Source organism: Urocitellus parryii, chromosome 5 (assembly GCF_045843805.1).
Source record: "Urocitellus parryii isolate mUroPar1 chromosome 5, mUroPar1.hap1, whole genome shotgun sequence".
Classification (NCBI taxonomy): domain Eukaryota; kingdom Metazoa; phylum Chordata; class Mammalia; order Rodentia; family Sciuridae; genus Urocitellus; species Urocitellus parryii.
This window is the reverse complement of record NC_135535.1, coordinates 127,582,092-127,726,270: the sequence shown is the minus strand read 5'-3', so window position 1 is coordinate 127,726,270 and position 144,179 is coordinate 127,582,092. Positions and strand designations below refer to the sequence as shown.

At 43.4% G+C, this 144,179-nt stretch overlaps 2 protein-coding genes across 2 annotated transcripts; both read left to right on the top strand.

Moving 5' to 3' along the window:
* Positions 1 to 28,081: 28,081 nt before the first annotated feature.
* Positions 28,082 to 62,132, top strand: Antxrl (ANTXR like). Its single transcript, XM_077799090.1, has 16 exons — positions 28,082 to 28,332; positions 35,347 to 35,418; positions 36,787 to 36,858; positions 39,143 to 39,224; positions 39,331 to 39,364; positions 40,266 to 40,345; positions 40,420 to 40,488; positions 40,854 to 40,934; positions 41,028 to 41,088; positions 46,154 to 46,223; positions 46,807 to 46,888; positions 49,953 to 49,979; positions 50,880 to 50,984; positions 52,227 to 52,233; positions 61,704 to 61,782; positions 62,018 to 62,132. Exons 1-16 carry the CDS (start codon positions 28,082 to 28,084, stop codon positions 62,130 to 62,132), a joined length of 1,287 nt encoding a protein of 428 aa, XP_077655216.1.
* Positions 62,133 to 75,173: 13,041 nt separating this feature from the next.
* On the top strand, positions 75,174 to 90,871 carry LOC113190335 (annexin A8). The gene is made up of 12 exons (XM_077798864.1): positions 75,174 to 75,259; positions 78,132 to 78,222; positions 79,439 to 79,533; positions 80,821 to 80,934; positions 82,458 to 82,548; positions 83,275 to 83,354; positions 83,839 to 83,898; positions 84,417 to 84,510; positions 84,732 to 84,827; positions 86,663 to 86,721; positions 87,728 to 87,850; positions 90,518 to 90,871. Exons 1-12 carry the CDS (start codon positions 75,239 to 75,241, stop codon positions 90,581 to 90,583), a joined length of 990 nt encoding a protein of 329 aa, XP_077654990.1. The 5' UTR covers positions 75,174 to 75,238; the 3' UTR covers positions 90,584 to 90,871.
* The last annotated feature ends 53,308 nt before the right edge of the window (positions 90,872 to 144,179 follow it).

Below are 144,179 nucleotides of genomic sequence, written 5' to 3'. Positions count from 1 at the left end.
GGAAGTCTATTTTTCAGCCCCAAATGAGACAGAAGCCTAAAGTCTAAAGTGGGTCTGAGAGGACCAGCAGAAGCTGTAGGCAGCAAACAGCAGGGAGCAGGAGCTTCATCAAGGCCTGTCCTTTGGTCCTGATGGTCCTGACCTGAACCCTTGAGTCAGGCAACCACAACAATTTGGGTCCAATTCTAATAGCCTCTCTGTGACTTCCTCTCTCTTTCTTTCATACAGGGGAGGTATTCCAAATTTGCCTTGGGGAAGGCCCTCTGCACACAGGATCCCTGCAGTCCAAAGATCTGCCTTGGTCCAGGCCAGGAGTACCTCCCCATTGCCTACTGCTCCCAGTGCCATCCACTCTCAACCAGGTGCTCCACGTGTCCCTCCGGGATGCAGCCATCTCTCCTTCCCCCTGCCCAGATAAACCGCAGAACTGTACTTTCACTACCACCCCCATAGTCCAGTCCAACCTCCAACCACCAAAAAGCCTAGAGTAAGAGATCTTTTTTTTGATAAATTGCACATATGTATCAAATCTTCAATTATAATAAAAGGTTGGGATTTTTTTATTGATCAGCTTTTGTCACCCACAGAGATGCTCCACTGAACGGGGTGTCTATGCTACTCATTCCAGGATAAAGCACTCAGTGGTCCTATGCACTCTGGGCGTAGATGAGTCCCCTCCAACAGCTCTCTGAACAGCCTGGCACATATGAGGACTCATGCCAAATTTTCCTTGCAAAAGCACTTAATTCATCTTGACAGTAGATGAAGCATCTACATACTTTTTATTTGAATTTTTTCAAGGCACTTAGAAGTGAAAATATACTGGTTTATAATCAATATGAATTGGATAGAGAGTGACAGCCATGCTGTCTTTCATGTCTCCAAGTAAAGAAGTCTCTCTGCAATGACTGGTCTTATATGTGTATGTAGTGGGGAGGAGGGCGTTTTGAGGGTCTCCCTGGGTGTAATAACTTCAATCTTGTCTACATTCATTCCAGAAATGAATGTACAGGTGATGCTGGTATGCTTGAATAAAGACCTCACAGGGACCTGACTGAAAACCACATTTCTGTTCATGAAAGGGTTTGAGAGCCTTTGTACATTAACCACCATGAACTAGAACTAGGGCCTTAGCTGGAGGAGGAAGGTGTAGCTGTTAGAAATACTGAGGTGCCACAAGAAATCAAACATGTGCTCAAAAGTGGATGGACAAGGAGAACTACTTCTGCCATTGGAGCATGCAGCTGGAACCAGGCTAGCAAGTGCACCTGGGCTGGCAGTTCATCTATCTTTATCCCCAGCACAGCGCTGCCCTACGCTCTGACTGGAACCACTTGGGTTACAATCTGTGTTACCTGATTTTCAAATTGGAGCAGGCAAAGGGAAGGGCTACAGTTACAATGGCTACAATTGGATCCAATTAAGGCTGAATACTACGTTCTGAAAATTGACCACCAACAACCACCACCCCTTTTATACCATTTGGTTTCATCTTTATTGATTTCTTTAGTATTATCATCTATTTCAGATATGTTCACTTTTTGAGCTGGCAATCACTCATGAGAATGAGTTCTCCCTTTTTTGCAATTCACATGCCATCCTGCTGATTACAATATTTGGTAAAGTCCTTTCCAGTTTCATTGAAGCTTGACTTCTTCCCAGGTCTTGATTAAAAGCAAGTCATCAGGCTGGAAGTGATGGACTGCAAACTCTAGAAGGGGAATCTGAGCAGCAGTCCATAATAACCATAGCATACACACACACACACACACAAACAACAACCAAAAAAAAGGTCAGATAGGTCTCAAATGGACTCAGAACAAATTTGACGGGACCTCTGCACCCCTCAACCCTCAGGTTCCCTATTCACTGATAACTAGACAGCCTTCCTGGGCTTGCTACCTTCAGCACTGCAGCGACCAAACCTCCCTGGTTATTTGGATGCTATGATATCATCCCGCAGTCTCTTCAGGCTCGAGTTGGTGCTGGGTTCTGGAGCCTGCTAGACTCTTAGGGGCATTCTTGTCCACACCTGTGGCTTTCAGACGTGACTGTCCAATTCCCTGTGGCTCTCAGGCCAAGCTCCAAGATCTCTCCATTTTTGGATTTGTGCTGCCTGGGCAATGCTGTAATGCCCAAATGTCTGTATGCCCAGTGCCTGGGCATCCTGAGGACCCCATCAATGCTCAGATATCCTTCCTCACCCATGCCCTATGGCCACAGGAGTCACATCTCCCCAATGCCTGGGAAGTCTTCTTGTTCATCATGAAAGTGGTCTGGCTGCCCCTCTCTCTCTGCCTTACAGAGAGCCTCCCCAGTTGTGGAATGGCCCATTATGCCAGAATTGGGGCAAGTTCTGTGACCACTGGATATCTAAAGGTGTCCAGAGTTGTAATGGCTGTGGCTGGTGATATGGGTGAGGAAGGAGGCACTGTACATGGAACGACTTTGAGAGAGTGCTATATTTTGTGCCTGAACTTAAAAGATGGGGACTGCCCCCACCCCCTTGGCTCCAGTGCAGATGTGAGGAGGTGAGGGAGGAGTCTCAAGAAAACAGAATGCTTGGTGAGTTGCAGTCAGGTATGGATCCTGACTTGGAGCATCGGATGGGGTGGTCTTCTGGGTTCTCCTTCTGGGAATGGCAGAATCCTTGATCTACCCTGAGTCCCTGCTCCCTCATTCATTCACTCATTCATATACATAATTAATGCTCTTATACCAGTGGGTGGTTGGAGATGCAAAGATAAAAGGTAAGGAAGCTCTGAGCTTTTGCCCAAAGTTTTGGAGAGTCTATTACAGTGATAAAATAGCAAAGACGAAAATAAAATCTGAGATGGGGAAAACTATTCAACATCCATCAAAACACCTGAGAATATTTTCAGAAGCAAAATTTCTTTATGGAACAGAGCCATTGATGAATATAGAAAGGAGTCATCTGTTTCCAAATGTGAGCACTCCCGCATACCTTACAGAAATTGTAACTATGAAGGAGAGAGAAACAAATTTTAAAAAGTCACCAGCTTAAAACACAGGTTTACTCATATGAGGAACTGACAGTCTAACCAACAGTAGAGTTCTCATGGGCACCAGGATACCTTTTCTCCATGGTGCCTCTAAAATAATGTGTCCATTTACAATTGTCCATCTAAATGAAATATTATTCATGACTGAGTCCAAAATAAAGATGTTTTCAGATGTGCAATGCCCAAGTTTACCAGTTGCATAACATTGATGCACAAATACAAAATATGAAGGATTAAGGTGAATAACTAAATACAGAAAATAAGGCCAATCACCAATATCTTTGAAAAGAAAAAAGTAAATGAAGGCTGGGGGTAAAGAAGGAAAAAGGTAGAGCAGGTGCAAGAAAGTCTCAACCAAACACATGGGGAGTCCCTGAGACACCGGAGAAGTCCAAGAATTACTGTCAGGGGCCTTCAAATGCCTGCTGAGTTAAGTCATTGGTTAGAAGCAGCATGGGATGGGGGTTGTCTTACTGGGAACTTGTCAATTGGCATTAGATTCTTAGAACATCTCCCCCCACCAAAACAATGATACCCTGTCAGATCTGAATAGTGAGGTTCCGTGGTGCCCACACTGCCAATGAACTTACTTTGCCAGGTAAAACTTAGAATTTGTAATTTTTCAACCCCAGGCCTGCAAAAACCCAGGAATACTGTTTATTGATCTCAAATGAAGAACTTAGAGGAAGCAGTCTCAGGTAGGCCAAAAGAAATGTGGAGTTTTCAAAACAGAAAAACACTTTTAGGATTAAAGAGTTAAATGATAGAATTCCTTTCTCCAGAAATCTCCCCAAATTTTAAACCTGCACATACATAATAATTTTTTTTTAAATCATATACTATATGGAGATACTGTTAGGACCTCTATTATATGGAGAAATTATAATGTGCATATTTCAATAAAACAAAATATTCCTAAATTTAAGAATATTTAGACAACACAATTTATAAACTTGGTTTAATGGGCTTATAAAGAATCCTCTCCTAAATAAAGTAAATTGACTTCAAAGAATAGTACCATACAGATCATATTCTCTGATCACAATACAACTAAGAAGTTGATGAAAAGGGATTTTTAAAAAAACATAAAAATTTTAAACCATTCATATGAATAACTATATAACAAAGAAGAAATCAATGCAATTAAAATAGAAAAATGTAATGATAATAAAATATTACATCTGAAAATTTATGGGGCAGAGTGAAAAAGGGAAATTCGTAAAAAAAAAGGGGGGGGGCTAATGTTGCCAAAAAGAGGAGGTGAGAATTAATGAGCTAATAATCAAAATAAAATTATTAGTAAATAAGTAACAAAATAAACACATAAAGTAAAAGGGAGAAGCTTATAAAGAAAGAATGAATGAGTTAAATTAAGAAGATATAATAGAGAATAATGATCCCCATGGACAAGACCTGAGCTCCAGGAGTTTCTGCTGCTACTAGGGACGGGAAAAGGCACAACTGGATCCAGAGGGCTGCAGCTCAGGACCCATCCTAGGTCAGGACATCTCCAGTATGTACTTTGTCCTGGACAAACTAGTGGCCCTTGTGGTGCTGCCACCAGATGCCTCCAGTTTTCAATCACCCAACCCTCTTGGTGATGTTCAAGTCTCCCCACGAGCTACCTGATGGGGACTCCCCGACTCTGGTCTTCTTGCCTGTCTGATGCACAGAACCTGTGAGCACAGTAAAAAGGTTCTTGTTTTACATCTCCAAGTTTGGATGATTTTTATGATGCAGAGGATAATGGGACTGTCCCTTATTTATGGAGAATTTAGGCAACACAGTCTTCATCTCTTAGATCCTTCCATGACTCACTCCAGCATTCACAAAAATGACCCTTCTGTTTGCAACCCACTCCCAACCCCTGACTCCTCACCTACAATGACATCCTGATCTCAGCCATCTCCACCCTCCTCTATGGTTAATTAAACTTAGGGACCAGGTAAGAGGGACTGGGATGAAGGACAAGGAGATTTCATCTTACATACCCTCCAAGAGTCTGGTGAGTGCCACTTGGTATTGTCTTCATGCAGGGCACTGAGCAGAGCTGCAGGTCACAAAATCACTAGGTCAAGCTTCCTGTCAATCATAAGTACAGAGGATTTTGTCCCACAGTTGGGGAAGAGCTATGCAGGTAGTTGGTAGGAGGACATCTAGATCCGCTGCTATCACAGCCTCTGTGTTTGGGCAGAAAACATGCTGGACAATCAAAGTGAACAGTACTGATAGGGCAGAAAGGCCTGTGGATCCTGGGCACAGGCAGAGGCAGCAAAGAGGCCAGAAGTGGCCTGTGCTCAGCTTACCTGTGACCCAGGAAAAAGATAGATCACAGGAAATTGTAAGAAACAGTGAAACTGCTCTTCTCTGGTGCCTGACTTTATTTTCCTGACTCTGCTGTCTCCATCATTGTTCATGTCATGGATCCCCAGGAACCAAGGTCCTGACTGAAGAAACTCAAATGGATCTGGCCTGGTGTTATGGTTCAGCTGTGGCGTCCCCCTAAAACTCACATGTGAGACAATGCAAGAAGGTTCAGAGGAGAAATGATTGGATTGTGAGAGTAGTAAACCACTCAGTGAATTAATCCCTTGATTGGGATTGACTGAGTGGTAACTGAAGTGGTAGGATGTGGCTGGAGGAGGTGGGGAATTGGGACGTGGATTTGGCATGTATATTTGTATCTGGAAAGTGGAGACCGTCTATGTGCTTCCTGATCATCGGGTGAGCTGATTCCCTCTGCCACACTCTTCCTCCATGATGTTCTGCCTCACCTTTTGCCCTGAGGAATGGAGCCATTTGAGCCCTTGGATAAATGTTTCCTCCTAAAATTGTCCTGTTCAGATCTTTAGTCACAGCAGCAAAAAAGCTGGCTAAAACCTGGCTTCTAGAAGTTCTCAGGACCATGAAGGACAAAGCACAAGGGGTAACTATTGCCTAGGGAAGCAGTACAGGAACCATGCCAAGAAGTCTCGGACTTCTACTTTATTCTGGACAAGTGAGTGGCCCTTCTGTTGCTCCTCCAGGTGGCCTTAGAGAGCAGCAGGGCCTCAGTCACTGCAGGCAGAAGATGGCCTTAGGGGACTGCAGCTTCTGCAAGAGGACAGGCAGGGCTTGTCTGTGGCCAGACACCAGGCATGATGCTCAGGAGATTACTTATAACCCACAAGGAAGAAAGCCAACAGAGGAGTCCTGGGTGGATCTGTCCCGCCAGCGATCTGGCCCATATCTGTCCCTCAGTCAGCTGATGAATAGGAGCTGCCTTCTCAGCTATGTGGGACGCTGACTGCTGACTTCTCTGGAAAGAGTGTTCTGTGGCCCCTGCAGTTCAGTTTCCACTGCTCAGAACCTCATGGGTTTTGCTGCCTGTCATGTTTTACTTCTTCCTTCCCCACATGGACTGCCAAGGCACAATCCCTGCACTGACAGGAGCAGGTGGCTTTGCCTCAGTGTGGCTCTGGAAAAGCTAGTTTGTGCCTTAGGCACCTGCTGGCTGTCACGGAATGGAAGAGAGGTGGGTGTTTGGTCCTGAAGAGATGGCCTCGATTCCATTCTCAGCCCTGCCTGCTGGTCTAGGAATGAACATGTGCTTCACCAGAGCAGTGGGGTAACCCTCCAAAGCTTGTGGAGGAACTTGCTGGTCTCCAAGCCCTTCTTTCCCCTGCCTGTTGGGAATTTTCCTAAAATCCTGATGTGTAGATGTTTTCTGTCTGATGTCCCCATCTGGGGTGTGCTCCTAGGTTGATCATGTTTCCAGAGGCTGTTAGGGGTGATAAGACCTGGGATGTCTGGGCTCTGCTCTTTTCACCGTCCCAGTCTCAGCTCCTCTGATATTTATCTTTCTCCATGGATTCTAACCATTCCTTGAACATGGCCCCTTCCAGCACTTCTAAGCCAAGTCAGTCACCTAGGGAGCCACCCTGCCCACGGAGAAGAGAATCCCTCCTTGCTGTCCAGCCTGGAATCTTTAGAGGTTGGTGGTTTCTATTTCAGCACTGGGATTAGGAGAGGGATGGTCATTATGGAATGACAGCGTTTTTGGACCAGTCCTTTCAGTGAATGATTATTATTCCTAAGGATCCTCTCAGATGCTATCCCATTGCACCTGACCTGCCCACTCCCCTACCAGTCTACTGTGAGGTCAGTGAGATCCAGGGCAGCTCTGGGGTAGATAGAAAGGGCTTTGATATGAACTGATATGAACAGGTGGCAGATATGAACTGATATTAATTGAACTGAATATGTATAATTGCTCTGGGCATGTCTGTACATACCATAGGTGACATGCAAGTTCAAGAGCAGACTGAAGGTAATGGGAATGATCCTGCCAAATGTTCCTTTAGCCCCATACTTGATCAGATATCTTTGACCCGTCTCTCTCAACCCTGCTGCATCATAAGGCCATATACTAGGCCCTTGTTAACCTGATGACCAGGCTCCATTTTCTCTTGGCCAAACTATTCTTATTTGTCCACTGGCATCTGGGACTGATGGATGAAATCACCCTCCACATTTAGGTCTCTATCTCTCATATGAATGTGAAAGGAGAAAGGGAAAAAGTCAGGCTTGTCACCCTGAGGGGCAGTCAGAGTCCAGTCCAGCCTTTGGCTCACATTTAAGAACCTTGACGTGAGACACTCAGATCCCCTACAAACTATTTCTGATCCCTTGCAACATGCTGTCAAGTGCTAAAGGAACTTTCCTCCCTTCAGAACCAATATTCCTGATGAACATCTGGCTCTAAGACAAGGCAGAAAAGTCTATCACTTGAGCCCTAAGACCTGTCAGTATGCTAGTCACTTTTAACTGGGTGGCAAGTTGTTTAAAGAAAACAAGAATAAAAGAGTCCAAGAAAAAAGAGCACAGAGAGGACAGGGACAGCTCTCTTGCTCTTATTACTCGCCACTCCAGGATCCTGGACAAGCGCCTAAGATGCAACACCAAGTGTGGCTGTCAAGTGAGCTCTTTGCCTTGTGAATTCAAAGAATGAGATCCACAGACAAATGGATGACTGGTGAGATTTATTCAAAGCAGAGAAAGGGAGGGCAGCCCTGGGACTCTTTGTCTGGGGGGTTTTACATGATTGCTGGGGGCTGTAGTAATGGGTGATGCTAACATGGACCATGGAGCTCTTGAAGCTCTGACTTTAATAAGTCATTAGAAGTGCATAATTTCAGTCCCTTATTCACATATTGAAGAAGACAGGTCCAACTTTGTGATTTGACATGTCTGTGGGGGAAAGGAATTGCTTTAGGAAAGGGTATATTTGGTGGTCAGCTATTGCTAGGGGTAGGAGTAGGGATAGGAGTAACAGTCCCACAGTAGACAGAGCTACTGTGGTTGAAACTATTAGGAACAGCAGCAGGTGATAAGGAGCCCTTGCAGTTGCAGCTGTCGGGGGCAGCAAGTAAGAGGATATGTCTAGAGCCCAAGTCCCCATCCAGGATGGCATAATGTTCTCTACCCTATTTTCCTTCCATGAGCCATTTATCCTGTCTTCCTGTGGAAGGTCTAACTTCTTACCTCATTTTCTCATTCCCTGGGGCAGAACCATTGTGCAGGGCCAGGGGTAGAGTACACCACTTTCTGGGGACCAGCCCAAACTCTATTCCCACTGTGGTCCCTTGGGGACAGACAATATAGACAGAAGAGGGAGTGGATCAATGGGAACTTTGAAAGGTCACTCCCAGGTCCTTTGCAGACATCTGCCACTAGAGCTGTGTGCTGGGCACTGTCACATAGTGACCTCCTTCTCCTATAGACAGCAGCCATAGTGAACACATGTTTTCTACATGGGCTCCAGCTCACCATCAAGAAAACCGCAACTTAAGAAACTTCTCTGAACTTGAAAACTACTCCACCCTGGACACAATTCTACCCCAGAAAATGTTCCACACTGGAAATTGCTCTACTCAAAGCCACCAATCTACCCTGGGTACCACTGTCCCATGGGTTGGGCCAAGTCAAATATTACTGCTTCTCACAATTGTGCTGACATTGCTATTAAACCCTATGCTTAGGTGGATCTGGGGATTATGTTGAAAGATGCTGATTACCCTTTGCCCAAGCAGGGACAGGACAATGATTCAGCCTCTGGGCAGTTTCCATCTGCATTAAGGCAGCACAGACACAACTTCCATCATCACAAACAGATCCTAGACAGCTTGGGTTCCCTTGGGGCATCTGGCCCAGGCTTGCACAGGGCATTGGCCAGGCACACCTGGACTCTAGCTGAGGTCTTCCCTAGAGAGAGGCCACTCCAAAACCCCTGAAACCAGAGCTAGCTCTCAGGTTCTAAAGTTCTCAGGTCAATAAGGACTCACAGGTGGGAAGTGAGGAAGAGAGGGTCTCTCATGAAGCACTGATGGTCTCAGGTGTTGGGTAACACTGACCAGGAAGGACCAGTAACCTCTGGGGCACAGGTGCTGTCAAAATCAACATGAATCAGTACACATTTTGAGCACCTTCCAACATTCCTTCATCTCCTTACTGAGCTCAGCCTGGACTCAGGAAGTAGATGAATGAAACATCTGCCATCCTAGGGGGCTCATCATCCTGCAATTATACAGAGAATGAGAGTGAAATGCCAGCATCCTAGGATGCACCCACTATCCTAGGTAAAGGTGAGCAATACCAGAGGATGGAGACTGGCACCTTGGAGGCAATGAAGGAGGCAGAGGCCCAGGTAAGTTGGGATGGAGGGGAATATTCCAGAGAGCTGAAGGACAGAAGCATAGAATAGGACACAACACCCAGCGCAGAGCATCTCAGCCTAGGGGAGCAGTGAAAAATTATCTGACTATTCTGAAGGGCAGGGAGGCCACTGAGGGCTCCAAAGACTGTGAAAGTCTCCCAGGGAGGGGAGGTGGAAGTGTGTTCCATCTCCAGGTGGCCTTTGGCAGATGGACAGGACTCCAGCAGCTGAAGTTCTCCAGGAGCCTGCAACTTGCCATGGCTCATCCTGCATGACCCTATAGGTTAATTGATCTGGGCACAGCATCACAGGTGCAGGGAGGCCACATGGACACCCCTGAGTGTGTTCTGTCACTGCTTCTTCCTGTCTCCAGGGCAGAGCCTTTTGTTACTGGAATAAATGTCTGAGATAATCACCTTAAGAAGAGTCAATATTTATTTTGACTCAAGCTTTGTATCTTTCATTCCAAGTCCATTTGGTCTGTTGCTTTTCATCCTGGTCGAGGCAGCACATCACAACCACAAGATGTGTCAGAGAAAGTCCTTACCTTATGGCTGACACTGAGGAGAAGAAGAGAAGCACAGAGTCCAACAATCCCCACCCCCACCCCCAGGGCTGGTCTCCAGTGATGCACTTTCTTCCCATTAGGTCCCACTTCTCTAGGGCTCAATCACCTCCCAAGGGCACCACGCTATTGGAACAAGTCTTTTGCAATGGGCATACTTATTCAAACTGTAGCAGCACCCCAAAGCCTCAGCCTTGTTTTGTTTCTAAGTTAAGCAGCCTCCTGTGCCTAAGCAAAAAAAAAAAAAAAAAAGTGAGTAATTCTTTAGAGCCTGACGATGTCACATGCCCGAGGAAGGATCAGCAAAGAAGAAGCATCATGAAGCATCATGAAGCCTGTACCCAGAATTTCCCACCTCCTGTGGCAAAGGAAAGGGACAGTGTCTTTAGGGATTGGCTAGCTTCACTTAGCATAATCTGCTCTAGTGACATCCATTTCCCTGCAAATTCCATGATTGATATAAGGAGAGCAACTAAGAACAGAATGGGGAGGAAGAGCATGAGAAGAAGATCACCATTAAACAGGGTCGAGAGGGGGGAGGGAAAGAGAGAGAGAAGGGAAATTGCATGGTAAAGGAAGGAGACCCTCATTGTTATACAAAATTACATATAAGAGGAAGTGAGGGGAAAGGGGAAAAAAACAAGAGAGAGAAATGAATTACAGTAGATGGGGTAGAGAGAGAAGAGGGGAGGGGAGGGGGGAAGGGGAGGGGGATAGTAGAGGATAGGAAGGGCAGTAGAATACAACAGACACTAGTATGGCAGTATGTAAAAAAGTGGATGTGTAACCCATGTGAATCTGCAATACATGTATACGGGGTAAAAATGGGAGTTCATAATCTGCTTGAATCAAATGTATGAAATATGATATGTCAAGAGCTTTGTAATGTTTTGAACAACTAATAATAAAATAAAATAAATAAATGTTTGGTTTGTGGGCTTGCTTTGGTTATTTTGCCCAAGCTCCACAGATATTTGGAAAAAAAAAAAGGACAGTGTCAGGCTCCTCCCACATTCTTTCTTGGGCTAGGTAAAGAGTAAGCTTGGGGCATTTGCAGCCAAGATGTTGAACAGGGGTGGCATCTGTGACCCTGTGCTAGGCTCTAATAGACAGGTACATTAGGGCACATTTCAGAAGCCCAGGACTGAAAAGAGATTTCACTTGTAGCACTGGGCTTGGATTTTTTGGTGCTTGAGGATAGAGGCCCACCTCAACTTCAGGATCCGTGTAGGTCATCACATGCGAGAGCTCACCTCCAACATCTGCAGGCCTGTCCAGCCCAGGGGCCCCTCTTTTAGAACAGTGACTACTGGCTGGCCTCTGGCCAGTCCCTGGTTCTCATAGAGTTCTCCAACATGGCAGTATCTTGGGTGTCAACCTCTGGCTGGTAGAAAATGAATCAAAACACTGGGCACAAAGAAGTTCTAAGTGTTCAAGGACAATAAAGACAAAAAGGATCAATTCCAATTCATAATTTGTCCATCATGAAAAACCAGTAATATCTTTGACCCCAGCCAATTCTAGCTTGCAGCTTTTTTGTGCAGAGTGAGGGAACACTACCACCTCATGATCCTGATGCCCAGTTATGTGAGGTGACAAGAGCCACAGGGAGGGGGAACCACCCCACCGTGACAACACTAAAAGTTGTCACAAGTGCCCGAGCAGGAGTTAGGGCCTTGGAAACAAACAAATTCATCCAGAGAAACCTCCCTTCACCCAGAAGTGTCAGGGCCCATCTTGGTGAGGAAGAAGCTGGCCAGGCAGCAGCCAGGAGCCCCAGCCAGGGATGCACAGACTCCACAAGAATGGTGTTCAGGAAGGAAAAAAAAAAAAAAACAGTTTTCACTGGCTTTGACCCCTTCATTGCTGGTCCTGCTTCTGTCTGAGTTGTATCTATAGCTTCCTGCTGGGACCTTCTAGCCCCTCTATGAGAGCCAGTTCTGCACCTCCCCTGACTGTGGGCCACACAGAAACCAAAGCACATCTCCAGAGCAGGAGGATGTCACTGCTAGAGGGCAGTTTTAGGAAACAGGTCCTGGCCCCCAAACACTCAGAGTGCAAAGGGGCCTGAGATTCAGGGTGAGGATATATGCTGACTACCACTGGGCACAGAGCCCATTTCTGACCTCCTCTCTGTCTTCGTCTTCATTGCCCTGGTCTCAGGCACCTGTCATGAAGCAGGACATGAGGTCCCATTCTGGTCTCTCCTTTTGATGACCCTCTAAATGCAGGCCCCATCCTTTTCCTGGAGCTCCTGCTCAGGACCCCAGGCTCACTTCATGTTCCACACTAAGGACCTCTGCTTGCCTGCCATACATCTCTCACACTGTGGAACTTCTCTTCTAATGGCAGTTACTGACTCCTCCTACCAAAGACTATTTTGTTCCAAATCCAAACACTCTGTGTCTGTCAGTGATCACCCCAGACATACAAATATGCCAGGTCTCCTCCCACAATAGGTAGTTTGAGCTTTGCCTCAGTATGTCCCTGGGAACAGTGTGCCCTGGAGGTATGAGGTCCTGGCATCTTCTGGAGATAGAATCCATGCTGCTTTACTGCCTCATCTTTTAATCTACTTTTCAGGGTAACATGACCTTTGAAATTTTGATTGCCCAAGCTGCCACCAAAGTCATTGATGTGGTCTCAGCTCAGGCATAAGGTGAGCTTGAGGCAGGGATGATTTCTCTGGGTGGACATTTGCCCTTGACATTTGCCTTCTGTGATGGTGGTTCAGAGCCATGGTCATCGATGTGTTAAGAAGGAATGCCCAAGACATGGTGACCTGGCTCCCTGGCCACCAAGCTGTGCATATATTCAATTGGTCCCTGCCAATAAGCAGAAGGAGAACAGTGAAGTGGTAGTGGTGGCCTGGGGGTGGGGGTAGCTGAAGCACAGGCAGCAAGCATGGGATGCTGGGGGGAGCCTGTCGCACCAGCTTGGGCCTGAGGGGCATTAAGGTGAGCCAATCTGTCACCCAATGCAGCCCAGCCTGCACATGGTGTATATGCCTGCTGCAGAAGGGCATTCCATGCAACATCACTGCAGCTCCAGAGCCCCCAGAGAGAATGCAGAATTCAGTGACTTCAGGGTGAAAATGGAACTGGGACAGACCTGAATAGAAGCCTGTACTCAAGAGTGGAGCAATAGAGTCAGTACTTTTCCACACCCTAAGTAGCATATATTTGTACCCATAATGTTGGTATTTTTCAAACCCTAATAAGTTTGGACAACTAGCAGTGACCCAAAGGCCACATAGAACTCTAAACAAGCACAGGCAAGCAGAGAAAACCTGAGATCAAGTCACATCTTGTACTGTAAAAATTTCTGCTCCTGTTTCTATTTTTCAATAAATCCTACTCTTACATTCAGTCATTCTGGTCAGTGGATTTCATTCCTTGAAATCAGGAGAGAAGAACCTAGAAAGAAGAAGAAATTGATGAAGCAGAAGCAGGCAGTTTAGTTTCATCTCAAAACGTTACTTTCAATGGCATAGGGTACTGCTTACCCTACTGAGAATTCAGGAGGTTTGGTGTGTGTGGTAGACAGTGCTGTCTTGGCCAACACTGATTGGATTACCATTTGAAGCTCCCCCACCCCTGTGAAATGTTGACCAGGGGAAAAAAACACACCATTGGGGATGTCCTATTTGTAGTGTCCTAATACTGGTTGGCTAACTACTAATACCGGATCATACATTTTGTAACACTGACACCTGTTGGTCACCCTTGGGAACACATGATGGCTACACCAAATCCTTGGAAAGGCAGTCGGCTCAGACCCAGGAGCCCCAAAAACCTGTTCCTAGATAGCCCTGGACTCATCTACCTGGCCCCTTTATAAAAACAGAGCCTGGGGCATGGAAAATGGTAAATCCTTATGGTCGCTGTGAAGATAGCACTGGCCACATTCCTGAATCAGGAAAACCCAGGACACAGGACAGCACCACCCAGCTGGGAAGCCCTCCTTATTCCCAGTTTGAGATTGGGTTCCAATCAGTGTTGGAGTATGGGGTATTGGGACCCTGTAACAACCTCCTCAGTGATGCCTAATCTGTGGCCTAGGATATTCTGATGGTGTGGCCATGGCTGTGATTAGTACTAGAGTTAGTACTTTCCCACACCTTAAGTTGGCTCATGGTCAATGGGGCAGAGGTGGTTAGTTTGGCTAACTAACCAGAGGTGGTTAGTTTGCACTTGGAGGTTGCCCTGAGCCCTGAGAGCAGATAGAACCAGGCCATCCTGCCCTCTTTGAGTCAGACCCAGGTGAATCTTGTGGCTATTAACTGTGGGCTCAACCCTGAACTGGTAAAATTATCTGGGTCAGGAAGGGAGAGAAAGAGATGAATGATGGATAGATAGATGATAGCTAGCTAGCTAGATAGATAGATAGATAGATAGATAGATAGATAGATAGATAGATAGATAAAAAAGAAATAAAAAGTTGAAGAAATAGTCAAACTCAAATAGTCTGGGTTTGGAGAATAGAATGCTCCTTCTAGGCTGGGTTTGGAAATGGCTGCTTGGGACCACCAAATTGAGGCTTAGACTGAGAAGAAGGAAGAACTTGCACAAGTTTACTGGGAACTGAGGAGAAGGCCACAGAGGAACACATAGGGTACAGGGAAGACAGAAGCAACTTAATGCTATAGAGTAAACTTGGAATCCACTTCAGAAGTAAAAATTCCAAGGATTGCAGTCACCTTTTAGATAGACCTTCGGGCCATTTAAGTATCACTCATAGGATAGGTGAAATGGAAAATTCATCTTTATGAAAGCAAGACACTATAGTATTCCCATGATCCCAGGCCCCAGGACCCACCTCAGCTTGGGGTCCCCTGCACACTTGGGACAATAGCATGCTGGTAAACCCTGTTTTCCTTGACCTGACTATAGTTCCATTCAATCTAGATGTTACACAACACTGTATTCACCTGCAGTTCCTACCTCACAGAACAGACAGCCTCTCATTCTCTGCATGTGACAAGGGCCTCTACATGCAGAATTGTGAAATGGATTTGATGAACAGAAATCCTGAACTACATCCCTGCTGAGGTTCTGGGGCAATCCACTTCTTTGCATTTCCCATCTTCTAGAGCTGTAGTGCCAGCATTCCTTAGAATGTGTTCCCTGCCAGCAAGGTAGCAAACATCTCCCTATGTGAATGCATACATGGCCTTCTGCTCCTGTCTTAAGTCTCCCTCAGGCTTCCTTTACATGGACCCTTGACACTCATGCCATCCACCTTGGTCATCCAGCATAATATCCAGCCCCTAAATCCTTATGTTAATCACAGTCACAAATTTTTTTCTGCCAGATAATGAATTGGATCCAAAAATTGAAAGGATTAGGGCCCACAAGGGCCCTGATGTTCAGTTACATAAAGGGTCTATGTTAAGTTCCATAAAAGGCAAGTTTCAGTTTCCTGAAATGAGTCTAGAGGAGCAGCAGGTGTTGAGGACCAGCACCTAGTGGGGAGCAGAAGCTTTAACTATCCTCTGGTACTGGAGGTCTTGACCTGACTCCTGGAGCCTGTGGACCAATTCTAATGGCTTTCCTTTGACTTCATCTCTCTTTTATTGCCTGCAGGATTGTTACACTAACTTGGCCCTCAGGAGGCCCCTCTGCTCACAGGCCCCTGTGGCCCAAGAATCTGCATTCAACCCAGCCAGAAGTGCCTACCCCTGGCTCTGCTCCCAGTGCCACCTAGTCCCAGCCAGGTGCTCCATGCAGGTTGCTTCTGTTGTTCCCTCCCCTGTCCTTCTCTTTCTCTGCCCTGGAAAACCTTTAGAACTGCATTGTCACTCCCACCTCCAAGCCCAGCCCTGTCTTAAGCCAAGATTAAGAGGTAAATTTGCTGAATTTCATAAATGTGTGGAGATTGGTATTACAACAAAAATGGGTTGGGGTTTGTTGTTGATTACAGTGTGTCACCTGAGGAGATGCTTTACTGAATGTATTGATGCTCCACCTGTGAAGACTAAGCATCCTGTTGTCCTTGGGACTCTAAGAATGGATGTGTTATTCTCCCAACAGTCCTGTCACCAAGTATAGGCACGCAAAATGACTTATGCCAATTTCTTTATGATAAACACCTCTAATACATCTTTACAATAAAATGAAACTATGGTTTTCAATTAAATTTCTTCAAGCAATTTAAGCGTTAAAATGTGCAAGTTTTTTTATAATCTTTATTGATCAAATTGGGTGGAGAGTGATCATTTCTGCAAGGGAAAAGGGCTTGCTAGGAGGGCTTCTCCTCTGCATATTTAAGAATTTTTCTTATGCAAGGAAACTTTGGCTTTCACAACATTCATTCCAGGAAATGGTATATTTTATTTACTCCACCCCATCTCTCTGTTTTGCATCTTCCTAAGCTGCCATAATGTGACCCACCACTGGGTGCTGTAACCCAGTGGTGCAGTCAGTGTTTTGATTTTGCCCCATCATTTGGAGATTCATTTCCAGAACAATAGTAGGTACTTTGGAGAACCTGCAGCCCCTCCACTCTTCACTATCTAATATTTGTCCTGGAATATGAGACCTACTTTCAACACATTTTGTTGTTGTTGTTGTTCTTAAAACAGATTTTGCTTTATAAAGAATAAAACCCCTTGGAACTTCAACTGCAGAGATTTTTTAAGAAATACCTGAGTATTTCTAATTTACTACTTGACAGGTAGAAGTATTTAAGTTAATGGCACCAAGAGCCAGTCCAGCAGGTGGTGTGGACCCCATGTGTAGGCAATGGGATCGAGTTCAGGAAGTGGGTCACAGATGCTAGTGCAGGGCTGGGGTGAGATGGATATTTCCTAGCAGTACAACCACAGACTCAAGATGGCCTTTGCCCACTTGCAACAGCACGTCAACTATGGTGACCTATGGATGAGCCCAGAGTAACTGCATGCAGCTTACAAAGGGGGCTGGGACTAGGTCTCTTGAGACACAGGGAATAAATTTTCCTGGTACTCATGACACCAAAAAAAGTGTGGACTTATCTTGAATTAGGCAGACAAGGAGTGAAAATAACCAGCTAGTGTAAGAGATAAATCATTTCTTTTTTAAATGTGGAGGATGTGTGTCCTTCCTAACTGGTGGAGAGTACTGCGGTTAAGTTTAAACCCATGTTTTGAAGATTAACTCTAATTCCTGCACATCCTCATTTGGAAGAACCACAGTGCCTGCTGCTCTAGGAGCCCTATAGGAGGCCATGCATGGGTACTTCAGTAAAGAAATTGCTGGGACCTGGCTTAAATGAAGACATCAGTTCATTAATTAGGGTGAGAAACTTTGTCATATAGCCACCAGGAACTAGAAATAGGGCCCTACATGGAGGAAGATGGTGTAGCTCAGTGGATAGATCAGACAACATCCAGAAGGGTGGGCCCCTCCACCCTGGCACTTGCAGGGATCCATATCATGCTGTTTATGGTGAACTGTGACCAGTGAGAGGAGCAACAGGAAGAGGATACCCCATTAGTCAGCTGTCCCTGGGCTCACCATCACCTCCAGCAAGGCTCCTCCATTCTACCATGTCTGGTACCTCAGTGCTAGCATAAATCATGGTGTTCTGCCCTAAGGGAAAGGGAGAGGGATCTGGGATGAAGGCTCTCTTCACACCTGACTTTCAGGTGGCTGCATTTTGCTCTACCACCTTCCCTCTGAGTCCTTGGATAGGCAGAACAATTTTAGAGAAAAGTTTCATATTTGAGTTGCCACATCATTTTACTACCAGCAAAATGATGGCACTCAAGGGGCTCCTAACATGTGGCACATGCCTTTAGGCACCTCTCAGTCAGTATGTCTAATACAAACTTCACAGTAATCTATCAGAACTGGCAATACTTCTTCTTTTTCATTTTCCTGGTCACTAGAGATGCCCTGCAGACCCTGCAGATTCAAAAGAAGCCAGCATGGATTAGGTAACCATGGTGGAATGGACACATACAAAAGAAAGAAGGACCCTTCTCACTCAGGGAGAAGGAAGGGGTTCCAGGACACCAGGAGTGCTGTACATCCATTGGACTGTCAAGGAGCCAACACGAAGCTCCACCACAGGGAACCATCTGAAATGGCCTTCCAGGCAGCCAGAGGGAAAGGTCAGACTTGGCTGGGTGGTGTGCTTGTCGATGTTGCCCTGCGTTGAGCTCAGACAAGCCTGCTGAGCTGTTGGAAAGTCTGCCATTTAGTGAACCTGACTTCCAAGAAGGAGTGGAGGTACATTTGTGGGCAGTTCCATTCTGGGTCAGAACACCAGTTACTAAGAGCAAAGGACCTGGGGTTTTATGTCCCCTGGTATATTCCTGGTCTCCTAAAGAAAGGTGCCTTGGTGGCCTGAACTGCACACATGTATAAGTTTATCATCTTAGGGTGACTTAAACCTCAGTCCCTCCAAGAAACAGACTCAGAGGGAAGATTTGAAGATCCAAGCTCATGCAGACCAGAATGTCAGCAGTTCACCTCATGTTTGCAAAGTGCCCTGGTGGTTTAAACTCATGAATTTAATTTTAAAACTTGGGATATTCCAGAATCCTGAAAAATTCCTGTCCTATTCTCTGCTCTGTGTTGATGGTAGGTGAATCCCAAGAAGGAATCTCTGGGTCCACTTGCCGAAGGCTCTGAGAGGGCCAGAGATGAAAGATCATTTGTAGAGACCTGATCAAACTAGCAGCAAAATGATGGCACTCATGGGGCCCCTAACACGTGGCACATGCCTCTAGGCACCTCTCAGTCAATATGTCTAATACAAACTTCACAATAAATAAATATGGCACAAATCAGCGTCCTTTTCAATTAATAATGAAGGGGAGGCACAGGTAGGCTAGCCAAGTGCTCAGGGCAGGTACACTAATAAGTCTTAGGTTTGGGGATAAGGCAGTGAACAAAATTGCAGAATCCCACACGTGGAAAATTGTGTGTGTGTGTTTATGATTAAGAACAGGTTAAGTTTCAGTTTGAAGCAAGGAATCCAGGACAGCCCCTAATTTCACATTCATGAATGACCCAGGATACCCCATGACCATACTGAAAATAGGACCTGAGAGTTAATGGTCAAGGGGTTTCATCTAGAAAACACTCATCCTGAGAAATAGCTTTAGAAAAACCACGAACTTCTCTGAGCTAAGCTCCTTCTGCAGATAGATGATATTTAAGTATTTATATCCCATACTACTGTTGGAATAAAATGATTGACGAATGTGAAGTGCCTAGTGTGGACCACACAATGAGGCCCCTTTTTTGGTCTTTCCTGCTCCACCCAAGGACCACAGAGGAGGACAGATCTTATAGCATTAGGCACCTTCTGCACAAGATCTTTCTGTGGACAGCTTCTGCCATGGGCAGTATCTAATGGGGCTGGAGGTGCTGAGCCTTATGGATTCATCAATGAGCAAGGGGCTTTTGGAATGTCACTTGGGAATAGAGGGGATACATTGACCCTTCAGAAGCATCCAGGCTCCTGAAGGTGGCGAAAAACATGATCTGAGAGGGTTTAGTCTGCATTCATAGGATGAAGAGGCAAGAACTAAGCTGGATCCCTGCTGGCTCTCCCCACAGAGCATCCAGCTTCCCACATCCCTGGTTTCCCTCTGTAGGCTGGAACGAGTGACCTCCAAGTATCTAAGAGGTCCCACCATCTATGCTTCTTAGAGGAAAGTACATGTCCTGGCTTTCTGGATGATTCCATCTTCCTGATGCCTGGAGAATTGGGTTTTTCCTTCCCAAAGGGCAGAACCACAGCTCAATACTTGTTGATTCCTGGGCAGAGTTGTGCCACAGGCTGGGTCAGAGGCTGCCATCTCCAGCAGGGGAAGCATGCCCAGTGGAAGCTCCATGCTCCAGAGACACTCTCAGGAGACACTTCCCTAATGATGGAACTAGGTTTAATGCTTGCTCTTCAGTTTTTGTAAAAACAGGCTTGTTGTCTGTTTAAAAATGCTCTGTAGTTTTTAAAGGAGAGGCAACTAGATGTCATTCCTTGCCTACTTCAACTCTAGAGAGCTCTCAGATCCAAAATCAAGAAGTAGTCTTCAGTCACATCTCTAACCTCAGTGTCTCTATAGTCTCCTTGACATCTAAGGGCACCTTCTTGGAACTAATGTGTCTCATGAAGAACACTTCTGTGACAACCAACAGTTTCTTCATCCCACTTTAGCAGTTATTTTTGACCATCCTATTTAAGTAAAATTAAACTTATTATGGAGTATTTCCTTTTGGTTTTAGGCATGATGTTCATTTCTGTACCATCTTTGTTTTCTATGTATCATTGTCAGTAAAAACGTATAAATTCAAAATAAATGGAAAAGTAACCAAATAAAATTTTACAGGCCAAATTCTCATTTTTATGTAAAAGGAATTTCTATTATTGTGTTGTTTTCACACCTCAGAAATCTTTGCCAACCACAGGTATACATCCCTAATTCAGAACTGCCCACAGTGCCCAGAGGTAGGGATTTAACTCTTCTCTCCTCAGCACTAAATGAGGACATGTGGTCTTCTAGCAGGAGGAAACATTGGGTGTCAGGATGCTTCATGATATTAAAATAAAATAATAATCCACATAAGAAAATGGTTTATTTACAACATAAATTTATGCATTCCAGAGGCTTAACATATTTGATTTCATTTAGTGTTCAAAAAAATGACATGAAAGAAGTTGTGTATCTGGATTCGAGTACATTGATCTTCATCTCGCCACATGACTTCTTGCTAAAGTCAGCACAACATACCAGCTTTCTGAGACCACTATGGACACTATGAAATTCGGAGCTAAAGTAGCCTGTCCAAGTCCATGCTCCACAATGATTAGTACATGCTTAGTAAGATGAAAGAGGAGGAATCGAAAAAAGGAGAAGACACAGATAAAACAATTAGCAAGCATGGTGGAATGTGATAGACATCATCATCCAAAGTACATGTATGAAGGCACGATTTGGTGTCAACATACTTTATATACAACCAGAGATATGAGAAATTGTGCTGTATACATGTAATAAGAATTGTGATGCATTATGCTGTCATTTATTTTTTTAAAAATCAATAAAAAAGGAAAATCAGGAGACAAGATAAAATACTAACACTGAGAAGCGAGAAGAAGAAAAGAAATAAAGAACTAATAATAATGAAGAGGAAGAGGAAGAAAATGAGGAAAATATATAGGCTGGCTCAAGTGCTTGTCATTCAGGACCTCCCTGAGGGTCTCCTCTGTCACAAGCAACAGGTAAAGTCATTCAACAAGAACAAAGGATGTCCTCTAGACCCGTCTAGGGGCCAATTCTAAACTCTGTCTACTCTGACAAACTGCAGGAGAAACTGATGTGAGTCTGATGTGGCATGTTTGCACATCCTAAAGCTCATCTATTCCTTGTGTAGAGACTCTTGGTCCACTGTTTTTCCTAGAGTTCAAAATCAGACTTCTGTGTTTCTTCCATCTAGAGACTTCATCCAGATCTACCTTGATCTCTGTGGTCTCTCTGTTGACCACTGTGGATGTTGAATCTTATTTCCAGTCATGCCACCTACTGGTCAATAAGTTTTCTAGGTCAGGAGCCCTGACCACTCACCCCATGCTCAGTGCTGCTGTGCTCTCCTTTCCTGATCAGCCACCACCCTAGCCATCTGCAGGGTCTTTCTCTAACCAAACTTCCTCTCAGAAAGAACGTGCTTCTTCCTTCTCATCCCAGACAAACTACCTTCTCTAGACATGACCAGAAGCAAGAACCAGCAGCTCTTGCTTCTAGCACAGTTAGAGACTAAAAAAGTAGATCTCAAGTCAATGCTCACAATTCTATTTGCCAAGTATCTGGAAAAGACCCTGGGTTATACTTCAGACTGCTTGGTAAGACTCTTTCCCTTGGAAGCAATAGCACCATTGAAAGATAGAAGGACAATAGCATTCTTCCAGAGATGTAGACTACTTAATGAAAGAAAAGAAGTTTCAAAGCATTGACACTGAAGAGTTACTTTTTTTTTTAATTTGGTGTGGTTATGTGTTGTAAGTAAATGTTGTCACCTACTCTATTTTTTTTTTAAAATTTTATTTGTTTCAATTAGTTATATATGAGATTAGAATGCATTTATGCATTTGATAGAACATACATAGATGAGTATAATTTCTCATTTTTCTGATTGTACATGTTCTAGAATCACATTGGTTATGCAGTCATATATATATATAAAGTAATAATGTCTGTTTCATTCTATTATCCTTCCTATCCCCATACCCCCTACCCTCCACTCCCTTCACCCCCCTCTACCTATTCTAAGGTAACTCTATTCTTCCCTAGTGACCCTCCCCCAAGAATTGTGAATTAGCATCCACATATTAGAGAAAACATTCAGCCTTTTTTTTAGATTGGCTTATATTTCTTAGCATGATGTTCTCCCACTCTCCATTTACCAGCAAATGACATAATTTCATTCTTGTTTAAAGCTGAGTAATATTAAGTTGAATATATATGTACCGCATTTTTTTTATCTATTCATCTGCTGAAGGACACCTAGTTTAGCTACTGTGAATTGAGCTGCTATAAACATTGATGTGGCTACATCACTGTAGTATGCTGATTTTAAGTATTTTGGGTATAAACCAAGGAGTGAGGTAGCTGGGTAAAATAGTGGTTCCATTGAGAGTTTTTCTTTTATTAGTTGCTCAAAACATTACAATGATCTTGACATATCATCCATTTGATTCAAATAGGGTATGAATACTTATTTTTCCACGTGTACAGATTGCAGGATCACATTGATTGCACAGCCACGTTTATACATACTGCCATACTAGTGTTTATTGTATTCTGCTGCCCTTCCTATCCCCCCTCCCCTCCCCTCCGCTCCCCTCCTATCACCTCTCTCTACCCCATTTTCTGTAACACATTTCTCTCTCTCTCTTTTTCTTCCCCCCTCACACCATCTTATATGTAATTTTGTATAACAATTGAGAGTTTTCCAAGAATTCTCCATACTGCTTTTCATAGTGTTTGTGCCAATTAAACCTCTATCTCTTACCCTGCACAAAAATCAACTCAAAATGGATCTGTTCTAGTTAGGCATTAGAACAGAGACCCTGCACCTAATAGAAGAAAAAGTAGGCCCAAGTCTTCACCATATCGGCTGGTCTAGGATCTGACTTCCTTATCAAGACTCCTAAAGCTCAAGAAGTAAAATTAAGAATCAATAGTTATATATGAGATTAGAATGCATTTATGCATTTGATACATCATACATAGCTGAGTATAACTTCTCATTTTTCTGATTGTACATATTGTGGACCTCCATCCTATTTAATTTCTGCTCATTCTGTGTAGTTTACTGATTGCTTATCTGTATTAAATAAAAAGTTAAATTAGGAAAGGCAGCAGAATACAACAGACACTAGTATAGCAATATGTAAATCAGTGGATGTGTAACTGATGTGATTCTGCAATCTGTATACGGGGTAAAAATGGGAGTTCATAACCCACTTGAATCAAAGTGTGAAATATGATATGTCAAGAACTATGTAATGTTTTGAACAATCAACAATAAAAATTTTAAAAAAGTTAAATTGGTAAATTATCTTTGAAATTACAATAAACTACAAGATTGAGTTAAATTATTTCTGAAAAACAAATGTATTAAGCCTCAACTGGTAATAAACCCCTTTAAAAGCAAACAACTTAAATATATGTTTGTGTTGTTTTAAAATAGAAAGGTATATATTGTAAAATATATACAACAAAATTACCATCTAAAATAAAATTGTGTCTAACAAGATTAAAGTTTAAACAAGGAACAAAATGTGACCTCATATCCATTCCATCTTTATTTCTCAAAAATTCAACAAACTTACTTTTCTGGATTTCTTCACTTAGGATTTGATTGGACAATCTTTCATATTAACATGAAATATTTCCACATTGATCCTCCTACTGAATGTATACAAAATATTAATTTCAATTGCCACATTTATTGCTATGAAATATCTGAAGTCTAATTCAACAGTAATTATGTCACTTAATGTCTGTACATTGGTGGCACTGACAGGCATTTATTTTTAAATAGTGTTATTTTCTTCCTACTCATACCAAAGCTTCAAGTGCATAGCCCCAGACTCCCAGTGCCTTCCCACAAACCATCTGTGAACCTGCTCCCTCAGTGCCCCATAACATGGCACTGCACAGCTGTCCCAGAAGGCAGGAGTGGGTGCCACTGTCTCCTAACTGTTCCTGCAAAGATCAGTTTACTGGTGTGTTGAAAGTGCCAGAAGGCAAAAAGTAAAAACACACACACACACACACACAAAAATTCTATAAACATTTTGTCTCCAAAACCAGGTTTATTTTTCTTTTCATCCTTATAACTCAGATTTATCATTTTATCACTTATATATTTTTCCCATGAGAGGCACTGTACAGATCTTTAGAAATAATTTAGCTTCATCTGGATCTTGGAAATAATCTGTTGACAAAAGGATCTTGGTCAGGTGTGGTGTTCTCTTCCTAGCACCCACACAAGTCCTGGCTGATAACGGGGAGCATGCACCATGAGTAGGGGAATGCCTACCTGGATGGCTGGATGCAAGAAATGTAGCCCAGAAAGGCAACATAGGAGGGAAAAAACAAAGAAACAACAACAACAAAAACAAAGAAGAATTTCCATGTGCTGAAAATAAATGACAGGAGAAAAAGAAAGAGAGGAAGAGAGAGGGGGGAAAGAAATGAGATGTATTCCTCTGCCCACACCCCTCTATTGGCTCTGACAGGCAGCACCCAAAGGCACATCTTACTTGGCTGCTCAGTCAACATCTTCAAGGACAGAAAGGAGACTCTGAGCACACAATTTGCACTTGGCCCAGGAGCACTCTCTCAGGTTGGCCAGGACCCTCCTTCCTGGCTCTTCCCACCTCCAGGGTGGTGTTCCTGAGCAGCCCATTGGTCTGAGTCTTTGCATCAGGACTGATTGGTGAGCAGATCCCGGGAGAGAGGGATCACAGGATCTGGGAACCCAAAGTTCCCCCTCAATGTGGTGCAGTGCTCCCTTGACTGCTGATCTAGCTTGCCCCAAGACACAATTCTTGTGACCCGTGTCAGCCATCCCAAGCAGCCTGGAATCATTGTCAGAACCAGATGTCAGTGGCACACTTAGGTGCATGTGAATTCCATTCACAGCTATGGGACCTGAAGACCACCCTTACATCTTTTCTCCTGACCAGTGCACCTTGACCCTAGGCTCATAATACTATGGTGCCCCTGAGTATCGTTGGCAACCACTTTGTGGTGCAGGCTGACCCCTACATGCCTCCCAAGGGCAGCAGCAGTTCTCTATCCTCCTATACAGACTGAAAGGAAGAGCCCGGGAAGCTGGGTACAGGTCTTCACTGAAGTGATCCTGCTACTTCTCAGACTCTTTCCAGTCCCATTTCCACCCCACAGTTGTGATATGGCAGCACTTTGCCAGATTGGGGCAATTTCCAAGACCTAGGATAATCTGAAGATGTCCAGAGCATAAATGCCTTGGGCAGGTGGGATGATGTCAACATGGAAAATAATAATTTACTGCAAATTATTATTGGCTAGTACCTTCTCTATACTGTAACAAAATACCCTACAGGGAGAAAAGGTTCATTTGGGCTCACTGTTCTGGAAATTCCAATCTGTGATCAGGTGGTTCAAAGATATGGATAGTGTCCGGTAAGGATAGTATCTGATGCATTGGCTTACATCATAAGCCGGCAAAAGTAGGGAAGAGATGGAGGTCCCACAATCCCCTTCAAAGGCCTGTCCACAGTGACCTAGTGAATCCTACTAGACCCAACCTCCTGAAGATTTCACCACCTCCCAATAGTGCTGTCTTAGAGGCCAATCTTTTAACCACTTGAATCTTTGGGGGACATTCACCCCAACAATGGCCTTCTGCATTAAAATAATTTTTTATTTCAAAATAATAAAGTGAAAAAAATATGCCACACACTGGCAGAAAATATTTGCAACAATTGATAAAGAATAATTAGTAACAAGAATGCATATGTTAATGACCAATATGAAAAGGATAAACACCCCAATCAGAAAAGGGACATGAAGCCATGGATAGGCTTCAAAATGAAGGGGGGAACATGAATGACCAAGTGTCACGCAGTAGACCATCAGGAAGTAGGAAAGGCAACTTGAGTCCACAGTGAGATGTCTAATCAAAAGCACAATCTATGAAACAATGACAGTATCGAGGCTCATTACATGTGGAAAGTAAGGGGACCCTGAGATGCTGTTGGGGGAGTATACCAGATTTCTTCAACTGTAAATATTATTTATTCAAGACAGTTTGTTCTTTTAAAGTTAACACAAGAGGAATAAACAAAAAATCTCAGAACTCAATGCTTTTATCACTTGTTAATTTTATGTTATACACATTGAAGTCACTTTTTCAGGTATTAAGGAAGGAGTTTTTAAACATAAATCATTTTCATGAATATAAACTCAAAGAAAATAAAATTGATCAATGTATTTCTAAGGCTGTTTCCCTTCACAATCTGCAGTTTCAGAATTCCTTTTCAATGTGATCACTGCACCCGTTTCCCCCCACTGTGCCTCACTCCAGGGTCCAAGTGCTGCGATGCCTTAGGGTCAAAGCTCTGGGTGTATCCTTCCACCCACACACCTCCTTGGGAAAGCAGGGGTCTGTGTGGCTCCATCTGAACCTTGACAGGTCAGTGACTGCTCTGACCAGAATACAGTGGAAGTGACAGTATGTGACTTCTGAGGTGATGTCATAGAGGGCGCTACAGTTTCTGCCTTGCTCCCTGCAAATACTCTCTGAGCTCTGAGTTCAGACCTCTGAGCCACCATGAAAACAGTGGACTCACTCTGGGAGTTCATGCCAAGAGGAAAATTGAGTCCTGAGGAAAAGCCACATGCAGGTTCTCCATGATCAGTAGAAGGAGTCATCCTGCCCAGGTGTCATACCTGGGGAAAAGAGTGTGGAAGCCACCAGTTACCTTCAGTCACCAGTCACCCACGTCTTTCCCTGTTGCTCAAGTCTCCCCACAATGTACCTCATAGTGACCCTCCCACTTTGCCATCCTTGCCTCTCTGCACATAACCTGTGAGCACAATAAAATGGCTCTTGTTTTATGTCATAAAGTTTGGGTGCTTGGTACCAAGCATAATGGGAATGGCTCCGATTCTCAGAGAACTTAGGCAACTGCACAGTCTTAATCCCCATCTAGATCCTGATATCCCACGGCTGATTTCAGAGTTCACACGGAGGTCCCCTCCTCTTCCTTTGTCCACACTAGCCTCCCAATCCCTGACTCCTCACTTACAGTGACATTTTTAGCTATCCTTCCTGGTTAATTAAATTTCCAAGTTTCTTTAGGTGGCTTAAGGACCAGTTGTGAGAAACTGGGCTGAAGGACAAAGAGGTCTCATCTTACATGCTGTTCAAGGATCCAGTGACTGCCACTTAGTATCTACATGAAGGGCATTGAGCAGAGTTCAGGTCACAAAGTCACCATGTCAACCTTCCTGTCAATCATAACTACAGGGAATTCTGTCCCAGGGTGGGGGAAGGGCCATGCAGGCAGCTGGTGGCAGAATACTCAGAGCTGCTGCTTCCCCAGTCCCCATGCCCAAACAGGTTCCTGGTAGAGTGCTACAATGATTGTTGGTGATAGGGCGCCAAAAGGTTGTGGCCCCTGAGTACAGGTGGAGGTGGCAGAAGAAGAAGCCAGAGGTGGCAGAACAAGAAGCCAGAGGTGGTCTGTGCTCAGCCTACCTGTGACCCTGTACAGCTCTCTAAAAGCTAGAAGGATCACAGGGACATCAAGAAAATGGTGATCCACTGTCCTCAAGTGCCTTGTGCTACACTATTTCTGCTACTGCTGCTACCTCCATCCCTTTTGAGATCAGGGAGCCTTCAGAACCATGGCCCTGGCTGGAGAATATTCCACCACCTGGGCAAGGGCTCAAGAAGCTTCTACCACCGCCGTGATCCAGGTGCAAGGCAACGATGGTTCCCAAGGCAAGCGGGAAAGGAAAGCAGTTGCCAGGGGATCTTCGACCTCTACTTTATCTTGGACAAGTGAGTCACCCTTCTGCCCTGTCCCCAGATAGCCCATGGGGCTTAGCTTTTAGCCTTAGTCACTATGGTCAGAACATTACAGATCCTGGAAGAGGACAAGCAGGGTTGTCTGTGGTCAGACCCCAGGCATGGTCCTCAGCAGCTTACTTGCTGCCTACAAGGAGGGACACCATCACAGGGGTCCTGGATGGCTCTGCCCCTCCAGCAGATCTCACTAGCCCAGATCTTGCTCCTACATGCCTCTCAGTCAGCTTATGGTTAGGATTCACCCTCAGCCATGTGGAAGGCTCACTGCTTGCTATTCTGGAGAGAGTGCTCTGTGGCCTCTGCTCGGCTCTCTCCCAGTGCCACTGCACAGAATGTCCTGCACTTTGCTGCTTCTCATGTTTTGCTTCTTCTTTCCTCACATGGACAGCCAAGGCACAGTTCCTGCACTGACAGGAGCAGGGGGCTCTGCCTCAGTGTGACCCTGGGGAAGCTGGACCTTGCCTTAGGCTGGCTGTTAAGGAAGGAAAGGGAGTGTGGGTGTTTCTGTTCTGGGTTCCATTCTCAGCCCCTCCTGCTGGTCTGGAAATGAACACTGTACTTTGACAGAGGTAAGGAAACCCCAGAAGGTGGTGGAAGCACGTGCTGGCCTCCAAATCCTTTTCCTCCCTAGCATGTTAGACATCCGCCAAACATCTTGAGCTGCAGAAAAGCAAAGTATTTTTTTTTTTTACATATGTCCTATTCTGGGTTTGGCACCTGGATTGGGGAAGGTGCCCAGAGTCTGCTAGTACTGACAATATCACCAGAAAGAGGATCAAGGAGGTCCCCATAAGGGAAAAGAGGAACCTCAACTTAGCTCTGGAAAATTATTGACTTATGCCACAGGAAAAAAATCAGCATGTTTCAAAATAGCCACAAAGATTTATTTAAAAAAGCAAAAAAAATTATTTAGTAAAGCAAGCAAAGGAGCAGGCTGCCCATTCCAAGAGAGAAAGAATGTGGACATTTGAGAATTAAATGCCTTTTGGGGGTACTTGGGGTCTTCTTTTATAAGAAATTTTGTAAATATTGAACATAAGAAGTGTGTAGGGGATGAGTGATATCAGCCCAAGAGCTCAATTCTCTTTAAGGGGCAGGGTGCAGGTTATGGTTATCTGGTTCTTTCCAGATCTCTTAGTTGACATCATCCAGTTAATAATATAAGGAATACCATTTTTTTCTGGGGCAATATTATCCTTGTCTTTATTTATTCTAAAGAAAATGTGTTGTATAAATTGTATAAACTAGTAATGTAGGTAGGAATTAATCATCTGGACTCATAATGCTAAAATATTGAAGGACTTCATAAAAATTGAGGAAAACAGAATTGGGGGGGGGTAAATTTGAGGAGTTTTATGGAGCTTCTTAGATTTGAAGTTACTGTTTCTTTTCCCTTCTCTGTTAGTCTCCTTTCTACCTTACCCTGGTGTATTTTATGCCACCTCAACAAAACCTGGGCTTTCTGGGCTATTCTCTCTTCATTGTCCCAAATATAGTTCCTCATATTTTTTTTTGCTGCTGTGACCTGAAAAAAAAAAACCCAATAATTTTTTCTTCGACTAAGAAATAATTTTTGTTGAATCTTTTGTTCACAGCAGCAAAAACAGCTAACTAAATCAGCCTCCTAACATCTTGAGGAGTTAGGTTATCCCTGCATTTTAGGAGGGTTAAATGTAGATTGGAAGTGAGCTGATGATTTGCTCAAGGTCAATCATAGCTTGATGCAAATTATCAGAAAGTGAGTCTCCCCTTTCCTTTCTGCAAAGGCGTGAATGGGGTAGGGGGCCTAGAGAAGGCCAGAGAAATAGTTTCTGAGTCAACCCTCCTCCTCGCCTCACATGGATCCCCACATGGCATCTTCAATGCTGGGAGACAGGGCAGTTAATCTGGCCAGACTTGGCTGGGGCTGGAAAATGAGCTGAAGACTGGGAGGCCAGGAAAGAAAGGGAGCAGCTTGAGTCCCCTGAGCCCCAGGTCAGGGTGCAGAATGGAGGCTGGTCTGCTGGATCCCCCTCAGTTCCTAATGTCAGACTTGCCAATTGTCAATCCTACTGGCCTCAGCAAGATCCTGTTGGAATTTGCCGGTCGGAGGAGTCCTAGAGGAGCCCCTCCACCTCCACTTCCCCGTGTTTTATTGAAGTTTTGTATCTATATTTAGAGGGAACATTGGCCATCTAGGCATCTAATTTATTAGCCAAAAGATGTCTGTCCATGGCATGCCCTTAATTTCCACAGAATCGGCAGTAAAGCTGACACAGATTTTAATCATTGTGTTGTCTCTCTTTTATTTTAGGTCAATAAAGATGAAGGTTTGCCAATTTTATGTTCCTTTCAAAGAATAAGGTTTTGGTTTAATCAAAATTTCTCTACATTTCTATTTTCTATTTTATCTCTTCTATAAAGTTCTCTATTTCCTTTCTTCTGCCAGCTTTAAATTTAGCTTTTTTTTTCCCACAAGAGGAAAAGTTGATTTACTGATAGGTCTTTCTTCTTTTTAATATATTTTTATAGCTATAAATTGTCTCTTAACACTGCTTTAGCTTCATTCCATGTTTTTCTATGTCACCATTTCATTTTTATTTTGTCTCAGGTATTTTCAACCTTTCCTTGTGATTTCTTCTTTCATAATTTTCTCCTTGACAAAGTTTGTTGTTTAATTCCCACCTACTTTTGAATTTTTGAGTTTTCATTCTGGTTGACTTCAAGCTTTCTTTCATTGTGATAACAGAAGATACTTGGAATGATTTCAAACTTTTACATTTGTTTGAAGATTTGTTTTATTGCCTAACATAATCTACTAAAAAGAATCTTCCATATGAATTTGAAAAAAAATGTGTATTCAGTTGTCAGGTAGAGTGCTCTGTACATACTATTTCACACAGTGTTTTCCCTTCTTATTGGTGCATTATAATTACACATAATAGTGAGATTTATCATGCCATATTCGTGCATGCACATAACATAATTTGAACAATATCATGCCCCAGTATGGGTATAGTTTTTTAAAATAATTATATTAGAGTATTCTATTTTCTCATTTCTCTATTTCCTTATATCTTATATAGTTCTATTTATGATTGAAAATGACATTTTAAAGTCTCCAACTATAATTTAGAACTCTTTTTCCATTTAACTTTGTTGGTTTTGCTTCATAAATTTTGGAGTTCTGATTTTTGATGCAAGTCTACTTATCATTGTTTTATATTTTTTGAGAATTGACATTTTTATTAAGTATAAAATATTTTTTGTCTCTTCTGTCAGTTTGTACTTAAATTCTAATTAGTGGAATCACCCCCAGCTCTCTTTTGCCTTACGTTGCACGAAACATGTTTTCATCCTTTCACTTTAAACTATGTATGCCTTTAGGTCTATCGTGAGTCTCTTGTAAACACTACAGTTAGATCATGAGTTTTGTTTGCTTTCTTTATTTTCAATTCCATTCTAACCATCTATTTCTTTGGATTAAAGATTTTAATCTGATTATATTTGAAGTAATTGCTGATAGGGAAGGGATTTTGCATTATGTTTGTTTCCTGTATGTTTTCTGCCTTTTCTGTTTTTCCTTTTCTTCATGTCTCTCTTTTTTTTGTGCTTAGTTGATTTGTAGGAAATGACACATTTTGTTTATTTTCTCATATACTTTTGTGTATATTCTATTTGGGGCAATTTCTTTATGATTATGTGTGGATTGCATGTAGCCTTCTAATGTTATAGCAACCCAATTTGAATCACTGCCATTTAAATTTGATTACATACAAAAGCTCTACATTATGCACCCTTTTGTTACAATGTCATAAAATATATCTTTATATGTTGTCATCTCAAAAAGTATATGATTTTGTGCATTTGTCTTATAGATGCTGCAGAAAAGAAAAATAAGTTAGAAAACAAGATTACAACAATAATGGAACATATATTTGCTCTTGTATTTATATTTGCCAGAAATATTTCTATGTTCATATGGCTTTGAGTTATTGTCTGGTGTCTTCCATTTTTTGTTGAAAGACATTTTATCATTTCCTGGAGTTCAGGTCTAGAGCTTCTCTTCTGGTTCTTCAATAATCTATTGTACATCTCCACCCAAAACCTTTGGCCCAGGGCATCTATGATTTGTTGACTCCTGTGCCTTAGTTGTAGCCATTAAGTAAAGTGCCCATCTCCTTTCCTACCTATGTTCCAAGTTATTCAAGGAAAAGTTGAGAGGGAGTCAGCCCATGAAGTATCCCCAAGACAGGTGAAAACATGCATTCAATAATTTGCAACTGCTCCTTTTAAATGAAGGACAATATTTTTAAAAATGGGTCTACTGCTCAAAATCAAAACTGTCTATATACTGGAAATGGAGTAGTCGAAGGGTTAGCAAAGCAGCACATTCACACAAAAAATTGCTCATACTTTGAAGATGGCTTTTTCTCAGTCAGGCACTTACATTATTGCTGTGAAATTTTTTCCAGAGACTTTGCAAAATTGGCCCAGAAGCAGTTGAGTTTTTTGTTTGTTTGTTTGTTTTTGTTGTTGTTTGTGTGTGTGAGTTGGAAAGCTTCCATTAGAAAAAGGGCATTGAGATTTAAAGACACCATTTTTCTGAACAAACACTCATGCTACTGGTTTTTAATTATAATACCTTTTTTTAAATCACAGAAATACTTGACGGTGCATTGAAATGTCAAGCACTCAAATGAGGCTCACAACGATAAAAAAATTAATAAATAAGTACTCCTGCCCAGTTCTGCGAGACTGCAGATCCCACTCCCTAAGGCAACCACTTGCAGACTTGCTAGCTTTCATTTGTGATATTATCTTTCGTTCTAAGAATAAGCTTGTTCGGGCGAGTGTTTCTTGCTTTTTGTTTCTCTTTTCTTACTATAGGGATAAAGCATTGGCTTCCTCATAACCAGCTTCTATGCGGGTTTCTGTAACATCTTCTTCCATCCCTGCTACATGATGATTCAATCAGTGATACAACTGTGATGTTTTGGTCTCAAACTGATATTAAAAGTGTCCTCAAGAGTGTAGTGATCTTGTCTCTCGTGGGCACTAGTGTGACTGGAGCCCTGTGTGCTGGGACTTCATACAGTTTTCACTGTTCCTTGTTGTCTCCTTTCTAGGGAAGGAAATCTTGGTCCCTGTATTCCTTTACTCTTTCCCTGAACACTCCCTTCCTTCCATGTTCAGAATACACACCCTCTTTGACAATCATCTCAAACTGAAACTCTTACAGAACATGTGAGTGTGTTGAAGACTCTGACTCCCAATGAGTCTTCAGTGGAGGATACTCCTTTCTACAGGGGAAAAACAGGAGAAGAGTAAGAAGAGTAAGAAAGAAAGCAGACAATGTTACCTTTAGTTAGGAAAAAAATCTGTCTTGCACATTAGCCTGGGAGCTGCAGAGGGCAAAGTTGGTGTTATGGATGGGTTTGCTGTCTAGAGCTTAGTTAGCCAGCTAATGATGGATACCACAGCATCATTCAGGTATGTCATGAAACAAGTGGTGTGTGGGATTTGAAGAAAGATCTTGGTTCAGAAACATGCTAAGTATAAATATTGTCAAGAATTTCTTGACCATTGAGTGCCTCAGTTTTCTCAATTGTGAAATGGGAATAAGTTGGTATCATAAGGAATGCATGCATATCAGGTTCCTAGCCTACACATTCTCAGTGAAAGTTGAACCTGATATTGTTCGGGTTATCTAGATCTTATTTTGTCATCAGCTACATGTAGTTTTATATGCAGCCTAGAGGAGGTAATAGGATGGTATAGAGAGAAGGCAGTTGCTATTAGTATGTGACTCAGCACATATAAGCATGACCTTCCAGAAACTCACATTTAAGGACACAGTGATAACTGGAGAGAAGAAATGGTGGCTCCTAGTAAGGGTTCTGAGTCTCATAACACATGAATCACATGAACCACCATGGATCCAGGAAAAATGTCTGAGCAAGTGCACTAACTTCAGTTTTACCATGGACCATCTCTCAAAACTTGGACAGAAAGCATAGCAGTTAAGCTTGACATTTCTCTTTCATGCTTAGAATCTAGTTGCTGTCCCTTGGTGCAATGGAGGCTGATGGAGATGTGGAATTGCAAACACCTTTGACCCTAGGAAGCACAGATGGGAGTGATCCCCACAATGTGGACTATCAGGAGGTTCCAATTCCCCAGAGATCCAGGGACCAAATGTGAGAAAAAGGAAGCAGGGACCCGAGAGCCAAGATGGAAGGTCCTGTACCTTTCCCTCCTAGTTGGAAATGATGACAGCTGGACATGCTGCTCCTCTGGCAGTGCCTACTAGAAAAGGCCTTAGCACTAAGAGTGGCTGAGCTGTGCAGGCTGATGGGAAACCCTGGGTATAAAATAAGCTCAGGTTCCCATCGACACAAGATGAAGTTTAGATTCCTATTGAAAATGACTCCACCTGCTGCTCACAGTGAGCTCTGGGAAATTTGAGTCAGTGAGTGGAATCTGGCAGTGTCTTGGGGTTGCAGGTCACATAGGCCTGAGTAAAAAAATCTCCAGTCTGAGAGGAAGGAGAATTGCAGGCCAGGACTTGTCCCCTTCTGGGATTTGACTATCCAAGTGCCTCTGATGGCAGTGATGCCAAAAGCCCTTCTCTACCCACCCACAGAGAGAGCAGGAAACGGTTAAAATAAGGGCAAATGGCAGGGAGTTGGGTGGGCAAAGGGAACCTGCAAATCAGAAAAGATAATGGACTTTTGCACCCACAGATCCCACCTAGCATGACCAGCCACACTGGTAAATTACCAAAGTTCCCTCTCCTTGGGATGTCTTACAGTTCCAGGCCGAAGGGTCTGCTTGACCACCCTCTGCTACTCCTGGCCCTGATTAATGTCACCTCTCAGGATGATGCACTGTGGTTCTTGGTGCTGGGATGCACTTGTTAAGGAGCCTGCTGGACAGCGGGGCAAGGCAGAAACTGCACACCCATTGGATATGCCATATCCCCAACTCTTATTTCCTTTTTTTCAGGTCTGCCAGTGTGAACAACAATTGGATTTACGTTTATGAGTTGGTGAAGGATTTGGTGAACAAATTCAAAAAGTACGGCTTCTCCACACTGCTGGCTCCTCTGTGCTGCGGGGAATAGTCCCTGGCAGGCAAAGGGCATGACCGTTAGATTTGGTGAGCGTGGGAGCACCTCATGTAGGGAGCACAGAGCCCAGGGTGCAGGGCAAGAAAGGAACAAACCACACTGGACCGGTGGGGTCTCAGCAACTCTGGCTGGCCCCTTCCTGGGAGACAGGGTATAGTGCAGAGACACAGTCTTCCCTCCAGGACCTCATAGGCTGGAAATAAGTCAAGACAGAAAAGGGCTGGGGTTTTAGCTGGGGTAGAGTGTTTGCCTAGCAGGTGTGAGACACTGGGTTTAAAATTTACATATAAATTTTAAAAATAAGGATATTGTGCCCATCTACAATTAAAATATTATTTTAAAAGAAAGTACAGTAACTCAGTAACTGGCAGAGAACTTGACTTCCTTGGAAGGTTAAAGGACAAAGCAGGAATATCAGAAATCAAAGATGGTTTCCCTCAAAAAAGGTGGATATTTGAACTTGATCTTGAAGGATAGAGAAAGGGACAGGGTCACAGCAACCATCAAGGTGACCTCTAATGAAGAGGTTCTGGAGAGGCTAGGGAGTGAAGGAAACTCAGAGCCAGGCTCAGAGATGAGACAGCACTAACCAGTCTGGGGCCAAGCTATAGGGACTCCTCACGCCAGGTCAAGGGACTTAGAATGTACCCTGTGAGCCATAAAGAAGTCATTGAAGATTCATGGATCTGGGGAGACAAGATCAAGATTGGGAAAACAATTCAATAACTATGGGTGAACTGAGTCAAGAAAAAACAAGACCACTGGGGAGTTCAGCCAGAGAGGCATGTAGCAACCTTATTATAAGGTCTGAGGGTCTTGGGTTATAGGGCACTGAAAAGAGAGAGAGAGAGAAAGGGGAGGCAGGTGTGCAAATGGCTGCCAAAAAGAAGATGAACTCTTTGAGCCAGGGAGTGAAGTGGGGACGAAGATACAAGCAAGGTGACAGTAGAAGACAGTCCAGGTGGGTGGGAGGCCCTCATGGAGGAGTGTAGATATGTCTGTCTCTTTTCATGTTCAGTGAAATGTGTGCTTGTGTGTTTGTGCCTGTGTGCATGCACATGCATGTGTGTGCAAGTGAAAGAGAGTTGGGGTGTTGGGAATACAGAGCTGAAGCACCCTCTTTTTCCTTGGACACTTCATCTCCATAGTCTTCAGAATCCTTCACCAAATGCTTCTGATCCCTCCCTTATCTGAAATGACCCCAGTGCAGAAGAGATGGGTGGGGATCAGAGAAATATGCACCTCCTCCCTGGCTGCTCACTGATATCCGGTAGAACTAGTGCATTGGCTTCTCATGAACTGTGCTTCCTCCTCAGCCCAAATATGCGGATGTCCTTCGTTCTCTACTCAAAGGGTGCAGAAATTTTCATGCCGCTCACTGGAGACAGGTAGGTGCTGCTGTGAAGCCCAAGGCAGGCCTGATGAGCCCGGCCACATGGAGCTCCAAGGATCTGAGAGGCTCACTGAGAGCAAGGTGGGCTGGTCCTGACAACCTTAAATACCCACATTGGCCTCCAGCCCTGGCTTGCCAGTGCCCCTCTGTCGACTGCTTCATTGACACCTGCAGATTCTATGCTTTCAGAAGTTCATCTACCTTGCCCTTTATCAGCCCTGAATTCTTCCCTGGAGGCTGGCTGTGTCAACCTTCCCCATCCCTATTCTAAAAGCTCATGGGCAGATAGGTAGGTCCCACCAGAACTCTGGCCTGGGACCTTCCATGGCAGGAAAATGCCTGCCCAGGCCAGTGAGGCAGGGAGACAGCCTGGGAACCAGGGGAAGTGCTTTGTAGAGGGTCTAGGCCAGGAGGGGCCCTGAGTCCAAGGCAGGGATAGGTGCTGCAGGGAGGCATGAGGAACAAGCATCCAGGGTGTGGAGGTGGGGCACCTGTGCCAAGGGGCCCAGAGGTGGGAAGTTGTGGAGCTTCTGACTGACTGGGAGGGAGGGAGAGCTTGGGATGCAATGTCCAGTGCTCTGCACAGAGTAGGACAGGCACAGAAGAGGGGTGGAGACATGGAAGACGTCTGCATGTTTGGAGTTGTGGGGCATCTTTTGTCCAGTGTCCCTCACAAAAGAGCCAGAAGCAGGGAACGAGGAGGGACAAGCCAACCCCAGGCAAGGGGAAGGAGGTCAAGGGCATGTGGACAAGTTGGCCCCCACGTATTGTTGTGGCGCGTTTTAAATAAATCACAGGGTCAGTCTTGAAACTATTTTCACTGGCGGGTCAGAAGGGCAGCAGGCGAGTCGCCTCTACAACCTTCCACCCCTTGCAGAAGGTAGGGTGAGTGCACTCTTATAACAAAAAACACCCAAACCACCAGTAATTCCAAATGATAGCAACATAGGGAATGGGTCTGAGTAATCCAGTACAGTCAGGGTACATTTCCAAAGAAAAAAAATGGGAACAAAAAAGAGAAAAATTTTACATTGTATAGGAACAGAAACATTTTCCAAGGCCGTGCATTTCTAAGCAGGCTGTGTTAAGCAGGATCAAGTTGACAGAGGCAGAGTTTTCTCAAGGGAGAAGCATTTCTTATATGAAATGGAGTTTGTTTGGTCAAGACACATATATTCTGGCCCATAACAGAACAGTGTCAAGGAAGACAGGGAGGGGCTGGGTCCGTGGACACAGGGAAGACCTGGGTTGGTGTAGGTTTGGGAGAGACCTGAGTGGGTGTGAGGTGGTAGAGAGGAAGGATGTGGTAAGGATGCTGACAGGGGTCCCTGAGGGACAGGAGGTACTGGGCTGGGCTGGGTGGACCCTGGTTTGGCACTCCCTGGGCAGGGCTGGGTATGGCCTCCTCATCTCCCTTGGCAGGGCCAAGCTTAGGGCCCTCAGTTTTCACACATGGAACTTCTCTGCCTGAGGTGGAAAGCCACCCTCAGGGTCTATTCTCTAATTTTGCTGACTCAGTCTGTCATGTTTATTTAACCCAGGCCTCAGGATGCCCCTTCCTGTATCCTTACTGCTAACAGAGCCCTCCCTGCCTGCCCTAATCCTGTCTGCGCTGACAGCACCTGACAGGCCAAATCCCCCAGCCAGTTCATGGAGCTAGGCTGGGCACCCTCAAGGACAACCTTGAGGGCTGCTACCCCAGCTTTGGGTCTTTTGTTTTAGTAGGTCCTGGAGCCCAGCTCTCTAATTGAGTAGACTGGCCAGAGGTCTGTGGCAGTGGGGGGTAGTAGCTGGCAGAGCTTAGCCACATGACCTTTTCTCAACCCGGCCCTCCCTATGGAAAGACAGAGTGTTCAGGAGGACAGTGTTCCAAGATTTAGAGATAGAGGCAGGAATGATGAGCCCCCATGGTGTCTCTCACACACAAGCACATCCCTGTGGGCCTCCTCCTCTAACAAAAATCGGACCAGGCAAGTCCATGGTGAGCTCCCTGAGGCCTGAATACCCTCACATGAGCTCAGAAAATGGCCTAGGTTCTCAGCAACCATGATGCCTCACCTGACCTGCCACAGTGCTCATGACATTAGGGTCAGAGAAGGCTGTGAAACTTCCTGTCCAAGACCCAGTGCCAAACGGGGGTCACCATGATGCTTGCCTTGTGTCCTCTCTTGTCCAGGCAATTCCACGGTAGACAAAGCTGTGGGACAGTTCATAAGTTGGTTTAAAATTGTCAGTCTTCCTCACCTTAATCTTTATTTTCAACTTTTTTTTTTTTTCAGAAAAGAAATTGACGAGAGTCTTAAGAGACTTGAGAGAGTGGTGCCTACAGGACAAACAAACATGCACGAAGGATTTAAATTGGTACGAAGGGCTGGGACCTGGAGTTGAGGATGCTGGCTCCCAGTTCTTAAGAGTATCACTAAGGCATCTCACTATTATTGTCCAATGTTTCTTCATCCCTGTGCAGGTAAATCAACAGATGGAAAAAGTCATTGCTGAAGGTAAGCTGCCTGCTTCCTTCTTTGTGGTAGGTGGGGCATGTAGCTGGTGCCCCTAGGAGACATATGTGCAGATCTCCTGGGCCTCTTCCAAGCTCCTACTCTTGGAGCCAGTTACTGGAGCCAGAACTACAAGACCAGCCTGTGCAGTGAGCCTTGTTCTGGATGGTTCTGAGACGTACCTATATTTGAGGCCCCAGGTATCCATGCGTGGATCTTGGTCACTCTGAGGTCTTTGACCTACACTTGATCCTAGTGAACAGAAGAAAAACCACAGGGACTTTGAAGAAACAGACCTCTTTGTAAAGCTCCGCCCCACAGATTGTTTTTCCCTGCCAAGCCAGCCTTCCTTTTCCTTCTCCCATCTGTGTCTTCCTTCTCTGAAGGGTCTCTTGGACCTGTATCTCAGACAACGCAAACAGCTTTGCACCCCCAGAAAGGATGTCCCTCTGGACTGTAGGCTTGCAGCTCCTGTCAGGAATATGTGGGGCCTGGTGCAGAACAGCACTGAGGGCATGTGGGATCCCCTCCCCTAAGCCCAGTGAACAACAGTCCTAAACTACCAGACCTACAGATGGCCCAAGAGTTCCCACAGATTGTGCCTGAATCAGGTGCCTGGCCTTCATCAGCCTCACGGGCCTCTGCAGGAGGGAGTGTCTGACTGCCGCTCCCCTCACCCAGCTAATAGGCTAAAGCTTATGGAGGAATGGCTGGGCTTCCTCAGGGGAAAGTATGCACAGCCTGGGAGTTAATGAGAATTCAAGTCGCCTTACCTAAGATGCTGAGGTGGGGGGAGCACCTGACCTGACTGCTGTGGTCAGTGCAGGGCCCTGGAGGCCCATGGCAGCATAGGCATGGATGGACACTTGCCAACCAAGCTACACTCTTCTTGCTTCTTCTGTAGGCAGTAAAGCTACCCCCATGATTATTGCTATGACTGATGGAAGACTGTTACCAAACGTATTTGAGGAGACCAAGGAACTGGTGAGTTCAATCCATGGTTCCCTGCACCGTGCCCCGCCTAGTCTGATGATTGACTCTTGACACCTTTTTCTTAGGCTAACAAGTCTCGGAGTATGGGGGCAACCGTTTACACTGTGGGTGTGCTGGATTACCAGAAAAATCAGGTACTTCAGAGCAGGTGCCCAGGTGTCCCTCTGCAGCCTAGTTGGGGAAGGTCTCACGGGTGGCTTCCCAGGGCCTGGAAGAAGCTGCTCTTCTCACCTGCCTCAGGGAACTTGAAAACAGGTGGCTGCGGTGAAAGAACAACCAGAGGGTGTGAGTCACGGTCACCACCTGTGCTGGGTGGGTGGGGGGAGCTTCCTGCTCCTTAAGCCTGTGCTGTGGGCAGAAGCCAACGTCTGACTCCAGCTCCTGACACTCCACTAGCCCCACTGCAAGAGGGCATGACATTCTGCCCTGGGTCTGGGAACCTGCTTTCTCAAGACCCTGGGCTAGCTGAGGGGCTCAAGTCACCTCTTTTCCTTTGTAGATGATAGCAGTTGCAGACTCCCCAAAGCACATGTTTGGGGTGGACACCGGATTTGCGAATCTGAAAACCGTTGTTGAACCAGTGAGTCTGACTGAATGTGAGCAGAGGTGATCGGCATCTCTCTGGAGCCTGAGGATCACATTCCTAGCCCCCTTCCTCCCCTCTCTCTTCCAGCTTTCTTCCAAGACCTGCATTGAAGTCACATCTGTAGAGGCTTCTGATCGATGTGCAGGAGGTAAGACAGATTGTTTAATTGATGAGTGTGCATATTGCATGAGTATGCATGAATGGGGTGATTGTGTGAGTGATTTGCTTGATATGTGTGGTTCTTCCATGGTGTATGTTTTGTGTATATGGTGTGTGAGATGTGTATATGGGAATGTGTGTGTATCAGGGTGTATGTGTGTGATATGTGTGAGTTTTGAATTTGTGACATGTTCACAATCAGTGAATATATGTGTGACTGAGTAGGAGTAGGAAGGTGTGTGAGGTGTAGTATTTTTGACTGTGGGAGGATTTGTGAGATATGTATGTAGGGTGTGCAGTGTGTGCTATGTGTAGTATGTGTGAAGATATCTACACGTAGCTGGCCAGTAGTGTGTGTGGTATACATATTTGTAGTGCAAATGCTGTGGTATGTGGGGGAACTGTGTGCCATGTGCAGGTGTTGTACATGTGTGTGTGTGGTGAGTGTGTTTTGCAGGAGGTGAGAGGGCATGGTGTGCATTGTGTATATGGTGATAATGGTGTCTGATATGTGTGGTATATGTGTGGTGAATATTTGGTGTTTTGTAGTGTGTAGGAAGATATGAGTGTATATGTACTGTGTGGTGTTTATGTGATGTTTGGTGCATCTCAGAATTTGTAGAATATCTTTGTGGTGTTTACAGTCTCTAAGAGTAGTATATGCTGTGTTTTTCATTTGTACATTGTATTGGTGTGTAGGTATCTATGTGCATGATTCTGTGTAGTGTTTTGTAGTGTATGGTGTTTGTGTGGAGTTCTTTATTGTGGTGTATATGTTGTGTGCACATGTGTGGGTGTGAACTGTGTGTATAAATTATGTGTGTTTTGGTATAACTTTGTGGGGTGTGTATGCAATATATATGTGGTGTGTGTCATGTAAGTTTGTAGATTGTGGGTGGCATGAGTTATGTTACAACAGGGAGTTTGGTGTTTGTGTATGTTTATGGTTTCTGCCTATATAGGTCATGGAGAATATGCATGTGTACACAGTGTTGTATGGTATATGTTGTATGTGAGAAGAATGGTATTTTGTGGGGAATATACTTGTGTTGTGGGTATGTGGAATGTGTGTGCAGGATATATGTGTGATATATGTAGTGTTTAGGGAATGGTTTGTAATATGTAAGGAGTATTGTATGTTGCATATGTATGGATTTTTTTTGTGTGTGTGTGGTGTATGATTTAGTGCCTGAAGGTGGAGTGTTTTTATATGGTATATGGAGGGGTAAGTGTGCATGGGCTATACAGTATACGCATGTGTATATGTGTGCCAAGATGTGTGTTTTGTGTTTATGTGTGGTGGAGTGTTTGTGGGTGAGTGGATGTTGGGGGTGTGCATGGGTGCATGTGTATAGATATGGTGTATATGAAATTTTCCTTCCTGGGGGGGATGTGTGTTAGAAAGCACGGTGTGGGTATGTGTGCAAATATCATCTATCTAACACAAAATGTTTAATTGCAAAAGTAGAAAAACATATTTTTAAAAACTCTCAAGGAAACACTAGCAAATGGAGTGAGCAACATTTAACAGGCCAGTAGGTCAAGAGAAACCAGGGCTCATTCCAGGAGGACCAGGCTGATGGGGGATTTAAAAAATGTGGAGTTTGCACATCCACCCAAAGGGCGTGATTATATCAATGGATGAAGAAAAAGAACTGGACATAACTCAACTTCCAGTGTCCTGATGGGAACAAAGGAAACCTCCCTACCAAATAGAGGTGTCCACCTTGACAGCCAGGGCTCATGTCACCCACGTCAGTCCACTGTCCCCTAGGATTGGACCTGACCAGGATGCCTCTGACCACCCTGCATTCCTGACTCCGTGTGCTGAGGACACAACTGTATGGTCTTGGGGATGGTCACCTCTCCTTGTCACAAACCCTCTGTGTAGCCCTGGTACCACATGGTTGGTGTTCTCACACTGTGGTTGATGGAAACAGAGCCCTCGGCCTCCTTTTTCCCCTGGTGGAGCTTAGGTGCAACGTGGACTCCAGTCAGGCAGTCCTGGCCTCCCTACCCTCCACAGGGAGGCTCCATGGCCAAGGCTGTTGGTAGCAGAACTATGTGTACATCTGGGCTCTGCTACCTGTGGCACCAGGCCTGCAGCAAAGGGCCAGATATCTGGGACTTCAGTGTGGCCTAAAATGGATAGAAATAGCACGGTCAGGACTGTTGTGAGACACAGTGGTGGTGACTGGATCAGCACTTGGAAGCTGATGGGTCCTAAGGACAGTGGCAGGTCCTGATATTTCCACTTTGGTTCTTGGTTCAACATTCCCCCTGCCCTTGCTGGTGCTGGGCAAGTACTAAGGGATGGGGGTGGACTCAAGGACCCCCATTCCCCCGTATGGCCTCTTCTGCTTCTGGTTTAAAGCAGCGCAGGTGGCTGGTGCCTGTGTGTCATTATGTGCCCTGGACACACAGGCCTTAGCATCTGAACAGTTAGGACAAACCCCAGGTGGGGATGTGAGATGTCACTCCTTCTAGCAGCTGAACTCCTTCTAGCAGACGTGTCCGAACACAAGCTCGGCCAGTGACCTGTTCATTTACTGTCCGCCTTATGCAAAGGTGCCACATACAGAGTGACAGTCATTCAGATAGGAAACCCAAGGCAGGATCCTTGGAGCCAGATGACACAGAACAGATCAGTCCTCATTTTATCCTTGAGAGTCTGATGAAGGAGGCCAGGTGAGGAATAAAGTCCTTGGTCAACTGACCTGGACTGAAGTGCTATTCCATACTGGAATGAGTCAGACCTGAGCCAGGAGGTGACTGTACAGGTGAATGAGCCTGGACTTGAGCTTGAGGACTACAGGAATCCTGACTCCTTTGGAGCTGGACACCCTGCTCTCCTCTCTGTCCCTTGTATTGGCCTCAGGAGAAGGAGGCTACACACTGGTAGAAGGAAGCGCTTGCTTACACACAGGCGGGTGGCTGTGCTCCTTGGTGTGTCATGAAGAGACAGGGATGAGGGATGATGTGCTGGCCTCAGGACCCACAGTTGGGAATGGACACATCCTGGGAGGAAACCTCCTGGGCAGGGTAGGGGCCTCTCCTGTCCCACACCTGTGTTCCTGCCCTGCTTCTAGGGTCTCCACTACCACAGGCACAGAAACACAGGCAGGAGGAGGAGAGAGAGTCCCTGAACATCCAGGAGCCCCACAGGCATAAGGCAGGGCTTCTTCAGCCTGTGCATCAGAGCTCCTCTCTGCCTTCCCTATGGGAGGGCCGGCTCAGTGCACAGCCTGGGGCCCTGCAGCTTAGGAAGCACTGGAGATTTCAGGGTGTGAGACTTCCTCTGAGTTGGACCCTGTGCATGCACTGGCGTGGGTTGCAGTCATGAAATTTTTGGATTAAGGGTGTGGGAGGAGGACCACCAAGTGTGCAAGGCCCTTCAGCCACCTCAGCCACACCAGATGAGGATGTGTCCAAAGGGACTCACGGATGCTGATTCAAACATACCTGCTGCCTCATCAGGGCCTTGTGGGAATCACACCTTGGGGACTGGACCCCCATGAACAGTGAGTCAGAGAGAATGCAGCCCTGGGCTCTTCCTCACTCAGATATTTAAATGTTGTTCTTGCAGCTTCTTATGATGTGTTCATTACTGGACAAGGTTTTCATAATGCAAGAAGGAAGGACCAGATTATTTGTAGATTCAAGTTCAAGGATAAAACTGTTGTTGGTAAGTACCCCCTTTGTGCCTCAGGCCACATTTACTAAACAACAGAGCCCCACCCCTCAACCAGCCAGTTCCCAGTCCCTGCTGACCATCCTCAGTGGGTACTGTGTGGTTACAGGCAGTGTGGACAAGTGGAAGGAGAGACCCGCTGGGATCCACGGCCACCACTCCTTTCATCTAAACATGGGAAGTAATAAATCCTCAGCAGCCCAAGAGTGTCTTGGAGTAGGGATTCACACCTCCACAAGGATGAGTTTGTGCTGGGCTGTCCCACAGCAGCATTCGCCCCACAGTGTCCTCAGCTCCCTTCCCTGATGGCAGATGACCTGAGCTCAGGAGGCCTATGGTAGGAAATGTAGCAGCACCTAGACTCCGAGCCTGTTCAGGTGCAGCGAGCAGCCTTTCTGGGAAATTATTCATTCCTGCAAGCAGAGGAGAAATCATAGACCTTCATGAAACCCCAAGGCTGCAGACCCAGAGTGGGCAGCCCTTCTTGGCTCTCATACTTGACCACAGCTAAGGAAGTATAAAGAGGAATTGGGCTCAAGGCAGAGAAGTTTCCATAGTTGCAAGTTATAAAGCTCTTTTCAGGCTCTCTAGAGAAAGAAAGGAAGGGAGAGGAGAGGAGAGGAGATGAAAGGACAGGACAGGACAGGACAGGACAGGAGAGGAGAGGAGAAGATAGTAGAGGAGAGGAGAATAGAGGTATGAAGCTCTTCTCAGTCTTCCTAGAGAAGGAAAGAAAAGGAGAGGGGAGGGGAGGGGAGGAAGCCCTATACCTTCCTCAGGTTTCCCCTTCTCAGATGGCACTACCATCCACCCACTCCCTCTGGTTGAAATTCCCAGAAAAACCTAGTGTCATCTTTGATTTCTCTTAGTTCTATCCCCATACCCAGTCCACCATAAAATCTTGCAACATTTATAGCTAAACAATGACTAGAATCTATGCAGCTCCTGCAAAATCCATCAGACTTGAAATAAAACAAACCTCTTCCCAGGTTCTTCCAACTCACCTTACCTACCTCTCTTGGCTCATTCCTTTCCAACTCAACAAGCTCAGTAGTTCATGCCTCGGGTCCTTGGCAGATGCCACTCTCATAGCACAGAAAACTCTTTCTTCTGCTGTTCTTTGGATGCTTATTGTCTGGTTGGTCTCAGCTCAGATATCAGCTCCTCAGAGAGAACTTTTTTTTTCCTTTTAATGAACATGGTCCATAGCCTACATAAGTAGCAAGAATTGTCCATGAGTTTCAAGCACCCACCATCTAATCTCCATCATATACAACCCACACCATCTGGTTTCCCTGACAGACTTAGGGTGACAAATTAGATGTACAGATCCATTGACATAGTTGTGTCATTTTCTCTTCAGATAAAAAGCCCAAGGATTCCAATGACACTTCCATAACTTGTCCTGGAGCAGAGATAAAACAACCTGATGAGTAAGTACCCTTGCTTGAAGGTCTTAGGATGGGAGATCGGGTGCTCAGTGTTTACCACCACTATGTGTAGAGAATTTGGAATGGCCCCTCTGCCAGGATGGATGTCTATCTGGGAGTGGGATAAGGGCACCTTCACCACCTGCCGTTTTTGCTGACCAGCAAGGGGTTCAGGGATCCACAGTAGCTCAAGCTCTGATGAGGGAAGGATGCAGGAGACAATATGTGCAAAGACTGTTACCCTTGTTTCAATTGCCTTGCAGAGCAAAAACTATACATTCTGTAATAAAATTAAGGATGGTGACGCCATGCACACCTCTCTGGTTCCTCAGTCTATGGCCATGATGACATCAGATACCATGAGGACGAATCATGGTTGACCCATAGTCTTCTTCACATTGCTGAGGTCTTCCTCTTCATGCTTTGTGTGATGAACTCTCAATATCCCCCTATATACTCTCTGGGGGTCTTAAATGCTGAAATGTCAGATTTATTATCATGAGGATTTGGTGGGCTACGGTTCCCCAGGGGCCTGAACCGAGTCTTTCTCGGCTGGTTCTCAATATCTTCCCTTTCTGTGCATTAGGGAGGTATTTGTTGAAGTCAGCTTGAACAATGGTGAGAGCTTCCTTGGGAACAAACACAGCATTAACAGCACTAAGTGTGGCGTAAGTACCTGGGTGGGGATTCAGCGCCCCTTGTGCTGTCCAGAGCCCCTGTTCTAGATGTCAATGCACCCTGGACAGATCAGAGAGGCAGAAGGTCCCAGATAGGCCTACAAAGCAGCTTGGGCAGACAGGTTCCTCTAAATTCCAGCTGGGCCAGTGTGGGAGCCTGTTACATGCTAGAGTCTATAGCATCTAGGGTGCCCACCCATTCCATGTGGGAATGCCTAGGCACAGGGATCTGGGTGGTTCTGCCAGCTGAGGTAAGATGTGTATGTGCCCTGAATTAGTGCCTCAGTCATGGATGTAATACCAAAATCATTCTGGACCCAGCCTTGAGGCCTGCTCAGTAGCCATTCAGTCATGCCTGGGTCCTCAGTCTCCTCTCTGCCCCAGCTGTCTCCCTCTGTGAGCTCCCTCTCACCTGCAGTGCACACCTCCTCCTATCCCACCCCACTGTGGTTGGAAAAGAGCTACCAGTTGTGTGTGGCCTTCTCAGCTCAGCAAGAGCAATCTGAAAAAGAGGGTGTTACCCACCCAGTGTGTCTCTTCTGAGCTTCACATCATGCCAGCAATTTAACCAAATGTAAGATAATAGGAGGCCAGGAAAGAGGAGGCTTGTGCCTACTTGTCACTCACCCTGACATTCAGTGTCAGCTTGTGAAGACCCTACAAGGTTGACAGTCCCCCTCAAAGTCTGCCTTGGTTTACTCCTGCACATCCATGCATAGATCAGCAGACTGAACCCACATCTGCTCATCAAGAGACCACCTGTTCTTAGCCCTTCCTGCAATAGGCACAGTTAGGAAAGAGCACGATTAGGTGTCCAGTGACTCCAGCCCAGCCAGTGCCCATCACTGCTGCTCTCGGCATTGCTTCTCCTTTCAGTCACCTGTTTTCTTGGCATAGGCTCCTCCCCTATATCCTCTCTTAAGCTTCACTCTAAGCAATCACTTGACTCAGGAGATAGTGGGGAAGGCTGTGTCCCCAGAGGGTAGCCTGGGATCCCTGAAATAAGAATTAAAACCAGAAGAATAGCCCCCACTTCTTAAACCTCAAGTGAAACTTAGCCCAAGCAAGGATATTCTAAACTCTCTGAATTGACAAATGCCCATAAAGGAGTGGTGTAGCTTCCCCTTGTGTAGATGTGCTAGCTGAGACTCAGAGAAAGGAGTAGGTAAGGTTATGGCTATAGAGCTAGGAAGTTGGGAGAGTTTATAGGTTGGTAGACAGCTGTCTCCTGTTCCTATCTTGTGCCTGTACCTCTCTGGGGTTCCCTATCTGGGCACTTGTACTTTCTGTCGTCTTTACAAGGTCCTGAATTGTAAACTGAGATGAACAGTGAGGGCCAGGTTCATCAGATGTGAAGCTTCTGGGTTATTGCATGTCCAGAATAAAGACATCAGATACCATGAGGACAAATCATGGTCTGACCATACTCCCCTTCACATTGCTGAGGTCTGCCTCCTCATGCTTTGGACAATGAGATCTCAATATCCAGAAGTCTTTCAGCAGGACCAGAGGCAGAGTCTACAACCCTCTATGGAACTGCTCACCCCCTTCACCCCATGATATCCTTGAAGGTCAGGCAACCTGAGAACTAAAACTGGAACAGATGGAAAGCAAGGGGGTGGGCAGTTAGGAAAAAGCCCTTAAGTCTTTCCCAGGGCCCCTGCCATTAGTATTATCAGCTACATTATTTTCTTCAGGAAGGCCAGAGTCCCCCCGTCAACACTGAAAATACTGTCACCGTTATTGAGAAAAAAACCTATGACCTGCGGTTTCTTGCCTGGCTGCCACTCTTGCTGCTGATCCCACTGTTGCTGTACTGTTGCTGGAAACTATGCCTCACGGTGAGTATGCCCAACCCCCAGCACATACCCTCTATGCGAGGGAGTTGCCCATGAGTTCTGAGTATGCAAGGTCCAGTGGAGGCACAGATTAACCTCACGTTCCCAGACTCTAGACAGCCTGGACTCATGACATGATCCCTTCCCAGGCTGGCTCAGAGAGTTGACCTGGGACACGTGGATGCTTGTTTCAGGCCTGCCCTAGGCCCTGGAGAAGGATATCAGAACCTCTGGTACCAGGGGAAGCTCTCAGAAACTGGACTTCAGCAGGCCTTGGATGGACAAGGACCCAGGGCTGGCCTCTGTGTGGAAGAAAGAGTAGGAGAGGGAACCCAGGAAGTGTTGATGGCTCCAAATGCCAAGTGATGCTGGCCAGGGAGTTGTAGCAACCTCTGGACCAGAGGAGCTGTTAAACCAACATGGATCTCTGCACCTTTGTGGTGCCTTCTGCCACTCCTTCAACTCCCATGGCTGAGTGCCAGTGATTAGAGGCCCAAGATGGGCTCCAGAGGTAGAGAAAGGAAGCAGGTACCCTCCTGGCCATGGGGAGCTCCCAGACCTGAGTTCATTCAGGGCATGAGAGGGAGATGTCACTCTGAGTAGGATGCAGTCAGTGTCCTGAGTACAGCAAAGCCATAGCAAAGGACTGAGACTCGCACCCTGGGGGCATTAGGGAAGGCAGAGGCTCTGGAGAGCAGGGTTGGAAGGAACATCACAGAGAACTAGGGAATGGAAGCAGAAAGAGCTGATGTGGGAAGGACAACAGCCAGCACAGGGCAGGAGGGTCCTCATTGTGCATAGTGGGAGCAGTGAGAAGAGAAAGCCTATGACTATCCCAAGGTGGGGAGGCAGGTGAGGGCATCAGAGACAGAGAGGACCTCCAAAGGAAGAGAGGCCAGAGTGTGTTCTGGCTCCAGGTAGGTTCTGGTTAGATGTGCAGCACTCCAGCAGCTGAGCCTCTCTAGGGGTAGGCTTCTTGGCCTGGCTCATCTTCCATAACCCTTCTAGGAAGCATGAGACACCCGATGGATCAGGTGGAGCCTGCTAGACAGAGCACCATAGGCACAGGGAACCCCTGCCCCCCCCCACACACACACACACAACCAAAGCCAAGCCATGTTCCATTTCTTTGCTCCATCCCCTCTGACTGCAGAGCCCAGGCAGAATCCATGACACCCCCCCCCCACTTCCTGACTTTTGTCTGTTTCACATTCCAGGATATCATGAAGCCACCTCCAGAAAAGGTACGTGCAGGTTTGAATCATGACTTTGTTACCTACCTGAGAACAACACTGACCTTCAGAAGAGGCATCAGGAAGCCTGTGCCCTAGAGCTCAACCTACCTGGGGAAAGACAATGGGAACAGAGGGTCAAAGAGGGCTCTGGGGAGGACATTGACTAGGTTGATATCACCCACACAACTCCCCTCCAGGCACCCAGAAATTCTTAACCATGAATCTGTGCTACAAAAATAGTGCCTTGAAGGCATGTTCAGAAAATGTGATGATTTCTACTAAAATAAGTGGGCTTTCTGTGGGACTCAGAGGACTTACTGTAGAATGCTGAGTAAGCAGGGAGCCTTTTGCAATAGGAACCTCAAGTTTCAGGTGCTCTTCCCATCTCCAGACTCTGGAGGTTGGTTTGGCTCCTTTGAATGAGTCTTCATCCCTGTCTCCTGGCAGGGCTGAGGGTGGGTCTGGGTCAGGGGCACCTGGGACTGGAATGTGGAAGGAAGCTGGCCTCCCTGCCCAGGTGGAATCTGTACTGGCTTCAAATTGGCCTGGGAAGGCTGCATCTGCACCTGCCATAGCCAGCTGGAGTGGCAGGCATCTGCAGAGGCAGGGCCACTGAACCACATCCTCCAGGCCAGGCTTCTTCCAGCAAGGGAGTAAGTATCTGAGAGCTAAGAACACAGAAGTGAGGTCATTTTGAGGAGGAGCCAGATGTACGAACAGGGAGAGTGTAGCTGTTCTGCTTGTGGAGGGTACTCCCCTTGCTTATGGGATACCACTTACTTGTCTTTTCATGTATCCCACAATATTAGCTGAATAGCCCCAAAGTGCCAGGTGCCTGTGCCAGGGACACCATGTTCAGCTCCTCAGCACCTATAGACAAGGATGCAGAGATGTGCTTTTCTCTTCCAGAAGCCAAAAGAAAAACCACCCCCTCCTCCACCACCTCCACCACCTACAAATCCTTGCCCCACAGTGATCGTCACCTGTTGTGGGTGTGGATCCGGCATAATGGAGGTAAGAAGGGCCCTTGGGTGGGGCTCTTTTGACCCCCTGGTTGACAGGGTAGCTAGTTTATTTCATAAAATCCTGAGCCCTGGATAGGACTTGGTTTTGTGGAACTGGTCCTGGATCATTTCATGCTAGAGGATAACCAGAGGCCCACCGCAAGCTTCTGGCTAGGAGGCCAGTAGACACAAGGGTTCTCTCCATCCCAGATGACTTATTCCAGCAATGATGGCATTTTCATCAGCATTCAGAATTCTGGACTATGGCCAATCATTGACTTCTGGCCAGTCTCTGGTACTCAGATGCTAGGAGCCACAGCAAAGTATTATGATGCATGGCACCTTTGGTTTAGGTGACTGCCAGCTAGCCATTGAGATGATATGATTATGTTAAGATTTACATTCATATGGAAATTGGACTCCTGCTGTTCACCTTGGCCTGCTATGGAACTCCTGGAGAGTTGCAGCACTCAGAGACCATGTCCCACTCTGGAAGTGGTTTTGGTGTTAGAGTGCTGGTTCATGGTAGATGAGTCAAGACACAGTGAATCACAGAGAGACTTTCAAGGTCAAGGACAATAAAAACAAAAAGGACCAGTGCTGAGCCACCTTCTTCCCACCATGAAAACTCCAGAAATGTCATTGTCCTCAGACAGAGCAAAGAAAAAGCACAACCCATTGACTCTACAGCTCACTAAGATAGTATGACAAGAGTCACAACAGGAAGAGGCACAGATACAGGCCCTGAAGGGCATCACAAGTTCCCTGTGCAGGGGTGGAGCCCTAGGATGTAATGTCAAAGCCTGAGGAGCCCTCCTTAGCCCAGAAGAGCCAGGGCACATCTTGGTGAGGGAGAAACAGGCCAGGCAACAGCATTGGGCCTGGGACAGGGGTGCACAGGCTCCCACAAAAAATGGTGTTGAGGAAGGAAGAGCACCCAATCACCACCAGCTTTGTGCTCCTCCTCGCTGGTTCTGCCTGTCTTGGTTGGATACATTACTCCTCCCGGGAGCTTCTAGCCCCTCTAAAGCCTCACAGGCAGCTGGGAAGCCAGGCCTGCAACTCCCCTGATAATGGGCCACAAAGAAGCCAAAACATGCTCTCCAGAGGACAAGGCCACTACCAATGGTCTGTTCCAGTCTGCAAGGCCTGGGCCTATCCACCCAGGACAGAGAGGCCTGGACTCCAGAGCTTGAGGCCATGTGCTGCCCTCTTCTGGCCTCCTCACTGCCTTCCTCTTCTCTCTGTCCAGGTCTCAGGTACCTGATCATGAGAAGGACATTGATACCTCTTTTCTATCCTCTCCCTGTGTGCCCCCTCCCCTTCCTGGAGCTTCTGCCCAGGACCCCAGGCCCACCACATGTTCCCCTTTGAAGACGTCTGCTTGCCCACCACACATCCTTCCCAATATTTGTTTTTCATGGCAATACTGACTTATGATGCCAGTATTTCTACCCAAGCTGCCGCCCAATGCCATTGACTTGGTATCATCCCAGGGACCAGGTGAGCCAAATACGGAGATGCTCCCAATGGGAAGAATGGCCACCATTGTGGCCCTTGAACAATTGCCCTTTGGTACTGTGCCTCATGGCCTCAGAGCCATGACTGGGCCTATGCTAGAAGAAATGCCTAAGACATGGGACAGGTCAGGTCCCTCAGGAGTTTCCCTGACAGTGTCTGTGCATGGCCCTTGTGCAGTCCTGCTATTCACTGGAGACCAGCAGGGCTGGTGGATGTGGTTGATAGTGCTGCAGGGCCAACACTGATCCCTTTACCAGGTGTTAAAGCTCTGGTCTTCTTTCATCATCTGGTGACAATAGGGAAAAAAAACACATCACTTAGTTGTCTTCCTTGGAATGTCACAATACTGATTGATGGCTGTTATTTAGTGAGTCATCCTGTGGGCCAAAGGCGAGCCTCAGAACTTTCCCTGTTTTCATCATCCCGGTAACTGTACAGTAGGTGCTAATAGATTCCCAGTCTGACCTGGGAGCTAAAGTATAGAAAAATTGAGTGACTTGCCCATGTTCAAACTCAAGGACTCAAGAGAGTTGGACTTGATTTGATGTCTGTTTCACTTCCTTCCCCTGCCCAATCCCCTGTGAGGTCAGCTTTATGACCTGGTGATGGTTACATTGATGAGGTCACTGGAAGGCTGCATTGATGAGGCCTTACCTTTGAGAGTCCTCCCCTGACTGCCCTGGGACTCATCTGCCTGGACACCCCATTCTCAAGCTCTCCATAAAGATAGGGTTCAGGGCTTGGAGGATGATCGTCAGTGCCCAGAAATTGTGTGATTGCTACCCAGATGAAACTTCCTGAATCGAGTCAAATCAGGCCCTCATTGGCTGGTGCTTTGTGCATATTTATTAGTAGGTCCATGCTGGCTGAAAGCCTCTGGATACTACTGATAAGAAGTGGATGAGGAGACCTCTGTTGCCTTTTGACATGCAGCAGGGCATAACCTGGTGATAGAGGCTCTGACATTCCTCCAGGAGGTTGTGGAGCCTCTCCATATTGCAATGCTGCCTCCCTGCCCCCACCCCCCACACAGCAGTCTTGTGCTCTGGACAAAAGGAGACACCCACCCTGAGAATTCCCTTCAGACAGAAGGGACAGAACTAGATGAATGGCTGTAAAAATGGGGCACCTCAAGCTTAGAAAGGGCCAGAGGCCAAAATTGGACATAGAAAAGAAGCCAGAAATGCCTTCCTGTCCAACAAAGTATGGGTTGGGGATTGGTCTGGCCTTTGAACAAAAATTTGGAGGACAGTGGTCAAGTGATGGCATATAGAGAGCACTTAGAGCAGCCTGGCTCTGTGAGAGTCCTTCACTATCATCTCAGCATGTCCACCCTGAAATCTGATGGGTAAGAATGTCCATCTGGTGACCCTAAGGTCAAAACAGATGCTCACCTAGAGAGAGCCAGAAGTTTGCCCACAGCTACTCAGTCAATAGAAGCATCTAGAGTTATGTGAAATCAGCCCCATGTCTCACCTAAACCCAAGGAGACCCATAGCTATGCCTGACAGGACCTCTCTTCTGGCTCACTGCCACTGTCCATTTAGACATAGCCCCTCCAACGCACAGTCTTACAGACCCACTGAGTGCCATGTAAGGCTTCTTTTGGGTTCCACATAGTTAGGGATGTTGGGAGGATTTCTAGGTCTCTCCTTTCAGCTTTCAGTGTCCTGGTCCCAGGGCTTAAAGTGAGCTAGCCAATGAAGTAGATGAGTGGGTGTCAGGTGGGATCTGCAGTCCTCCACAGGGTACAGGCAGCCTTCAGCCGCAGTCCTGCATATATAGAGTAAGACATGACCCAGCCTGCTTGGCAAGTTCATCCTGGTCCGTCCTTCCTTGAATCCATCTGGTAATATATCAAAATGGCATGACCTTTCTGCATGAGCAGGAAGAGCCCTTCTAGTGGAAACCTGCTAAAGATCAGTTTGAGTGACTTAAATCTGGCTCAGTAGCTCAAGTCCAGGTGTTATATATGGGGGTACCAGTCAGGGGTCCTGCCTAGGACAAGTGTCAGCTATCTATCATTTCAAGCCAACCTATGTCCCCCTTACCTCTCTTCCTGAAGTTCCTCTCAGGGCTTCATAAAGGCCCTTTTGCAAGGTTTGGCAGGAAGTGGAAGCAGTAGTGTTAGAATCTGATAAAACTAGTGGTGCCCTACTTCCACCCACATTCCACCCAGAGGGAAGGCTGTTTCGAATCTCCTCTTCCTGACATGGAAAGGCAAACAGGCCTGGGGAGATGAATGAGCTCAGCTCCATCTGTTCAGATGGAGCTGGTCTTGAACTCACAGGAACTGCTGTCTCTTAAAGCCTCATTTATCTGCTTCTTTCAACAAATCCAGACATTTTTGCACTTCAACACATCATAACCCAGGAAATTCTAAGAAGGCTCAGTTTACCCCAAACCTTTGCATTTTCATAGTGAACGCAGTCCATCTTGTTTACTTTCAACTTTTTTTTTTTTAAAAAGGGTGTCTCTGCCCCATGGCCTTCAATTTCCCAAAGGAAGTTTTCTAATTGTAACCCCTTTGAGACCAATTTTTACATACATACAAAATGAAGCAACAAAATTCAGTTCCATTTCTTAATCTTGAGCCAAATCATGCCTCCCTTCAAGGGTGAGATTCTCTTCCTTCTTTGCCTTATATGGCAGAACATTAAGTTTGTCGAAAGTGTACCTCCAAAATCAGGAACATCAGGCCAATGTGAAATCTCACTCTCGCTCCCTGAGTAGAATACCTACAATAACGGCACAGGCTTTCCAATGAACACCCGTCCTGTGCTGTCACTGGGGGAGGCCTGTCAGGATCTGGATCTCATTTCATTCTCACAGCAGCCCTGGAGGGATAGGAGCTGTATTGATATAGGCACTGTTCTAAGTACTCTCCACAGACTGAGGCTTAACCAAACCAGCCACTCTATTGTTGGAAGGAAGCTACAGGCCCTACAAAGTCAAGTAACCGGGTCACAGCCACGCAACCTTGAGGCAACAGGGCCAACATCCAATGGCCTGACTCCAATCTATTGGCCATTTATGTGACTCCATCTTTGTCCTTGGAAATGGTTACTAGTCTGCATTTTTCAATGGTGGAAACCGAGACTCTAATGTTTAGTAATGGGCTTAGTATGGCAGGGTTGCTAAATTATATGACTAGGTTGTGAAGGGACCCCAGGGTAGGCTCACTTCCAAGTCCTGGCTCAGGCATGCTTCAGCCGCAGTCCTGCATATATAGAGTAAGACATGGCACAGCCTTGGCAAGTTCATCCAGGTCCCTCCTTCCTTGAATCCATCTGGTATTATATCAAAATTGCATGACCTTCCTGCATAAGCAGGAAGAGAGCCCTTCTGGGTGGAAATGAGGCTTTAGGAGAGAGCAGTTTCTGTGAGTTCAAGACCAGCTCCATCTGAACAGATTCATTAACTTGCTGAGCTCATTCATCTCCCAATGTCATCTCATTCCAATGTCGTGTTATCAGAGCGATCTATGGAAATACCTAGAAAGTGCATCTTTTTGCAGTGCTAAATGTGAATGATAAAAAAACATTTTTGAATAATCGTACTTCCATTTTCACATCACTTACCATGCTCCTTATAAATTTGAACTCATCCGTGTCTGTAGGTTAAAACTGTTGGTCTGGGTAGCAAGGTGAGCTTGATAACAATGGGCCACGGGATGCATTCATGCCTGAGCGACTGCTGCCTTCTCTGCTGTCTGACTCTGCCCATGGAGAAAGCTAAACCAAGGGGCAGGTGTGATAAAGCTGGAGTGGGGTCTCAGCTTTCCAGGACTCTTAACTTAAACACCTGTTCTGTAGGAAAGTCTTACTTTCTAACTTTGGGATTGTGGTGGCAAGGGTTGCTCTCTTACTCCTCACCACCCTATACACATACAGGTTCTTTCCTATGAAATATCAAGAAATCTAGAAATAGAGCTGAAACTTAATAACACTGGCAGTAATGACTATTGATCAAACGTTTGCCAAACACTTTGGGAAATGCCCCTTCATTGGGAAGTGGTTAAGCCAATGTGATAAATAATTGGTTTCTGGCTTGGATCTCTGAAATCAACAAAGATAGCAAGAAATGAAGGCACCCTCTTCACTTCCTGACACCTCCTTCATCCCATAATGCTTCCTTCATAGATTCAGGGTCTCTGTAACTGACCAGACTCCATACTCTGCTGTTTGGAGTCCCCTGTCTCCTCTCCATCTGTCCACCTGCTGATCCATACCTCAGTACTAGTGCCCCGTGACTCTGCTCTTGAAAAAGTCAAATGCCTCCCACAGAAGATGATGAACACCAGAATCGTAATGATTGCTCATGCTCTGGGGTAAATGCAGGGAGGGGGGAGCTAGAAACAAACATAAAAGATTCTATTCTATTCATAGGAAAAAGAAAAAAAATTAAAAATGCCTACACATAAGTATAATAAAAATATACCTACCTATGATGAGAAGAAACCACAAAACTTTATTTGTTGTTTGTGAGAGAAGATTGGAAAATTTAAAATCCTGAACCACAATGTTGACTTTTCCTGGAGAAACTCATGCACATAATACTAATGTAGCAAAATCTGCAATGAAGCATTCTTAAGAAATTTGTTCAATATGATTAAAAAATTCACCTGAAATTCTACACAATTAAGAAAAGGAATTTTTGAAAAAGAAGAGCAGAGAGAGAAGATTTGTCTTATCCTACAAATATTAAGCCTCAGTAATTAAAATAACTAAGACAATGGGTGCATAAAATGATGCTCCAAACCAACCAAACACTACCTGGACCAAATAGATTGTGTGACCGTTGTCATGGCCCTCAGTGGTGATTGTGGGCCAGAGTGTGCACTCAGAATTATGTAAACTACTGGGGAAAAGCACAAATTGAAGTCTTATTCCATGACATACTAATATAAATTCTAAATAATTAAAATGATTAAATATGTAAAACCATCACTAATATTATGTAAAATCAGTATACTATCGTAATACAGCCACATCAATGTTTATACAGTGCAATTCACAATAGCCAAGTTATGGAATCAGCCCAGGTGGCCATCAACAGATGAATGGATAAAGAAAATATTGTATATATACACAGTGGAGTTTTACTCAGCCATAAAAAAGAATGAAATTATGGCCTCTGCTGGTAAAAGGAAGGAACTAAAACATCATGCTGAATCACATAAGGCAGGCTCAGAAAGTCAAGGGTCAAATGTTTCCTCTCAGATATGGAAACAAGGGGGAAAAAAAGTTGGGGCAATCCCATGAAAACAGTAGGGAGATCAGTAGAGTAAGGGGAATATATTTGAGGGGAGGAAAGAGAAACGGGAGGAACTGTGGGGTGAAATTGACTAAAGTATGCTATGTGCATATATGAATATACCATAGTAATTTTTATCTTTTTGTATTTCCATAATATATCAATTAAAAAATAATAAATAGAATAAAGACCAGTAAAATAGAAGAAGGAGAACAGAGCCCGATGAGGGAAGAGAGAAGGGAGAAAGGGAGCACAGGGAATTGAAATGGAGCAAATTACATTCCATGCATGTATGATTATGTCAAATGAATCAGACTATTATGTGTAAATATAGTGTACTAATAAAAACATTTAAAATAGAAAAAATGTTTTAAATAAAAACATTTAAAATTTTAAGGTTACATGTAAATATTTGATTTTTGCACAGCAGTCAAGAGAGTTGTGGAAAGAACTCACAAAGAAATAGATTCACAGACTTAATTATATCCATTAACTCAGCAAAGATGATTCCACAGCAGGTGTTGGGGAGATGGAGTGAACCAGAAGAATGTCATACCATCATGACATTCTTACATTTTCTTTGGAGAATGTTGGAGAATGACAAATTCTATCCAAAAAATTCAAAGTCATTAATATGTCAGCAAATATCTGGTTGACTAGAGAAGACTGAAACAAACTGATAAGAAGTCAGTGAAGAGAAAAGCAGAGGAATTCCTTCCAAGCAAAGGAAACAAACACTGAAAATGTCCTGGAGCAACCTGGACCTGGTGAAGCAGAAAATCAAATACTGTCTTTATCAATTCAGTTGTAAAGCTGTTTGTGACAGCTCTCACTGTTGCACAGGTGTGGACTGTGGGAGACAGACAATGCACCAGCCTTGCAGGTTGGATTGTTAACAGAAGCAAGATGTCCAGAAGAAGTTGTTGTTTTGAATCTAGGTCCACAGATATAGAGCTCTCTGTTGATGAATGTATGAATGAATGAATGAATGAATGAATACTTCTAGTTAGACATGGTCCCCTAAATAATATATTTTTGCTCTTTTTTCTGTCGCAAAGAATCATTTAAGATCCAACATACATGAAGGCAAAGGAAAGTGTTTTGGAGACCATGGATTGGCTATTGAGATGGTCCCGTAAATAAATACAGTCATGCTGTGGTAATGATAAGTGATGGTCCATGTAGCCAGATGACCAGGAGTGCCTGGGTCCCCTCTCCAGATCCACTTCTGGCCCACCTTCCAGTTACTTGCTCCTAACAGAAGTTGCCCACTCCAGTATCAGGATAAATATGGACAGTCCTGCTCCTTGGCTGTGTGGTAGGTCAAGAGAGTAGTCACATGTCTAATAATCTCCTGTGATTATAGGATTTTTCCAGAGCTCTTCTTTCCTTTCCTGTGTTGGTCGTTTTCTTCTTTGTTTCTCAGTGTAAAGCCCTATAGCAGGACATACTGGGATACAAGCTGGAACATGTGATGGGTGACTGGCACCTTTCAGGGGTTGGGTACTGAGATGGTGATCTTTTCCAGTCTGTGGAGGGAGGGTGAAGCAAGAGGCTAAGTAAGGACATAGCAGACAATCTCTTCTTCAGAACTAGGGCAGGGAAAGGACAGATGACAAAGGATGGCTTTCCGGTCTCCAGTATTCTCCTAGATCAGAACTGAAGCCTTCCAGTGGCCTCATATTGTTTAGCCCTATAGTTGTAGTTTAAGAATTTATTCTTTTTTTTTCCTTTTTTGTTGATTTTTAAAAAAATGATAGCAGAATGCATTAAAATTCTTATTACAGAAATACAGCACATTTTTTATATCTGTTTGTATATAAAGTATGTTGACACCAATTCGTGTCTTCATACATAACTTTGGATAATGATATCCATCACATTCCACCATCATTGCTAACCCCCTGCCACCTCCCTTTCCCTCCCACTCCTCTGCCCTATCTAGAGTTTGTCTATTTCTCCCAGGCTCCCCCTCTGTACCCCACTATGAGTCAGCCTCCTTATATCAGAGAAAATATTTGGCATTTGTTTTTTGGGGATTGGCTAACTTCACTTAGCATTATCTTCTCTAACACCATCCATTTATCTGCAAACGCCATGATTTTATTCTCTTTTATTGCTGAGTAAAATTACATTGTGTATATATGCCGTATTTTTTAATTCATTCATCCACTGAAGGGCATTTAGGTTGGCTCCACAGTTTAGCTATTGTGAATTGTGCTGCTATAAACATTGATATGGCTGTGACCCTGTAGTATGCTTTTTTAAGTCCTTTGGGTATAGACCAAGGAGAGGGACAGCTGGGTCAAATGGTGGTACTATTCCCAGGTTTCCAAGAAGTTTCCATACTGCTTTCCATACTGGCTGCACCAATTTGAAGTCCCACCAGCAATGTTTGAGTGTACCTTTTCCCCCACATCCTCGCCAACACTTACAGTTGTTTGTCTTTGTAATAGCTACCATTCTGACTGGAGTGAGATGAATCTTAGAGTAGTTTTGATTTGTATTTCTCTAATTGCTAGAGATGATAAGCATTTTTTATATATTTGTTGATTGATTGTATATCCTCTTCCGAGAAGTGTCTGTTCATGTCCTTGGCCCATTTGTTGATTGGCCTATTTGTTTTTTGTTGGCTTAGCTTTTTGAGTTCTTTATATACTGGAGATTAGTGCTCTATCTGATGTGTGAAGGGTAAAAATTTGCTCCCAGTATATAGGCTCTCTATTCACCTCACAGATTGTTTCTTTTGCTGAGAAGAAACTTTTTAGTTTGAATCTATCCCATTTATTAATTCTTGGGCCTCAGGCCAACATCATTCTAAATGGAGAAAAATTAAAGGCATTCCTTCTAAAACCTGGAACAAGACAGGGATGCCCTCTTTCACCACTTCTATTTAACATAGTTCTCGAAACACTGGCCAGAGCAATTAGACAGATGAAAGAAATTAAAGGGATACACACAGAAAAAGAAGAACTTAAATTAGCACTGTTTTCTGATGACATGATTCTATACCTAGCAGACTCAAAAAACTCCACCAGAAAACTCTTAGAACTAGTGAATGAATTCAGCAAAGTAGCAGGATATAAAATCAACACCTATAAATCAAAGGCATTTCTGTATATCAGTGACAAATCCTCAGAAAGGGAAATGAGGAAAACTACCCCATTTACAATAGCCTCAAAAAAATAAAATAAAATACTTGGGATCAACTTAACGAAAGAGGTGAAAGATTTATACAATGAAAACTACAGGACCCTATAGAAAGAAATCAAAGAAGACCTTAGAAGATTGAAAGATCTACTTTGTCTTGGATAGGCAGAATTAATATTATCAATGACCATACTACCAAAAGCACTATACAGATTTAATGCAATTCTAATCAAAATCTCAATGGCATTCCTCATAGAAATATAAAAAGTAATCATGAAATTCATCTGGAAAAATAAGAGACCCAGAATAGCTAAAGCAGTCCTTAGCAGGAAGAGTGAAGCAGGTGGCATCACTATACCAGACCTTAAATTATACTACAGAGCAATAGTAATTAAAACAGTGTGGTCTTGGCACCTAAACAGACTGGTAGACCAATGGTACAGAGGTCACAGAGACTAACCCACAAAATTACAATTATACTAGACAAAAGTGACAAAAACATGCATTGGAGAAAAGATAGCCTCTTCAACAATAGTGCTGGGAAAACTGGAAATCTACATGCAACAAAATGAAATTAAACCCCTATATCTCACCATGCACAAAACTCAACTCAATGTGGATCAAGGACCCAAGAATTAAATCAGAGACTGCATCTAATAGAAGAGAAAGCAGGCCCTAATCTTCATCATGTGGGATTAGGCCCCAACTTCCTGACTCCACTGCCTTAATCCAGCCAACTGAAGTCTTCTGGCCCAATTCCAGAAGCATCTCAGTGACTTTCTCTTTCTTCTCTTCCCTACAGAGGAGTTGCGGCAACTTTGCCCTGTTGAGACCTCCATGTGGACAGATTCCCTGCAGCGCAAGGATTGTCCTGCAACCCAGTAGGGAATGTTTCCACTTCACACAGGCACCCTGTTCCCCAAATATCTGTCTTGCACCAAGCAGGGAGTATTTCCCTGCCCCACAGGAACTATGGACCCCAGAGTTCTATCTTCAACCAGCTCGAGAGTGCTGCTCCATGCCACATACACTGTGCACCCCAAGGATACGCCTGCAACCCAGCAGGGATTGCATTTCCCTCAACAGCTACCCTCAGTGCCAGCACCCCCCACCTAGGTACTCCCAGTCTTTCAGAATACTGCCCCTGCTCCCTCCCTCTGCCCGGAAATCTATAGACTCCCTAGGTCTCCCCTACCACCCTTGCCCTACTTCTAAAAGACCCAAAACTTAAGAATAAGAGGTCTTTGTTGCTGAAAATGTATTGAGTCTTGGTTTATAGTGAAGAGATGTTGGGGTTTGCTGCTGATCAGTATAGGTGTGTCACCTGGAGAGATACTACCCCATTTACAATAGCCTCAAAATAAATAAATAAATAAATAAATAAAATACATGGGAATCAACTTAACGAAAGAGGTGAAAGATTTGTACAATGAAAAGAAGTCCTTACAGAAGTATTTTTTGTGTGTGTGTAAAGGATTTAAAAATGAATTAGACAATAGGCATCTAGGTCATTGACTGGTATGGAGTTGTTATATCTGTGAAGTCATTAATTTTAAAGCTTTGTGGCAGGCTTTATGCAAAGCTGTGATTGTGGCAGAATTTTTAGTGATAGCTCTTGCTATGAGGCACATGGACATAAAATCTCCTCCTCCATAAACTCTCCACTTCTTGTATCATATCTTTCATTTTTGTTAGAGGTTGACCCAAGTGACTCCATCTTGAATATGATTGGATTTGATTAACAGAGAGCATCTGACTGGGTCCAGAGAGAAGGGTCACAGACACCCATGGCAAGGGTAGGGGGGGATGGACATTTTAGTGCAGTACATCCACTTCTCTTCAGCCTCTGAATTCCTACGTGGAGATCCCAGGGAGATGGTATTGTGTGTGGAACTCTAGAGAGGGGGATTAGGCCATGAGGGCAGTGCCTCACCAATGGGATTTATGTCTTATAAAAGAGGCCCTGGGGCACTGCTTTGCCCCTTCCACCATGGGATGACAAAGCCCCAAACACCCACAGTGAACCAGATTCTCACCAGACTCGGATTTATTTTTGGATATCCAAATCTCCAGAACTATGAGAAATAAATTCCTGCTGTTTATTGGCCACTTGTTTTGTGGTGGTTTTCTGCAGCCCTATGAAGTACCACTAAGTGGGAAGCAAGAGGCATGAAGTCACCTCCCTCCAGCTTGCATCAGGCTGAAAGTCCTGAGTGGTGACAGTCAGTCTCTCTGAATCAGGGGTAGAGTGGAGCCAGAGACAGGAATGGAGGAGTTAGAGAGATCACCTGCACATCAGTAGACTCCAGAGGAGAGGTAGGGCAGTGACCAGGCCCAAGCGCTCAACTTCACCATAGTCACAAGGATCAAGGACCCACATGGGCTGCATACTAGGTGACTTGAGAAACCATAAGGACTGTTAACCTTATGGGGCCTTCTGGCCCCAGGACTTTTCCACAACCATGCAGAAAGAGGATCTCCTTCAAGAGCATATGAAAAATATTTCTAAATATGAGTAAGTTTATTTCTAAATCATGAATATTTTAGATGAAACACAAAGCTTGCAGAAATTCACAGACTACTTCAGAATGTTACCCCAGATGATAGGCAGTATGCTCACTTCTTATGTCAGCTGGAGAATTTCCATGGAAACATTAAAAAGACACCCATTTAAGGTCTGTACAAGCTATATAGAGGGAGGACCCAAGAGGAGACAGAAGGACAAGTTTGTAGTGGCTGCAAAAATGAGGGCATCCTGGCCTTAGTGGGTTCACACCCTATAAATCCCACAGGAACCACATTTGGCCTTCCCTTTTAAATCTTCCTGTTCTCTGGGCCATGTAGCCTCTGGTATAGACCAGTTTCTCCTCACTACACCAGGTTCCTACTCCCACCATCTCTGTCTCTTGATGCACATGGCTGTTCATCTTCTGCTTAGACTACTTGCAGAGTTTAACTAGATACTCCCCAGGAACACATTGATCCAGTCTGAGTCAAGATGTCTATCCTAGTCAGCTTTGCATTAGTTCGATAAAATACTTGGGACATTTAACTGATAAAGAAAAAAGACCTCTTTAGCTCATGGTTCCAGGGGTTGTAGTCCAAGATCAGGCAACCCATTCTTTGGCCTTTGGTGAAGGCAGTGCATCATGGTAGGAGCATGTGGCACAGCAAACTGCTTGTAGCATGAGCAAAGAAAATAGAGAAGCAGGAAAGGCTGAGGTCTTAAAATCCCTTTCGAGGACATGCCCTCAATGACTGAAGTACCTCTGCCTAGGCCACACTTCCTAAAAGTCCAGAGGACCTCCCAAAGACACTACCCTGGAGACCACACACATGGACCCCTGAGGGACACTATCCAAACAATAGCAGTGTCCATGCCCTGTCCAGTTATCAGAATTGTACCACACAAGCATAGCTGCTGCTGGGTTAAGCACTAGGCTTGGGGGGCAGTATTGAAGATGTGACCATGGATTGAACAGGGGCCTCCAAAGTTGTCATCAACATGTTGAGGCATCTACCCATCTGTTTTCCTCTCCCCGAGTGGTTCCTGTCACCCCATGTCCTTCACTCTTGCTTCTTTCTTTACCTCACTTTATGATGTCCCCCAGAAAGCTAAGCCAGGTGAGCAGTTATGAGCTCCTTGGCATCTGCTCTCAGCTGCCTAGCACCTGCTTTTCTGTCAGGGTCACACCTGCCTGATGGCTCCTTCTTACAAATGGAGCTTGAAACCCCTGGGAGAATAGGGCTGGCCATGGGCAGTGTGGAGATGAGGGATCTCTATCCCTTACATGTAAAGAATGGGTTATTAATAGAAGAGCCTTTGTATTGGTGCACTAGGGTTGCCAAAATAGAGGATCTTAGGCTGCGTAAATTAAAAATCAGAAATTTATTTCCTCAAAATTTTGTAGGCTAGCAAAGATCAAGGTGGGTTGGTCAGTTTTCCTTTACTGTAACAAAACACCGAAGATACACAACTTAAAAAAGGAAAAGTTTTCTTCAGTTTACAATTTTCTAGGTTTTAGTCTATAGTTGATAAATCTTTGTCTTGGGGTCTTTTTATGTGAGACAAAGCATCATGGCCGACAGTGTGTAGTGAAGCAAAATGTTCATTATACGGTTCCTGAGAAGCAAAACATGGAGAAAAAGGAGCTCCTGGGATCTTCATAACCCCTTCAAGGGCATGGCTTCAGTCACCTAAGTTTTTCCCTAAACCCCAGCTCTTAAATGTTTGTAGTACTTTCCAATAGCATCAAGCTGAGAATAAACCCTGAGTATGTTTGAGACATTTACAGTAACATTTGAGATGAAACTCTAGCACAGATACCATTGTGTGAACACGGTCAGATGCTTTTGAGGCTCAGAGTGGCTTGATTTATAGGTGACTGCCTTCTCACTCTGTCTGACCATGATCTTTCCTCTGTGTGTATCTCTTTTAATAAGGACCCCTGTCATATGGTTCCATCCTAATGACCTCATTTAATTTAATTACAATTAATTAAAGATACTTAGAGATACCTCATCTTCAAATACAGTCACATTTTAAGGCACAAGGCTTAGGATTCAATGTGTGAATTTTAGGAGGATAAATTCAATATGTGAATTTAACAGTGGCACCTCCTTGGGAGCGCCTCTTCATAGTGGATTCCAAGAACCAAAGGAAACCTATGGAAAGACTTCAAATGTTTTAGAGGCAAAAAGACCACATCCTTAGTGGATTCCATTGTGACAGACGAGATGGGTGCCCAGAGGTAGGTTCCCTGAAAGCTGCAATGAATAGGGAATGAGTTTATGTGCACACCCCCACCCCAGCACAAGATGGGGTCCTGAGTGGCAGCTCCGGCATGATGGGCTCAGGCATCTGTTGCCCTCCTGACTCACGATCCAGTGGCTCAGGCCAGGCTGCAAGATCATCAAGGGGGGTCCTTGGAGACATATCATCTCCTTTAATAGATGAGGAATCAAGGCAAAATGTGTCAGTGTAGTTGACATTCTGAGTGTATTGACCCCAGTTTTAAGATTCCTGTGGACATTCTGGGACTCTAAGGACATCTCCAGGCCAGAAGGCCAGCAGTCTAGCTCAGGAGCCCAAAGGTGACCTGGGAGTCTAAAACTCAGGGATGTAATTCCTGGTAACCAGAAATCCTATTACCCTGCTCCCCATGGGTGGGAAGAGGAATCACAGGGAGAAAACTCAGGTTCAGAGAACAAATGGCCCTGGAGGTCCTTGTGGACAGTAGGGAAGCCATGGAGAGGTGGGAGGTCAGGGCTCAGGCTTCCAGAGATTGAAAGGGACTAAATCTGCAGGAGCTGTATCCTGGTCCCAGGGGGCAAGAGACACAGGCAGCTGAGGAGTATCTCCTACAACCCAACCCCCAAGTTATTCCTGCCACAGCCTCAGGAATTAGGTGCTCAGGAGCCTGCTTGAGGACTGGGTGAAGACGTGGGTGAGGCCAATGTGATGCTAGACTTTTCCAGAAGGTGGCGCACAGGGCTTTCATTGATTTACTAGGCTAACATTCGAAATGTTTGGAAAACTGTGAGCCAAATGGATGGAGACTTCTGACTTGTGGTTTAGCTGTCTTTATTTATACTTGTCATATTGCCCGTTCTATGATATTTCCAACTGTTAAAACTACTTTCCCCTTTCTGGAGCCTTTAAAACATGCACAATAAGGAGACATCTTAGGAATTAATATATTCCCTGCAGAACCCATGGCACATTCCTAGCCCCATGGCTTTCACTGAACATGCAGCTTCATGTTCTGAACAGCAGACCCATGGCTGGGTCTGCCAGGCAATTGCAGTCAGGCCACCTGCGGTAGGACCTGGAACCTGTGAGTGTCTTGGCCCCACACATTCAGACACCATGGAAGAGTCCTGCTTCTCAGTTGTGCCGCCCCTCATCATCCATCTCTTCCTCATTTACTGTAGACTGGATGACATGCCCCACAGCCCAAGGCCAGCTATTATCCAGGGAACCACAATATTCACGTAATATCCCATCCATTGGTTGCCCTGACCTCTTCCTTCAGTTATTTCCCTCCTCCCAGATTCATCTGGGAATTCTCAGATTAAACAGTCATCTACCAAACCCTCAATTCAGACATTTTTCTCTCGCACCACTCCTGAGGATGCTTCAAATTTATAGACGTTTCTCCCATCCAACTATTTGCTTACCCTCATTTTAACCTCCAGCCCGCCCACATCTCCATTTTCTATCCAGTGCCAGGCATGTGGACAACCACCGTCATTCAAACTGCTGCTTGTCCTTGCTCCTTTTCCTTGTCCCATGTTTAGAGTAAAACTTCCAACTAACATGAATGAAGCCTTCTGTGTCCATTCTGTGCTGCTGAAGGCTATTTGGGGAAAATACTCCATTCATCATATTAGCGACCACATAGGTAACTGTCTCCCATGCTCAGCTGACACCTCAATGCTGAGCACAACATTTTAATCCAAACTTAAACTTCAAACAAAAGAAAGAAAACAAATTTTCTAAGTGCCAGAAAAAAGTTGTAGAAACTTTTTCAGTGGAAAAAAAGTCTATATTTATTTATTTTTAAATTTTTTCAAATTTTAATTTGTTATATATGACAGCAGAATGCACTGGAATTCATATTACACACATAGAGCACAATTTTTCATATCTCTGGTTGCACACAACGTAGAGTCACACCATTCATGTTCCTACATGTGCTTAGAGCCTTGAAGATATAGGATCAGGGCTTATGCCTAAAGGATTAAGATGCTCTGTTCCAGGCAGGGTTAGGAGGCAAGGCCTCAGCCCTGAGACTCCTACACTTGGAATGTGCTTCCCATAACCCAGGAGTTTCATAGGGAGGACTCCTCCCAACCCCAATCTCATAAACCGAATGAGAAAACTTCTCCCCAGCCCAGAATTCAGTACAGTAGAGGGCCACCTGCCCAAAATATGTGTGAAAGGTCACTGCTTCAGATCTGCAGAGAGTTGGTGCAGATACTAAGACCCTAACATGATCATCCAACAACAACTGATAGAATTTGACAACTTCAAGCAAACCTGAACACAGAGCTCTCCATTTGGAGACATCTTCTATCCAAAGTACCCAGACAACCAATTCCTGCTCAAGGAGAGTTGGCAAGAGAAATCCTAGGTATCTAACCAGGGTCAAGAAACAAGATCTAGGATATCAGGAGATTCAGAGCCAAGAAAGTAGAGAGGATGGTGCAGGCCAAAAGGAACACTAAAAGGACTGGGTGTGAAAGGTTCAAAACTTAATAATATTAGAGGAAGGAAATAAAACTGAGAGGCAAGACCAGCAACTAGGAAAAAGGCAGAGTTTGCAAAGGACCAAAGCAAGGTTCTCTAAGGGCAGAAGAACTTAGTGTGAGGAGGCAGAGTTGAGGAAAGTCTACGGTACAGCACGAGAAGTGACAGGAACCGTGGGCAAGAGTGGCGCCCGAGGAGCAGGAGAGGGGCTGGGGCATGGCGGTCCTCTTTCCCATTCTCCATGGTCAAGGCTGACAGGCGGCCACGGGGCTCAGGCAAACACAGACACACAAGCTGGAGCGTGACTTGCCAGGAAAGAGGCAAACCCAGAGGAGAAACCCACAAGGTGTCTGTTGTGAAGGTGGCAGCTTGGGATCCAGGAGGGCTGGTGGGGATTCCTGGTAAGCAGGCTGATCAAGGTGCAGAACTGGCCGCTGATGGGGCAGACCCAGGTTCTTCTGGTCTGCGTCTGGGTCATTAAAATAGGTCCTCTGCTGAGGGGTCAGGGAAGGCTTCAATCAGGCCTCTTGTCCCAGGTGGCTCATTTTCTCACCAGCATTAGGATAAATGGCCTCTGGCAACTGCTACCATCACTACTTCACTCCTCTTCCTGCCTACAATCTTGCCTCACCTCTTACTGCATTGACAAAACCAAGTTCATGGTGAAGACCAGTCCCAGAATCACAAGGCAGTATCTAGGCACCCTGCTCTGAGTTCTCATGGTACTCTGTGTCACCCACCACTCCATAGGCAGTGGGAAGCCACATGGGAGGAGCCCCTCAGTTCCTCTTCAATATGCCCAGGCTAATCTCAGAATCTTTTGTCCACCACAAGCTTCTCACTGTATCTCCAGCCCCACCTGCTTGTTTCTTTCCTGAGTCCACAGCCATCATCCACTGGAACAGACCACATCCTCACAAGCCACAAGCCTGTGCTTGCATCTCCCTTCTTCTCTCTGAAACTTTTATGGCTTGGAGGGAGCTGAGCACCTACAAGTGAGGCACAAACTGGGTGCCATGCACAGGCTCCAGCCCCATGCACACACACTCTGTCACTTTGCACACTTCATCTGTGCAAAAACACTACACCAAGGCTCCCTGCCTCTCTTTCACCTTGCTGCCTCTCTGCCCCTTCTTAGCTAGCTCTTGTGAGGAGCAGGGGACACAGGGAGATTTCGTTCTCACAGCAGCCTTCCCCAGCACCCCAGGTTCAAGAATAGAGCAGCCCCCTGCCCTTTGCTCAAAAAGCATTCGGTCCTTCCCTCTGCACAGGCAGCACTGCACATGCAGTTCAGCATCTGGAATGCAGCACAGCCCTGCACTCTTTGGAATGTGAGTGACATGTGTAGTGGGAAATTGGAACCAATTGGAGCTCATTTAGGCTGGGTACTAAGCACCACCTGGCACTGAGCCAGCTTCTACTATCCTAAGTGTATGTGTGTGTGTGTGTGTGTGTGTGTGTGTGTGTGGCCTAAGTGTGGAAATTCAGAATACAATGAATTCTGCCTTGGAGACCCAAAAAAGTGCTTAGGAAGTCTCCCAATTTCTGTGTGACTCCAGGGTTAGATCTCACCCAGAAGGACACAGAGAAGGATTGGTAAGGTTTTAGCACCTTCTCCTGTTCTAATTCAGTCATGTCACCTGGGGAAGAGGATCACTCCAGATGGCAAAGAGACAGACATTCAAAGCTGCCAGGTGCCCCAGTGCCCATGCAGAAGAGAGGAAAGGCTAATCAGGAGAGGGGGGACAGGCACAAGGCAAAATGTGGCACAAACATGTGGCAAGGAGTTCCAAGGAAGTCTGTTGCCCTAGGTGGCTTATTTTCTTACCATAATTAGGATGAACCTCTGTCATTTATACCACAGGCGCTATTTCTAACCTCTGCCAACTGCTGCCAACTACTTCACTCCACTTCCACAATCTTGCCTTACCTCTTTTTTTAAAATATATTTATTAATTTTCATTAGGTATATATGACAGCAGAATGCATTTTGATTCATTGTACACATTTGCAGCCTAACTTTACATTTCTATGGTTGGAAATGATGTAGTGTCACACCATATGTGCAGTCATACATGTACCCAGGGTAATGATGTCCATCTCATTCCACCATCTTTCCTGCCCCCATGCACCTTCCTTACCCTCCCTCCTCTTTGCCCAATCAATGTTCCTTCATTTTTTCCCATGCCTTCCCCCTCCCTGTTATAGAACACCATCCACGTATCAGAGAGAACATTCAACCTTTGGTTTTTTGGGATTGGCTTGCTTTGCTTAGCATGATATTCTCCAACTCCATCCATTTACCTGCAAATGCCATGATTTTATTCTCTTTTAATGCTGAGTAATATTCCATTCTGTATATATAACACAGTTTCTTTATCCATTCATCTATAAGGCCAACATCATTCTAAGTGGAGAAAAATTTGGAAGCATTCCTGTTAAACAACAACACAAAGAAACAGACCACTGTCTCCAATTTTAAATCAAATTAAAGCACAACCAGCCAGCACTGTCTCTCCCAAAATCCTTGGGTTAGAGAACAGTACTCCAGCTCTCTGGGAGCGCAGATTTATAGCAAAAAAAGTTGCAAAAATTGGGGTTATCTTGAGAACTTACAGATAACAGGATTTTGACAAGCATAATACAAAGGCAGCTCTAAATGTTTCAGCACTTAGGGAGTAAATTTATATCCCAACATCAGAATTTACGAGGCACCATTAGAGTTTTAGAGAGGGTTGTTGTCTGGTCAGGGAAAGCGAGAATTTATGAGGCGCCACTAAGGTTTCAAAGAGGGTTATTATCTGGTCAGGGAAAACCAGGCATGGGTAAGTTCAAGGCACAGGAAGGCATTTCAAGCAAGTTTAGAAATTGCAATAATTTGTAGTAAAACAGAAATTAACTTTCCATGACTTTGTGACAAGATGGCTCCCAATCTTAAGATGGAATTAGACTGGGTTTGTCAATTCCCTCTAAAAACTGGAACAAGACAGGGATGCCCTCTTTTACCACTTCTATTCAACATTGCCCTTGAAACTAGCCAGAGCAATTAGACAAATTAAAGAAATTAAAGGGATATGGATAGGAAAAGAACTGAAACTATCATTATTTGATAACAACATGATTCTATACTTAGAGGATCATAAAACTCCACCAGAAAACTTCTAGAATTAATTATGAATCCAGCAAAGTAGCAGAATATACAATCAATACCCATAAATTAAATGCATTTCTATACATCAATGATGAATCCTCTGAAAGGTAAATTAGGAAAACTATCCCATTCACAACAGCCTCAAAAAAATTAAAATACTTGGGAATCAACAAAAGAGGTAAAAGACCTCTGGTATGAAAACTACAGAACACTAAAGAAAGAAAATGAAGAAGACCTTAGAAGATGGAAAGATCTCCCATTGCCTCACTTCTTACTATACTGACAAAACCAAGTTCAGGGTGAGCACCAGTCCCAGAATCATAAGGAGCTGGGGAAACTGTCTAAGCACCCTGCTCTGAGTTCTCATGGACGGATGGATGTGTTGTAAGCTGTACCTTCCACCACTTGGATAGGCCATGGGAAGACACCTGGGGGAACCCTTCAGTACCTCTTCAATGTGCTCAGTCTTATCTCAGACATCCTTTGTCCATCACAAGCCTACCTAGTATCTCCAGCCCCACCTGCTTGTTTCTTTCCTGAGTCTACAGCCATCATCCACTGGAATAGACCACACACTCTCATGCCACAAGCCTGTGCATGCATCTCCCTCCTTCTCTCTGACATTTATATAGTTTGGAGTGAGCTGGGCATATTCTATATGTGAGACACATATAGAATATGTGTGGATGCTGTGCACAGGCTCCAGCCCCATACACACACACTTTATCTGTATAAGAGAACTACACCAAGGCTCCCTGTCCCTCTTTCACCTTGCTGCCTCTCCACACCTCCTTAGCTTGCTCTTATGATGAACATGGTACCAGGGAAGATTTCTTTCTCACAGTATCCTTCTCCAGCACCTCAGGTTCAAGTCTAGAGCAAACTCCCTGCTCTTTGCTCAGAAAGCATTTTGTGTTTCCCTCTGCACAGCCAGCACCACACATGCAGTTCAGCGTCTGGAATACAGCACAGATCAGCACTCTTTGGAATGTGAGTGACATGTGCAGTGGGATCTGGGAACCCACAAGAACTTATGCAGGCTGCATTTAAGCACCATCTAGCACTGACCCAATTTCTGCCATCCTCATTGTCTTTTGTGGCCAAAGTATGGAAGCTCAGGGTAAATGAATTCTTCCTTGGAGACCCAAAACAGAGTGCTTATAAAGTTTCCCAAGTTCTATATGACTCTGAAAGTGGAGTTTTGAGATGAGACTAGATTCTCTGCTTCACCAATTTCCTTTGGGTTCTTGTCTCACAAAGTTTGAAGAATAAAATCCATGGACAATTACAGAGGGGAAGAGTAAGTAGAGCAGGATTTACTTAAGCAAGAAAAGATGGAACTCCTGCCTTGTAAGAAGGGTCCTGACAGCAGAACAACCCATTTTATTAAGGCTATTGTCTTCCTTTTCATCCAGGTTCATCCTCACATTTTTTTTTAATTTAACATCCACATGGGTTCACCCCTTTTCTACCTCTGGGACAAAGGAGTTAGCTGGAGGTGTTCCCACAGGTAAGCCTCAATGTATTTTACATTTGAAATGGTCCTTGATGGTGCTCATTAACTGTGTCTACCCCTTAGCCTCCAGGTGTGGTTAAATGGAGCCCATTATCCTGACTGCCTGGTCATTTTACTATCTATTCTATTTTATTCTCATTCAACTCCAGGGTTAGACCTCACTCATGAGGGCACAGAGAAAGATCAGCAGGGCTTTAGCACCCTCTCCTGATCTGACTCAGTGGTATCAGGTGGTCCTGGTCATCTTGGTGTCCTGGGGGAAAAGGATCACTACAGATGGGAAAGAGACCCATGATCAGAACTACCAGGTCCCCAGGGCCCATGCAGAAGAGAGGAAAGGCCAAAGCAGAGGGGGGTAAAGGCACAAGGCAGAATGTGGCACAAGCACCTGGGTGAGGGGTTCCAGGGTGGATGGAGACAACATGCCAGAGGCTGGTGGTGACAGGGAACTTGGTAGATAATACCAGAAGTTGAACCAAGGGGTCCCCAAAGGAGTGGAGGATTGAGAGGCCATTGGATTCTGAGCCAGAGTTTGGAAAATGTGCCCAGATGGTCCCAAAGAGCCATCAAGGTCAGATCCACAGACGTGGAAGAGAAGAAGGACTGGCCCAGAAAGGTGTCCTAGGGACACACCAATGAGGTTGGCAGAAGAGAGACTGGAAAGAAGGATGATGGATTCTGGGCCTCCCACAACCAGGTAAGGGAGAAGAAGGGGGAGTTCCTGACTGTAGGTGCTGATCAGGATGGGGCTGAGAAGAGGATGTGAGTACTGGTGGGGAGAAGGCCACACAGGCCTAGCACTCTCCTGTGTCAGTGATCCCAGTGGATCTCAGAGGGCAGGGCCATCTGTCATTTTTCCTTCATCCTGACCTGGCGACAGTCCAAGTCTCAAGGGATGGCCTTTCTCTCTGGGCTCCGAGCAGGACTCTACACTGTTGCTCCTCAAGGGAGCCCATCTTAGTCATCAGCATAACTGGACTTTGGTCAGACTCTCCCAGAGGAGATCCACCCCGAGTAACTGCCCTCAAACACCCACACACATGGCCCTGTGGGCATGCAGGCAGAGTGGCTGAGCTCCTGAGCATGCCAGCCAGGATCCTGGGTCCCCGCCAACCGAGCTCCAAGGAGGCAGGGGAGTCTGGGCACTCAAAGGCCTGGAATGAGCCCTCTATCAATCCACAGGGCTAGAGGCAGTGCAGTCTTCCTCTCTTGATGACATCTCACAGTGCTGTATGCACAAGGACTCTGCAGTTTCCATGCCCCCTCCAGGCTGCTTGCTGACCCAGCTCGGTCTCTACACACCACCAGAAGAAACAGCCTGAGAAATCCATGTGTGTGGAGCAAAGAGCACTGGACCTGGGGTCATGAACCTGGGCATTTCATTAAAGGCCAATTCTTAGCTATTACATGGGAGGATTCACTGAATTTAAAAACTCAACATCAAGCTGTGTTTCACTCAGGGCCTAGAGCTGTGGGGATTCTGGGAGCCTTCCTGGGTTGCAGGATTGGTCCCCAAGGCAGGGTGTTTATGCTAAAGGATGCGTAGGATCTAGGTAAGTTAAAGGGTAGTGTGGACAGAGAGGTACTGAGAGAACATTCTAGGTAGAAGTCACTGGGTAGGCAAACCCCAGAGATGTAAAACAAACCTCCTCCCAGACTGATTCCCCCTTCTCTTGACAGCCAGTGTTTTGGGGATCACAGCGGAGAACAGGATGCTATAAGTCCAAGAAGCCTGGTGATTATGACTGTTTCTCACAGATGTACCATTTGAACAAATTATCTTTGTACCATTTGAACAAATTATTAGCAACCAGAAGTTATACCTACTTCTTAGGACTAAGACAAGGATTCAAGGGGCCAGTAAACAGAGTGATTAAAGAGGTGTCTAGACAAAGCAACACCCCAATGAATGGAGGCTGCAGTATCCTTTTATCCTTTGCTGAGCCCCCCATTACTCTATGGATAAATTGAAACTGTCCAGTAAATGGAAGAGACTCACCGTGGTGGTGGTGTGTGTGTGTGTGTATGTGTGTGTGTGTGTGTGTGTGTGTGTGTGTGTGTGCATGCATTTTAATAAGATCTAGGCTTAGCAAAACCTGGAGAAAGCTATAGCTGTGTTTGCCAAGTGGACTTTCAAAGACTGGTTCAGAATTTCCAGTCTACAATGAATAGCGTGATTCTCTAGGGCAAGCCTGGGCAGTGCCTGGGTGGGGCCTGGGAGCCACAGGAGGGGCCCAGAGCCAAGCAGAGCTCAGAGGGGAGAGGAGGAGGGCAGGGGTGGAGCTGGGCGGAGCCTCCTTACACCACCACACCCATCATCAGAGCTGCCTGAGGGGCAGTGTGTAGCGGGAGACAGACGTGTCCAGTCTGAGTGCAGCCTAAACAGTGTCTCATCTCTCCCTGGGAAAGGGGATCAAGATGGCTTGGTGGAAAGCTTGGGTAAGTGGGGTTGAGCAGGGCAAGTGGCTTCCTGCATAGTGTTGGGTGTTGGCCACTTGGGGGTCCGAGATAACATAAAGGCAGAACCTCTGATACTGATGTCAGCTCAGACTACACTTGGTCACCTGCTGCATCAAGTCCTGGGAGGAAGTGAGAACAAACTGCCCAACTCTAAAGGAGCCACCACAGGGACAGGAACAGAGTGGGGGAGGTGGACAGATAAAGACACCTTGAAATATAACAGGGAAGTCAAGGTGGGGAGAGTTCAGAAAAAGAATCCCTGCTCTGGGGGGGAGTGGGTTCCCTGCTGAGCCTGAGCAGGGTGTGCACTTGAGTCGGCCCTGGGAGGAATCCAGCAGACTTTTCTTGGGGAGGGATCAGTGTGTAAAAGGTATGGAAAAGCTGAGAGCTTGGCTTTGGAGGGATGTAGCTTTGAGTGAACTGAGGGCCCTGGGTGGGTTGGAAATGGACCTGGATCCCACTGCCTGCCATGTGAGGCTCTTCTCCAGGCCCCATTTTTAGGGTGTGGCCCTTGTTTTTTGGTGTGATGTCTGACTTAGGGGGTTAAGATTGATTTGTGCCTTTCTTGGAAAGACATTTCTGTGTGCCAGTTTCAGTGGAAATCTTCAAGATGGGGTAAGGAAAAGCGTGGCAGCCCTCTTGGGCCCTTCAGAGAGTGTGAAACAGATGTAGCCATAGGCTATGAATCACCCTGTGGAAAGATCCCTGTGGGACTCGCTTCCTCCTGGGCTGGTCCCAGAAGGAGCTTGAAGCAAATCTGTAGAGGGGCTGAACTCCAGAGCTCCATTCCAGGTGAGGTGCAGTCTCTGAATCCCAGAACATGGGGCCTGTTTTTCTAAAACTATATTGTGGGAAGCAAGGCTCAGCTCTCAATGTGGCAAAACCAGAGTCGGGGAGTTAATAACAAATAATGCTGCCCAACCCTATTTCCCTGGTGATTGGGTCACACAGCCTACTAAGTCATAAAGTCTTGGATGCCAACTTGGGGGCCGCAGGCAGAACTGGAAACAGAATGTTCAGTGTCCCCCAAGGTCCCAGACGACCTGCATTCCTGTGGGTGAGGCCTCCTTTAGTGAAGTGTCCCAGGAAAACCCAGTGTCTGGGAAAGGTTGAGTCATGAAGAGAGTGAGAGAAGTCAACAGAGCTCTGCTTCTGAGTCAGGCCATGGGTAAAGTCCCAGTCCCTCTGCTCATTATCTGAGTAACTGAGCCCAGTTTTCTCTCCTACAAAGAGAGAGGGACGTTAACACCTACTAATTGTGACTGTTGGGGAAGACAGTGATCTAAGCATGAAATCCAAAGCACCTGAAACAGGAACTCTCTCGTCACAAACTCCTAACAACAGAATGCAGCTCCACAAGCCAGGGACACAATGTATGTACGTGCATAGTCGAACCACATCTGGGACCACAGTGGTCTTCCAGATGGAATTTCCACCCAAATTAAAGGTCAACAATTTCTGTTGTAAAATATAGTGCTAAGAAACAAGAGAGATTTGTCATCACCATTTGATATTCAAGGAAAATATCATCCTTTACTCAAAAGAAATAACCTTACAGATATACTGCGGGTGGAAATCTACACTGTGTTTTCAGGATCTAGCCCAGGGTTTGTATAAAAGGGTGGATAGAAGGACCAATGGAGGGAGGAAAGGAGGAAGAAAAGGGAAGGAAAGAAAGTGAGAAGAAGTAAGTTGGATGAATGGATGGAAGAGTGGAGCAGTAAGGTATGGAAAGAAGGAAAAGTAGATAGATATAGTATTTGGGTGACTGATTAGAGAATGGAGGAATGTGGTCAGATGGGGGATGATGAAAGAGATAGGTGGTCAGGTAAGTGGAAGATGAAACTGACTGAACTCCTTTCCATTTGAAGAATCTCTTAAGGTCCTTCAGATTCAATGCCAATCTCCAATATCCTTCACTCTTTAGCATTCCTCCCAGAAAACACCTACTTAACTGGGGTTCTTCATCTCGTAAGTATCTCAGGAATTATGCAAGGCACATATCTAAAGAGCCCTCAGTCAAGCCCTGGATTAGAGGTTTTCAAGCCTAGGGCCCAGGTACTTTGGTTATCTGTCTATTTCACAATCCTCACTCACCCTGTAGTACTTTCTAAACCAAATTCTCTGATCCTTACGAATACTGGGGACTTGCAAATATTCTGAGCTGTCACAATGCTCAGCAGGGCCCCTAGCCCTCTAAATTCCTGTCAAGTTCCCATTCATCAGGAGAGTGCAGGCTGAGCTCAAGCCATTGGAACCACAAAACCATGCCCAGCTCCCCAGCCACCCAGCCATGTCTGGACTCTCAGGGCAGCTATTCAGCTTCAGAAGGCTTTTTCTCTCTCTCTTTTTTTTTTTTTTTTTTTTTTTTTTTGCAGTACCAGGGATTCAGGGATTATCAGAAATGTATGTGTGTGTGTGTGTGTGTGTGTGTGTGTGTGTGTGTGTGTTACTGGGGATTGAACCCAAGGCTTCACACAAGCTTGGCAAGCACTCTACTGCTGAACTATACTCAGGGCCCTTCAGAAAACCCTATGCACTCATTTTTCATCCTGCTGCCTGGGGATGGGGTGGAGGGAGCTGAGGATGGCAGGGCTTGCTGCCTGTCCTTAAGTGGTACAGATGGGAATGAGAGAAGTGTTGTGGCTTCTCCCTGAAATCTCTGGTCTTTGTTGCTCCGGCCTGTTGGACAAGGAGCTGGAGGGCTCAGCTGCTAACCTGCAAGGTCCAAGCTGTTCACAGTGTCCAGGAAAAGTGCTCACCATACCAGGGCAGGCTACTGTGTGGGCCAGGAGTCTGCACTGCCCTCCCTAGATCTGCCTGCCTCTAAGCAGTCTTGGCACTCTTGCAGATGGAACAGGAGGGTGTCACGGTGAAGGGCAGCCCCCACTTCAACCCAGACCCGGATGCGGAGATCCTCTACAAAGCCATGAAGGGAATTGGTGAGTGGGCATCCATGGCCTTGCCACTGGAAGGCTGGGCCTCTCTGGGTCTTTGCTTCTGCACTCATAGCCCTGGAAAGCTGATGCCAGGGGACAACTAGGGAGATAGGGTTCCTCATGATACTCTGAGAGTGACTGACTGCAAAGAATCACAAAGATGCAGGCTTCCCCAGTAGTGGTCAGCACCAACCCACCTACCAAGACCAAAGAAGAAGAGGACAGATGTTTCTCCCTGAATAATGGGGGAAAGGGGAGGCCATTTGCTGTGTGCTCTGGTGCAGTCTGAGTTTTCTCACTTATAAAATGGCCCCCCAAAAATCTGTATGGTTTATAATTTTGAATGAGATGATGTTGACACTGGGCCTGATGTGGTCAGTGGATGGGAGTTCAGTGGAGTGGAGCTGAACCCAGGGGCATCAATCATGTGTGTTCTGTAGTTGCTCCCCATTGGATCTATGTGCCCCCTTGCCTTTGGCCACCTGGGTACTGTAGGAGCATACTGGGATGGCTGGCCATGGAGTTGGCTTCCTCCTTATCTCCAGCATTGTTCCAATGCCACTCTCATCATGGCTGTGAGTGGGAAAGGCCCATTTGGATGGCCCAGTCAGAGGATAAGCCCTGGTCTCATCCCAGAAAGGATTCACTCCTTACTTGGCTCTGCCTGGTGACCTGGGGCATTAAGAACTAGCATTCTCAACCAAGGCCCTGAAGCTTTCTCACATAGCATCCCCTCTGCTTTCTGCTAACTTCTTTACTGTAACCCCATTTCCCAGATGAGAAATCAGAGGCTCTGAGAGGGAAGCCTGCTTGTCCAGTGGCACAAGGTCCATGAGCTGCTATAGGGGGTCTTAGATCCAGTGGTCTGGATACTCAGTTGTGACCTTCTCCCACTAGGACAATATGAGGAGTGGGGAAGGGATGGAGATCACACTTAACCAAGCTCCTAAGTTCCAGGGAGGAGGTCCAGAGCCATCTGGTCCTCAGATTCTATCCCTGTAAGGCTGGGCCTAAGCTACATTCTCTGTGTGGGTGGAAGGTGGAGAATGAAGAGGGGGCTTTTCAACTTGTCTTTACTCCTTGAAAATCATCAGAGCATTTGGCACTACCCAGGAGGTATGTCCCCACAGCTCAGCCACCAAGCAGTTGTTTTCCCCTGACCCCAACACTCTCTTGGTCCCCAGGAGGTAGTAGGGGTTTTCATGCTGTGTGCCTACAGGGACCAACGAGCAGGCCATCATCGATGTGCTCACCAAGAGAAGCAATGCCCAGCGGCAGCAGATCTCCAAGTCCTTCAAGGCTCAGTTTGGCAAGGTAAGGGGAGGGCTGGGGGTTGCAGCCTGGGAAGTGGCTCTGTTCTGAATGAGTCCCTTTTTTAGCGCCAGCTTACTGGAAATATGGACACACAGGACAGTCTTATATTAAACAATTATTCTCTATCCATCTGAAGTTCAAGTTTGAACGGACATCTATTTTATCTGGCAAAGTTATTTATAGCTGTCCAGCTCCAATCTGGTGTTGGTCTTCTATAGTCTGATCCCATTTCTTCTCCCACCTTCTCTCCAATGCATTTCTCACAGTTGCTCATGTTGCTTGGAGTTGTTTCCTGACTCTAGGTTTTGCTCCCTGAGGTTGGACCACTCTCTCATGACCCACAGTGCAGGCCCAATTCCCTTCTGTTTCATGGCACAGACTCCTTCTTCTTACATTGGAACTACATGCACTGCCCCCATACTTTTGGCCACCTAAGTACCACAGGGGGATTCCACCTCTTCTGCCACTAGGATGGAACCAGACAATTGGAAGTGTACCCCAAAAGGAATAAATGCATTCATAGCCATGGTGGCCTACAAGTCTCCATTGGCCCAAACTGTTGGTGATTCAACCCAGGAAGATCAGTAATAAAGCCCAAATATTCCCTTGGAGAAATCAACATGCAGTTCTATAAGTCCTTTCCCTTAAATCTTCAGAGCTGTGCATTATTCTTTGCATTCAACCTTTGGAGAAACTAACATTCAGAGAGACTAATAATACTCAGGGTTCTAGTATCTGTAAGCAACAGGGTTGTGATTTGAATTCAGGTCTCACAAAGCCCTTGGTCTTTCTGTTGTTCCTATGCCGATTAGCTGGGTGTGGCCTTGTAGTTCCTTGTAGAGACATGTACCCTTAGAAAGAAACACATGTCAGATAAGACCCTTTCTTTCTTCTTTCATGCCTATGAGCCAAGTAACAGCCATTTAATGGTGATAAAAGCAGCACGCTTCCACCCTCAGAGCTTGCAGTCTGGTAAGCAATGGCTGTTTTGTTCTATTCTGAGTTTATGATGTGATCATCACTAGGCTTAGTGCTGAGTTAACTCACCTATCTCTCCATCACACCATAAGCAATGGTATGAAGCAGGAATCCATTATCTCTTTTCAACAGGTCAGGATGCTGATGCTTAGACAGGCTAACAAACTGACCCAAGAGACCCCAGCCAACACATGGCAGAGCCCACAAGAGAATCCAGGCCTAGCCCCTGGGCCCAGATGCCACCCTGTTGCCTGTACTCCCCTGGGCCCAGAGGACAGATATAATCTCCTTTCTTTGTGTCTGCTTTAGGATCTCACTGAAACCTTGAAGTCAGAACTGAGTGGCAAGTTTGAGAGACTCATCGTGGCCCTCATGTATCCACCGTACAGATACGAGGCCAAGGAGCTGCATGATGCCATGCAGGTAATTTCTCTGAGCCACCATGTGGAATGACCACCTCGTTGAGCTGAGCCCAGTGAGTTTGCTGCTCAGACAGCTGCCCAGCATAGGGATTGACTGGATATTATGGTGCCCAACTCAGTACTTCTCAAAATGGGATCAGACCTGGAGTGGAATTAGAAAGCAAGTTTTGCAGTCCCACAAACAGTTTCTAGGGTACACTTTAAATGCCTCGCTGTACATTTTATTTTGAAAGTTTAGGAGGCATAAGGGCCCCAGTGACAATGATCATTTCCACTGACAGGATGCTCACTGCATGGTTGGTGCCAGGCACTTTTTTAAAAAATAATAATTAAATATATATGACAGCAAAATGCATTTTGATTCATTGTATACAATTTCAACACAACTTTTCATTTTTCTGGTTGTATACAATGTAGCATCGCACCCTATGCACCTATCTCATTCCACCATCTTTCCTACCCCCATGCACCCTACCCACCATCCCTCCTTTTTGCTCAAAGTTCCTCTATTTTTTCCCCTGCGTCCCCACTCCCTGTTTTGGATCACCATCTACTTATAAGAGAGAACATTTGGGCTTTGGTTTTTGCGATATTCCCCAACTCCATCCATTTACCTGTAAATGCCATAATTTTATTCTCTTTTAATACTGAGTGATATTCCATTATGTATTTATACCACAGTTTCTTTACTCATTCATCTATTGAAGGGCATCTAGGTTGGTTCCATTATTTAGCTATTGTGAATTGAGCTGCTATAAACATTGATGTGGCTGGGTTACTATAGTAAGCTGATTTTAAGTCCTTTGGGTATAGACCAAGGAGTGGGATAGCTGGGTCAAATGGTGGTTCTACTTCCAGTTTTCTAAGGAATCTCCAAACTGCTTTCTATATTGGCTGCACCAATTTGTAGTCCCACCAGCAATATATGAGTGTGTCTTTCTACATATTTGCGCCAACATTTATTGTTGTCTCTATTCTTGATGATTGCCATTCTGACTGACATGAGATGAAATCTTACTAGTTTTGATTTGCATTTCTCTCATTATTAGAAATGCTGAACATTTTTCATATATTTGTTGATCAAATATTTATCTTCTTCTAAGAAGTGTCTGTTGAACTCTTTAGCCCATTTATTAATTGGGTTGTTTTTTTGGTGTTAAGGTTTTCAAGTTCTTTATATATCCCTGTCAGGCATTTTACACTGATGATCTCTAATCTTTCTTCAGGGTGGGGGAAGTTTATCTTCCCTGTTTACAGGTAAAGATGCTTAGGTTCAGCAGGTGGGGCCACCTATATGAGACCACCCAGTTAAGGAGGGAGAGTTGGGATAGTTTGCCCCCAGTATCCATCATTGAGTACAAATGTGAGGTTTCCCCCTAGTCACAGCCTCCAAAAGAAGCCCCATTAAAGTTAAGAGAGTGGTAGCTGGTGCTTTCTGAAGCTCAGGCAACTGGAGAAAAACTGGTATGGACAGCTGGAGGCCATGGGTAGAATATTCCAGCACACAAATGTTTCTGTTCCCAGGGCTTGGGGACCAAAGAGGGAGTCATCATTGAGATCCTGGCCTCTCGGACCAAACACCATCTGCAGGAGATAATGAAAGCATATGAGGAGGGTAAGACACCTGCAAAGATGGGTTGGGGTGGGTGGTGCTCACATGGAAATGACACAAGTTTGGGTGGCTGGGCAGGTAATGAGGGTTGATGGTGCACTGGAACATGATGCAAAAGACTTTTGGGAGGCTTTTCCACATGTAGATGTAGCTAAGCACCTACATGATTGAGATATTATCTCAAGGGCTCATGCGGGAGAAGCATCAGCCTCACCAAACTGCCCCTTGAGCACTGTTACCACAATCTGCTTCAACAATAGATGTGGTGGTTCTTTCCTGGCTGTGCACAGGCTGACCCAGGGAACAGTGGAAGATCGTCTGCTTGCCTCATTGTAATGGGGTGTGGACTATTGGTCACCTATCCTGTGTAGTCTACGGGGTACAAGGAAAGCAGAGACCAGACAGGCCTCCATGTTGTGGAGCCAGTTTGTCTGAAAGTCTTGCTTTGTCAAACTTGGTGATGAAGTGGAGCTGTATCAGCAGGTCCTGGCCTGGCTATTTCACCTTGTCCATCTCTGTGATTTAAGCTTGGTTGGGCATTTATGTTACTTCCGGCTCTGAACACACAGGTGACTCTGCCACTTGGACATTATATTCAGGTCCTATGCCAAGAACTCATTCTTCCCAGAAGACTTTAATGGGGAGAGGAGTGGGAAACAGGGCTGGAAGGAGGAAATCAGGCCCTGAGTGGGCCCTGGGTTCATGCCTTCTTGTCACATTTCTCTGCAGACTATGGATCCAGTCTAGAGGCAGACATTCAAGGAGACACGAGCGGCTACCTGGAACGGATCCTGGTGTGCCTCCTGCAGGTATCAGCAGGTTCTTGGGTCCCCATGGCTTAGGGATCCCCACAGCTCACCCCAGGGAGCAGCCCTCAAGTAGAGCCACTGTGGTCTGGGCAAGGCCACAGGACAACCTAGATGCTTGTGTACATTTGATGCATCTCTGCATGGTGGAGGGGCCTGACTACAGAGCGCCTGTGCCCCTCCTGACTCATCCAGGTGAAGGCACCTTGAAAATGACAGGTGAGCACCCTGTCATCATCAGATCCTTCATATGGGTCCCATGCCAGGCTCTTTGCCTAGCTCTCTGAATGCCCAACCCTACAAGGCAGTGATTCTTCTCCTGTTATACAAATGAGAAATCCAGGGTTTGGAGAGAATAATTGGCTTTCTGAATGTCCATGGCCAAAAAGCTGCAGAGCCCTTCCTGTCCTTTAAGCCCCATTGTCCCTTCAGATCCAGCTGTACTGGTTGCCATCCTGCCTTACAGAGCTCTCCTCTGTGTTCCTAGGGGAGCAGGGATGATGTGAGTGGCTTTGTGGACCCAGGACTGGCACTTCAAGATGCACAGGTGAGGCTGTCTGTCCCTTACCATCTGGACTTGGAGAGCTTACTTGAGTACCACACCTGGCACATTTTCCCATGGAGCATTATTTGTCATAGCTTGGGACCTGCCCAGCTCACTTCTGCCCTCTGGTGTCTGAGGAGGAAAGTAGAGACGCTGGGGAGACAGAAGAAAGAAGAGTAATTTGTATTACTGGGAGTGGGCTGAAGCTCTGTCCTACCAGGACAAGCTCATAATCCTTGTCTCCCTGTGTCTGCCTACCAGTGGGGCACTCAGTGCTCAGTGCTGCCCGATGGCAGGGGAAGGGTTTGCATTTCCTAAAGTACCTTCAGTCCTAGTGTGGAAGAAAGATTTTAAGCCAGAGCTATTGGGATAAAAGAAGGACAACATAGTGAACTCCCTTTCATGCAGGCCTTGCCAAGTGAACAGGGTCTGACCATCAGGCCCAGCTCTGGGGCTCTGGGATTCTGTCCCTTAACTCTGTTTTCTTCTTTGCGGGCTTGTTCTGGGTGTCCAAATGCTAGGATCTGTATGAAGCAGGAGAGAAGATTCATGGGACTGATGAGATGAAATTCATCACCATCTTGTGCACACGCAGTGCCACTCACCTGATGAGAGGTATGGGGGTAGAGGGAGGCAACGCCAGGCATAGGAGCTGCCCTGGCCCTGGCTTCAGGGCCTCTCCTTCTGTGGTTCACATCCAGTGTACAGCTTTGTCAAGTTGCGGGGAGAGCAACAGAGCCTTGGATTCCGTGGCAACCCAGAGGGAGATGAGGGTGGGCTCTTTGATGTATAGTCTATAATCTGCGAGTTCCTTAAATGGAGCCCTCTCTCCGTAGTTTTTGAAGAGTATGAGAAAATTGCCAACAAGAGCATTGAGGACAGCATCAAGAGCGAGACCCATGGCTCATTGGAGGAGGCCATGCTCACTGTGGGTAAGAACTGGGGCACAGTGCTCACATGCACATAGGTCCATAGGCTCAGCTGTGGGACAACACCAAAGGGCAACGGGCAAAGGGCCCAGGGAGGCAAAAACAATAAATAGGACCCCATATTCACCTTCATGAGTCCTCTCCACATCCCTCATGCTCTCAGCCTTTACCCTGGGATGGTCCCACCCCTAGAGTCTCAGTGTGTCTGTCCTGCCAAGGAATATTCTCAGTGCTGTCTATATGACATCCAGTGCCATATGAGGGTGTACATACGTGTGTAAGCAAGAGTGTGATTATGTGGGTGTAAATGTAAATGTGTGTGGATGTGCTTAAGTTGTGGGTGAGAATGTGTGCATGAGTATGTGCATGTCTGTGGGGATGTGTTTGAAAGATAATGTGTGTGTGTGTGTATGTGTGTGTGTGTGGATGTGTGCGTGTATATGCAAGAATGTGAGTATATGCATGAGTGTGTGCAGTTGTGTGACAGTGTGTTTGAGAGATTGTGCTTCATGTGTGTACACACACATGCACAGGGAGAATTCTGATTCTGGTTGTGAGGCCTTGAACAAATCTACCCTTCTGGACCTGAGCCAGGGGCCCAGGCCCCTGTCTTAGTTGCCAGTTGCAGAAATGATGGCGTGTGATTTGCCAACAAAGGGTTGGTAGTGTTGAGAACCTTCTCCACAGCAGGAAGACAGGTCCACTTAGCAGGACCCATTCCAGAGCCCATTTTAAGATCCAGAGCTGAGATCACCATAGAAAGTCATTGCAGAGTAGAGAGCTGTGGCCAAGGCAGAGGGCCCTCTCCTCTGCACCTCACACAATGGAGCTGAGGTCAGGGCTCCTGGGCTGGGGCACTCATCTCCACACTAGGTTGCCTCCCAGCAGCCAGAGTGCTCCTTCCTCATCCCTGTCTCACTGGTAAATGTTTACTGAGACTCCCCAGCCAGCTATGAACCTGGTGATAAAGGACTTAAGGGCTGACAGTGTTGCTGAGATTGGGGTAGTGGGTGTACTTAGATGCTCCAACATAGGCCATTCATTTCTCCTAAAAGCCTCACTCACTTTCACATCACAGATGAGTCAGGGATATTAGCAATATAGTCAGATAGGGTTTAAACATGTGCCTACATTCCTCAAAGCCCACACTTCTTCGGCAGTCCTGGCTGCAAAGAAGGGGTATGCTCACTTAACCAGGTGCCCCCGGTGCCTTAGTCCTACTTGGCTGAGCCCCACTCATCACATGGGAATTAAAAATGCAGGGGTCCTGCTGATAGAGCTCTCTAAGGTCATGGCCACCATGCTGTGATGCCTCTGTAGAGCTGAGTAGCTAGATTCTTGATGGTGCCATGTCTGGGTGAGAGCCCAGGGACAGTCTGGGTCTAATGTGCCCTTTGGCTTTTCTAGCTCTGTGGATGCCACATGGATTTCACTTCCCCCTTTTGCCTGTCTGCTCTGGGCCTTTGGAGCTATGCGTAGTGCTCCAGTCTCCCTTCCTAGCCTCACCCCCTGCACAAAGCTTTGAGGGATGTAGGCAAGTAGTTAATCCCTGCCTCAATGATGAAGTGTGGCTTTGTTGCTTGATATCCCTGAGTCATCTGTGACATGAAAGTGAGTCAGTCTTTAAGGAGAAATGAACAGGAAGTGTCCACCACAGTGGGGCCCTGCACACCTCCACTATTCCCTGTCAGAGGATATTAAATTAGGTAGGGCACAAAGAAATGTGCAAGACTTGCAAGGATAACCTTTAAGACCTGAGGCAAAGCATAATTAAAATGAAGGCGTGTGTAGTACTGCCTACAACTTTGAGATGCTAACAGAGCTTTTCTGTTTGACAGTGAAATGCACCCGAAACCTGCACAGCTACTTTGCAGAGAGACTCCACTATGCCATGAAGGTAACCATTGGGTCTACTGACTCCCTTACAATCAGTCATATGTGGCACCAACTGGACCACCAGGGAGCTCAGAGCCAACACTGTCTTCACCACTGGGGTTTCTTTTATTCTCATTTTTTGTACATCAGAAAGATTTTAGTTGTCAGGGAAAACTGAGTCTAGAGAAGGGAAGTCACATCTCCTACAGGGAAATTTGAACAGGTACATGCTTGGGTGTCCAAGGTACTGAACATTTATCATTCTGGGAGACCCGTGTCATAATTGCCATCCTAGAGATATGTACAACTGAAGCTCCCATTCAAGATCACCCAGCTGCTAAGTGGCAGAACTGTGACTTGAACTCAAGCTGGTCCCTTTGTTTTCATTGTATCACAGGGTCTCTATGAAAACAGATTTGCTACTAGAGGTCACAGGCAAGAATCGCAGGAATGAAGGTCAAGTTCATAGGAAAATGGCCACACATAGCACACATCTACCTGTGATAACTTGCCTTTTGTCCAGAAGGCTACCCTAGTCACAAAAACAGATGCCCAAGTCACCCAAAACATTTTCTGGTGTCTGGAACCTAAGGGGAAGAGAGTTAACTTAATTCTCCAATAATAATGTCAGTGCCCTCCTTCTCTGATATATGGTTATTGACACCATCCGAAGTAAGAGCCATACCAGAAATCTGAAGCCCCAGAAGTTAGAAAAGGCATGGGATTCCCAGGTAGCTTCCTCTGAAATGAGACTGCTCAGGTATGAAAGCGTGGGAAAGTCCTGTTTATGAAATGGCCAGATAAGTCAATTTTGAAGTGCTGCTTCTCTAGGAAGAAGTATTCTTTCTGGAGCTCTGATTTTTTTGTGTCTAGAATCTAATGTGGCAAACCAAACACCCAATGCATTTTGGCTTCTAAAAAGGAAAGAGGCCTGAGCAGTGAGTGAAAAGAGATTGAGCTTTGTCCATGACTATGGAGGTGGACAGGAAAGATGAGAAATGATGGTTGACTGCTGCTGTCTCATCCAGGGAGCAGGGACACTCGATGGGACCCTGATAAGGAACATTGTTTCCAGGAGTGAAATTGATTTAAATCTTATCAAGAGTCAATTCAAGAAAATGTATGGCAAGACCCTCAGCAGCATGATCATGGTAAGTCATGAGTTTCCAGCTTTAACTCCAGTTTGTGACATAGACATAGGAAAGGGGGCCCCTACTCAGTCTAGATTTAAGTAGTCCTGGAAGAAAGGTTTCAGGGAAATAAATTGGGCAGGCTTCAGAGGATTGCTTAACCAGATTTTGATTAGTGAAAGTTCTAGAGTCTTCAAATGTAGAGTGATTATTCCACAGCTATAAATTTGAGAAAAAATAGCTCATCTGGCAATCGATGCAAATTGAGACCCTGGCAATTTCATTAACATAAGTCAAATCATCACATATGTGTCCAAGTTTTCATTGGCTAGTAAGTGAAGTCACTAGTTCTTCTACAAAGTTTGGTGGCTACTATATTTTCTGGCAAATACATAGTTGACAGCACAATTTGTCCTAGGTCTCTTTGGAGTCCACATCCCAGGTTCTGTATCTGTAGATTCAATCACAGAGAATCAAAAATATTTGAAAAAAATTGCATCTGCATTGAATATGTACAGGCATTTTTTATTGCCATTATTCCCTAAATCATACAGTAAAACAACTATTGACATTGTACTTATATTAGGTACTATAAGTAATCCAGAGATGGTTACATGAGTATTTGAAAGGATGAGTGCAGGTTATATGCAAATACTGCACCATTTTATATAAGAGACCTTAGCATCTGTAGATTTTTGTACCCATGGTGAGAGGAAGACCTTGGAATCTATTCCCTGCTGAGATGAATGTATGTTTAAATAAAACACTTCTGCTTTAAGATGTTTCAGAATGGAGAAGCATGCAGGCAGCGGGTAGGGAAGGACTGGAATTATTCTTTGTTTTGTTTTGTTTTAGACTTCCCAGGCAACCTTGTCAGGAGACAGAAGGGCTAAGCTCAAACCAGCCTGGGCTGCTACTATGTCACCCACAGGCAGTTCAAGCAGATTGTCATGAATTCTCTCAACCACACATGGCTACTTATGCCACTGGAAAGATTTCTGTTCCTTCTCAGCATTCTATTCAGATAGAGACACAGTTCATTTCCAAAGAACAAAAACTCCGTTAGGTAAAATGATCACTTCAACCTAAGATGTAGATCCCATGGTAGATATGAAAACTTAGCAAACGAATGATTTGAGACAAAAGTGCGGCTGTTTTATCCAGCAATAGATATTGATTTTTGTTTTCTAATGTTGTCCCTTAAGAAAAATTCAGATGGAGTTGTGAATGCACTGACCAAACATTTTCTTTAGAAAATGTAGTTAAAAATCAATAAGATTCTCAGTAAATTTTCCTAAACTATCAAGGACTAGATAATTCCTATGAGATTTAAGCTGCTTCAGAGCAAAGCAGAATCAGCTCCAGTCCTACCCGCTACCTACCACACGACCTTGGAAGAGTCCATCACCCTCTCTTGGTCCCAGTGCCCTCAACCACAGAAAAAGGGAACTGGACGGTTTGCCCTTGCCTGTTCCCCTGGCTCTACATGCAGATCCTTGACTAGTCAGTCCTGCCGAGACCAAGAAATGACTAAGAAATGGAGACATTGGATCTGTGGGGTCCCTCTTATAGTGAAAGGAACTCTAATCCTTACATGAGCTGGTTGCTGAGCAGGCAGGCTCAACTCCTTCCTACCACTCTCTCCTTACTACATCTCAGCAAGGTGCCTGCCAACATCAATGGCATTTGATAGAGGGGAGAATGTCTCACAGAGGTTAAGGGATGGTCAATGACACAGCCAAGGGTCATGTCTGAGATCTCTCCACCCCATGGCACAGCCTCCCGTGATAGCACCCTGCTTTCAATCTTGGTGAACTTGTCAGCTTTTAATTGCTGTGAATAACAACCTACAGGAGGGAAGATTTATTTCAACTCATGATTTTAGGGGTTGCAGTCCCTGGTTCACTGGCTCTGTTTCTGTGAGCCTGTGGTTCAGGCAGAGTATCAGGGAAGAGGGGATGTGGTGGAGCAAACCTGCTTCCCTCATGGAGCTTGGAAGCAGAGAGAGAAGGAGAAAGGGGCCAGGGATAAGAAGTACCCTTCAGGGTACCCCTAGTGACCTACTTCCTCCAACAAGCCCCCACCTACTACAGTTTCCACTAACTCCTAATAATGTCACCAAATTTTTAATCTATCAATGCATTAAGCTACTGATGAGGTCAGAGCCCTCATCATCCAATCATTTTCTAAAAGATCTGCCTCTGAACATGGCTGGATTGGAGACCAAGCCTTCAACACAAACTTTTGGTGGATATTTCAGATTCAAAACGTCACACTTGCCTCCCTGAACTGCAATAGCAGGTGTTGAAAAAATAATAGATCACTGTTGAGTGAGTGAATGGTTAACTGAGTGAAACCTGAGAAAGGGCCCCAGGGCAATTGATGGGGTAAGAAAGTCACCCACACACTTTTTTGTATTTAAGAGCATACTGTTTCTGTGATTCATTTTTTCACAACCATGTCCCATGGAATTAGTAAGAAAAAAAAAAAGAGACACAAAGGAGTAGTCTAAAATGAAGAGCAAGGAAAGAAGAAAAGTAGGGAGCCTGCGGTGCAGGAACACCTGAAGGACTGGGTCCCACCCAAGGAGAACAACTTCTAGTAATAATAAATAGTGGGTGCTCTTGAGGAGCCAGATCAATGTCACGAACATCCCCCTTTTAATTCTCCTGTGACTTCTGCCTTCAGGATGACACCAGCGGTGACTACAAGAATGCCCTGCTGAGTCTGGTGGGCAGCGATCCCGATCCCTGAAGACACTGAAGAATGAGAGCAGAGGCCAAAAAGCTAGAGACTCCAGGCCCTGCTGGCACAACCTTGGCAATGGACGGGGGTGGGGGGGGAACCTCAGCCAGGCTCTTAGACTTCTATCCCTAGATCCCAGTGCTTTTTAGTCAATATTTCTTATTCAGAGGATGAAACCAGCCTGGGGGTCCTCTTTCTACCCTTTCCTCTGGTCATTTTTAGGTATGTGTACCATGCCAACCTTAGATACCTCTAGCCAGACAAATACATCAGCATGAAGGGGCCTTCTGGGGCTCAGTGGTCTTTTTTTTTTTTTTTTTTACTTTCTAGACAGGTGTTTCTCAAGTTTGATTGATCAGAGAATCACCTAGGTACAGGTTACAGAGATCCCTTGGCTCTTCCCCCATCTACCGAACCTAGGTCTTCTAAAGAAGACCCAGGAATAGCTGTCTCAGCTAAGATGTGTTTTTCTATCAGGCAACAGTAAGAATACCATGAAAACCCTCTTGTTGTAGAGCTCACACCCCTTGGGAAGCTGGGAAAGGGACACTTTTTCATGCCAACTAGGATGCCTATAATAAAACTCATTCACAAGCCTCATCAGAAATCTTGAAGCTTTAGATGGAAGAGAAATTCTCATATCATCCTGATAAGAGAGTAATTAGACTACAAATCCACATTCTGACCCAAGGACACTATGTCGAAAGAGTCTGAGACTTCTTCAGTTGCCAACCAACTCCTGACACAGCATGCAGCAGAGGGCAGCATGCCAGACCCTGAACACAATTCTTACCCTGACCCAGTGGCCACTGAGCCCAGACACCCAGAGAAGCTGAGGGTAGTCTTTCCAAATATGTTTCATTTTCAGAATAATAAAAATTTATGTAATGAAAAAGTGTCTTTGGATTTTTAACAGTGACAGATTCAGCCCAATTTCTTTTGTCAGAAACATATCTTTGGGGAGCAGTTAAACCTCAACACCTTGTGGGCATTTCCCTGAAGGAACACGGAGGGTGAGCAGTGCCCACTGTTGCCCTGGGGACAAACCTGTGAATGGGGATAATTTCTAGTTACTTTCTGATTTGTAGCCAATATCTCAGGGTTGAAAGGGGCTTTGAAAGTCACCTGGTCCTGTTCCAGCCCGCAGCTTGACCACTCTCCCTGGCATACACCCAGGAGTGATCCTTGGTGTCCTAGAGCTATGCTCAATATGGATCGAGTACACTGAAGTGACTTCAGAAATGAAGACTAACTGCTTTCTGGGAAGGCAAAATCTTTTTCCAACTGAGCCCAAACTTGCCCTGTCATGCCCACTGCTCTTAACTCTGCCATCTAGAGCCACAATGTTTATTCTTTCCTAATAACAACATTTTGACATCTGAAGAAGGCCCACATATTTCAGTAAACCTCTGGCCAAAGGTAAATGCCCCCATTATCTCCACCCGTTGGTTGGAATCTGATTTGAGATCATGACCTATGAACATGCTCCATTTTGCAAACTCCAGAGTGTATCTCCAAAGGGTCTGGACATGTCAGGGAGACAAGAGCAGTGTGGGCTCTGAGGTCACACACATGGGTTGTGGATTTGGGGTTCATGACTCTTACTAACTGACTTTCTGTAAAATTTAGTTCCCTTGCATTTCAGTGCAGGGTGGAGTCCTGGTTTAGATTGCTGCCTTAGAGCTAGTGTTATAAAATCATCATTTAATGGTACTCCCAGATTGTGTAGATCTAGAATTCAGCCAGGATACCCCACAGATGGCTTATCTCTACTGCTGAAAATCTTTGTTGGAATGATCTAAACTTGGGGTGATTATAGAGCAGGAGGTCTCCATCACATGGAATATTCTTCATTTCCATATTTGGTGTCAGGGTGTGGAGACTGAAAGGCTGGCCTCAGCTGGGTCCTGGGAGCTCTGACATGCAACCTTTCCATCATGGTGGCCTTGGGTTGGAAAGATGCCCCAAGTGGCAGCTCAGGACACTGGGTTCATCTAGTGGATGAAAAGCAGGCAGCATTGCCCTCTGTGATGTAGACTCAGGAGTCACACTGCATTACTACTCTGCCCCTCGTTGGTCAAAAAATATCACTAGCCATCCATCCAGCTTCAAGAGGTAGGGACACAGACCCCACCTGTCAATGAGAGGAGGGTCAAGGACTTATGAGACCACTCTTTAATCAAAAAGTGGTACTCAGGTTATTCAGCTGGGTCAGCACAGCCCACTTACCTGTATGGCCGATGCCTGTAGGGCTGGAACAAAACTCCAGAGGCCCCTGTAGGGCCAGGCCTTGAGCCTTGGTGCTGGGTGGAGGGTTTATGGGACACCAGGGAGGCTCTGGGGGTGAAGGGCAAGAGCTACATTCCAATATATCTTAGTCTGCACAAGTTGTCATGATAGCATACAGTGGATAATTGGGTGACTTAAGCAACAAAATTTTTTTCCCTAATACCTCTGGATACTGGGAATTCTAAGGTCAAGGGGGAGCCTATGTAGTTTCTGGTGAGTGCTATCTCCTAGCTTTCAAAAGGCTTCCTTCTGTACTTATCTTCACATGGCGTATGCTTGGTGCTTATACTCAGAGACACAAAACTCTCTTTCTCCTCAAATGGTCACTAATACCATCATAAAAGTATCACCACTTTATGAGGTTAAATGACCTCCTCTAACCCTAATGACCTCTCAAAAGCCCCATCTCCAAATACTGTCACACTAGGAGCTGGGCTTCAACAGCAAACATTCAGTCCGTAGCACAGCAGTGCTGAGGTCCCCGCAGTTTCACATCCACCTTTAACAGCTGTGCCAGGGTGGGGCACCCAGACACTGGCCCTGCCTGATGATTCTCCTTTTCTCTTTTTTAGTTCAAGTTCTGCCCTGAACTTCCTCTCAATGCTGAGTTACTCTCTGACCCACAACTGCTTTCTTCCTAAATGCTTTAAGAAGAACTTAGAAGACTCCTCTGCCCTGTAGTTCTGTTCCCACTTGTTTTCAAGGCTTGGGATTCGTTTGCAGTCCACCTGAGAAAACCCTCACATGAGCTATGAGCAAAGCTGAGGCTGTCCAGGAAATGACAGCATGCCCAAGTGTGTGCCCAGCAAGGCCATCTCTTTTAGCAGAAACATGATGCTTATGCATCTCACAATGGACCAGAAGACACTCCTGCCCACAGAAGAGAGGAGTGGAACAGAGTAGAAACAGCAGGTCCCCTCAGATTAGAGAGGATGTGTTCTCTCCCTGGAGTCAGAGCTAGAGAAGTGGCTCCAACTGAGTGTTATATATTAGGTGACTCTCATGTGACTCAGGAAACAGGACGTCCTGGCCAGGATGCACCTCCAAATCAGCTTTGCTGGAATAACGTTTTGGATACTTCTCATCAGTCACACTAAAAAGTTTTTTTTTTTCTTTTTTCACACTTTCATGTTTTAAAAGAAAATTTAATGTCTACTTGCCATTATTTGGGCAAAGGAGAAAAATAAGGGAATCGTGACAAAAATGCTTTGCTTAGCCAAAATTTAATCAGGCTCCTGAAACTTTTCCTAAGCCTATCAGTACGCTTCCTCATAAAGTCTAGTTTGAGCAAGAACCCTTTGAAGCCAGCGCAGCAAGAGCCCCCATCTTCCATATCTGATTGCCTTTGTCACTCCTCATCCACTGCATCTGATGTCTGATGACCTTGGCTGTCTTCAACAAAAATTCTGTCTCATCGTTTTAGCCAGAATCTCCCTGACCCTGATGTTTTCTCTTGGTAGTTTTCTACCACTGACCCTCTCATCCTGCTCCTTGGCCTCCCTGTCTTTGCTGTATCCAGAACTGAGCTCAGCTCTACGTGAATCTGTCTTACCTCGAGGCCACCTTCCTGAATTGAATCCATTTCTATCCCTTTGATTATTTTCCAGCTCTTATTTTTAGATATTCCCTGATCACTAATATCATCATTAAAGTCTCACCACTTTATGAGACTTTTGTCATTGCTCTGTAATGACAATAGTGTGTTGTGTTATTGCCTTTTAACCCTCTGTTAGAGATTGCATTCTTTTTTAATCATTGGCGGACACAACATTTTTGTTTTGTATGTGGTGCTGAGGATCGAACCCGGGCCGCACGCATGCCAGGCGAGCGCGCTACCGCTTGAGCCACATCCCCAGCCCGAGATTGCATTCTTGAACTTTCTCCATTCTCAGATCAAAGCTTTTATTTTTATTAAAGGGGCTGGATCCTTTAACTTGCATCACAGCCCTAACTGGCAGACAAGGCTAGAACAAGATCCAGAGAACGGAATTTGAATTTTTCCTACAGTGTGGACTGAGACAAGGATTTCATCCTGTGTGGGATTCTGTGAGCTGACAATAAGCTTTCAGAATTTTATTTTTCTTTTTTTAACTGTTCAGTGAATGTTCTTTTTAGCAACTAAGAGCTCTCTTTTACTACAGAGTTCCTGCCCTAATAGTATCTTATCTGGTTATATGTCTCCTGAAGAAAAGCTCTGAGTCCCATAAAGGCAAGTACTTGGAATATTTGAATATTTGGTCTAGCACATAGCAGGTACTCAGTGAATATCTTTAAATAAACAACAACAATTAAGAATAGAAAATTTGAAAAGAAAAAAAATTTCTACAAGGCAGTGAGTTTTGACCAAAGCTTTCTAATCAGTGATTGTGAGAAGACTCTGTAGGCCCGTTGGACTTCCCTATGGAAGGAATCCTCAGACAACACTGGAGAAAAAGGTCTGGGAAGGATCTAAGCAGGGTGAGATCTGTTCTCAACTCTTTTGGCACAAACTCGGCCCCAGCCCTTGTTTTAGGTTCTGCCACTTGCCACCCCAGCACCCCCAGTTCATGCCCTGAACACACACCTAGCACTGATTTCATGCTCTTGTAGGGAAAAGGCTGTTGTGCTCAGCTTGACTTATTGAGCGTGTGTCCTTGAGCTAGAGAAGGGTTGCCTTTCTGAGGGTTGAATATTTGAGCAAATCAGGATTCTTTAGGAAGGGATAAATCAGGGGAAAATGGATTTGTGGTGAGCAACATATGTTGTCACCAAGCCTTCTCCCTGCCCCCAGATTGGGGCTGGGCAGATCATTCTTCCTAGGGGAGGTGAAGCTTGAATATTTTTGAAGAATAACTCTGTGCTTATCGGGTTGAAAGGATATGAAAGAATATTCCTGGCTGAGGGAGGAATGTAAACGGCAGAAGGAATCCGGTCTGTACCAGACACACTAAAGGAATGGCATGCTTATGCCTGCAGAGGTGGGAGAGTCCACAGATAAAGACGTCAGAGGCCAAGGAAGGAAGGCCCATGCTGACAGGCTGAGGAGTTCAAAGGATTCCAAAGGTCAGTGGGGAAGCTTTGCAGAGGATGCAGGGAGAAGTAGCTTGCCTGGGTTTCAGTAAGGTTTCTGCCCTCAGGATGGATGGTGAAAAAGTGTAGCTGAGTTTGAAGGGAAGGGGCCAGCACTGAACCTCTTTCCACACTCTGGTCTGACATGCAACCAATTCCCTTCAGCCTTATAGACCAGCATTTTGTGGTCCTAGGTAAATTCCCTGGGAAGAGCGTGGCCTTGGTAGCCCTGTGTCCTGGTCCTGGGAAGTCTTTCTAAATATTTGCATGTACCCCAGACCACCTCTTTCCTCTCAGTGAGAAGAAGATACTAATTTCACAGCTGCTACTCTAAGACCATTGACACCTGAAATTTCTCTTGTGAGCCTGAGGCCTAAGCCTGAAGTTTCGGTACTGTCACAGCCCCATGTAGGTGTCCACGCTCCCTCAGGGTATTGTGCCCAGGTAGGTCATGCCTGGTGCTCCAGTGGCCCATGACTACCTTTGTTCCCCTGCCAGTCTCTTGCTGGCCCTGGGCCTGTCCCTGGGGCTATCCTCTGATAGAATTCTAGGGTTTCCAGCTGGTGATCAGGGCTGTCCCTGTTTCTGTAATATGCTGTGGACCTAGATTCCCATCAGCCTTTCTCAGAAGAGAACCCCCAGGTGGGGTCTTGGTTGGCCAAGCTTGGTTCACTCTGCCTGTAACCGTCAGCTGCTTCCAGGAAGCCACATCTTCCTCTCCAAGACTCAGTGCCTCTTTTCCTCCCTGAATACCTGAGCAGCTGGCCATGGGTGAGCCATGACTTCTCCCACAATCACCCCGTCTCTGCTGTCCACAGTTCCTCCCAGATAAGGTCTCCGTCCCAACCCCTTCCCCTCTGGTCCTAACTGAAACAGGAGTCAGTCATCTCGACTCTGCCCCTGGCTTGGTGGGATGTAGACCATCGTCCTCCCAACCTGGGGACTGCTGACACGTCCTGGCTGCCAGGCCCTGTCACATCCCACATCACTCTGTGTCAATTGGATCAAGGACTTGTTGTCTTTGTTTTCAGCCCCACCTGCTCTTCCTGGGCTCCTTTGTTTCCCTGGTGGCTTTATTTCCAGCTCTGTGTTCTGAGGTAATACACCAGATGGAGACAGAGTCCCTTGCAGATGTGGAGTGAAGTCACCCCTGCCTCCCCTGTGTCTACCCCGACAGGCAGTCAGGGCCCAGGTCTGTTTCCTTGCTTCAGAGTGGTTCCAAGCTGCCTGGAAACCTGCTCTCACAGTGCCCTCTAGTGGCTGACGCTGACCAGGAGGAAGGCTAAATGGCCTGGGAACTGACACCCACTGAGCTGGCCAGGGAAAGCTGAAGGGCTATTGAAGGATAATGCTGTCCCACCCCAGCACTGGGTGGTGAGAGTTAGGTGATTTTTTTTGTTCCTCAGCTTTGTAGCTTTATAGAGTGTGGGGTATTCTCACAGATGAGCAGTTCATTTTTCCAATTGTTTTTAAACCTCTTCACCATCCTGACCCTAGTGGGATGGTGGGTCACTGCCACTCCCTGCACCCTGAAAAATGACCTGCCAGATCACCTGACTGGAAAAATCCAAGATTCTTCGGCAATGAAACAGAATGTCTTCACTGCCTTGGATTAGGAAAATATTTTTTTAGATGACATAGAAAGTAGTTAAGCAAAATAGAGAAAAAGTTAACAAAGTGGGCACCACCCAAATTTAAAATTTTATCACTAAAAAAAATTGATAAGTCAAAACTAGAAGAAAATACAAAACTTATTTTCTCCATATTTGAAAATTTTAAAATATGTCCAAAAGACTTGAGAAAACACTTCACATTGGAATATCTTCAAACAACCAATACATACAGAAACAATATGTGTGCATTTTAAAATATCAAGTAGGCACATCTCATATGTCATTGGTGAGAAAGTAAAATGACACTAACACTTTGGAAAATAATATGATCACTTCTCATCAATTTAAATATATGCCCTTCTATATAAGTCCATTCTTAGGATTTTATCCAAAAAATGTAAAAATTAATCTCTAAACAAAAGATTAATACCACAATATTAATAGAAGCTTCACTTTTAAAAAGACAAAATATGAAACATTAAAAAGAGAATAAATATTAAAAAGAGAAAGAATAAACAATTTGGGTGTACACATATGATTTAGTACTATAGGCAATAAAAAAGAAATAAAATATTGATAAACTTTAAATACAGAAGAATGCTTGAACCATCTTCCTGAGGAAAATAAGCCAGACATAAAGAAATATGCAATATATGATTACATTTATATGGAAACTAAAGAAATCAAACTAGCAATTGCCTTGGGTTTAGAGGTGGAGTGACATGGCATAGATTAGCTAGAAAAGACACAAAGAAACATTGTAGGGTGTTAGAATACTCTAAATCTTATAAACAGTGGATTGCAGGAGTGTATGCTCTTAACAAAATATGTTGAATTCAACGTTTAAGATTTGTAAATTTTGTTTTATGTAAACCATTCACCAATAAAAATAGTATAAACAAATCTACTATGAACATGCATATGCATGTTTCTGGGTGGACTTCAACATTCGTTTATCTGATAAATGCCCAGGACTGCTGTTGCCAGGTAATATGGTGAATGCCTGTTGTTTACCTACTTGCTTTAAGAAGTTGCCATCTATTTTCCAGAGTGGCCATATGTCCTATTTCATATTTCCATAAGGTATTAGAAATCTAGTTTCTCTACATCTATGCTAGCATTTACTTTTGTCATTACCTTTTAATTTTAGCTGTTCTAATAGACATGTAGTGATTGGATGATCTTAATTTGCATTTCCTCAGTGTCTAGTGTTGTTAAGCCTCATTTCATATACTTACTTGCCTCTTCATTTATTTTCCATTTTTAATTGGATTGCTTTTTACTATTGAGTTTTGAGATTTCTAGATAGGAGTCCATCATCAGATACATGCTTTGAACCTAATTTCTAATATAGGTAGCTTGTCCTTTCATCTTCATAGCGGAATATTTTGTAGAGACAAAGTTTTCTGTTTCAATCAAATCGAACTTATCAATAGTTTTCTTTCATAGAGGATATTTTTACCAACATGTCTCGAAATTCTTTAACAAGCTCTTTCTCATATTAGCCCCAAACTAAAAACTGTTCCTCAGTTAATAAGTAGTTAAATAAACTAATATATCCATGCCAAGATTCAGCAATAAAAAGAAACATATTGTTGATACATGCGACAGATTGGATGGATCCCAAGGACTCTGGGCTAAGTGAAACAGCCATTCTCAAAAGGTTGCATACTGTATGATCCTGTTTATGAAGAATTCTTCTAATGATAAATTATAAAATTGGAAAATAGATCTGTGGTTACCAGGCTTTAGGGCTGGTGAGGGGGTGGCATGAGCACAAAAACATTGCCTAAGGGAGATCTTTGTGGTGAAGGAATCAGTCTGTAGCTTGAGGGTAACACAAATCTACCCAGGACAAAATGTCATAGAATGGCACACATTGTACCTATGTCAAGTTTCCTGATTTTGATGTTGTATTGTAGAAGGTAAAAGGTAAACATTCAGGGAAACTGGGCAACTCCTTGTGAATTCCTATGAATCTATAATTATTTGAAAAAAATTAAAGTATCATAAGCATAAAAAATTAAAAGGCAAAATAATTAATGCACATGCTTGATAAAAAAATTTATAAACAGTACAAAATGGTAAATGGTAAAAATATATCTCTATACCACTCCAGTCCCAGCCAAAGTCTCTCCAAAAAGTTTCACAATTATTATTATTATTATTATTATTATTATTATTATTATTACTACTATTGGTACCAGAGATTGAACTCAGTGGTGCTTAAGCACTGAGGCACATCCTCAGCCCTTTTTATATTATATTTAGGGACAGGGTCTCACAAAGTTGCTTACTTAGGGCCTTGCTAAATTGCTGAGGCTGGCTTTGAACTCGCAGTTCTCCTGTTTCAGACCCCAAGCCACCACAATTAATGTTTCTTTTATATACTTCCAAAACTTCTGTTAGGAATGTGCAAATATATGTGTTTTTCCCAGTTTTTCAGCTTTGATCTTACACTATGGTGTATGATAACCTAGTAAATAAATCTACTTTTTCACAGAGGCAAAATTTTTCTTGTGAATATGCCATACTTTTTTTTTAACCAGTCTCTGTTCAGTTTGGCTGTTTTTGTTCATTTGCTGTTGTAAATCATGTTGCATTAAATCAAGTTGCATTCAATTTCAAACAGTGCAGTCATAGGGGAGACTCATAAAATACTTGTAGTTAAAAGAGCATGTGAATTGTAGCTGAGACAAATTTTGCTTAATTGCATCCTAAATAACATTCCAAATAACAATAAAGTATCAATTTTCTAAATTTTTCACTGACTGAATAAACTTTGAAAATTTAATCATCAGTAATCTGGTGAGTAAAAAGTGATTCAGTGTTTTAATTTATCTGCCTTTGATAAAAGGTGAAATTCTGAACATCCATGTATTTAAAGTCTTTTGAATTTGTTTTCCTGTGAATTGTGGTTTCTGATCTCTCCACTTGACAGAGTTCAGTGAACCTGCCTTGTTTTCCTAATTAACTCCCTTTCCCACCACAGAAATTGAAATACTACAACTGCCACTTCAGTTCACATTGGGTTGCTTCTACCTTTCAAGTATTAAGAATAATGCCACTACCAATATACCTGTGGCACATTTTGTGTGGACATATTTTTTAGCAGTTGTCTTAATGTTTTATTATCTATTATCTAATCTGAGCCCTCAACAAACCCGTGTGACGGATATTTTTTTAATCTTTATTAAATTATTTGTTTATTCTAATTTGTTATACTTGATGGCAAAAATGCAATTCATTTCATATTACACATATAGAGCACAATTTTTCAAGTCACTGGTTATACAAAAAGTATTTTCACACCATTTGTGTCTTTGTACATGTACTTAGGATTATGATGTCAAGCTCATTCCACCATCATTCCTACTCTCTTGCCCCCTCCCTTCCCCACCTTCCCCTTTGCCCTATCTAAAGTTCCTCCATTCCTCCCATGCTCCCCCCACATCATCATTTATGAGTCAGCATCCTCATATCAAAGAAAACATTCAGCCTTTGATTTTGGGGGATTGGCTTGCTTCACTTAGCTTTATATTTTCCAACTTCATCCATTTACCTGAAAATACCATGATTTTATTCTCATTTAACACTAAGTAATATTCCATCATGTATATATACCAAAGTTTCCCTATCCATTCATCTACTGAAGGGCATCTGGGTTAGTTCCACAATTTAGTTACTGTGAATCAATAAGTAGGATGGATTCAAACTAAAAAGCTTCTTCTCAGCAAAAGAAACAATCAGCGAGGTGAATAGAGAGCCTACAGAATGGGACCAATAAATGGACCAAGGAACTGAACTGAACAGACACTTCTCAGAAGATGATATACAATCAACCAACAATCATATAAAAAATGTTCAATATCCCTAACAATTAGAGAAATGAAAATCAAAACTACTCTGATTTTATCTCTTGCCAGTCAGAAGGCAGTTATCAAGAATACAGACAATAATAAATGTTGGCAAGGAAGTGGGGGAAAAGGTACACTCATACATTGCTGATGGGACTGCAAATTGGTGCAGCCAATCTGGAAAGCAGTATAGAGAATCCTTGGAAAACTGGGAATGGAACCACCACTTGACCTAGCTATCCCACTCCTTGATTTATACCCAAAGGACTTAGAAATAGCATACTACAGGGACATATGTTTTGATTATCCTGTATGTTCTCAGATGTAGAACTGTTTGGTCACATGGTAATTCTACACTTAACTTTTTGAACCTCCAAACTCTTTTCCAAAGTGACTACACCATTTTACATTTACACCTGCCTTCCACTTTTTCTATATCCTCACAAAGACTTGTTATTTTCATTTTTAATTAAAACCACCCTACTGCCTGTTTAGTGGTATCTTCTTGGAGTTTTATTTGTATTTTCCTAATGACTAATGATGGTGAGAACTTTTTCATGTTTTTTGTTTTTTTTTCGGGGGTGGGAGGAACATGTGTGTATCTTCTTTGGAGAAACCTTTATTCAAGTCCTTTGCCTATGTTTTAATCAGGTTATTTGTCTTTTATTGTTGAATAATAAGATTTTTTAAAAAATATATGTTATGGAAACAAGTCCCTTATGGAATTCCCATGCAAGTATTTAATTAGCAAATATCCTCTTCTCATTCTGGGGGTTGTCTGTTGACATTCTCAGGTTGACTTTAATAATGTCCAGATTGGTTTTTGTTTTGTCACTCATACTCTAATCGCATGTCCAAGAATTCTTTGTGAACTCAAGGTTATAAAATTTACCCCTACATTTTCTTCTAAGAGTTATAAAGTTTTAATCTTTACATGTAGCATTTTTATGCAATTTGTGTTAATTTTTGTATATTAAACTTTGTTCTTTTGCATGTGCATGTCTTGTCTCAGCACCATTCATTGAAGAATTTTTTTAAATTCCATTAAATTATCACCTTGGTAACTTTGTCAAAAATTAATTAATAATAAATGTGAGGATTTATTTTTGAATTTTCAATTCTATCCCCTTTCCAATAACATACTGCCTAAATTCTCCAACAGTGTCCTTCTCTTTCAAGATTTACTGGCTTTTCTGGGTCCCTTGTATTTCCATATGAATTTCTGATGGGGAAAAATGCAGGTTATCTTTGGGACCACATTGAATTTATAGACCAACTTGGAAAGCATTGTCATCTTAATAACATTAAGTCTTCCAAATCCTTAAACATGGGATGTCTTTCCATTGTTTTGTCTTCTTTATTTTTTGTCAGTGGTGTTTCTTAGTTTTCAGTTGTACATGTTTTGCATTTCTTTTGTTAAATTTCTTAAGTATTTTGTTCTTTCTTTTGCTATCATGAATTGAATGTTTTCTTAATTTGATATTCATATTGTTCATTGCTAGTTTATAGGATTACAAATGATTCTTAGATTGCTCTTGGGCCTGCACAATTGCTTAACTCATTTATTAGTTCTAATGGATATTTTGTGAATTCCTTGGATCTTGTAATCTATGGGTTCAGTTTTACTACTTCTGATCCAATCTAGATGCCATTTGTTTTTATTCATTTTTTTTGTTTATTTATATAGTTTTCCTAGCTCAAACCTTCAATACAATGTCAAGGAGAACTGGTATAGACTTCCTTTCCTTCTTCCTGAACTTAGAAAAAAACGTTCAGTCTTTCACTCATGAGTATAATGTCGGTTATAGTTTCCTATAGATGCTCCTTACCAAGTTTTACAAGGTCCCTCTGGTTCCAATTTGATGAGCGTTTTTGTCATGAGAGGATATTAATTTTGTTGAATGCTTCTTCTGCATCTATTGAGATTATTTGGTTTGGGGCTTCATTCTAGAATATGGCATATACCTTTAGCATTCTTACTTTAAACTAAATTTGGTGTTCTAAATTCCACTTAGTCATGTTGTATGGTCACTGTCATATGTTGCTGAGTTTAGTATGATAGTATTATCCTGAGAATGTTTGTATCAATATTCCTAAGAAGTATTGGTCTGTTGTTTTCTTATGATGTCTTTGATTTTGGTATCATAATGAGAATGATGACATAGAATGAGTTGGGAAATGTTGCCTATTTTATTTTTGGATGAGATCATAAAGAATTGATGATAATGTTTCTTTTAAATTTTAAATAGCATTAACTAGTAAAGCTATCTGGTGCTGAGCATTTTTTGTTGTAAATGTCTTAATTATTAATTCAATTTCATATTACATGTCTTTAAAAATTTTATATTTGTTCTTCAGTCAGTTTTGGTAAATTATATCTTTGTAGAAATTATCCAACATCACTTAAAGAATAAAACTTACTGCTATATGATTGTTTATCATATTCTTTTATAATACTCCTATGCTGAAACTTGATAGTGCTGTTCCTTCTTTCATTCCTGATATGTTAATATTTTTCTCTTTTTCTTGGTTAGTATAACTAAAAAAATTCTCAATTTTGATGATCTTTTTAACAAAACAACTATTTGGGCTTTCTCTTTTTCCCCCTTTCATTTAATGTTTTATGACCTCCATTTATTTTACTCCAATTTTTATTATTTCACTCCACAATCGTTGGACAATACATTCAGTATTGATGTTAGCATAACAAATTATCACAAACTTGGAGCTTAAACAACACATTTATCATCTTACAGTTCTATAGGTATGATGGATGGCACGGGTCCTACTAAGTTAAAAATAGATGTCATGAAGGTGCTTTCCTTTGTGGAAGTTCTTTTGCTCATACTGGTTGTTGGGAAAACTAAGTTTCTTGAAGTTCTGTGACTGAATTCCCATTTGCTGGCTGTCAGTGGATGGTTTCCTAGCTAGAAGCTAGACACACTGCTTTGTTCATAGCCCCCTTCTTATCTTCACAGTCAGTAATGGTGGGTCAAGTGCACCTTTCACTCTGTCTCCTCTTAATCTCATTGAAGAGTGCCTGGACATGATGGTTTGTGTTTCTCTTGATGCTTTCAAGATTCTCCCTTTGCTCTTGATAATTTTGATTCTAATATATCTACATGGGGGTTTTGTTTGCTTGTTCAAATTACCTGGTGTTCCCTGAAATTTTTAAGTATGCAAATTAATGTTTTACGAAAAATGGGAAATTTGTGGCAATTATTTCTTCAAATATGCTTTCTATGCCTTTCTATTCTCTCCATCTAGTATCTTCACAATGCATCTGTTGCTAAGCTTAGTGTCGTGCACAGGTCTCTGAAATGTTGCTTACTTTTTAAAATTTTTTTTCTTTCTGTTCTTAACACTGAAATCTCAACGGATCTATCTTCAACTCATTGAGTCTTTCTTCTACTTACTCAAATATGCTATTGAGTCCTTCTGGTGAATAATTCATTTCATTTTTTCTTTCAAACTTCAAAATTTTATATGGTCATCTTTTTATAATTTCTATCTCATTTATATTCTCCATTTGTTAAGACATAATTTTTATAGTTTTCTTTAATTCTTTAGCAAGTTTTCCTTTAGTTCTTTGGACATTGTTAGAAGAGTTGATATAAAATCTTTGATAGTAAATCCAATATCTGGGTTTCTATCGATAGCAGAGTTTTGTTGTTGTTGTTTTAGGGTTTTTTGTTGTTGTTTTCACTGTAAATGGGTCATACTTTCCTGTCTTTATTTTATTATGCATTTCTTAATGGACACTTTAAATAAACTAATGTGTCATCTCTGAAAATAAGACACGATGCCCCTTCAGGGTTTGTGGTTTGTCTTGTTGTCATATTTACTGCTATTACTGCTGCTGGTACCATTTCTGTTGGTTTATTAACTTTTCCAGACCAAATATCTAATTACTTTTCTACTAACTTATTATTATCTATTAATTATATAATTCTTTGTCATATGCAGGCATGGGAATCTTGTTAGTACAGTGACCAGCTAATGATGCAGTTTCTTTTACCGCTAATTCTCCCTCCCTTTGTTAAGAAACTCTTTGTATGTTGGACCAAGTCTTCAGTGCTCCAGCAAGTACCTTACAAAGCCTCAAAGTCAATCAAGGGCTCACTCACTAAGCCCTAGTTAGGTGTGTCTCGGGCATCTGCTTGACTCTTCACATGAATGTGGACTTCCAGATTCCCAGGAATATTTTGGAGCTTTCCCAGGACCCCTTGAAAATCTCACTCCCAAGTTTGTCCTCATTTTTTTTAAACCCTCTTATGATTCCAGATTGGTATTGCCCTCTCAGGAACTGCAGTATTAAACAATTTCTGCTGATTGATTTTAGTTTTTTTTTTTTTGCTCATTTGTTTCTTAGGACCTTTTGTCTGTTTCATTCTGTTTTGTTTTGTGGGCTGGGGGAAAACCCAGAGCCTCACACATGCTAGGCAGGCTCCCTACCACTGCTGAGTTCCCTGAGCCCAAGCTGATTGTTTGTGTCAAATGCCCTCAGGATGAGGCGGTTCACACAGAATAATCTCTGAACCATGTCAAATAAATCCCTGAGAATGGAGCTTTTCCAGGGAGCTGTCAGACAGATAAAGTAGTGAGAGATCCCTGGGGATGGGATTTTTAAAGGAGCTCAAACCTGCTCTGTCTTCTGCACTGGCTGCCAGGCTGCTGGGCTGCACAGCAGCCAGGTCTGTGAGGCCGTTTGTTTTCAAGTCTACAGTGGAGATCAGGAGAGGAGGGTGGGAATAAGTTTAAACACCATAATGCTTGGTGTTCTTATGGAGATTCAATAATTTTCCTTGAATAAATGTTACTTGAATTACAGAGAGCCCTCAGTTAACTTCCAGAGCTCTGAAAAAGTTAATTTTGATGAGTTTTAACAGTGTTCTTGTTGTTCAAGAGGAAAATTTTCAGAATCCTTATTCTGCATCCTTCAAATGCTTCTTTAGATGTGGATGTCCATGAGGCTATGGTGGAGGGTGGTTGTTGTGGTCATATTTATTTATGACATCATTTTTCATTGGAAACTCTTAGGGGGATTATTTTCCTTGTGTCAAACATTCATTCTATTAAGGTCAGTCTCAGTGATGACCTCATTATATCAATTCACCTTTCAGTCAATAAATTCAAGTCTTTAAATTTTATTGAAAGTTATTTTTAATTTTGACCCTTTTTTTCTTCTCTATCAAAGGTCAATTTTTTCTAACTAGAGTGGGGCAGAATGTTTTACTCTGTGCTAAATGGCCTCTGTGCTTTCTACTAAAAGGCCCCTGAGAATCACTTGCAATTCAAACTAGAGGCTTCTCTGTACCCAGGACAGTATAAAAGTCTATGTCTGTGCTTCTGTTCTAGTATGATGACTAGGAGATAGGCATCCAGTGCTTCAATGTCTGATGATATGCCATGACCATACCTGCCCTGAGATGGGATATTATCTTCATTTTTAGATATGAAATATCTCACTAAACACCTGAATTGTGCTGAGTGTCCCAGCTCCCAGGACTAAGAATAGCCTGTCTCCTCGAGGGATAGTTCCAACATGTGTGTCTGCTGTGAGGAGTCCAGGAGGAAGTCTGCTCTGCAGACCTCAAGGAGCCTTCAACCCAGAAGCAGGGGCCAGTGCAAGGCTATGTAGGAGGAATGAGAAATGAAGCCGTCCCAGGCCTAATTGGATTCTAGGTTTCCGTGGGGTGTGCCATTCCTGATTACAAATGAGGCCCAGCCTTAGAATTGAGTTATCAAATAAGCAGATTCCTGAAGCACAGATCATCCTGTCCACCACAAGATGATTAAAGACTTCATGCTGCTCACAAACAGCTCTGCAGCTCTGGGCTTGGAGGAATTTTCTTCTCCTGCTAAAGTATGAAAAAATGAGATCAGCAAGTATTACATAAGGTCCTGCAGCATCCTTAGTAGCTTTACCAGTCTGAGCAGTTAGATGTGTGTGTGTGTGTGTGTGTGTGTGTGTGTGTGTGTGCGTGCACGCATGAACAATAATCTCTTGAGGCTGGGTAGGTAAAATTGAGTACCTTTATACCTCCCCCCAACCAAGCGTATGAAGCAGATTCTTTGAAATGACAAAGCAGGAGGAACACATCACCATACTTCAGTGTTCATGCAAATCAAATAGAAAACTTCAGGAAAGTGCCTATAATGCACAGGGCTCTGGGTCAGCAAGAGAAGCAAGCTGTCATGTCCTAAACCAGGCAATGGAGGGACAGGGAGCTACCACTCATGAAGGGTTTTTCACATGCTAGGTGTGTGCTAGCATTCATACTACACCACTAATGTCACAACCATGCCACACACTTTTCACTCCCATTTCCTACCCCATTACACAAATGTTCTTTCAGGTGTCTGCAATTTCTCCTGGTAGAGATCGAACCATAGCAGAAGAAATAGCACCAGGGGAGTCTTCAGAAAACTCTCCAAGTCAGCTGTGTGACTGAAAAAATAATCCACCCTCTTTGGATATATTTCCTCCATTTTAAAGCAAGATGTTGGTGTTCTCCAAATCTCTTTAAAAATGTGACTTATCCTTAGTCATCGTTTTGCAAAGGGCAGGTCTTGCCCCTTAATGCATCCATAGGAGCCATCAAAAGGCCATGATAGGACCTTTGACTAGGAGAGTCATTTCTTTGAAAGTTGAGTCCAGAATGTTCAGGTTCTGTCTTGCCTGGAGTCCCTTAACCTGGGGGCACACACCCTGCACAGCAGTGTCTGCTCTGCTCAGACCTTGGTCCCAATAGGTGGACATGGTGAGGAGGGCAAAGTAGAGAAGTTCGACCTGGGAGCAGCTCTGACCGGTAGGCGTCACTGGGTCAGTAGCATCACTTCTCTAAACTTAGCTGCTGTGGACAGATCTAAGCTTTAGATTTTGCCACCATAACTACTACTGGAATTTCACTGTGGCAGAGTGTGTAAGTGGGGCTGGGAGGTGATGAGGTTCTTGGAGGGGCTGACATCTTTCTCTTGGGACTGGATTAGTTAACACAAGAACAGGTTGTTCTAAAGCAAGGCTGCCCCTCTTGCTTGTATCTGTTCCTTACATGCTCATTTGCTCTTCGACTTCCCCACCATGTTACAGCAAAGCATAAAGTCACCACCAGATATGTCAGCATTATATTGGACTTCCCAAACTCCAGAACTGTGAGACAAAGAAACCTCTATTCTTTATGAATCACTCAACTCAGGTATTCTGTTATAGCAACAGAAAATTGACTAAGACTTATCTTCTTACTCCTTCTAGAAACCACTCCTCATTTACCTTTCTAAAATCTCACTCCCACCATCATTATTCTCTCTCCTCCCTTTGTTTTATTCTTCAGTGCAGTTACTGTATTGACATACACTGTTTGTTAGGGAAGGAGGTGCTTGCCTCCTTTCCTGGAATGTGAATCTCATTAGGGAAGAGACTTTCCATGTGCTTCAAGTGGTATCTCCAATGCTTTTCTTGTATAAGTTCAACATGTACTTCCAACACTTGCAATGATACAACAGAAATAGTACTTGCCATATTTCTATATGGCTACACATCCTGCCTACATACCTGGACTTTGCTTTTAGGAGAGCAATAATCCCTAGCTTGGACCTACCCTTTGGGAGAGGGTGGCCATGATACCTTGAACCCTGACTCCCAATCCTGTACCACCAGCCTGGTCATTGCCCTGAGCTGAATGCTGGCAGTATCCAGTCTTCTTGGACATCATACTCCCAAGTCCCCCACTCCCGCCTGATGCACCCCTTTTAAGTTCCAACTGGACCAGCTCATAACAAATGGATGAAGCTAACATGCTTACCTCTACTGTCCATGATGGGTCCACCAACATGCTCCCTGGCTGGTGCCTGCTCCTTTGGGGCTTCATAGTGGGTTTCTGATCAGATGCTCTTTGGCCTTTCTGTTCACTTCTCTCAGGGACCATGTCAGTCTATTTACCCCCATCAACATGAAGGACAGGTATCAGGCTTGAGGCTTTTGCAATTCTAGAGTAGCAAATGGGAAGATAAAGAGCTTAGGAATATGTGCTATCTAAGAAAAGGTGAATAATCCTCACCCACAAACTGAGCACTTTATCTCCTTGTTTCCCCTTTGTCAAGAAGAAAAATGCATATCTAACAATGTTCCCCCTAGTCCTTCTGAACAGTAGGCTTTCTCATGGTCTCAAGATCAAGGTGGGGGCATACGTAAGAGCACATAACTTAAAGCAAATCTTATATATTCTAGAGGTCAAATGACCTTAGAACACTAAAGAACCAAAAAGAGTATGTAATCTGTCTGAAGTCATAAAGCCCACAGGTATCAAGGCCAGGTTTGTACCTGCTGTCTCCACAGGAGTAGCCATCTATGGGTCTGGGAGATCATGCCTGCTTCTAGTTGTGGCCTGGATACAAGGCTGTTGGTGTGACCAGAATCCTGGCTGACATCTCCAAACAAATCACTTCTCAGGACTGTTTTGTCTATTATTGGGCCAGAATACAGGGCCTTCTGTTTCCCCCCACCCACCCAAGGCTAAGGTATACTTTCAAAACATAAAAAAACAAGTGAGTAGTCTAAAATACATACAACTGCAAAAGTGTCTTATGAATTGAATGCTTTGCAATATGTATGCATCTATGCCATGCCAGCAATTAGTCAAATACCTATAATAGGTAACATTATATCAGCTAGTAAACTGGTTGTTGCATGTCACTTATATGTGTAACTTTTACAGTTATGTATACACATCATTTAAGGATGTTGAATGTGGTATGTTTTATTTGAAATGGGATGGGTGGGCAGAGACTTCAAATGATAGAGTGTTCAATGGACAACTTTCTTAAAATAGCTCTGACCTACCTCTCAGCCACCAGGAAGCTGTCCCCTCCAACAGGGACACACTCCTTCCCTGGGACAATACTTGGTGCCAACTGAGGCTTAGATCCATTTCCAGGGTTGCTGGTAAAAACAAAACAAAACAAAAAACAACAGAAACAAAACAAAACAACAATAACAATAACAACAACAACAACAAACCAGTACTGGGCTGGAGATACAGCTCCGTTGGTAGATTGTTGGCCTCACGTGACCATAGTATTGATGACATGTTGCAAGAACAGTTTATTGGAAACCTGCTCAACATGAGGAGGATGTGGAAATCAGCTTGGGAACATGCTCACCCAAGGCCACATGGTGAGGGAGAGAGGGAGCCACAGGCAAAGGAGCAAATGCCAACTTGACTCCCTGCGCGCGCCCCCCCCCCGCCCCCAGAGCCAAGGTCCAGGCCCTTCCCCCATATGATTTTCAAAGCCCCATTGAGTTTCCCATTCTATATCCATTTATTCCTCACCTCCTCTTCTCCTGGAGAAATCACTGAAATATAAGCTCAGGAACTTACATGGAATAAAGTATAAGGCAAAATTAGAAGGGAGGCCAGCTCTTAGATGAGAGAGTTCAACACCTGTCTAGGAGACAGACTCTTCATGTAGCATTATCCTGGCTAATCCAGATGGCCTCATGTAATCACAAGAGCCCCTGACGGGAAGAGAGAGAGGCAGAGGAGTAGGACAGAGCAGAGCCATGCAAAAGAAATGCAAGGAGGAGGTGAAAGGGGAGCAGCCTCCAGAAAACCAGAAAAGCCCAGAACATAACTCTCCACCAAAGCCGCCAGCAGAGTTTCCACTGGTCCTATATGCATCATGATTTTAACCCCATTAGACTCATTTAAGACTTCTGATCCCCAAATTTATAAGATTTGTTATATTTTAGGTAAACAATGTGTGGATAATTTTCTATATAAAACTATTACAGGCATCTTAGGTATTAATTCTCATTATATGTGAAGTGGAGTGTTCAATAAACCAAGATCATTCCTATATTATTCAGAAAGCTAATACAATTCATTGACACTGATAATGAAATTTCAAGCTCATGTAACTGTGAAGGTCATTAGACTGGGGTGTGGTGAGGTGTATCTAGCAGTCTTTCTCATCACCACAACTTACTTTCTCCCACAAGCCTTCTTCCTCACCTCTGTTTGCCCTCTGGGTTTGTTTGCTAAGGCAAGATCTCTCCACATGGAGAGGCCTGGAGGGTACCTGTAAGAGCCAACTTTGCATTTCTCTACTAGATGTAATTCTGGAGAAAAGTAACAGTGTTTATAGTGAAAGTTCTGGAAGGATTGATTCTTAACAATCCAGACTGGGGAACATGCTCAGTGTTCAGCAGTGGCCATAGTCAAGAACATAGTATGCACCGACTGGCCAGCCAGAAGTCCAGGTCCATATGGGCAACAGGAACAACAGGAAAGAACCCTCCAAAAGAAAGTTGGAGGGGATAGGAACAGATCCAAACTGTCCAATCAGCCACAATCCTGACTGAGGCCAATGAAATTCAGAATCAAAGTACAATTACAGAGTTTAGAATTTTTAAGGTAAATAACAGAAAAACTTAAATAATTATAATAAAACAATAAAATTTTAGAAAGATGTAAAGAGAAAAAAAAAAAAATATATATATATATATATATATATATATATTAAGCTTTCTCTTATTTACCATTGTAGGAGGTCAGTCAACTTTCTACAGATGAATCAAGAAATAAGAGGGTGTGCTGTTTGGAGTTCTGGAGAAGGGCTATAAATAGACATCTGTGAAAGAAGTAGACCCTGGAGAAGGAGGGGTAAGGACCCAGGATGGGGAGGGCTAAGGTTGAAAACTTTGCTTTCACCATCAACCTTCTCTTTTATTTGGTTTGTTCCTATTTTCTTGCATTTCATTGACCACAAGACATCTGTGAATGATTTTTAATATTTGGATAAATGTCCTGAGATTTGAATGAGAAATGCTGATCTGATCAATATTTACCACTGGGACTCCATTTGAGAAAGAATCTTAGGGTCATGGAAAAAAATAATCGAATTGGAATCACTGTTATTAGTGTTCACGTTATGCCTTTTAGAAAAAAAATTTTTTTCAACAGATATAAATAAAAAAATAAGTGTTCCCAGTCTGTTTACAAATCCATCATCTATGAAATCAACACCCATAAATAAAAGGCATTTCTGTATATCAGTTACAAATCCTCAGAAAGGGATATGAGGAAATCTATCCCATTTTCAGTAGCCTCAAAAAGATATTTGGGAATCAACTTAATGAAAGAGGTGAAAGATCTATATAATGAAAATTATAAAATTCTAAAGAAAAAAATCAAATAAGACCTAAGAAGATGGAAAGATGTACCTTTTTCTTGAATAGATAGAATTAATATTATCAAAATAACCATTATTCCAAAAGCACTATACAGATTTAATGCAATTCTGATAAAAATTCCAATGACATTCCTCATAGAAATAGAAAAAGCAATCATGAAATTCATCTGGAAAAATAAGAGACCCAGAATAGCTAAAGCGATCCTTAGCAAGAAGAATGAAGCAGGTGGCATCATTATACCAGACCTTAAACTATACTGCAGAGCAATAGTAACAAAAATAGCATTGTATTGGCACCAAAACAGACTGGTAGACCAATGGTACAGAATAGAGGACACAGAGACTAACCCACAAAACTACAATTATCTTATATTAGACAAAGGTGCCAAGAACATGCATTGGAGAAAAGATAGCCTCTTTAACAAATGGTGCTGGGAAAACTGGAAATACATATGCAACAAAATGAAATTAAACCCTTATCTCTCACCAGGCACTAAACTCAACTCACAATGGATCAAGGACTTAGAAATAAAACCAGAGACCCTGCATCTAATAGAAGAAAAAGTAGGCCCTAATTTCCATCAGGGATTAGGCCCAACTTCCTTAATAAGACTCCTGTGGCACAAGAATTAAAATAAAAAATCAATAATGAGATGGACTCCAACTAAAAAATTTCTTCTCAGCAAAAGAAACAGTATGTGAGATGAATAGAGAGCCTACAACTTGGGAGCAAATCTTTACCTCATATATATCAGATAGAGCACTAATCTCTAAGGTATATAAAGAACTCAAAAAGCTAAGCAAAAAAAATAAAAATAAAAATAACCCAATCAAAAAATGGAAAAAGGATTTGAACAGACACTTCTCAGAAGATGATAAACAATCATTCAACAAATACATGAAAAAATGTTCATCATCACTGGTAATTAGAGAAATGCAAATCAAAACCACTCTAAGATTTCATCTCACCCCAGTCAGAATGGCAGCTATTATGAAGAAAAACAACAATAAGTGTTGGAAAGGATGTGGGGAAAAAGATACACTCATACATTGCTGGTGGGACTGCAAATTGGTGCAGCCAGTATGAAAATCAGTATGGAGATTTCTTGGAAATCTGGGAATGAAACTACCATTTGACTTAGCTATCCCTCTCCCTGGTCTATACCCAAAGGACTTAAAAACAACATACTACAGGGACACAGCAGCATCAGTGTTTATAGCAGCACAATTCACAATAGTGAAACTGTGGAACCAACCTAGATGCCCTTCAATAGATGAGAGGATTAAAAAAAGTGGCATCTATACACAATGGAACACTACTCAGCAATAAAATAGAATAAAATCATGGCATTTGCAGGTAAGTAGATGAAGTTAGAGAAGATAATGCTAAGTGAAGTTAGCCAATCTCAAAAAACCAAATGCTAAATGTTTTCTGATATAAGGAGGCAATCGGGAATATGGAGAAGGAGCATGGGAGAAATAGACTAACTCTAGATAGGGCAGAGGGTTTGGAGGTATTTTTTATTAATGATGGTGGAATATGATGATCATTATTATCCAAAGTACATGTATTAAGACACACATTGGTGTGAATATACAATGTATATAACCAGAGATATGAAAAATTGTGCTCTATATGTGTAAGAATAATTGTAATGCATTCCACTGTCATTTATAAATGAAAAATCAGTAAAAAACATAAAAATACATAATCAACAATATTATATGCATTTAATTTTTTTAATATTTTAAAATTGTTAATGGACCTTTATTTTATTTATTTGTATGTGGTGTGGAGAATCGAACCCAGTGCCTCATGTATGCCAGGCAAGTGTGCTACCACTGAGGCACAACCCTAGCCCTGCATTTTTAAAATTTTTAAAGTTGTAGATGGACACAATATCTTTGTTTAATTTATTTACTTTTTGTATGTGGTGCTGAGGATCAAATCCAGTGCCTCACACTTGCTAGGCAATACTCTACCATTGAGCTACAACCCCAGCCCAACAATATTATATTTTTAATTCAAAATAGCAAGAAGAGAAGATTTTGAACATTCTCATCACAAAGAAATGATACATGTTTTAGATGATGGACAATCTAAATATCCTGAATTGATCACTACTCAATGAGAAAATGTACTAAAATATCTCAGTGAGCCCATAGAGATATACAATTATCATCTGTCAATTAAAAACAAATTTAAAACTCAAAATGTACAAACAATTGGCAAAATTCATATACTTTAATCAAAAAGCAATTACAAATGAATGAGTGAAAGAACAAATGAAGGAATGGATTTCCTGTCTCTCTCTCTCTCTTTCTCTCTCTCTCTCTCTCTCTCTCTCTCTCTCTCTCTCTCTCTCTCTCTCTCGGCAGGAGACGCTAAGGTGTCTGTATTTTAAGAAGAATGTCTGCCTCTGTCCCATCTATTTCCCAAGCATTTGGATCATCTGTCCCCAGCCTTTATCCACAATGGGGGACTCATCTACTTGGTCCCTGATTCTTCTCCTACCTAATCTTGGCCTGCCATTCTAGCCTGATAGGTGACTAGAGAGTATCTGAGGGACCTCTGCCTGAATCTCATTTTTTTCTGCTTCCTGGGGTTCTAGGCAGGTTCTCAGGCTCTTTGCCTACATCCTAACCTCTGCTTACAAAGAAGTCCTGGTCTGGCTTCCTCACATCAAATTTCCTGTTGACTCAGGGCACAGCCACCCAGAGCCCAGGCCATGAAGCCATCTGCTTTCATCAACATTCATCTCTGACATCTGCCCTCATTCTCTAACAGTCCTATTCTTTCAGATGGTCCTGAGCACCTGCAATAACAGAGACTCCATCCCTCCTAGTAGCCCCTTCTTCCCTTGTATGTTTAGGTAAATCAGTATTCACTTCTCTAGGGGGAAGCTCTATGTGCAGGATATGAGCCACCAAAACCAACTTCAGTGCCCCCAGCCATCTGACCCTGAGGCAGTAGATGCAGCCCTGGATACTGAGCAGCCTGTGCCCCAGAACTGCTCATGACCAGGCCTGATGTTCATTGCAGAGTGCTCCTCCAGTCTGGCTTAGCTCCTTGGCATAAGACTCCTAGACCTAACATCCCATCAGGATGTTCCACCACCCTCCTGGAAGCCTAGGTCATTGACCAAAGCAAGGAGGCATACATAACCCTTATTGAGCCCTTTCCTGAGCCACCCTTGCATGGTCACTGACCCAAAGCAAAAGCAAGACCTGGTCCCTTTATATCTCCCTGCCTCACACTCCATTATTTTCAGGGACTCTTCTCCTTCCAGTTCTTCCACAACTATGACACCATGCCCTGGTCACTGAACATTTGAGAGTCCCATTTCAGAATAAGCCATCTGATTTGGCTCTTCCTGAATCTTTCTCCTCTGGGAGCTCTCTTAAGACACTTTGTTCTTTAGGTCAGGGGATTTTCACTCTCCCACATCCAACTGTAGGACCAAGTAGGGGTGGGGATGGAGCATTTCCCTCGTGCTCTTTGTCCTTGTGCAGCACTATGGCCCACTCTCTGAAAGCCAGGTCAGACAATTCCAGGCCCTCAGCCCTCCTGCAAGGTCACTACCTCCCCCTGCTCCCAGGAGATGCCTATAGGATACCAGTGCCTATTAGACAGCCTTCCCTGGTTGGCCCAGCCTCAAAGCTCCCAGACTGCCGCAGCTGCATGCCTGTCTCCCTAACCAAGATCCTCCATTCTTCTTGGCTACGGTTCCTCTCCTTGGAGAATCCTCCATGAGAAGCCTCAATCAAAAACTGGATTTTGTGGGCTCAGTGGCAGAGTGCTTGCCTAGCACATGTGAGGCACTGCGTTTGATTCTCAGCACCACCTATCAATAAATAAAATAAAGGTCCATTGACAACTAAAACCAAATATTTTAAAAAAGTGGATTTTGTATCTGCATTATTCAGGATAATGGCAGGAAATGATATTCATCCCAGATGGTTTACATACAGAGATGTTAATGCAAATATTCCTTACAGAAGTGTGAGTAGTTAAAAGAACAAACAAGGGATGTGAAGGAACACAGAAACACGTCAAGTAACTCTAGGATGATTTATCACCCATGGGGACAAAAGGTTCAAAGAGGAAACAGGGTACACAGAGCATGAAAAGGGGTCTAAAGAGGTAGAAAGGAGTTTGAACAGGAGTTAGAACTTTAGAGGGATGCATCTTGAATGATGGGGGAACTCTGACCTCTCTCTTTCTATAGTTTTGCCTTCCATCCAGAACTTTCCATTGGCTAATTCCAACATTTGACCATCCAGTAAGATAGCCCTAGAGGCAACCAAAGAATCCAGATGAAAAGGTCAAACTGTGGGTAGACACACATGAACAAAAGGAAAATAGAACTGGAGTTCAGGGCTCCTAAAAAATGGTTCTTGGAGTCCAATTTCCTCAATTTTTCAAATGGGGATACTGAAGCTGGGAAAGATGGTGATTTTCCCAGTTCACACAGAGAGTTTATGGCCGGGGTGAGCCCCGACCTCTGATCACCTTGTCCCCTGTGGCCCATCACTTAACAAAGTTCATGACTGCAGAACTCCCTTTTATGTAGTCTCTTGAAATGTTTATGCACTAAAAATAATTTTTAGACCATTTTAATCTTGTACATTGCTTTGAATTCCTTCCCAGACAGGAAACATGCTGGCTGGCTGGCAGGAAGCTCAGCAAGTGGCCTTGAACTCTCTTGACCTCCCGAAGCTGAGGTTTTCCATACAATGCTACTGAGGAGCTCAAGCCGAATGGAGCTGGCTGAAATGAAATAAAAATAGCCCTTTCCAGTTACGGCTCTGTAGCCAGCAGCTGGATTGATATTCAGAGAGGATTGGATTCAAGTATAATTGAATTCAAAGCATAATAAATTGAAGCCAACTCATTTGACTTATGACAGTGTCTTCTGGCATCTTTTAATTTTGCGTCACATTCATTTGGAGGCAATCAAATTAGGGTGCTCATTAGTAGCTGAGGTAGGGGAGGCTGGAGCCACGTTCCTGGCAGTAATGAGATCTCTGCGGTGGGATAATTCGGGAGGCAATTTGGGAGACGGCCAAAAGGGCATACTAGTCATTACTTAATTATAGGAAATTTTATGGAAGGAGCAAGAGATGGATTTGGGGAAGGGTCAAGTGTGGACTTCAGCTTCAGCTACCTCAGTGCCCTTGGTTTTCACCTCCTGCAGCCCGAGACTCCTTGTGAAGATAACAGCAGCAGCACATACCTCTGAAAGCTCAGTAGATACAAATTAAATGAAAAGGTACTACCCATTTCCTCCTCTAGATGTTCAAGACCCCTACTTTTCCCCAATGACTCATTGGCATCCTATTATTACCTGGGCACCTCTGGTTTGGATAAACACTTTGGACTTAATGCTGGGCTCATCTTGGCAGCTTGGCCCACATATAGCGTTGAAGTTAGAGTCATTCCAGGTTTCTCTAATCTAGCCCATGAGACTGTCCTGGGAAACCTGATCTGAGACCCGAGGAGGGCACCTAGGCAGCACCCAAAGTTATACCTGGCACATATAAACACATAGGAAATGTGGGCTTCCTCACTATCCCCAACACAGGACAAAGAGGACAGGCAGCTCTCTTGCACTGTTTGGTACAACCAAATCTTTACTTGTTGAGCACCTTATATGTCCATGGTACCAGGTATCACATAAAATATAATCTCATTTCATCCTTCCCAGACCCACAGAAAGCAAAAGCACTTTCCAAATCGCAAATGAGGAAACCAAGGCCTAGAGAGAATAGGCAATTCCCACAGTCACAGAGCACATAGGAGATGGAGCAGGTAGGATGTGGTACCATAGGTCAAGGCCAGGTCTTATGGATCTAGAGCCTGCACTCTCTGACAAGCATGTCCACAGAGCCATAAATGCCCAAGCAGGTAACTCCACAGAGATTCTGGAGTTTCTAGGACCTGGACATGGAAGCAGATTGCAGACCTACTGAAAATTTCATCTATGTTAATGTAAGTAGTGAGGGCTTTCCAATCCCACATTCTGTTGGAGCATTTTGATGATGGACAGACTTTTCTGTTTGTTTAGGCAAGAGCATCAAAGACCCTGCCTGCTCAACCCCATGGTCAGAATTTCAGCTCTATCAGAGGAGTATCAAAGTGTCCTACTTAATTTCTGCTACTCCCTCCCAGGAAAGTTTGTGTGTCAGAGCAGGTCAGCTTGCCAGATGCCCTGTCTAAGGGTATGAGTGTGTGTGTGCTCACACACACACATGCGCTCATACATGGGAGTAGAAGTGGAAGTAGAGATGTCACAGATTTGGGGCCCCACAAGACATCAGCTGCCTTCTCATGCTACCTGCACTTCTGAGCAACTGGTTATGAATTTGGAGGTTACCACTCAGGACTTCAGGTTCAACAATTCACTGGAATGATATCAAACTCTTATACTTAGGATTATCATTTTATCATAAAAGATACAAATTAGTCAAATGAAAGACCCATACAGCAAGGTTTAGGATGATTCCTAAATTCAAAGTATCCATGTCTGTGAGATGACTTACCCCCTGGAATATGTATGTATGATTCCTTGGGAGGGATGCTCAAGAAGGCTTCCACGTCCAGAGTTTTTATTAGGGTTTCACTATGTAGGCAAGACTTATCAGCTCATGGCTCACATGATTATACTCAATTTTCAGTTCCCTTCATCTCCCTAGAGGTCGAGCTTATAGGAGGTGGCTCAATGACCCAACCCTCTTATCACATGGTTAGTCAACCACAACCTAAATTTATCTAGGGTCCTACCATGAATCACTATCTCATTAACATAAATTGAGAAGTGGTCCCAGGGACCCACTATGAATAACAAAGAAACTCCTGCTCCTCTGGAACTAGCAAGGGTTTGGAAGCTCTTGCTGGAATCCTGGGACTAAGAGCACACAAATTCTTCATTTCACAGAATTGTAGGAACCTGAAGATATCAGTGGTTCCGCATTATCTCTGAGTAAGTCAAAACGTCAATCTTTCTAAGAAAGGCCTTTCCTCCTTTTCTTCCTTCATCTTCCATCTCTGTGACCCACACTGGGCATCTTCCCTCTCTAGACATGCAGAAGCCCCAGGCCTTTCCCATCTCTTTGGTAACAAGCTAAGCTTTGTATCCTCCTCAAGATCTTCTCTATCCCTTCTTCTTTGATGCTTCCATACTACATTCACTTTAGCCCACAGCCATCACAGGCTTCATAAATGAAGGTTCAGCTACATGAGAAATATTATAGGAGTTTGAATTAAAGAGACAGGCTCTAATTACCTTTCAACCAGCTCAAAGACGGCTCCTCCTACCTCCAGCCTTCAGCTACCTATTATGGTATCGAGGTTTACTGAAGAGGCTAGCAAGAGAGAGAGAGAGAGAGAGAGAGAGAGAGAGAGAGAGAGAGAGAACACCAGGGAGTGGACTTTTATTGGGGAACAAAAAATTCTGGGGAAAATCCCATCCAATGAAGATTAAGGGGGACAGTGTCCCAAGTTCAGATGCTGGGTCTTTGGGGTAGTGGCCAGACACGCCTCCGCAGGGACATGCCCTCGGACCCCAGAAGGGTGGGGAAAGCTCTGGACACAAGGATGCGTCTAAGTGCCTCTCGCCCAGCCAGGGAGGTAACTCAAATCACATGCGAAGATGGCCTCCCACAATTCACACTTGTGATCATCTGCCCACCTTTCTATCACCTAATAAGGACTCTTAGCTGTTAGCTGCATGAATAGTCCTCCCCTCATCAACAGATGAGGTGCACCGCTGTCAAGTCCTAAAGCGTGGGATGGCTACAGTATTCAAATTCACCCTCACCTCTAAAGTTGAGTCATAGGTTGAGCTAGCAGCTGACTCAAGGGCCAATGATTCTTCAGAGGTCTGCCCACAGATATTCCCAAAATGCCAGCTAAACTGGAACATGGCAACACAGGTGCCCATAACAGCAAGCTGACAGGTCTCCAAGTGTCTCCACCCAGAGAAGATTCCAGTATCATCCCAAGATGGCACCCACAGCCATGGGTAGTTCCCATTCTGTGGTCATAACTGGATTAGAGCATGGGTAGGTTTTTTCAGCACTTGCAATGTTTAGTTCTTTCATCTAGATGCTGGTTACATGGTTCATTTATCCAAAATAAGACATATATTTGTAATTTGTGTGTATTTTTGTTTCTATATTTACTTATATAAAAATTGTATGAAAATGCCCTATTTAAAAAAAAATTATCTTGTCCCAGATTCTTAGGGATATGTATAGAGTTATTTTCATAAACCATCTTATTAATCACAACAGTATGGCAGATGTTTACAACAGGCTCTCAGAAAGATGTTTGCCTTCAAAAAAAAAATATGTCCACATTCAAATTCCTGGATCCCCGAGAAACTGAGCATATTTAGACAAAAATCTTTGTAAATGTAATTAAATTAAGGCTTGTCAAATGAGGTCATCCTGGCTTATCCATTTTTAATCAAGTTGTTTGCTTTCCTTATTATTAAATTGTAGAATTTCTTTTTTATTATTATTTTGGATAGCAGTACTTTGTCAGATAAAAGTTTGAGCATAAAGTGTCCTTGTAAGAGATGGGAAAGAGGTCCACATCCCGAGAAGGTCCTGTGATTATGGAGGAAGAGACTGGATCAATGCATCCATAAGCCAACTCTGGAGCCACCCAAAGCTGGAACAGGCAAGGGAAGCCTCCTAAAGCCCCTGGAGGGAGCACAGCCCTGTGACACCTCCACTTTGGACTTTTGGCCTCCAGAACTGTGAGATCAATTTCCATTCTTTTAAACCATGATGTTTGTGACAATTTATTATCGCAGCCCTGGGAAAATAATACAAATCCCCTTTCAATTTTAAACTGGGTTTGGGTGATATATTGTGTGGAGGGGCATGGGTAAAGAAAATAAGAAGCAGGTTTTGTGCCCTAGGTCAAGGACCAAGGATTCAAGAGGGACCCCAGAGGCCAGCTTGAATTCTAGCCCAGTCAGCACAAGAGACAGGAATAAAAACATGTTGGAGAGAAGTGCCTTAGGTCACAAGTCTTCAGGCACCTAGCACCATGGAGGTTAACTGGAGTCTTGGGTTCTATTTCTTGTCCTCAAAGACACAATGGCATTTATTTTGATACATTCTTGGGTTCAAAGCCCTGAAATTCTTCTCCTCTGGGAAAGATTTAGAATAAGCTGAAGGCAATGGCTCATCCACTAAGGATCTTGCTCCTCTGTGTACCACCAAACCCAATAAAGCCTGCAAAATTAACAATTTACAGCCTAAGGGCACTGTAACATATTCATAACCCAAAAAGCCTCTCTTCAGTTGCTGAGATACCAGGGGAGAGAAACTGAAAAAAATGGAAAAGTAAAAGTATTTTCTATTTCATTCTCTTAGAGGAATTGCCCCTGTCCCAATATGTATCTGGGGTGTACAAGTGAGTTAAAGCATGGGGCAGATCCAGAGAGTTCCCAGGCTGTAATCTCAGAACAAATTCCAGCCTCATCCTCCAAAGCCCAAGCAGATGGGGGTACCAAGATGCAGGAGGCAGCATCAGGTGCTTGGCTGTGCAAGGAAGAGAAGTTGACACGCAGAAAATCAAAACTCCTGCACCTATTGGTGGGGCATATGGAGTGGGGCTATCAGTGGGGATGGGAAGGAATTCTCATGTATGGGTATAAAAATTGTATGAAAAATGTCCTATTAAAAAACTTATCTTTTCTCAGCTTCTGAGGCATATGTATAGAGTTACATTTAGTCCCTGATTTTTTAAACTTTACAGTGGTACAAAGGTGATTTGTGTAGAGCAGAATCCATATATCACATTTTGAATTTTGACCTTTCTTTAGACTAGGTGTATGTAGTTCCATATTCTTTTGATGCTGGACAGCAGCAAAGGAGAGGAAACAACCAAGATTCTATGCTGTGCTGTGTTGCTAAACTGGGGTGTTGGGTACAATGACAGTAGTAAACACATATTAATTTTTGATTGTATTTTAATTGACACATTGATATGCATATTTATGGGGTACATTGAGACATTTTAATACATTCATATAATGTGTAATGATCAGCTCAATATAATTTCATATCTATCACCTCAGACATCATTTCTTTGTTTTAGAAACATTCAAAATCCCCTCTATTATCTATTTTGAAATATTCAAGTAATTGTTGCCAACCCTGGTTGTATTGATGTGCTATAGATAGAATACTAGAAATGCTTCCCTCTGTTCATCTGCATCCTTACCCACTAGCCATCCTCTCTCCACCATCCTTCCTTACATCCTTCCAAGATTCTTCTATTCCCTTCTTTGACATCAACTTTTTAACTTCTCCATATAAGTGAGACCATGTGGTATTTGTCTGTCTGTGTCTGGCTTATTTAATTTAACATATGGCCTCTAGTTCTACCCATTCTGCTGTAAATGATAGCATTTTATATTTTATGTCTGAATAATAATCCATAATTTTATATATATATATATGAGAATCCTCTCATTTCTGAATTCTCACCAGCATCTGTCATTTTTTTGTCTTTTTGATCATACCCCTTCTCACTGGGGTAAGAGACTACTTCATGGTGGTTTGGATTTGTATTTCCCTTCTAGATCCTCTTTTGTGAAATGTCAGTTCAGGCCAGCTGCCCTTGTTGAAACAGAATTACTTGAAGTTTTCTGTAATTTGGAAATTACTTATAAATTAATTCCTTATCCAATGAATAGTTTGGAAATTATTTTCTCCTATTCTCTAGGATAATCACCGTGTTGATTGTTTCTTTGTCCACCCACCAGCCTTTTATTTTGAAGTAATCTTATTGGTTAACTTTTACTATTGTCTGTGCTTCTGGGGTGGTATCCAAAACAGTATTCCTGCCCTTCCCTTGCCCTGAAGCATTTTCTCTGTGTTTTCTTCTAGAAATTTCATGGTATATGGCTTTACATTTAAGTCTTTCCTTCATTTTGAGTTGACTTTTGTACACCATGAAAGGTAGGAAATCTTAGTTTCTTCTGTATATTGGTTTCTAGTTTTCATATTATATTATTTTAGGGATTTCCTTTCTCCAATGTTTTTCTTTCTGCCTTTATAAAAACTGAGTTGGATATAAATTCATAGATTTATTTCTTGGTTCTCTATCTGTTCCATTTTCCTATGTGTCTGTTTTAATGCCAGTGCCCATACTACTATTGTTATCATATCTTTGTAGTATGTTTTGAAACTAGGTACTGTAATGCCTACACTTTTGTACTTTTTGCTTAAAATTTTTTTCCATAGGTCAGGATCTTTCATGGTTCCAGAAAATTTTCAGAGTATTTTTCTATTTCCATGAAGAAAGTCATTGGTATTTCAATAGAATTTGCACTGAATCTGTAGATGACTTTGGATATTACCGATATTTTAACAATCTTGATCTTTCCAATCCATTGTCATGTGATGTCTTCACATTTTTTTCATGTGTATCTTCTATGATTTATTTCATTAATGATTTTACTTGTTCTTTTTAATTATATATAACATTAGGATTCATGTTGACTTAATTATATAAGCATGAAATACAGTTCGCTTTGGTTCAGTCCCCAGTATTTCCCCTTTCCCTCCCTTCTTCCCTTCCCTTGTTCCCTTCCTTCTACATTACTGATATTTCTGCCATTTACTTTTAGATGTTTTTTAAATATATATATAATTAGTGTCCTGAAGATGTACCTGATGATGATATTCACTATGGTATATACATATATGGACATAGGAAAGTTAAGTCAGATTCTTCTGCTGCTCTTCCCTTGTCCTATCCCTCCTCCCTCACTCTCAGCCCCCTTCCTCTAGTCCTTCAATCTTTATTCTAATTTGAAGGAATCCCCCCTTTTCTCTTGCTCTTTCCCCTCCCCCACTGACCTTATTTTCAACCAGCTTCCACAAATCAGAGAAAACATTTAACATTTGGCTTTTTGAGTTTGCTTATTTCACTTAGTATGATATTCCTCAGGTCCATCATTTACCAGCAAATTCCATAATTTAATTCTTTTTTTTTGAGGGGGGGGTGGGTACCAGGGATTGAACTCAAAGGCACTCAACCACTGAGCCACATCCCCAGCCCTATTTTGTATTTTATTTAGAGACAGGATTTCACTGAGTTTCTTAGCACTTCGCTGTTGCTGAGGCTGGCTTTGAACATGCTATACTCCTGCCTCAGCTTCATGAATTCTTTATGACAGATTAATATTTCATTTTGTATATATACTAAATATTATTTATCCATTTATTTATTGAATGACAGCTTGGCTGGTTCCATAGTTTGGCTATTGTGAATTTTGCTGTTATAAACTTTGATGTGGCTGTATCTCTATAGTATGTTGATTTGAGATCTTTTGGATTTATACTGAGGAGTGGGATAGCTGGACCATATATTGGTTTCACTGTTAATTTTTTGAGAACTCTTCATACTTCTTTCCAGAGTAACTGGTTGCACTAATTTTAATTCCCATTAAAAAAGATATGGGTGTACTTTTCCCCAACAAAGCTATATATGACAAACTCAAAATCAGCATCATGCTGAATGGAGAAAAACTGAAAACACTTTCTCTAAAAATACAAAAAAAACAAGGATGCCAACCTCACCACTTCTATATAATATAGTACTTGAAACTCTAGCAAGAGCAATCAGACAAGATAAAGAAATTAAAGGGAAACAAATAGCAAAAGAAGAACACAACTTATCTCTTTGCTGATAACATGATTCTCTATTTGGAAGACCCCCCTACACACACACACACACAAAAAAAAAAACTCCACCAGGAAACTTTCACAATTTTATAAAGTAGCACTATATAAGATCAGCATACATAATTCAGTCTTTTCTATATTTCAATAATGAACTTGCTGAAAAATAAATTAGGAAAACAATTTTACTCACAATAACCTAAAACAAAAATACTTGGGAATAAATCTTATGAAGGATGTCAAGGACCTCTACAATGAAAACTATAAAACACTGAAGAAAGACATTGATAAAGACCTCAGAAGAGGGAAAGACCACCCATGTTCTTGGATATGGAGATTTATTATTATTAAAATGACCATAGTACCAAAAGCATTTTACAGATTCAATGTAATTCCCATCAAAATGTGACTGACATTCTTCGTAGAAACAGAAAAAACAATTCTAAAATTCATTTGGAAGAATAAAAGACCCAGAATATCTAAAGCAATCATCAATGTTTTATAATTTTCACCTTCTTAGGTTAATTAGTTTCTAGTTTTTTGTTATTGTTTTCAGTAATTATTGAGAAAAAAACTTTCTTTTTTATTTTTCTTTCAGCCAGTGCATCATTGGTGTATAAAAATGCTACTTGTTTTTTGTATGTTGATTTTTTTATGCTGAAACTTTACTAATTCATCAGTTCCAAAAGTTTTTCAGTGGAGCTTTTATGTTTTTCTATATACAAGATAAAGTTATCTGTAAAAAATAATAGTTTTATTTCTTATTTTCCAATTTGGATACCCTTTCTTTCTCTTGTTTAATTCATTTGGCTAAGATTTCCACTTCTATGTCAAAAAATGAGTGAAATGAAGCCATAGGTTCCTGGCTTGCTGTTGCTCTTATTGCTGTTTTTATTTCTGATTCAACCTTGTAGTTCATGATTGATCTGTTCAGGTATTTTCTGTCTTCATATTTCAACTTTGGTGGGCAGTACGTGTCTTGTTTCTTCCAAATTTTTCAACTTGTTGACAGGTAGCTACTCATCATACTTTCTAATGATACCTTATTTCTGTGGTATCAGTCTCCTTTTTCATCTCTGATTTGTCTTTTGTTTTCTTGGTTAGAATGACTAAAGATTAGTCAATTTAGTTTATCTTTTCAAAAAAACTCTTCATTGATGAAGGATATGGTCACCTACCTGTCCTTTCACCCCATCTTCCTCCCATTACCTGGCCCTACCCATCAAGAGGACGCACCAAAATTAACTAGCTCCTCCCATGACCTGGCTTTCCTAAGGCTCTATAAAGGCCAGACCCTCATGGTCCCACCATCAAAGATGTGCCTCTCAGGTGCTGAATAAAGCACTGCTGGTCTCTGAGGTCTGCCTTCGTTTTTCTTTTTCTTTTCGTATTCCCTTTCATGTGCTTTCAATTGATACATTGTATTTAGTTTCTTTCATTTACTTTTTTTCTGATATTTATTATCTCTTCTGCATATCTTGCTGTTTTTTTTTTTTACATAAGCACTTATTGCTATAAATTTTCTCCTTAAAACTACTTTTTCTGTATCCCACAGGCTATCAAATGTTGTTTCCATTTTTATTTGTTTCAATGTTTTTAATTACTTTATGATTTCTTAATTAACGCAATGATAATGCAAGATCATGCTACTTAGATTCCTATATTTATTCTAAAGTTTCTTATTGTTGATTTCCAGTTTTATTCCATTATAGTAAAAGAAAACACATGATGGAATTTCAATGTTTTGATAATTCTTTGAGGCTTGCTTTGTGGCCCCAAATGTGGTTACCTTAGAGAATGTTCCATGGGCTGAAGAGAAGAATGTGAATTTTGCAGCTGAATAAATGTTTTGTGAATGTCTGTTATCTATTTAGTCTATAGTATTAATGATCTTTTATATTTCTTTATGACTTTTTTGTCTGGATGAAATGTCCATTGGTGAAAGTGGGATGTTGAAGTCCCTAGTCCCAAATTATTATTGTATTAGAATCTATATCTCCCTAAATCTATAATTTTTGTTTTATAAAATTGTGGGCTCTAATATCAGGTGCATATTTTATAATTGCTATTTTACAACAATGGAACACTTTATCAATACATAGTGTCCTTCTTTCTCTCTTTTTATTTCCTCTGACAAAATTGTAGCTTACTCACACTTGCTTTTGGTTTCTGCTTGCATTGAATAGCTTTTCCCCATTGCATTTCTGCTTGCATTGAATAGCTTTTCCCCATCCTTCATTTTTAGCATATGCATGTTTTTAATGGTGAAGTGAATTTTTTTTGTAGGCAATGTAAAATTGGGTCTGTTTAAACTTAATTTTTGTTTTTATTGATTCTTTTTAGTTATGTGTAGCAGCAGAATCCATTTTGATGTAATTATACAAGCATGGAACATATCTTATTCTAGTTAGACTTCTATTTTTACAGATGTACATGGTGGTGAGATTCATTGTGTTGTTTTCTTACATGGAAAAAATATGTCCGATTTATTCCACTGTCTTCCTTTGCTTATCCCCCCTCTCTTCCCTCCACTCTCCATAGTCTCATCTACAGCATTTCTATTCTTCTCCCCACCACTGCCTCCTTATTGTGGGTTACTTTCCACCAATCAGAGAAAACATTCCACCTTTGGGACTGGCTTACTTCACTTGACATGATAGTTTCCAGATCTATCCATTTGCTGGCAAAAGAAAATATGGGTCTTTTTTTTAATCCATTAAACTTCTCTATATCTTTTTATTGGAGATTTTATCCTATTTTACATTTAAAGTTATTACTGATAAAAATTTACTCTTGCCATTTTCTTAATTTGTTGTTGATATATATATATATATATATATATATATATATATATATATATATATAGTTGTTGTTGTTCCTTTCTTTTTATTTATGTGATTTGTGGTTTTCTGTAGTGGCAAGTCTTGGTTCTTCTATCATTTCTTATGTTTTATCAGTGAGTTTTATTTTTTTATACATGCTTTCGTGATGATAGCTACCATCCTTTCACATCTGGATGGGATATTCTTTTAAGCAGTTCTTGTATAGGACTAATGATAAATTTGCTCAGTTTTTTCTCGTCTTGAAAACTGTTTGTTTCTCTTTTATTTCTGAAGGACAGCTTTTCTATGGATGTTATTTTTGACTGACGGGTTTTCCTTTTTCAGAACTTTGAATATATCATTCCAGTTCTTCCTGACCTATGAGGTCTTGTCTAAGAAATCTCCTTTAGTCTTCTGGGGTTCCCCTTAAATATGATGTGGCACATTTCCTATTTCTATAGAATTGTCTGTTTGCCTTGGACTTTTGGCAGTTTGACTATAATCTGACATGCTGAGGATCTTTTTTGGTCAAATCTGTTTAGGTCCTTTGGAGATTATTTTATTAAATAAGTTTTCTATGCCTTTTCCTTTATGTTCATCTTCAGAATCTTCTGCAATAATTAAAATGTTTTAATATCATCCCATAAGTCTTAGAAGTATTAGAGGCTTTTTCAGAGTTTCACTTTTGTTTTTCCAATTTTTGTTTTGTTTTGTCTGGGATATTTCAAAAGACTTATCACATCTGTAAGTTTGCTTTTGTTTGATTTAATCAATTACTGGAGCTCTCAAATGCACTTCTTAATTTGATTGATTAAGTTTTTCAGTTCCAAGATTCCTGTTTGATACTTTTTCATAATATTTATCTCTGCTGAATTTCTATGCTTTTCAAATTTCACTGAGCTCCCTGTTTGTGTTCTCTTACATCTCATCCACTTTCCTTAGAATCATTCATTTGAATTTGAGACCAAATATTTTGCCACTCTTCTTTTCTTTTGGGGCCTTCAGCTGAAGATATATTGTACTCCTTTGGAGGTACTGTGTTGTCTTGATTTTTAAATACATCTTGCTTTCCTACATTGACAATTGAACATTCAGGGTGTCAGTTGTCTCTATACTTGTATACAATGGTTTTGCAGTAAAGGTTCTCTCCTAAGATGTGTCTTAGGATATCAAGTTGGTGAGCTACATTATCTCTGGTTCCTGTTGGGCACTATAGTGTAGTGTCCCTTTGGCTTCTTCAGCTTTAGTTGATGGCAGTGGCTACAGGGGCTTGGAACATTATCCTCATTCTGAGCAGTGGCATAAAGACCAACAACTGCTGGGCTCAGTCAGTAACAGGGCACGAACCATATGCCCATATGCTGAACAGTGGTGTGCTGGCCAAAGAAGTAGCACAGCAGCAAGGGAGAAATAAAAAGAGTGGCCCCAAGTCCCAGGATAAAAGCAGCCCAGCCACTCAACTCTGAAGGGTAATATTTCGCCCATTGTGCTAAACCACTAGTTCCCTGAAGTATGGGGCTCTTCATTGACTTGGATACTCAGGTAAAAGTTATACTACCGGGTCTAGCCATGCTGCAGGAGCTAGTGTTCTGAGTTGGAGATTGGGAGATAATATAAGTACATTCTCTAAAGCAAAGCTACTGTGCGGATCCAGGATACAAGCCTGTGCCAACTGTGGAACTCTCCTGCAGCAAGGATTGCCAGAATCTATGGCTACAGGGTCCACTGGGACTCTCCTGGTTATCCTTTTACCTGCATGGAAAGTCTTTCAGGCCAACGAGCCAGTGCATGGTTACTTTGTTCTACCCTATCCTACTATCTCAGTTCTCCATGTCTTACAGGATCCCTGGATCTCCCTTGCTGAGTTCCAGTGCTCTCCTCAATCATTCAACTTGAAATGAAAATATTCATTTGCAATTTTTGTTCTTCATTGTTGAGGAGGAGGTAAGCACTTGGTACCACTATTCATTCATCTTAGAATCCCCCCTTTTATGATTTTACTTTTATTGACTGGTTTTACTCCCTAAGAAGGGTTGCATTTTTATATACCTTTGCATGCACACTTTTTATTTGATGCCAAATATTTTAACCTATATATTGTTGAATGCTAGATTTTGTTGTTCTCCTCTAAAGAATGTTAGATATCTTTCTGGCAGGCAAATGAGTTTCTTGAAAATCACTCGGTTCCTTTTAATACGTGATATTAAGCTTTGACTGGAGGAGAGTGTTTAGAATAGACTTTATTCTAGGGTTAATGGAGTCCTACTAGTAATACATAATTCACTGGGTTTTCTATAATACTTTCAACTCTGCATGGTAGAGTGCAAGTGTTCCACCACCCGAATGAGTTTTGGACAGTGTTCAAGTATCTGCTCTCTAGCTATTCTTTTCCTATTCTTTTAGAGTCTCACAATATAACCACACACATTAAGTTTTAGAATATATCTAATAGGAAATTTAGATGGGGAATGAAGGCTTCAAAAGACTGAATCATCCACCACCACTCCTGAGCAGAACCAAAGCTTATTGAAGTGACATTCTATAATGGTCATTACCCACTCCTGTCCACTCTGAATAACAGAACCATCCTTGAGGAGTTATTGCTCAATTTTTCTCTCCTGTTCCACTCTCTCCTAAAACGCCAATGTGTATACTTCAGGTGGGCGGTGTGACCCCAACATTGCCCACAGTTAGGACAGACTCTCCTGGTTCAGGCTGAGTCAATTCTGGTCCCTCATCTAGGCATTTGCATCTAGAATTCCAGTGACTATTGCCTGTCTCTGTTTAACATTCAAACTCTGAACTGCAAGATTTGCTGACTCAGGAAAGCCATAGTGCAGGAAGAAAGAGTAAGCACAAAGAGAGAACAGTGAAGCAATGGCAGAACAGAGGAAAGGAGAAGCTACAAAGTTTCACAGTGGTGAACCTCAGCTTCCAATTTCCTGGTTCCAACTCCCATTCTTTATGTGGCCCAGGTCACTGCTCTCTAGATTTTCATTTCTGGTTCTTTTGGAGTCTCACTTTTCACTCATTATATCAAGGGAGATCATTGGTCCCTTCTAATAAATGTCCCATATTTTATTAACCAAATGTGATTAATGCCCTATTCTTTGTAATTATGAAATTTCTGATTAAGGGAAATATCCAGGGAGCCCTCTCTATCTCAGACAAAGGCATCTCTTAGCATGACACCAAAGTTTGTCATCCAGAACTTTTCACAATGATCAAGGAATCCTTGAGCCTGAGTTACATGATCACTGCCCCTTTACTCTAGTATAATCTCCAGAGTCCATCAAGCCAGACTTAGTTTCTATGTGTAATGTCTAGAAAATTTGAAAAAAAAAACACTTTAATAGATGTAGAAAGAGCTCTCCAAGCTCATTGCCCTCTTTCCAGGACGCCCTAGGACCTGCGTCATAGCCACAGAACATATGAGGGCTGAGATGAACCATTCCCTCCCCTATTTCCTATCCCATGAGAAGCCTGATCTTCTGTTAAGCATCATCTATTAAAGCCAGAGAGAGAGAAGCCCCTTTCCTACTTTTTGCCAAAGCCCCAGGAGGGGGGAAGTTTCTTCATGGCTCTTGATCCTTTTCAGGCAAGAAGCACTTATCCCTCCTGTGATCCTCTTGGACCCAGATAGACATCTTGGTCACCACATGTTTGAGAAATCACACTCAGAGTCCAATCAAAGCACAGATCAGAACCCAGGAGTTGACCTCAGCTTGCTTTGAAATTAAGGGGAAGAGAGCAGAATGGTGGGAGGAGCTCTCTGCAAGAACTGGAGGAGACTCAGGCCTCCAAGTGACATTGGGGTTCCTTCTAGGTCCATTTGTTCTTCTGTAATTTGAGATATTTGATCTAGATAGATTCCAATCCTAATACATTGAGCTCAAAATACTTAAGATTCTAGGTCCAAAAACAAAGAAAAACTTCAATTGACACCAAGAAAACACACTAAGGAGTTTATCCAGGTGGTAGAGTCACTCTGAGAGTTCACCTGGTGCCTGTTACCTCAGGACATACAGAATGTTGGACATTCAAGAGAAGGACACTAGAGTGCATGTAAAATGTAAAGATTTTTGTGGCTGAGGATATGAAATCACATTCAGAGTCACTTGGCTGCCTGGCTGCCTACTTAGGCTCCCATTGCCTCAGCCCTTTACTTTCTGTCACCTGTATTTTTAGTGTCATTTTAGTAATGGGGACAGCAGCTGGAGAGAGGCTTCTTGGAAATAACAATCAATTCAGACACACTCAAGCCCTTCTGAGCACTGCAGACAAGGGTCTCCAGTAGGGCTCAGGACTCTCAGAAATAATGTTGTTGATGACTGACTGAAATGTGCTCTAGACTCCTGTCCAAATGCATGTTATTTCTCATCTATTTGCAAGGTGCTATGGTTCAGATATTAAGTGTCCCCCAAAAGCTCATGTGTGAGACAATGCATGAGAGTTTAGAGGTGAAATGATTGGCTTATGAGAGCCTTCACCCAATCAGTGAATTAATTCTTGAGCAAGGATTACTTGAGTGGTAACTGAAGGCAGGAAGGGTATAGCTGGAGAAGGTGGGTCATTGTGGGCTTGTCTTTAGGGTGTATATTTTGTATCTCTCTCTACTTCCTGATGTGATATCTCTCTCTACTTCCTGATGTGATGTCTTGAGCTGATTTCCTCCACCACTATGTTGTTCTGCCTCACCTCTAACTCTGAGGAATAGAGCTGGCTATCTATGGATTGAGGTCTCTGAAACTATGAGGCCCCCTAAAGAAACTTTTCTTCCTCTAAAATTGTTCTTATCAGGTCTTTGGTCATAGCTATGAGAAAGCTGTCTAAAATGCCAGGCCTAATTGTCTGAAGACCTAAACAGGAGCCTTGATGACTAGATCAGCCAGCATCCTCTAGGAGATAAGTGGGCTGCCACCGAATGTCCCCTCAGATTCTCAGGTTAAGCAGTCTGCTCTAAACCCTGTGCCACTCACCTCAGGAGGAAAAGGTGAACAGGGCACAGCCCTGCAGGAAACTGATTTGGGGAAAGGTATCAGAAGCTAGGAAATATGTACATCCTATTCCATTCCTCTTCATTTCTCTTTTAGGAACAATTAGAACCAGGCTTTAATGGCAGAAAACAAGAACCCAGGGAAGCCTAAGAAACTTCCTGAACAGGCTTTTCCATCCATCCCTGAAGAATTTTTTTAAAGTAGCTATTTCTGACCAAACATGCAGCATCTGCTTATTATAGAAAACTTGGAATATGTGGAAATTATATAGGGAACAAAACAAACTAGAATATGACTGTAATCCCATAATCACTGGGGTATTTCCTTACAGGGTGGTGATCATGGTTGCTTACCTGGAATGTGTACTCTTACAAATAGTTGTGCATGTATCCTGTGATTTACTATTCTTAAAAATTATTTAGTGGATCATGAGCATTTCTTTGCTATTAAAAACTCTACAATATCATCACAATAGCCTATCATACACAGATTATTTACTCTTTTCTCATGGTGGGACATTTGATTGTTTTTCTATTTCACAGTATGATACAGCACATGGAAAAGGGTTTTTGTACAGAAATGAAATGAGCAATGAGACCAGGGATGTATCTCAGTGGTAGAGTGCTCATCTAGCATGCATGGGTTTCAATCCTCACACTGCCAAATAAAAAAAAAAAAAAGAACAAAGTCTAAATGAACAATTATAAGTGTCCCAGGTAAGCTCTGAGCTCTTCCAGGGTCCTTCACATCTTTGTACTCCTTCCACAGCACCAGGACCTGGCAAGGCAGACATTTGGTGTTGACCCCCATTCACTGATGACACACAGAACCCACTCCCTCTCACGGTTAAGTGAGAGAATGAATGTATATAGCAGATCATAAGCATTAAAGAAGGTGTCAACTTTAATGACAATGACCCAAAGTCAATGATCATAGAAATGACCACAGCACAGCAGAGAGGTCTGAGAACAGAAGGGACAAGGTATGTGGCTCCCTGATGGAGGGAACAGCAGCTTGAATCTCATCTGGAGTAGTGCTTTTTAAATATTTCTAAAATCACTGCTGAATGCCTGCTTACCCATTTCTGCAGAAGGAAGTTTGCATATTTATATAGTAACACAAGCCTTGATTAATTGTTCTCTGTATTGATATATACAAATTTTGTAGATCGCTGTGTCAACAGTTTCGCCCAGGGAAAAGGAAGTACATAAGATCAATTGTACCAAGCCAAAGTCAGAGAACTTTGCTGGTCCTCTGCATCCCTCTTTCCCTCCCCTTCCTCTTTCTTATTCTCCTTTCTCTCTGTAAATGTCTTTTTGACTCTCAGTGTCTTTTTTTCCCCCACTTAATTTACAGTATAGCATTCTACTTTCTTAAAGTAATGTGGACAAGCCTCTTTTCCCTAAACCCCAAAGTCTAGTTCCAATGCCTTGTAAGGAGAGTTGCCATTTCCATACAGTTGTCAGTAACAGCTGGAGCCTGATTCGCTGTCCCACAGGGCAGGTGAAGTTTCTAGCTTGACTCTTTCCTGTTCCCCTCTTGTAGCCTCAGCTCGTCTCCAAGTTTCTACATCTATTTTTCTGTTCCTCATGGTATCAACCAGCACAATGTCCTTTCATGGGGGTATATACTCTGTGCTGACGACTGCCCAGGAGATAAATGCCTAATCCTTTGGCCTGTAAGAGTGATAGCCAGGTGAAAAGACAGTCATCCTTTCTTCTTCCCAGTTCTGAGAGTTCCTAAGTGACCAATGAAGATAAAGTGTTCTGGAGATGCAGACAAGAAGTAGGGGATGGGGGGTGGTCCTAGGCTGGGGCCTGAGCTCCAGTGTGGGTCTGCTGCTCAGCAGAATGGACCTGGGCCTACCCTGGGCCTGGCTCCTGTGAAGGAAATAGTTTTGAGGAAGGGATAGGTGGTCTGTAGCATTTGTTTCAGAACTAGATTTCCACATACAAATAAACTAACTTGAAGTTTTACCTGAAATAACCAGACCCTTCCTCAAATCTGTCTAAACTTCCTGAATCCCATAAGATCAAATTCTGGTGTCATCCCTTCTAATAACACTTTTCCATTGAAAAAGACTCTTCTATTTTCTGATTCCATAATAGCTATTGCCCATACTCTAATAGTTTCCCTCTATCCAAAGGAGATACATGAAATCACAGGCAGTATAGAGCACTACATATAATGTTTTCTTCCTATATGTCCATGCCTAAGATAAAACTTATAAATTAGGTACAGTAAGATATTAGCAATAACAGGCCTGGGGCTGGGGTTTTATGTAGTTCAGTGGTAGAGCATTTACCTAGCGTGTGTGAGGCACTGGGTTTGATCCTCAGCAGCACATAAAAATAAATAAATAAAACAAAGGTATAAACAAACATAGCATTTAAAAAAGATAATAGCATTAACAATAAAATAGAATAATTTTAATAATGTACTATAATAAAAATTATATTAATATGATCTCTCTCAAAATATCTTATTGAACTGCACTTAAACACAAGTACTATGATACTGTGACACTCTCAGTGCTGAGATGGCACTAAGTGACTAACAAGTGGGTAACATATATAGTGTGGATACACTGAACAAAGAGATGCTTCATGTCCTACTCAGCATGCAGCCATGATACAAGATTTCATTACGATACTGAGCATGGCACACACTTAAAACTGATGAATTGCTTATTTCTGGAATTTTTCTCATTAATATTTCCTTTCCATGGGTAACTAAAACCATGGAAAACAAAAGTGTGGAAATGAATATTGCACATGGGGGTAGGAAATACTCTATGTGAATCCTTCCTGCCCTTTTCCCTAAATAAACTGGGTTCCAAACTGGAGAAGAAAAAAAAAAAAACAATGTAAGGGAACCAGAGAAAGTTTTCAAGGAAGATATACTTAGAATTGAAAGAAGTACAGGGATTCTACAGGCACCGAGCTGGGGAAAATATGCTATATTTGAGGAGCCAAAAATAAGGAATATGGTAGAATGGAGTTAAGAAGGGAGGTTGGAGTAAAGAGAATGGGAAAGCCAGCTGGAGAGGGAGACATGCCTAAAAGGCCCTGGGCATCACCACGCAGCTATGACCATGCCATCTGTGATTTTATGGAGGGCAATTTTAGCAGCAATAGAAATTAAAATGCATTTTTGAACTTGCACTTGAGGTTTGGGATACCCATGGTGTCAGCAGCACATAAAAAGCACATAAATAAGTAAAACAAAGATATAAACAAACATAGCATTTAGAAAAGACAATAGCATTAACAATAAAATAGAATAATTTTAATAATACACTATAATAAAAATTATATTAATATGATCTCTCTCAAAATGTCTTATTGAACCACACTTAAACACAAGCACTATGATACTGTGACACTCTCAGTGCTGAGATGGCACTAAGTGACTAACAAGTGGGTAACAAGTAAACAGGGTATGGAAAAAAATGTGAATCTGGGAAGCTTAAACCTGTCAATGGCAGCTAAGGCCACAAGCGTATGTGCAATTGCTCACAGGAAGCATGTGGGGTGGGAAACAACAGCCAGGGCACACCATGGAACAGTGTACCCTGGCGCCCACTACAAAGGTACAGCCAGAGTCAAGAAGACTAGTTTGGAGTCATGTCATGAAGTTAATGGAAAAGGGAATTTCAGGAGGTGATGTCTAGTAGGAAATGCTACAAAGTTCAATGAGGGCAAGGCCCAAACTATGTGATGCAGACCATGCCATCCATGATCTTAGGGAGGGCAATTTCAGCAGCTGCAGAAGTCAAAATGCCATCAGTTGAGAAATAAAGGGCAAGCGAGAGTGGTGGCTGTCAGTATAGAATGTGTTCAAGGGACTTGGTTCTGAACAGTGTTGGCAAAGTCATGGGATGGTTTTTTAAATATGGTTCCTCACTAAGGTTACAGGCTGCAATGAAAAATACTGCAGAGGAAAAAGGAGTGAAGATGTCTTTGAGGATGCAAAGCTGAGAGACTAGGGCACTGTGATGCCATGAATTATGGGATAAACTTTCCATGAAGGAGGAATCCTCACATGCTTTGTATGTGTCACTTCCCCAAGGCTTAGACACTTTGACATTGCCCAGTCCTGAGCACCAAGCCAGCTCAGGCAAAGCAGGAGGGAGGAGGAGTCCAAGGGTTCCCTGGAGAAACTGCCTAGGAAGGCTCAGCACTAAAGTTCTGAACGGGGACAGTGTCACAGACGCAAGGCTGGGCCCAGGCCCAACTGCAGGACCCAGTAGCAAATCGGCAATGCCATGATGTGGGTCACTGAACATCACACATTTTTTTCTTAACATTTTGTACATTGATGGCTCATTATTGAGTACCACATGCCAGTCAAGGCTCAGTAGTATTTGGGGACAATGAAGCTGTTATCTGGCTTTTATCAGTCAAATAAGCAGGTCTAAAATGCAATGACTAGCAATAATTTCAATGAATAAATGAGCTAACTGAACCATGGCCTGGGTGTGCAGGGCCAGAAATGAGGATGGTGCTCATTAAAATGGGACTATGATCTGAACAAAAATTATAGACCTTCCACTGTGTACTGGGTGTTCCACCTGTTGGTCCTGGTACTGATTCTGTCATCAAGGGCCTCTGCTTGATTATGAAATGCTCCGGGTCTACAAACTTATTCTAGTTCCCATAAAGATGAAGAAATGGGCTCTAAGAATAGCATAGTTTCCTGAAAATATTCTCCAAATACCCCACTTGACTAATTTGGAAACTTTGACTCAGAATTAGTGACTTCCAAACCTTTCTCAATGAAGAGGTGACATAGAGTCCACTAAACAATGAGAAGATGGCCAACAGGCCCAATAAGTTTGCTAAAAAGGCCAGTCCCCATTTTTGGAAAAAGTTGAGCATGGATCTGGCATGCCCATAGCTTCTGGGTTGTGGGCATGCCTGGAGAGTATATCCTAGAGCCAGGATCAGGACAGTGAGGGAAGGACTAGGAGGATGCAGCCACATCAGGGCTCCCTATCACAGCTCATCCTCTTCCAGATCCCTGCATTCAACAGGACTCTGTGTTTGTAGATGGGAGCAGCCTTCCCTTAGCAAGCTGAGCCAAAAAGTTATGGAAATGGCTTTAGGGCCCCAAATTCCTTGTATAAACAAGGAAGAATTGCTTGACAAACCACACACTGCCTGCTGGAGCAGGGTTTATTGGCAGAAACCCACAGAGATAAGCTCAGGAACAAGTATGTTAACCCACTCCAGGGTAGTGTGCAGAGACCCAGCTGGGCTGAGGTCAGACTCTAGGAAAGTGAATCTGGATCTTGCACTTGTAATGGTCAAAGAAGCAGAGCCTTTCATCAGGTGGGAGCAGGAGTTGGGGCTCAGTTATAGTGAGGTGTGCAGAAATCTGGCTATCTGCCCCATTTCTGCATCTCTCCACATGGTCAAGGAACAGCAGCCGCACCTTTGTGTGGTCAAGGGTTAGGGTTCCAGCTGTGTCCTACCAGAACTGATCATCTTCTGGACTTAGCTAGAGCAAGCTCCCATAGAATCCTGCAGGAGATGAGCTTCCCCCTGAGGCCAGCCTGCAGAGAGACAAGAAAACCAGGAATCAGTTGAATGTGTTAGTCATCACTCCACTGAACCCCTTCTCCTCACTGCAGCCAAAGGCAGCTTTCCAAACTTTGAAACTAACCGTGGCATTTTCTACAGGAATCCCTTGGAGTCCTCTCCTCACCTATATGACAGAATCAAACTGCTTAACCTGAGATGGGAGAATGTCCACACCACAGCTCATGTCCTCATCTGGGCTCACTCTCAGCCACCTTCACAACCCTGAAGGAACCAGATCCCTTCCTGTCAGGGAGCCCTCCTACCCCACCATTGCTCATGATGTGTCTTCTGTCTTTTCCTAGCCAGCTTACCTGGTTAATACCTAAATATATCCTTCCCCACTCCCTCATGGAGAATGACTGGCTCTTCCCCAATATTCTGGCTCTATAGTGGAACTCCTCATTGTATACTGGAGTTGTTTTGAACCTGTCCATTTGCAAGGGGTTTCAGTGACAAAAGGCTCAGAGGAAGTGCCAATGAATAAAGAGGTTGAAGGGCACCAGTGGCACACACCCCCCGCAAGGCTGGGTTTCAGGACTGTTGGCCCTGCCCACAGTCATGAACCCCCTGATCTCATAGGTGGTGAAAGACTCAGTTGCTTGAGATGAGAGATGAGGAGACAATATGCTGAAAGCTTAAAGGACTTCCTTGTTCAGTTTGTACCACAGGACTAATGAGTGGCTCCACAGCAGCACTGTATAATCATAAATCACCTAGTAGCCACGTTTTAAAAGGAAAACAATGAAGAGAATAAGAAGCAAAATGCAGACTGGGAAAGAATATCAAGCCCTGAAAAGACAAAGAGGCAATATAAGTGCATATTAATAACAGAAAGAAGCCAGTATGAAAACTCTACATACCGTGTAATTCCAACTACATGGAGTGGTTGGCTGGGGTTGAGAGGAAAGAGTATAAAAAGGTGGAGCATACAGGAATTCCAGGGCAGTGAAAATACTCTATATAATACTGTAATGGTAGACATACACCATTATATTTTGTCCAAACTCATAGAATGTATACAGCCAAGAGTGGACCCTAATGTTAATTTTGGACTTTGGGTGATCATGATAAGTGGTTAAGCTTGTGAAAATGTACTGCTCTGGAAGGAGATATTGGTAAATGGGCTGTCTGTGAGGGGGTGGGGAATGTGGGATAGTTCTACTTTCTGCTGAATTTTTCTGGGAACCTAAAGCTACTCTAAAAATAGTCTATTATTTTTAAAAGTAAAAGAATAAAGTGGCATTAGTTTTCATACTTCAACCTGATACGTCTAAAATGTTACACTTCCACACATTTAAAAAAAATTCAGTGAGACGACCCCATTCTTTTGGAGGGTGCCATCTTTGAAACTTTGGTGAAACTTATACTTCACACACCTCAGTTTGAATGAATCACATTTCAAGTGCTCAGTAGCCATACATATGTGGGCAGAGGTTATACCATACCAGACAGCTCCAGAGTCTGGGTTAATTAAAAGACACACTCTCAAAGAAGTCTGAAGGCTAATGCCTGGTAGTGCTTTTTTGGCAAACTCCAGATACACAGCAAGGGATGGGATAAACCAGAAGACTCTGAACCCCAAAAAGTGCCCTATCAGCTCTATCTTCAGAATAAATCACAAGGTTGAGAATCTGAGAGGATAGACTCAGATGAGAAATATATTTCCTTTCCTAAAATCACCAGAAGACTCCAGAAACTCTGGAGCACTCCCATATCCCAAGGAAATATATTAGAGTCCACACCTGGTAAATTGTCCCAGATGTGTCCCAGATGTGCCTAGAAAGTAGCACATCCCAGCTTCCATCTGGAGTCTAATAGTTCAGCCTCTGCCTGAGCCCTGGGGCGGGGGGGCATCAAGTCTTCAGCAATCCTAAGGTGATGCCAAACAGAGAGTAGCCACAGACCAAAGGTTTTGATGTAAGGCTACACCACACACCACCTTGTGGCCTTGAGCAAAATGCTCAAAGAGGTCTTCTCTGAGTAGCACCCTGCCAGAAAGGAAGCTACTATCCTTCATCTCCTAACACCCTGTGACAGATCCCACTTCATGATCGGGGACTGAATCTCTGCAAACCCTTTTCTTTATCTCCCTAGTGGAGCCTGCCAATTCAGGGTAGTGGAGGGAAACTGTGAGGCTGAAAGGAAGTAGGGCTTGTCCCCACCCATTTCTGCTTTCCCTGAGAGCAGGAGCTGTTTAGGCTCCTTCCTCCAGAGGTGGCTGCTCCTTCCCACAGCTGTAAAGTCATCCTGTTTGCAGTTTTCCAAGACCTCCAGAGCCAGCCTGGAGGTGCTCCACTTGAAGACCCCAGTACACTCAGGCCTCTCCTCCAAGTTCTCAATTTTAATTAGCCCAGACTCTTCTCATTTTTTCCCTAGCCTTAACATGAAAGCTACCTCCCATGTTTCATCCCTATGTGACAGTTTATTCTGTTTTTGCATCTTTGCACTCACCTAGACAACAATTTTAGAACAAGTTCATAAGGTTTTTTTTTTACACTAAATTTCCTTGAAATGACTGATGGTGTTTCTCCTTCCTGAGTGATAAAGGGCATAGCATGCTAGACCCCCTTATTGTTACTGTTATTAGGCCTAGACAAATGGCTTATGTTTACCATGGATATGATGCCCTATGCTATAGGGTTCCTATCTTGTTTAATCTGCTCCAGTTGCCCATGAACTCTCTGTTATTACTGCCAAATTTCAGCCTCTTTATGGAAAAAACCTCTTCCCCATCACACCCTCAGACCACTTGGCTAAAGAAAGGGCTGCCATGTTTTTTTTATAAAAACACTTCTCCTTCACCTCCATTAAAAATCCAGCTTCTGAAACATGGCCAATTGGAGGACTTTCTTTAACATTTAAAATGGGAATTGAATAAAAAGTTAGCTCATCTTCAATTGTGGAAGTCATGAAGTGTCCAGATCAGGGAGAATTGGTAACCATATGTGCCTTCATGGGAAACTGGCCAGTCCTTAATGAGTCCAAACTACAAGGAAGTTACTTGTGGCTCAAGAACTGCTTGTTTCTTCCCCCATCGTCTCACAGTATCATTGTTCACTCATTCCGTTCCTTGGATTCTAGAGACCTAAATTATCACTATTTTTGGACTGACCCCTTCTAAGAGGGCTTCTTGCTTAGGTATAATACTGCATCATTATACAAATGCAGAAAATGAAACATTAGGAGAAAGATCTTTTAAGACTTCAGGCATATCTAACTCCAAAAGCCTGCACTTTCCTGAGAGTTCACTGCCTCCTTTATAACCAAAGATAAAAATAGATTTAAGAAAAGTTAAATGAGTTCATAATCAAACTTGCACAGAAAATCTATTGGGAGGTCAGACTGCACAGCAATCCATCAACCTCAAGTTAAGTGGGAGGTCCACTGGGGGCTGTCTTAAATGGGTTGTGGCTCAGTACAGAGCACTTGCCCCACACATGTGAGGCACTGGGTTTGATCCTCAGCACCACTTAAAAATAAATTTAAAAAAAAGAAAAGGGATAAATTTCCCTTACAAAGAGAATATCACTTGCTGTTTGTTTCTCCAGAGAAATGAAAAGATAGGCCATGAGTATAGTTTCTGGGAAGCCAAGAATCAAAATGGTGGAATGGAGCAATTTCCAGACAAGGAGGATGCTGGGATACAGGAAGAATAATGAAGGATTCGTGTCTCTAGCTCCATATTCAGGTTATTTATATCTTGCTCTAGAAACTGTCTCTTTCTTTCATTTTAAATCTGTTTTAAAGCTATATACTGGACAAAAGGTAGAATAGGCCATTCCCTATCAATAGTTAAACATAGCAATGGGAAAAACCTAGTGGCTGGGGCCCCACTGACACGTGGCAGCTCACTCCGGAACCTGGGGGAAGAGATCAGTGCTCAGAGATGACACCTGTTATAAAGATTTAAGAGACAAACTCCCACCTGCTGAAAGGATGAGGGTTGAAGAGATGATCAGTCCATAAAACAGAAGGTACCTTAAAAAGGCCTTCTCTTGGGGCCGGGGTTGTGGCTAAGTGGTAGAGCACTGGACTCCCATGTGTGAGACCCTGGGTTCCATCCTCAGCACCACACACAAAAATAATCAAGTGAAATAAAGGTGTGGTGTCCAACTACAACTAAAAAATAAATATTTAAAAAAACATTAAAAAAAAGGCCTTCTCTTTAGGAAAGCTCAAGTAGATAAACCTCCCACACAAAACCAAGAAGGGGCTACACATGACATTTACAAGGTGGCCCAGGCAGCTGGCCTTCACAAAGCAGACTACCTGTTAAGGGAGATACGGTATCTCGGGGTTTTCATCAGTGAGCTGGAGTTATTTGTTCTGAAAACGTGCCCTATTTTCAGCCTGGTCTCCTTGGCAGTCAGAAGAATAACTAATCAAATGCCTCATTCAGAGCTTTATGAATGAAAGCATATGTATTTTAAGAGCTTTGGCCTAGCACACAATTGCCCTGATAAACCTTTTCAGAGTTGGAGGGAATGAGTTTTAAGTAAGTGGTGACATTTAAACCAGGAGGGACTTCCAGGCCATGATTACACAGCCACACTCTCAGGCACTCTCCTCAAGCTCCAGAAAACAGGTGGGGGGCAAATTACCTGGGTGAGAATTCTCTAAGATGGATGGATATTCAGGTTCCCCACTGACTGATCCTACACAGTTCATGGAGAATCCCCAGACTAAACAAATAAGCTTCTTTAAAATTAATTATTCACTTAGCACATGTTAGTTGAGTGCCTGCTTTATCCAAGGGCATATGATAGGATAGGTTAACTCCCATTACAGATCTTGATGAAATGTGGATTCTTATTTAGAATATGATAGGCCCTTGGATAAAAGGGATGTTTTATGAGCCTCTTGGGTTTTGCCCTCAAGGAGCTTAGAGATCTATGGGATGGTGGATGTGTCCCCCCAAACATATAACAGAGTAATGCTCCAGCCCATCGCTCTGTGCCCATCCCCAGGACCAGTTATTACAATTACATTATATGAGTTAAAGTTCCAAGAAAAGTAGAATTTTTTCAGTCTTGTCTACCATGTGCCTGATACATAAGAAGCTGTCACTATTTATTGGATGAACATGGTAATAAATTGTGCCAGTGGAGTTGTGTTTTGAAGGAAGGGTAGGATTCATGGTAACATAGACAGGTGAGGGGGCATTACAGACTTGGTGGGAGATTGGGGTGGGGTGGAGTGAGGAGATAGAAATGGCAGGAGCAAATATGCAGAGAGAATAAAGCCCAAGTATGCGGATGAACTGCGGGTTCACTGTGATTAGACCCTGTGATAAGGTCAGGATGCAAAGAAACTGTAAAGGTAGGTGAGGCCAGACAATGATAGGCTCTGAATTTAATCTATGTAAAGAGATTAGGTTTATCTACATAGGATGGCCTCAAGTTTCAGTTTCAGGGGTGGTTTTGCCTGTTGTTCTAGGGTGATTATTAATAGTGTGCCTTTCTTACTCCAGTATCCTTGTTTAGATGATGT

What these genes read in the sequence shown, in the direction of transcription:
- LOC113190335 (XM_077798864.1), top strand. Translation starts at nt 75,239, where the DNA reads ATGGCTTGGTGGAAAGCTTGG. An exon ending in CAAAGCCATGAAGGGAATTG is followed by an intron (nt 78,223 to 79,438) that starts GTGAGTGGGCAT and finishes GTGTGCCTACAG; the next exon opens with GGACCAACGAGCAGGCCATC. An exon ending in TGGCACTTCAAGATGCACAG is followed by an intron (nt 83,899 to 84,416) that starts GTGAGGCTGTCT and finishes TCCAAATGCTAG; the next exon opens with GATCTGTATGAAGCAGGAGA.
- Antxrl (XM_077799090.1), top strand. Translation starts at nt 28,082, where the DNA reads ATGGTGATCCACTGTCCTCAAGTGCCTTGTGCTACACTATTTCTGCTA. An exon ending in TTGAGGAGACCAAGGAACTG is followed by an intron (nt 40,346 to 40,419) that starts GTGAGTTCAATC and finishes CCTTTTTCTTAG; the next exon opens with GCTAACAAGTCTCGGAGTAT. An exon ending in TTAACAGCACTAAGTGTGGC is followed by an intron (nt 46,889 to 49,952) that starts GTAAGTACCTGG and finishes TTCACATTCCAG; the next exon opens with GATATCATGAAGCCACCTCC.